We start from the raw sequence: 140,089 nt of genomic DNA, 5'->3' as shown, positions 1-140,089 counted from the left end.
GACCAGCATCCAGGGGCCGCTGTAACCAAGGCCCACAGACTGGGGACTTGAAGCAACAGGAACCTGCTCTCTCCTGGCCCTGGAGGCTGAAGTCCGAAATCCAGGGGCCAGCAGGGCCGGGCGTCCTCTGGGGGCTCCAGGGAGGGGCCTTCCCGCCTCCTGCTGCGCCTGCGGCCCCGGGCACCCGCCCACATCACCCCCGCCTCTGCCCCTGTCTCCACGTGGCCTCCTCCGTTATGCATGTCTGGGCCTCCTCTTCTGCTTGTAAGGATCCCGTTGTTGGATGTAGGACCCGTCCAGGACAGTCTCATCTCAAGACACTTAACTTTAAGCACATCTGCAAAACCCTTTCTTCAAATAAGGTCAGGTTCATGGGCTCTGGGACGAGGTCATCAGCACTTCTTTCGGGACGTCCGTCCCACCCCCTCCAGCCTGTAGACCTCTACCCTGACTTCAGACTTAGCTAGACCCCACAAAGCCAGTTCTCTGAAAACAACTCTTTATATTCATATTAATATATATTGTTAATAATCTCATACACACACACACACACACACATATACACACACGCATGTGTGTGTGTGTGTTTTTGCAACCCTGTGGACTGCAGCCCGCCAGGCTCCTCCCTCCATGGGATTCTCCAGGCAAGAATACTGGACTGGGTTCCCACTTTCGTCTCCAGGGGGCCTTCCCCACACAGGGATCTCCTGTGTCTCCTGCATTGTCAGGCAGGTTTACCACAGGTTTGTGGTTCTTTTCACTGGAGAACACTAATAGATACATAGAAAATAAGCAAATGAAAAATGGGGAATTTCCCTGGTGGCTCAGAATCTGGTGGTGAAGAATCTGCCTGCCAGTGCAGGAGACGTGTGTTCAATCCCTGGTCCAGGAAGATGCCACGTGCCGTAGGACTTCTAAGCCCGTGGGCCACAGCTCCTGACTCTCTCCAGAGCCCGGGAGCCACAACTCCTGAGCCTGCACACCGAGAGTCCATGCTGCTCTGCAGCAAGTGAAGCCAAGCCGACGAGAAGCCCGCACCCCACCAGAGCGTATCCCACTCTCTCCAGCTGAAGGAAAAGCCTGTGCAGCGACGAAGATCCAGCACGGCAAGAAACGAAATAAATTTTTTTAAAAAAGCAAAGCGAGTAATTAGCTCCAAGAAAAGGAAAACTCAACCAAGAATGGAGCCAAGCACAGGCCAGAAGGAACAGCTGATGCTGGTGGGTCTCTCTGCACTGGGCAACCCCAAGCATCACTCCACAGTAACCCCACGTGGTAAGCTCGACCGTCGCTCACACGCTCTACAGATGGGGAAACAGACACAGAGAGGCCTAGTAACTTGCCCGAGGCCACACAGCTGCCAACTGCGGAGTCAGGGCTCAAACTCAGGCAGGCTGGCCGAGGCCCCAACCCAGACCAGAGCCAGGGGCTGGGACCCCAGATTGTGACGTGACACCTTAAAAGGCTGGGGAGGAGAGGTGAGCCCGGGAAATCTGTGGCCTTCACCACCGTAACCAGCATGCGAGCTGGTAGACTCCAGGGTGAGCGCATTGTGTGGGGACCCTGCAGAAACTCGAAGAAGTCAGGGAAGAGCCTCGGAAGTGCTCGGTCTGGGCTCACGTGCGGCCCATGTGGGTGGGAGGGGGTTGGCCTCTCAGCATCCTTTATCTGTTTGACTACAGGCAGAATTTTCTGTAACAGAAGCAGAATGACTGGACTGGGGTCCCTGCCTGTCGCCACCCCCAGGAGGCCTGGGACCTCCCAGGGCAGGTGCTGGGGTGGAGCAGTGGCCTCTGGGCTGACGCTTCGGGGTGCCTGGCCAGCTCCCCGCCCCGCCCCGCATCCCTGGAGAAGCCGCTCTTGCTCCCGGGAAGACTGGGTGAGTCACGGTCCCCAGGGCCGTCTGGAGCCGCCAGCCGCTTCCTGCCACCCGCGCCCTCGGGCCCTTGTCTCCTCTTCCTTCAGCAGCGTCTGCATCCCTGGCCTTCCAGGAGTCACCCTGGCAGCATTCAGACCTGCCCCAAGGCTGCCTGATGTGGCTCGGCCTCCACTTCCGCCTCCCTGTCTCCGGCCCAAATCCTCTCCCTGGGCCTGGATGTGCCAGGCGGCTCCCCACCCCCAGCCCTCTGCTCCCAAATCTCAACTTCCCTGAATGCCCCCCAGATCCACGCCCCCTAGACCTTCTGCCCAGATGGCCTCCTGCGCCCCTGGACTCTGAGCCCCCTCTGAAGTGACCCTGCCCAGCCCAGGTCTCGTCCTAGATCCGCTCGCCCACTTCTCCTGACTCTGGCCTGAGCTTGGCACTGCAGGAACAGCTCTGAACTCCCCACCCCGTCCTCTTGCCCTGCACTACCCCAGTCCTCCTCCTGGGGCCCTGTCCTCACCTGCCCACACACCTGCTCTAGAACCTCCCTGGGCTCCCACGACCTGCCACCCCCTGCCCAAGGTCCCCCGGGTGAAGCCCCATTTGCCAGCCAAGCCTTCCCCTCTGCCCCAAGCAGGCGGCATGGTCATGGTGCCCTGAGAGCTCACAAGTCCTCCTCCTCCTGCTGACCTGTCATCCACCCTCCCTGAGTCCTGCGTGTCATCAACCTTAGAGCAATGCCACCCCTCCCGCCAGCCTTGCTGGGAGCACCATGACCCTATTCAGAAGCTGCTGCAGGCCCACGGGCCTGGAATCTCTGCTCTCTGCCTGCATGTCAACGGCCAAGTCACTGCCCTCTCTGAACCTGTTTCCTCATCTTGAAAATCAGGAAAATAATTCTTAGTACTGTGGGGGCTGTGAAAAGTCCACAAAGTAACATGTACTCCACGCTTGCAGGGGGCGGGATGAGGCGGTGCTGATTAAATGGCCTGCCTGAGCACTTGGCACCTACCTACCCATGAACTTCTGGAGAGTCCCTTGAACAGAAAGGAGACCCAACCAGTCCATCCTAAAGGAAATCAGTCCTGAATATTCATTGCAAGGACTGGTATTGAAGCTAAATACTTTGGCCACCTGATGCACAGAACTGACTCAATGGAAAAAACCCTGATGCCGGGAAAGATGGAAGGCGGGAGGAGAAGGGGACGACAGAGGATGAGATGGTTGGATGGCATCACCGACTCAGTGGACATGAGTTTGAGCAAGTTCTGGGAGTTGGTGATGGACAGGGAGGTCTTGCATGCAGCTGACAATGGTATCGCAAAGAGTCGGACACGACTGACCGACTGAACAACAACAATAATGGATATCCCAGCCAAGTGCTGACACTCGAGGGTGGAGAGTATCCTCTGTTTCAGCTCAACACCCCCGACCCCCGGCAGAGACACAGGGAACCGGTAAGCGAGCAGGGCAGGGGCTTCCTCTCCAGTTTCCTGGGAGAATGTACGCACTGGTTTCCTCTGCTCCTCAGGCCTGGCGTAGACCCCTCCAATGGAGCAGTGGGCCTGGAGTTCGCTTTATGGAAAGGTTTTAACCACGAATTCGATTTCATCAATGCAGATGCAGCTGCTCAGATGCTGTTTCTTCTCCCGCAAGCTTTGATGGTTTGTGTCTCTCAAGGAACTTGTCTGTTTCATCTAAGTCATCCTTTACCAGCCTTAAGTTATTCATCATAGTCCCTTGTTATCATTCAATTACCTGTAGAATCTGATGAAATCACCTCCCTCCATCCTGATGTTGCAGATATGCGTCTTCTTCCTCTTTTTCCTGATTACTCTGGCTAGAGGTTATCAACTGTGTTGATCTTCCAAAGAAGGGTCTTGTGGTTTCATTTGTTTTCTCTATTATTTTCCTATTTTCTAGTCCACAGATTTTCCACTTTTTTTATGATTTCCTCTCTTCTGATTTATTTCCTCTCTTCAATTTGCTCTTCTTCTTCCTGTTTCTTAAAGGTGGGAGCTAAGTTCATCGATCTGAGACCAGTCGTCTTTTCTGATGCAAGCATTCCCTCAAAGTACTGCTCCAGATACACGCCGTAAATTCTGATACATCATTTGCTTCAAAACAGGTTCTCGTTTTCCTTCTGCTTTCTCCTTTGACTCAAGGGTTATATGGAAGTGTGTTCGTTGGTTTCCACATATTTTGGGTTGGCTAGCTAGCATTCTGCTGCTGCGGTTGAATTTTGGTTTAGTTCCATTGTGTCCGGAGAACACACTTTAAACCACTGGAATTCGTTCAGGTTCTGGAGACCATTTGTATGACTCGAATTTGGTCTGTCTTGGTGAAAATTCTCTGTGAATGTTTCCACTGCAGTAGAAAAGAGTGCTTACAGATGTCAGGTCAGTTGGGTGGTTCAGTTGCTTAAGGCTGTGTGTGTGTATGTATATCAATATGTATCCAATATGCATATATATATATATATATATATATGTATAGTGGAATGTTACTCAGCCATCAAAAAGAATGAAATATTGCCATGTGCAGCCACAGGGATGGACCTAGGTGAAGTAAGTCAGACAGAAATACATACGTGATATCACTTAATGTGGACTCTGAAAAATAGTACAAATGAATCTGTATACAGAACAGAAACAGACTCACATAGAACACAAGTTTACAGTCACCAAAGGGGAAAGGGAGGATGAATATAGTCACCAAAGGGGAAAGGGAGGATTAATTGGGACCAAGGGATTAATCCCATCAGCTAATTACATGGGACTAACATACACCCACTACTACATAAGACAGATGAACAAGAAGGAGCTGCTGCACAGCATAGAGAATTACATACAATATCTTATAATAACGTATAATGGAAAATAATCGAATATACATTATGAATAACTTTGCTATACATCTAAAACTAACACAATATTATAAATTAAAAACACTTCCATTTAAAAAAATAAAGTCCTTTATAAGCAGCATATTGGATCTTACTTTTTCTCTATCTAGCCGACAACCTCTGCCTTTATACCAGAGTGTTTACAACACTTAGAGTTACTGTAATTATTAATGATTGAGTTTAAATCTACCACTTTGCTATTTCTTTTCCCACTTTTTTTTTGGTTCCTTTTCCTATTTTTCCTATTTTTATGTCTTCTTTTGGATTAATCTTGAATTTGTTGTGATTCCACTGTATCTCCCTTGCTGGTTGATGATGGATAACTTCCTGTGTTAACGTCTATGATTCTCCCCACCTGGGCTCCCCTCCGGTATCCCAGCGACCATACCCCTGAGCTGAATGCTATTTGATGTCCTAAACACCATCGGGCCACATCTCTTGTCTGGCTTTTTTGCTGTTTTTCATTGTTCCCCTCTACATCATTTTGGCTGGAAAAGGAAACCCCCACTCCCATTCTGTGATTTTTTTTAACTGAAGCATGGTTGATTTACCGCGTTGTGTTCATTTCTGCTGGCAGCGAAGTGAGTCAGTTATACACGCGTATCATTCTTCCTCATATTCCTTTCCATTGTGGTTTATCACAGGATACTGACTATAGCTCCCTGGGCTGTCCTGGTGGGCTTCCCTGGGGGCTCAGACAGGTAGAGAATCCACCTGCAATGTGGGAGACCTGGGTTTGAGCCTTGGGTCGGAAGATCCCCTGGAGGAGGGCATGGCAACCCACTCCAGTACTCTTGCCTGGAGAATCCCACAGACAGAGGAGCCTGGCGGGCTGCAGTGCAGGGGCCGCCGAGAGTCAGACACGACTGAGCGACCAAGCACCCAGAGCGCTACACAGCAGGAGCTCGTCGTTCACGTTCCACATACGATAGCCGGCACCTGCTCACCTGCCTCGCGCTCCAGCCTCCCCCGCCTCTCCCCCGCCCCTCCCCCGGGCCACCGCAAGACTGTCCTCTCTGTCTGTGAGTCTGTCTCTGCTTCATGGAGGTGCACAGTGTCACACTGTGTATTTCACATACTAGTGATGTCGTGCAGTCTTTGTCTTTCTTTCTGACCGACTTCACCGAGTGTGATCATCCCTAGCTTCATCATCAGGGGAGCTGCCTTTCTCCTCTCCTCTCTCTCATTAACCCTTCTTGTCAAAGTCACTTTCTCTTTGTGTGTCTTTCACGCTATGTCATTTCAGCTGCGTCCGACTCTGCGGCCCCATGCACTGTAGCCCACCAGGCTCCTCTGACCATGGGATTTTCCAGGCAAGAATACTGGAGTGGCTTGCCATTTCCTCCTCCAGGGATCTTCCCGACCCAGGGACCGAACCCGCATCTCTTACGTCTCCTGCACTGGCAGGCGGGTTCTTTACTGCTAGCGCCGCCCGGGAAGCCATTCACCTTCATGTGCTTATTCGCTCAGTCAAGTTAGACTCTGCGACCCCCATGGACTGTAGCCCGCAAGGTTCCTCTGTCCATGGGATTCTCCAGGCAAGAACACTGCAGTGGGCTGTCGTGCCCTCCTCCAGGGGATCTTCCCCACCCAGGGATCGAACCCGAGTCTCCTGTGTCTCCTGCATTGCAAGTGGGTTCTTTACCGCTGAGCCACTGGGGAAGCCTGACTTTCTCTCGCTTACAACCAGACTCCTCAGCTGACACCCAAACCCCCACTACCCCTGCCCAGCCAGCTTGCTCTGTGCTTAATCTCTGTGTGGGCGTCAGCCCCTCCCAGAGCCCCCCGGCCCCGTGCCCGCTGGGCCCTCACCTCGCTGCACACTGCCCTCTTCCCCACCCCACCATCATCTATCCTGCCAGCCTCCCCAACCAGACCAGGGGCTCCTTGAGAGCTGCACTGTTCCACTGCCTGGCACCCTGCATGACGCACAGTGAGTCCTCCGGACCGGTGGTACTTATGGGTCGATGGACCTCACTTCTGCCGCCCAGGAGATCCCAAGCCTCTCCTGCCTGGGGAAGAACAAAGCACCTCAGGAGACGCTTGCTTTGCAGTTAGATCTGGGGCTGGCTGCTACGCGATGCAGGGTGAGCCGGGTTCCCGGCCTGCTCCTCCTTGGGCTCACTCCTCCTCTCTCTCAGCTTTTCTTCGAGGGGCTGCAGCAGCACCTGCCACCACCCCGGGCCCCCGCGGACCCCATGAGCTGGGACTGGAGACGCTCAGCCTCAGGGCTGCTCGTGCTCTGAACTGCCGTGCTTGCTCCCCATGTCACCGAGCTCACTGGACAAGCATCGCTGAGCATCTGCTCCAAGCATCAGGGACTGAAACATACAGGAACCTCTGCCCACGGAGACAGTTAACACACAACTGACCAAATGAATAAGGGTTTGTTCCAGGGCAGCGGTGGGGGGCGGCGGGTGGCCAGCTGCACAGCCTGGTGAGAGCTCCGAGAGTGGGGAGGGGTAGCCTGGCGTCGTGTTAATCATAGTGCTGGGGGTCTGAGCTCAGGAAGGGCCCCCCTGCCCAGCTGCGCAGGGAGGGGCAGGCAGGAGACTGTCCGGCTGAAATACAGATCAAGGACCCGGCAGCGTGTCCGACGCTGACAGCAATGCCAGGACAGCGGGGTCCACCGCGAGAACTGCCCCCGGCCCCAGCCCATCTCGGGTGGGGCCGTCTCCCACCCACCCCGCCTCCCCACATCCCCGCCTCAGTCCTGTTCCTTGGCCTCCGTCTCGGCTATGACTTGAGGACTCCGGGCTTTGAGTTTGTTGGTTCTTGCCCAGGGTAAACACCGTCTGTTTGAATTGATGGAGAAACATTTGCAGAGCAGAGTTTTTATAGCTTGTTCTTTGAAACGGTCTTTGAAATGATCACTCTATTTAAATTAAAAAGTGAGGTCAGATATTCAGGCCCAAAGAAGCAGTGTGCCTGGACTTTTCCAAGCACCAGGTCCTTCCGCCCCTCCCCTACCTGGGTCCTCCCCGCCCCAGCCTGGGCACCCCCCCTACCCATCTGGATCACCCCACTACTCACCTAGCCCTCCCCCTACCTGGAACCTCCAGGCTCCCAGACAAGGCCCCCGCGAACGTGGAGAACCCACAGTCACCTATAAGGGGCCTCCCCACAGGACGCCCTGGTGGGGCCCTGGGAAGTCTTCAAGAGGAACTCAGGGGCGGCCCCAGGACCCCGGGACCGTGAGAGCCCAGGAGTGGGAGGGGCGAGTTCGCGCTCCGTGGAGCCCTGCGTCCAGTGCGCTGAGCGCCTGCTGTGTGCTGCCTCAGGAGGGTGGGCAGACGCGGGACGGGGTTCTGCGGCAGGCAGGGTCCTAGTGCTGCGGGCCAGGGCGGGGCCGCGCCGTGCTCCCCGTCTCTCTCCTCTAGTGGCAAGTTCCGCGATGTAATAACAATTTTCAGATGAACGTGCGCTCTTGAGCGGAGGAGGGCAGGAGGGGAGCGTGGAGAGGAACACGGAGAGGGAGTCGAGAGTCTGGAGGCAGGACGGCTCGCTCTCCAGGAAGCGCCGTCTCCAGACCACTCAGAACCCTCTTGGGGCCAAATCGTCAAGGGAGACAGTGTCCTCTCCAGGCGTCTGGGCAGCCAGCCTTGAGAGCGGGGGCTGAGGGGTGGGGGGCGTGCCTGGCGATGCCACCCTCTCAAAGGACGGTGAACTCGGGGTTTGGGGCACCAGAGGACACGTGGGCCCAGGAGCTCCAGCTGCGGCCGGGTACTTCTGACTCAGGCAGGCCGTCTCCCTTCCGCGGGCCTCTTTCCCTCGCCCACAAATGCCGGCATCACGGGCTCCTGTGAAAATGAAGCAATGCTTCACATTGCCGGGCTCGGCCCCAGGTACACGGTGACCTTCACCAGCCCTGGCAAAGTCGGACCCGGAACCACATCTGTGCAGCTCCAGGGCCAACATCTTCCCCTGGGCCAGCGCCCCTGCCCGCAGTGGACCCTCATCCCCTCGCGGTCACACCTGCTTTGGGGCTCCAGCTCGCCCCCAGAAACAGGAGCCCCACGCCGACCCCCAACTCTATCACAACCCCCCTACCCCGCGGTCTGCAGCGACAGGCCAGCTGGGTGGGCAGGGCAGGGGGTCCTCCTCTGCCAAAGGACCCAACCCCGCTCCTCGGGGTTCATCTGCACCCCCAGACTCCCTCCCCAATCGTCAGGTGGACTCGTGATCTGAGGACAGTCATGGCCCCCCTAGGAGGCCTGGGCATGCAGAAAGGAGAGGTGCTTCCCTGAGCTTCCTGGACGGCAGGCCGGAAGAGTCCACACCGACAGGCAAAGCCAAGAAGGGCATTTGGGCCCACCTCCAGGCTCGGCTGGTGCCAGGCTTGCAGCCACAGGCCAGCAGGAGGGCAGTGGGGTCAGCCCAGGCCTCAGGGGTCAAAGCCTGCTGCTGCCCCTGCCCGCCCAAAGGCCTCTGTGTCCTCTCTGACACAGCGAGTCTCTCCCAGTCACCAAGTCCAGCCCAGGCTCCTGGGCTGGGGTCTCTGGGAATAACTCCATCCTTGTATGCCTGAGAAGCCCACCTCTGACACCCCAGCAGGGACCTGTCCGGGAGAGCCCAGGGCCCACTCCACCCTCAGCACAATCCAGGTCGGCCTGGGAGAGGCTGTGGGCCCCCCACCACACCCCCCTTCCCCTCCCAGGGGTCCCTTAGGCACGGCGGGCGGGGTGGATGGGACACGTAGGGCCTGAAGCTCTTCTCAAATGCAGCCTCGCCCAGCTCTCTCTGGCCCCATGGAGCACGTCTCTCTGGACTGAAATCAATTTGGGACCCTGTGGGGTTGCAGAGCCCTGCCCACTGACATGTCCCTCATGGGGCCAGGCGGGCAGCGGGAGGCCTCCAGGAAGCAGTGGAGTGTCCTTGGCCAAGGCCCTGCCACCAGCCCCCCGAGGCCTTGGGACACCCCAGGATTCATCTAAGGCCAGCCTTAGGGCCTGGGGGGGTCCCCCTCCAGCAGGGACAAACCAGCTCCACAGGGTCAGTGACTTCCAAGCTGGACTTCCCAGAGCAGAAGGCTGGTTCCTGGGCCCTGGGCCCACTGTTTGAACAAAAATAGAAGTGAGAGTTTTCTGATAGAAAATAAGGAACAGGCTGCAGAAACAGCACAAATGGGCCTGAAGGAGTTAAGCAGGCTGGGTTATTCTTTAGCTGTTACTACTAACACTGGTCCTTCACAGAGCTGCACAAAACACAAAGCTAATTACTCTAACTGCCTGTGAATCACACTCTGCACCTGACCTTCTTCCCCCAACACAAGCTCCCTGTAGCATTCTGCATTTCAAAAAGAAAATCAGGCCGACAACTTCAGGGACGCCAGACCTGGTTGGTGAGCTGCCTGACACCAGCTTTGGCCAAACGTTTGCAGAGGAAAGGAAAAAAAAATCAAGCCCTTCATTACTCTGAGCCTTATCGCCTCTCCCAGACCACAAGCCCCAGGATATAAACTTCCTCTATGCCCCAGGAAGGTGGGGTGGGGGATGGTTCTTGAGACATTAGCCTGCTCTGTTTCCCCCTTCTCCTGGCAAAGAATAAAGCTATCTGCCTTTTGTTTTTTTCCTCCAAAACTCAGTCTCCATACTTCTTTTCAGCATCAGTGCACAGAGAGCCAAGATTCTGGCACCGCTACCAGCGGCCTGCGTGGCCCTGGAGCCTACACACCTCCCCAGGCCTTGGGCATGGGCCACCTCTGTCCTGCCCAGCTCCAGCTCTGTGAACCGGGAAGTCCTCACGTGAAAGGCACAGCTGCTGCTAAAGTCCTGCTGAGGACCGGCTTAAGCCAACCTATCGGAAAAGCCGCAGCCTCAAGGCCTGCCTCCAAGATCAGTGGGAAAGTGTCTGATGTTTTTCTGGTCAGCTGTAAGGAACAGGAGCCGACTCAAACCAGCTCAAGCAAAACTAAATCTAAAATAAAAATGCAAAATGTGCAATAATTTTTAAATAATTATTTACTCATTTTTTTTAATTTAAAATTGCAATTGATTTCCTGGCTCCTGTAATTGAGGAATTGTGAGAATCCCAGGGATGGGAGCCTGGTGGGCTGCCGTCTATGGGGTCACACAGAGTCGGACACGACTGAAGTGACTTAGCAGCAGCAACAGTACCTTCAAGCAAGGCTGGATGCAGGGACTCAGTGTCTTCGCCTCTGGCTGCCTCTCAGTGCTTTCTTCTGCACTGGACTCATCCTCAGACAACTTCTCCCCAGAGCGGGGCTGGATGGCCCTGGGAGCATAGCAAGCAGCCATAGTCCCGTGCTCAGCACTGATCTGCCCACTGTGGGTCCCTCACCAGGACTACAGGGACACGGGGTGCTTCCTGTGGGCCGTTCCTGGATCCTGTGCTGCACTGGAGTAAAGAGAGGTGTTGCAATAACCCAGGACACATGGACTGAGAGTCGAGAGGGCTTCCTGGAGGAGGGGATGGCTAAGCTGAAGGATGAAGGAAGAGAAGCCTTTTTCAGGCCAAAGAAACAGCATGTGCCAAGGCCCAGGGGCCCACGGCACTGGTATTAGCACACGGCATCAACGTACAGCTCTCTCTGCCTGGAGGAGCTGAGTGACCTGCGGAGGAATGAAGAGGTGAGGGACGCGTCCTGTCACTGTCTGCAGGCAAGCTGAGCAGCTCGGCCATCACCTGCTGGCAGTCGGGATATTGAATGGGCCCGGTGGGTGTCCAGTGGTGGCTGGAGGGCATTGGTGAACCACCGCTGCCCATGAAAGGGAGGCTCCAGAACCCAGAATCAAAGGCCAGAGACTGCGCCGGCTGTGGCAGGACCCACAGGAGACCTCAGCCCAGCTCCCCTCCCTCTGGCCACCTCCTTGTCCTCACCCATAAAACTGGATGCCAGCCCAAGAAGCCCGCCAGCTCTCTGCATGTTGCGGGGTTTATAAGGTAAGGGCAGCCCTGTGGTCAGCCTAGAAGGGGCACCAGGGAGGAGACAGTCCTGAGCCCCTGGAGGCCCAGCATCCTCCCCACTGGGTGCTGGAGCTGCTCCGGCAGAAGGAGCTGTGGTGCCCATTGGAGGGAGGGGGCAGGGAAGGAGGGCCCCTGGGGCAGCTGCATCCCTGGAGATCTGGAAGGGGTGCTTTAGAAGCTTCTAACAGAGCCCATGAGAACCCAGTCACTGAAGCTAACACCAGTCCACAGGGAATCCCAGGCCCAGTACGGCCAAGCTATGAAATTGCTCCTTTCTTGCAACTGGATTCTCCTGGCAGCAGTGGGTTTTGGCTCCTTGACTTTTAAGCAGGAAGCAGCTACCAGGAGACACAGGCTTTTTCTGTCTGGTCAGCGTCTCCTGTAAGCCCCAGCCTCAGCCTCTGGATGGGACAGCTGCCTTCACCCACCGCTTCTCAGGAAATCACTACAGCAGTGCCCTGAGCACCCCCAGGGCCAAGATTCCAGGTCAGGAAGACCTGAGAAGGGCCCGTGTTGGGCTGGGGCTTCCTGAGAAGAATGGGGCCTCAGAGAACAGACACTCAGAGCTCTAAGTCCATGGCGACCAGGAGAGCCTCATCTGTGGAGTGTCAGGAGGGAGACTGGGAACAAAGCACCGCCTCCCCCTGGGACCCAGTCCCACCAGCCCCCCAGGGAACAGGAGGGTGGCAGGGTTGGCTGGTGAGGACCCACCCCATGGTCAAGCCAGCCGGCCTTCATGCACCCACTCATCCAGCCACCAATTCCTCCCCACTCACAATATCACCAGTCCAGTTCTCCAGTCACCCATCCACACACCCAGCTAAACCCACCTTCCACCATTCAACCTGGACAAGCACTTCCACCCACCACCCACTTACAGCATCCTTTTATGAAACCATCCACCCACTGTCCACCTACCTGCACACCCACCCATCCATCCATCCACACGTCCAGCTGCTGACCTGGTCCTCATCCACGTGCCAGTCATCTACCCAACATACACGTAGCAGATGATTATCTAGCCATTCAACCATGATCATCCAACTGGTAATGACTAGTACATCCACCCAATCATCCATTTGTCCATCAACAATTCATGGATCCACCCATCCATCCAACCAGGAATCCATCCCCCACACTCTAGCCCTAACCACTCATGTGCTGAACTTAGTCACTCAGTCATGTCCAACTCTTTACAACCCCATGGACTGTAGCCCATCAGGCTCCTCTGCCCATGGAGATTCTCCAGGCAAGAATACTGGAGTGTGTTGCCATGCCCTCCTCCAGGGGATCTTCCTGACCCAGGGATCGAACCTGGGTCTCCTGCATTACGGGCAGATTCTTTACCATCTGAGCCACCAGGGAAGCCCCCTACAACCACCTATACAACCACTTATTCAATAATCTAATCACATATCAATTAATCCACCTCCCATCTACAACCCAGGAACTACCCCAGCCTCCCATTCACATATCCATCCAACCAGCCAACAACCAGTCATTTAAACAACCCACCACCCACCCATCCCTCAATCTATCATTTTTTCCTCTGAGATCCCACAGCACCCTCCTGTCCAGCGCCCTCTACGGTGCTGGCTGCTTCTGCATCACCTCTCAGGCTCCTTCACCTGAGTTCTTGCAACGAGGAATTACCAAGAAAACACACGTCTGACACTGTGAGGGTGGCCCTGGCTGCCCTGGCTTGCCCACGCTCAGAGCTCAGAGCTGCCCCTGCAAACCTCACTGCTGGAGACCCTCGGCCCCCAGGAGCCGCACAGGGGCTGGGGGAGCTGGGGCGGGGCCGTGACAGCCAAGCTTCTCATCGCCCCGCCGTCGCGAGCCCTCACAAAGGGGCAGCCAAGGCACCCTCCCCCGACGGGAAAGTGGAGAGAGAGAGAGGCCTTGTTTACCCCGGAGGCAGGGAGCACGTGGCCACCCCACAGGGAGAGAAGGGGCAGCACAGAGTGACAGGAGGGCAGAGGGCAGCCCAATGCCCCTGGAGCTGTGGGCCCTCTGTGAGTCCCAGTCCTCTGCTCCCAGACCCCGGATCAGGTCTCCAGGCCGGCAGGCTGTGGAGGTGCTGAGGACGGCAGAGACAGGGGCAGACCAGGCTCCTCTTGGAATCCCCTCGGGCGTGCCAGGCTGACGGCCGTGCCCAGGGCACTGAGCTAAGGGGGTCTACGTCTCCCTGGAGGAATCACCCCTTGAGCTTGCTTTTCCTTCCTGGTTTCCACAGCAAACTGAGCCCAGAAATGGCTTTGAGAAGCCCCAGGGTGACCTCTCCTAGCTGGTTCCGTGCTGAAAGGTGGCCCAGCGTTGCTCTGTGCATCCCTGGGACCATGCCTGGCGGGGGGCGGGGGCGTGGAGCAGGACGCGGTGGCCCAGCGTTGCTCTGTGCATCCCTGGGACCATGCCTGGCGGGGGGGTGGGCGCGTGGAGCAGGACGCGGGTGGCCCAGCGTTGCTCTGTGCATGCCTGGGACAGTGCCTGGCAGGGGGCGGGGGCGTGGAGCAGGACGCGGTGGCCCAGCGTTGCTCTGTGCATCCCTGGGACCGTGCCTGGCGGGAGGCGGGCGCGTGGAGCAGGACGCGGTGGCCCAGCGTTGCTCTGTGCATCCCTGGGACCATGCCTGGCGGGGGGCGGGGGGGGGGGCATGGAGCAGGACGCGGGTGCCCAGGAGCAGTCAGCTGGTCACAGGCAGTGACCTGCGCTCACAGTCACCTGCTCTGCAGTCCTGGGCAGGGGCTTCAGCCCACTCCTCGCTGGGACAGAAGAGGAAACCAGACCCCCGTGGAGGGAGCTGTCCTCCTCACGGGAGGGTGAGTGACAGCCAGAAAGAGCATCAGCATCGAGGCTGTCAAAACTGCACAGGAAGACAAGCTCAGGACCAAGGGCTTAGACGAACATCCTTTTTCTCAAACAGACTTGCTGATCCACGTGAGGAAGATTCCAGAAGACAGGGTCTGCGGAGTGCCGACCCAGGCAGCAATGGCCGTGCACACGCACCAGGGGCTCAGTCCTTCCCAGCTGGCTGCCCCACAAGCCAAGTGCTTCGGCTGGGACACAGGTGCGTCGGGACAGGTGCCTGGCCCAGCCCCGACCACCGGCAGCCTCGCCTGCAGACCGTGGGGGTCTGCATGGAGGACACCATTACCCCAGGAGCACTAAGCCAGCAAGTAGACAGTTATCCCCAATTCAAGGCAGTCAGGCCTCACGTGAGGTCACTCTCCCAAGGTAGCGTGTTCAGAGAAGCCGAGATGTGGAGCAGGCCACCCAGCTCCAGTCGGCTCCGTCACCACTAAACTGTACATTCATCACTAACATTTGCACTGCGTGCCAGGCACCTGAGTCCACGTGACCTCATCTCTTGCACGAGACTCCAAGACAGGAATAGTTTTCTCCATGTTGAAGAGGGTGAGGATGAGACAGTCGGGCTGAATCACACAGCAGCCGCAGTGCCAGGTTCTGACGGGACGTGTCAAGCCTCCGAAACTGAAAACAAAAAGAGAGTTTATGCCGGCCACTTAACCCTTCCAGGAGAATGGAGCCAGCAGAACACGCTTTAACACAACAACGCATAATGAAGACAGGTGCCCCTGGGACTTGTTGTCGGTGTTCAGTCTCGAAGTCGTGTCCGACTTTGCGACACCATGAACTGCAATGTGCCAGGCTCCCTTGTCCTTCACTGTCTCCTGGAGTTTGCACGGATTCATGTCCATCGAGTCAGTGATGCCATCCAACCATCTCATCCTCTGTCGCCCCCTTCTCCTCCTGCCTTCAATCTTTCTCAGCATCAGGGTCTCTTCCAGTGAGTCAGTTCTTCACATCAGGTGGCCAAAGTATTAGAGCTTCAGCATCAGTCATTCCAATGAATATTCAGGACTGATTTCCTTTAGGATGGACTGGTTGGATCTCCTTGCAGTCCATGGGACTCTCAAGAGTCTTCACCAACACCACAGCTCAAAAGCATCAATTCTTTGGTATTCAACCTTCTTTATGGTCCAACTCTCACATCCATACATGACTAGGGAAAATCCATAGCTTTGACTAAATGGACTTTTGTCAGCAAAGTAATGTCTCTGCTTTTTAATATGCCGTCTAGGTTGGTCATAGCTTTTCTTCCAAGGAGCAAGCGTCTTTCAGTTTCATGGTTTCATGGTTCTACAGTGATTTTGGAGCCCAAGAAAATAAAGTCTGTCACTGTTTCCACTTTTTCCCCTTCTATTTGCCATGAAGTGACAGGACCAGATGCCATGATTGTAGCTTTTTTAATGCTGAGTTTTAAGCAGGTTTTCCTCTCTCCTCTTTCACCTTCATCAAGAGGCTCTTTAGTTCTTCTTCATCGGTATAAGGACAGACAAACTGACAGATGGGGCATGAGAGAGGCCAGAAACCCACCCACCTCTGTGTGGTCGGTCGCTTGACCTGCAGCAAAGGTGATATCTCAGTGCTATGTCAGGACGGACAGGGAGGACCATCCTTCAAACAACAGCACTGAGTCGACTGGACAGTCAGATGGAAAGAAGATCTTGACCCCTACTTCACACCATACCCAACAATAAATCCCAGGTGGGCTGAGACCTACGAGTGAAACATAAAACGATTAAGCTTTTAGAGGAAAACACAAGTAAACGTCTTCATGACTTCAGCCTAAGCAAAGATTTCTTAAACAAACGCAGAAAGCATTCACCTCAAAACGTTTGATAAATTAAGCTATATGGGAAAAAAATTTCTTATCATCAAAAGACACCATAAGGAGCCATGCAATGCGTGCAAGTGAAAAACGACTTAAAACAGGTAAAGAATTCATACAAATGGGTACAGAGATGCCGACAAGAGCATAGAAAGATGGACAGAAAAGGTGAAGGACACTTCGCAAAAGAGGAAACTCGTGGAGACACGCATATCCAAAGGTCTTCAACATCACTGGTTACCAGGAAACTGCAAATTTTCAAACCGTCATGTGACACGCTTCCATACCCGCCAGCCTAACTAAAATGAAAAGACAGGTGATCCCAAGTGTTGGCAGGGCTGCAGCCCAGCTGGCCCCTCACACCACTGCTGCTGGGGCCGGAACTGGGGCTGTCCCCTTGGAAACACGCTTGGTGGAAACACGCTTGGTGGAACCCTCGCCCGCCCCACGATGCCAGGGTCCCCCCGGGACATGCGGGGGAAACACAGCCCGGAGGCACCACAGCCTCCTGCCGGGACATCACAGCTACGGCGACAGCCTGGAGCCGCCCGACGCCCGCAGTGGACACACGGCCCGGTGAGGAGGGAGAGGAGGACTCACACACCACCCGGCCCCCCGGGGAGGGAGCAGGCGGGCATGCGTCCCGCTGAGCGCAGGAAACCCAGCCCTACCCCCGGGTCTGGAAGGAAGCGTCTGCTGGGTGCTCGGTGCTCCTTCTCTTAACCTGAGCACCATGCTAGCTATACAACGTGTCCAGCTCATAAAAACCCACTTACAATGCGAAATATACAAAGATATGTGTGCTACTGTGGGCTTCCCTGATAGCTCAGTTGGTAAAGAATCCGCCTATAATGCAGGAGACCCCGGTTCGATTCCTAGGTCAGAAAGATACTCTGGAGAAGGGGTAGGCATGTATCAGTGTCCTGGGGGTGCCGTAACACAGACCGGGGACCTAGACAGCAGAAATTGCCTCGGTTCCAGAGACCAGAAGTCCGAGATCAAGGTGCTGGCGGGGCTGGTTCCTCCCGAGGCCTCTCTCCAGGCTCCTGATGGTTGCCAGCATCTTCCACGATCCTTGGCTTGTGGAAGCATCACTGATTCCTGGCTCCTTCCTCATGCGGCCTCCTCCCTGGGTGTGTCTGCATCCAAATGTCCCCTTTTGACAGAGACACAGGTCAGACCGGGTAAGAGCCCACACTAACGGCCTCATCTTAACTAATGATGACTGCATCAACCCTGTTACCAAATGAGGCCGCGTTCTGGGGTCCTGGGGGTTAAGACTTCAGCATATGAATCTTGGAGGAACACAATTCAATCCACAGCAATGCATACATGTCTATATAGTACATTCGACTGCAATAAAAATGGGGTTTTTGAGTTAACAATAAAAGTAGCTGAAGTGTATTAAACATTTATGACAAGCTGGGCACAGCTCTGTGTACTTTGCAAGCATTACATCACCCTCAGACCATTGCTCCAGATCCTTGGAACAGAGGTGCAGATTTGGGATGCAGTGGAGAGAAAGCGAGGGGGCCTGTCTGCGTCAGGCAGCCCTCCTACCCCGGGGCACCCGCCCTCCGGAGGATGCGCCAGGCTCCTGTGACATGTCCACGTGGCACTTCAGCTCAGAGCAAGACCCACACGGAAGTCTGGCTCAGCCAGGCCTGGGCTCTGAAGCATCTTCCAGCAGCTCCTACATCCACGGAGGAAAGGGAGAGAGGCGTGGCCCCACAGCTCTGTCTTTAGACGGACAGGACGCTGTGCAGGAGACTTAAGAGACCTGAGTTCGATCCTGGGGTTGGGAAGATCCCCTGGAGGAGGGCGCGGCACCCCACTCCAGTATCCTTGCCTGGAGAATCCCGTGGACAGAGGAGCCTGGTGGCTACAGTCAATGGAGTCGCAAAGACTCAGACACGACTGAGCGACTTAGTGCGCACGACGCCGAACCGGACCAGGATGAAAACCAGACCGAGAGGCTGGGCGCTGCTGACCCGAGCCAGACGGCTATCTGCGCTCTCCTGTCTTCACACTTTCAAGGCTCAAACTCGCTTTTCTTTCATCACAGCTCAAAGCAACAGAACCCCAAACAGAACCCTAGATAAGTCCCTCTCTGGATCTGAAGAAATGCAACGCAGTGGCTGTAATAAAACCTTTAAGGGAGGAAGAGATGGCAGGCTGGAAGCTGGAGAAAAGCAAAACCATGATACAGAGGGAGAGTTTGAGAAACATTTTCAACATGCAAATGAAAAGGAAAAGAAAAACATGGAAGCAAGAAGCCAGGGAGGATGGTGGTCTCACATCAGTTCAGTTCAGTTCAGTCACTCAGTCGTGTTCGACTCTTTGCGAGCCCACGGACTGCAGCTCACCAGGCTTCCCTGTCCATCACCAACTCCCGGAGCTTACTCAAGCTCATGTCCATCGAGTCAGTGATGCCATCCAGCCATCTTGTCCTCTGGTCTCGCATCGCCTGACCCCAATTACTAGGAACTCCCAAAGGAGGTAGAAAAGGAAGCTGCAGAAGCACCCAGAAGCAAGACTGCAGGGAAAAGTGAAAACTCAGAGCAGCAAAATGTGGTCAGGCGATCCATTCTCAGGAAAACTGAGGCATCTGAAGGGCTCCCAAGAGGAAAAATAAGTAGATGATCTTGAAAGAAGCTTCAGCCAAGTTGCGCTCACGTTTCCCACAGTGAAGGCTGCCAGAGGCCGGCACGTCTGTGTAGGAAGCATCAGGACCTAAGATCGGAAAGATGCCCCAGAAACATGCCCCCACAAACGTGATTCTGCAAAGACCCACGGGATCCGTTTTAACTCATACGCCGAGGAGGTGTCGTGCTGGAAAGTGCATGTCTGGGGAGTGGGAGCCAGATGGAAACAAGAGAACGGGGTACTGCCCAGGGGGAGAGCGTTACTGCCCACACTGGTTTAAAATGAAGTTATTAATACGACACCAACCACACAGAGTGCGCTTAACACCTCAGGGTGATCTAAACGTTAAAGCAGGGAGCGAGGTTTCCAGGTTCTGAGGCCGTAGATGCACTTAGACAAGGGATGAAGAGGAAGAGAAGGTTCTTCCACCGTAGGCCAGCAGCTAAGAGCCTGCCTTCCACTTCAGGGGGCAGGGGTTCCTTCCCTGACTGGAGAACTAAGATCCCACATGCCGTGAGATGCAGCCAAAAAATGTTTAAAAATAAAAATAAGCAATTTTTTTTAAAAAAGAGAACGAGGAAAGCCTTCTGTCTTCCATAGAAGGGGGTCAGAAGTTATTCTTTAGATTCTGATTATTAGAGAAACATAAGTTTAGGACTGTTTGTTTAAAAAAGAAAGGTAAGTGGTAGAATAAAAAGCATGATGTCCGCCTTCTACACCATTACAACAGATATTCTTTTCTAAAAGGGAAAAAACTGTGGACAGAAAAAGACAAAACAGAAACAATAACCTCTAAGACAAAAGAGTCTGAAAAAGAATGTATCACCGAATTAGAGTGCTACACACTGGAATCTAACACAGCATTACAAATCAACTAAAAAAAAAAGAAAGAAAGAAAAGAAACGACAACCCAGCAAGGAAAGGGAAGGAGGAAAGGATTAAAACTATGTCATATCAGGATTTCTGCTTCCTTTTTTTAACAACAATGTCTTACTACTTAGGAGAGATATCAGAAAACACAATAATGCAGGAGAGTATAAAATTAAAAGATAAGGAAGAGCACAGATCGAAAAAAAAATACAGAAAGCTGCTTTAGTCAAGAAAAATGGAGTTTATAGCAAAAAAACACTCCATGTGAACATGGGGGGTCATTTTTACGTTGTTCAAATATGCAAACGAAGATGGAGAGTGATAAGAAACGTTTGTGAGCTGGCCAAGACAGCAAGAAAACACCAAAGGAAAAGGAAAATTATTATCCACGCAGGGAGACAGGATGAGGTCTGCTCTGTGGGCCTGATGAACAAGGACGGCAGGGCGGAGACGAGCCAGCGGGTGGGCGAGGTGGGCACCCTGCAGGGGGCACACTCAGATTTCTGCGGACTCAGCGTGGATCTCAACCAGTACTGGAAACGGAAGATTTATACAGCTCTTGTTTTCTTATCACCATGTGACAGAATCTACAAATAATAAAATTTAAGCAAAAAAGTCACCCACTTAGAAATGTAAAAGTTTTGGAGCAAGACGGATATGAAATAATGTATTGTTTATAATAAAAATAAATATAAGGTACTAAAGATCCAAACATATGAGATAGAGCCCAAACTGTCAGCAGGCATAAATCCATAGCTGTAAGAGCTAATGCAATTTTTTAAAAGACTAAAGAAATATGCTTGGCGTTCAACTTGGGAGTTTGAAAAATACTCCTGATTTGAAAGGCTGTTTGGCCAGCAGCCCTTGACAGACCCCGAGACTTCCTGCTGGAGAGAAAGCCATCCATGGAGAGAGCCACGTGCACAGAACCACCAGCTCCTGCATCAGATGAGTGACCCACGCTGGGGAAACTGGGGAGAGAATCATTGCAGGACTGCCCCTCACCTGCACCCACCCCCATCAGGCGACCTTGTGTCTGGGCTCCAGACAGGATCCCCACATCGTTCTACCGTGCCACAGTGCCTTTTGGGGTGACGGTCACACTCCCCCCTCCTTCTGCGCCACCTAAACCCATCACCACCTTTCACTGTGGCCCAAGAACCTTGCACCCAGCTTGATGGGCTGAAAAAAGAAAGTGAAAGTCACTCAGTCGCATCTGACTCTGTGACCCCATGGACTATACAATCCATGGGATTCTCCAGGCCAGGATACTGGAGTGGGTAGCCTTCCCTTCTCCAGGGGATCTTCCCAACCCAGGGATCGAACCCAGGTCTCCTGCATCGCAGGTGGGTTCTTTACCAGCTGAAGCACAAGGGAAGCCCAAGAATACTGGAGTGGGTAGCCTGTGTCTTCTCCAGGGGATCTTCCCAACCCAGGGATTGAACCCAGGTCTCCTTCATTACAGGCGGATTCTTTACCAGCTGAGCTGCCAGGGCTGATGGGCTGAAGTGTTTCCCAAATCCATATATTGACACCCTAACACCTAGGACCTTGGAATGTGACTATGCTTAGAGAGAGGGGTTTTAAAGAGGTGAGTGAAGCAAAATGAGGTCACTGGAGTGGGTTCAATCTAATTCGATTGGTGTCCTTATCAGATTAGGACACAGACAGGCACAGATGGACCCAGAGAAAGGATGCCTTTCTACAAGCCAGGAGACAGGCCCCAGAAGAAACAGCCGTGTCCGCATCTTGATCCCAGACTCCCGGCCTCCAGGGTGGTGAGAAGATAATTTTCTGCCGTTTGAGCCTCCCAGTTAGCAGAACTCTGTTACTTAGCCTGAGCTCACTAGTACAACAGCCCAGGAAGAAACAGCCCTCGGGTGTGCCGGAGGACGCCAGCGTCATCCTGAGAGTGCACGTCACCCAGCTGAGTGCCGCCTGCTCATGGGAATTCACCGTCCAGGGGCCACTCTCCGAGGGGCTGCCTGCCCTCAAACACAGCGGCCTGGGTGCTTCCCCACTTGCAGAGCAATTACAGAAAATCTGAGGGAAAACCACGCAGAATGAAGACTGGGAAAGACACTGGAATGCCTGGCAGAGGCTGTGGTGAAGCAGAAAGTGAATCCAGGAGGTCATCAGCCCCTTTTCCCGCCCTGCGGCTCCACCGTGAGGACAGGTCCCTGCCTTTCCACCGCACCCTCTTCCCCAGGCCAACACAGCTCGCCCAGCCCTCGGGCGCCTGTTGACAGGTTGCTGCCCTGCCTCCTCCCCAGCAGGAGGTCAGGCACCAGAGAGAGAAAGCCAGGACACGCTTGCAGATCCAAGCTGGACAGACTGAACGCCTGCCTTCAGATACTTAGAATTGGTGGGGAGACAGAAGATGCACACAGTAAATAGGCTGTATCCCTACAGGCCAAATCCTATGCGACTACCACGCCCAAGGGCAGTGCTGAAGCTGCAGGACAGAGGGCATCCAGGAAGCCTGCCTGGGGGAGGCGGTGCTTGAGTTGAGTCTTGAACACTGAGCAAGAAGGCCAGGGATGGGTGATTGTTCGTGCCTGGGGAGGTGAGGATGGGTCGTGCGGCCGCTTCCAGGCAGAATGAAGAGCCAGGGCAGGCCACCCAGCCTGGGCAGGAACAGCAGGCAGAGAGCTGTCCGTGTCTCTGATTTCCAGCCCTCCCCCGCACCAGCCGCCACTGCCATCCACCCGCCCCTGCAGGCTCTCCAGGACTTGCTGGCCGTCACCCCTGTGGGTGTTGGAGGGGATGCTGGGCTGACCGCACGGGGGGTTGCCATTCTCCACTCTCCCTGCATGCCCCCTGCACCCTGCCTGCTACCTGCAGGCCTCCCACCGAAGTCTCGACCCCACTGCAGCCCTGTCCCTCCTGCCTGGGATCTCCCGCAGCTTTGCCGGGATGGGCCAGGAGTGCTTGTCTTTCTTCTTGGCAATTATTGCACTTCTGAAATCTGCAGATTCAAGCATTTCATTAGTCTGCAAGCACTGGCCGATATCTCTACAAATTCTGCTTCTGCTGCATTCTTCTGCTTCCCTCCCCACCCCCCGCCCCACCCCCCTACCCCCGTATGCTGGAGGCCATCACACACCTGCCAGCCTGGTCGTGCTTTTGTGCGTGCCAAGTCGCTTCAGTCGTGTCCGACTCTTTGCAACCCTACGGAGTACAGGCTGTCAGGCTCCTCTGTCATGGATTTCTCCAGGCAAGAATACTGGAGTGGGTTGCCATGCCCTCCTCCAGGGGATCTTCCCGACCCAGAGATCGAACCCATGTCTCTTGCATCTCCTGTACTGGCAGGCGGGTTCTTTACCACTAGCGTCCCCTGGGAAGCCCCATCAGCCTGTTCACCTCCCTGCTTTCCCTTCCAGCGTGTCCTGCGTGCTTGGGGTTCTGGTGGCCCCAGCGGCCACTCAAAGCCTTCTAACAAATGGTATTTGTTTTGCTGTGGTCTTCATCTGCCTTTTCCCATTCTCAGCAGGAGGCAGCGATCCAAGAACATTTTTAATTAAGGCCCCAAACCTGGCCCAGCCAGAAACAAAGCAAGCTGCCAAGCGGCAGGGCTGGTGAGCCCAGCACAAGGGCCAAGCGTGCTGAGTCTCCGCGGGCGCCGGGACCCGCGCCAGCCAGCATGCCTTGCCCATCACTCATTTCTCACCTAGACACGCAGCCTGGAAATGGATCGGCCCCCTGCTCACCGAGATTCCGCCTGGACCCAGAGCCCAGTCTTCCATCTAGCATGCAGGTTCCAGAGTACGAACCACAGGAGGGGCTGGCGGACCCGGGAAGACAGGGGGCAAGCGGCGCCTTTGGGGTGAACAGGGCCAGGAAGAGGATGCATGGAGGGAGGGGAGGAGAGTGTCCACCTCGGCATGCCCCTGGCGGGGGGGGACCCTTGCCAAGACAGGTGGCAAGGTGTCCAGGGTCCTCTACAGGGAGGACCGGGTGCCGCTCAACACCCCGGGACCTCCGTGCGCGGCAGCACAAACAAACCCTCCAGACTCAAGGAAAAGCGCGTGTTTCCTCCCGTTTCTCATCCAAATCAGTCTCACCAGACACCGTGTGTTAGCTGTTGTTCAGTCGCTCAGTCGTGTCTGACTCTTTGCAACCCCATGGACTGCAGCACGCCAGGCCTCCCTGTCCTTCACCAACTCCCGGAGCTTGCTCAGACTCACGTCCATCAAGTCAGTGATGCCATCCAACCATCTCATCCTCTGTCGTCCCCTTCTCTTCCTGCCCTCCATCTTTCCCAGCATCAGGGTCTTTTCCAATGAGTCGGCTCTTCACATTAGGTGGCCAAAGTACTGGAGTTTCAGCTTCAGCATCAGTCCTTCCAATGAACACTCAGGATTGATTTCCTTTAGGATGGACTGGTTGGATCTCCTTGCAGTCCAAGGGACTCTCAAGAGTCTTCTCCAACACCACAGTTCAAAAGCATCAATTCCTTGGTGCTCAGCTTTCTTTATGGTCCAACTCTCACATCCATACATGACTACTGGAAAAACCATAGAATTGACTAGACGGACCTTTGCTGGCAAAGCAATGTCTCTGCTTTTTAATATACTGTCTAAGTTGGTCATAACTTTCCTTCCAAGGAGTAAGCATCTTTTAATTTCATGGCTGCAGTCACCATCTGCAGTGATTTTGGAGCCCAAAAAAGTAGTCTGCCTCTGTTTCCACTGCTTCCCCATCTATTTCCCATGAAGTGATGGGACTGGGTGCCATGATCTTTTTTTCTGAATGTTGAGCTTTAAGCCAACCTTTTTTACTTTCATCAAGAGGCTCTTCAGTTCCTCTTCACTTTCTGCCATAAGGGTGGTGTCATCTGCATATCTGAGGTTATTGATATTTCTTCCAGCAATCTTGATTCCAGTTTGTGCTTCCTCCAGCCCAGCATTTCTCATGATGTACTCTGCATATAAATTAAATGAGCAGGGTAACAATATACAGCCTTGACGTACTCCTTTCCCGATTTGGAATCAGTCTGTTGTTCCATGTCCAGTTCTAACTGTTGCTTCCTGACCTGCATACAGACTTCTCAAGAGGCAGGTCAGGTGGTCTGGTATTCCCATCTCTTTCAGAATTTTCCACAGTTTGTTGTGATCCACACAGTCAAAGGCTTTGGCATAGTCAATAAAGCAGAAATAGATGTTTTTCTGGAACTCTCTAGCTTTTTTGATGATTCGGCAGATGTTGACAATTTGATCTCTGGTTTCTCTGCCTTTTCTAAAACCAGCATGAACATCTAGAAGTTCACGGTTCACGTATTGCTGAAGCCTGGCTTGGAGAACTTTGAGCATTACTTTACTGATGTGTGAGATGAGTGCAATTGTGCAGTAGTTTGAACATTCTTTGGCATTGCCTTTCTTTGGGATTGGAATGAAAACTGACCTTTTCCAGTCCTGTGGCCACTGCTGAGTTTTCCAAATTTGCTGGCATATTGAGTGCAGCACTTTCACAGCATCATCTTTCAGGATTCGAAATAGCTCAACTGGAATTCTATCACCTCCACTAGCTTTGTTCATAGTGATGCTTTCTAAGGCCCACTTGACTTCACATTCCAGGATGTCTGGCTCTAGGTGAGTGATTACACCATCGTGATTATCTGGGTCATGAAGATCTTTTTTGTACAGTTCTTCTGTGTATTCTTATCACCTCTTCTTAATATCTTCTGCTTCTGTTAAGTCCATACCATTTCTGCCCTTTATTGAGACCATCTTTGCATGAAATGTTCCCTTGGTATCTCTAATTTTCTTGAAGATAACTCCAGTCTTTCCCATTCTATTGTTTTCCTCTATTTCTTTGCACCGATCACTTAGGAAGGCTCTCCTTGCTATTCTTTGGAACTCTGCATTCAAATGGATATATCTTTCCTTTTCTCCTTTGCTTTTGGCTTCTCTTCTTTTCACAGCTATTTGTAAGGCCTCCCCAGACAGCCATTTTGCTTTTTCACTTTTCTTTTCCATGGGGATGGTCTTGATCCCTGTCTCCTGTACAGTGTCACGAACCTCCATCCATAATTCATCAGGCACTCTGCGTATCAGATCTAGTCCCTTAAATCTATTTCTCACTTCCACTGTATAATCATAAAGGATTTGATTTAGGTCACACCTGAATGGTCTAGTGGTTTCCCCACTTTCTTCAACTTAAGTCTGAATTTGGCAATAAGAAGCTCACAATCTGAGCCACAGTCAGCTCCCGGTCTTGTTTCTGATGACTGTATAGAGCTTCTCCATATTTGGCTGCAAAGAATATAATCAATCTGATTTCGGTATTGACCATCTGGTGATGTCCATGTGTAGAGTCTTCTCTTGTGTTGTTGGAAGAGGGTGTTTGCTATGACCAGTGCGTTCTCTTGGCAAAACTCTATTAGCCTTTGCCCTGCTTCATTCCGTATTCCAAGGCCAAATTTGCCTGTTACTCCAGGTGTTTCCTGACTTCCTACTTTTGCATTCCAGTCCCCTATAATGAAAAGGACATCTTTTTGGGGTGTTAATTCTAAAAGATCTTGTAGGTCTTCATAGAACCGTTCAGCTTCTTCAGCATTACTGGTTGGGGCATAGACTTGGATTACTGTGATACTGAATGGTTTGCCTTGGAAACTAACAGAGATCATTCTGTCATTTTTGAGATTGCATCCAAGTACTGCATTTCAGACTCTTGTTGACTACGATGGCTACTCCATTTCTTCTAAGGGATTCTTGCCCACAGTAGTAGACATAATGGTCATCTGAGTTAAATTCACCCATTCCAGCCCATCTTAGTTCGCTGATTCCTAGAATGTCGACGTTCACTTTTGCCATCTCCTGTTTGACCACTTCCAATTTACCTTGATTCATGGGCCCAAGATTCCAGGTTCCTATGCAATATTGCTCTTTACAGCATCGGACCTTGCTTCTATCACCAGTCACATCCACAACTGGGTGTTGTTTTTGCTTTGGCTAAATCCCTTCATTCTTTCTGGAGTTATTTCTCCACTGATCTCCAGTAGTATATTGGGCACTTACCAACCTGGGGAGTTCCTCTTTCAGTATCCTATCATTTTGCCTTTTCATACTGTTTGTGGGGTTCTCAAGGCAGGAATATTGAAGTGGTTTGCCATTCCCTTCTCCAGTGGACCACATTTTATCAGAACTCTCCACCATGACCCCTCCGTCTTGGGTGGCCCTACAGGGCATGACTCATAGTTTCATTGAGTTAGACAAGGCTGTGGTTCATGTGATCAGATTCGTTAGTTTTCTGTGATGGTGGTTTTCACTCTGTCAGCCCTCTGATGGAGAAGGTTAAGAGGCTTATGAAAGCTTCCTGATGTGACAGACTGATTGAGGGGGATACTGGGTCTTGTTCTGATGGGCGGGGCCATGCTCAGTAAATCTTTAGTCCAATTTTCTGTTGGTGGGTGGGGCTGTGTTCCCTCCCTGCTATTTACCTGGCACCAAACTCTGGTGGAGGTAATGAAGATAATGTTGACCTCCCTCAGAAGATCCCCGGCATGCTGCTGCGGTCCGGGCCCCCAACCCTGCAGCAGGCCACTTCATCCCTGCAGAAGACCCACGCCTTCTCCGGAGACTCCAGGACCCCGACAGGCAAGGCTCCTGTGGGGTCACTGCTCCTTTCTCCTGGGTCCTGGTGACAAGGTTCTGTTGTGCCCTCCAAGAATCTTTTTCAGTCCTCTCTAATCTGTTTCCTGAGAAAGTCAGTCCAGGGGTGATGGCCTCGGGCTGTTTCCTGGGAGCTCTGCTGAGGCCCCGCCTTCCCCTTGAGGAAGCAGTCCAGGGGCAGGGAATTCACAGCCCCTGAGGAGCTTCAGGGCCCCAGGGAGCTGTGTCTCCTCTGGGGAATGATGTGGTTTTCTTCTCAGACTGCTTCCAATCAATTTCTGACTCTTCAAAGAACACAGAGGGAATTCCCTGGGGGTCTAGTGGTTACACTCTGAGATTTCAGTGCAGGTGTGGGTGTGACCCCTGGTGGAGGAACTAAGATCCCACAAGCCATGCCCTCCTCCTCCCGTTCCTGCACTGAAGAACTGGAGAGAAGAGAGCCTTGGTCTCAAGTATTCCAGACGGCTGGAGCTCTGGCCACATGGGGCAGGGCGGGGGCGGAGAGTGGAGTGAGGGGTAATCATTGAACATTTCTGGGCAGTGGTGGCCGTGGGCGCACGGGTGCTGCCCAGCATGCAGGCTGCCTGGGGAAGATGACGTTTGGGGTAGGGCAGAGGTCTCAGAGGTTTCCAAATTTGCTGGCATATTGAGTGCAGCACTTTCACAGCAGCATCTTTGAGGATTTGAAATAGCTCAGCTGGAATTCCATCACCTCCCCTAGCTTTGTTCATAGTGATACTTCCTAAGGCCCACTTGACTTCACATTCCAGGATGTCTGGCTCTAGGCGAGTGATCACACCATCGTGATTATCTGGGTCGTGAAGATCTTTATGCATTCACAACCCAGGCTCTGGAGACACTCCAAGTCCATGGGTCACAGAGAGCGACTGAACTGAACTGAACTGAGGTCTCAGAGGCTTTGTCAGCAGTTCAGCAGGTGCTGCCTGGCGACGCCCTCCTTGGCGGACAAGCCCGGCCCTTCTGTCGGCTGATCAAGGCTGGGCTCCGAGCCGCCGGGAGGGTCTGGGCCTGCTCCACGTGTTCCCCATCCCCCCAAGGCCCAGCAACCTGGCCGGGACGCCCTTCCCAGGACGGTGACCGAGAAACAGTGGGGAGAGGAGGAAAGCCGCCCCCCCAGGGTCCCAAACGCCCGATCCTCCTTCCATCAGGAAAGCAGTCTGGTGGCAAAGGGCTTGGACGCAGGACAGAGTGAAGAGCTGCGGCCAAGGATGTCATCTGCCATCCCGGCCGAAGAAACCCCGGTCCTGGGGTGATAAGGAACTGCCAGTAAGCGACCCAGAGCGAGGGCAGCGGAGCGTCAGAGGGCGTGACTCGGGGCGACCGCAGGTCATCACCCAGAGGACAGACGACCGAGGCCTGACTCAGGCCTGCCAGGGGGAGGTTGAGATGAAAACGAGGCTTAGAAGGAAACTCTCTGGCCCTGGGGACCCCCGGGGGGGCCAGGACTGAGGGAGCAGGTGTCCGAGGGCGCGGCCTGGCTTCCGGCTGTGAAACTGCCAGCTAGGGGACCAGACGCTGACAAGAGGGATGAATCCAGCTCTGTGACCCCAGTGATGAGGGGCTGGATCTGTGATTCAGACTCGGTGTGGTGGGGGGAGGGGAGGATCTCCACGGGAGCTGCCCCCGCCCCAGGGACCAGGCAGGGACACTCCGCCGTGGACCCCAGCCCCTCGGCGCTCTGCGATCCCTCAGGACCCTGGCCCGGGCGACAGTGGGAGAGCTTGCCTGTCGCCCACTTCTCGGCTCAGATGCCTGGCCCTCCAGAGCACGGGCTCCCCCGTGAGCCCGGAGTCTGTGCCCCCCAGCTGGAGGCCGGAACCGGGTCTGCTAAGACGGCCCGGGCTCATCTCCCTCGCAGGAAAGAGAAGCAGCTAGTTGCCATGGCAACCTGCAGGCCAGCCTCCTTCACCACCGGACCAGCTGCCCAGGCCCGGGCCTGGGGCCCCGCAAGTGAGGGCCCAGGTGGGGTGGGCAGGACACACCCCCGACCACCTGACCCCCGGAACGCCCGCTGAGATCACCTGTCCCTTCACGGCCCCGCCGGGTACTCTCAGCCGAAGAGCCCAAGGGAGGGACAGCAGAGAACACCCCCAGGTCAGGCCAGGCCGTGCCCACCCTGGGTCCATCACGCGCGCAGGGTGATGCCCCAGGGACGCTGGCCCAGGTCCTGACCTCTGAAACCGTCTCCCGGCCCACACGGTCTAAACAAACTCAAACCGGGCAAGAGCTACCCCTGGCACCACGGGATCCCAGTGCCCCCAGGCCCCCCACACTGCGCCCTGCTTGCCAGGAGCAGGAAGGGGAGCGCCCAGCTGGTCCAGTGGCCCGCATGGGCCTGGTGGACAGCTGGACCCCCATGGCCCTTTGTCCCTGAGCCTGGGTACTGTACGAGGCTCTGCTGCCCCGCTCCCCAGAGCCCAGGGTGGTCCCACCCGTGAGCGCCTCCATGCTCCCCAGATCTCACAGGTCCTGGGCTTCCAAAGGGCAGGGGCTCCATCCTCAGCAGGAGACTCCCTGCCTTTGAGGGGAGGCTGGGCATGAGGGCCCCTCTGCCCAGCCTTAGTCTCCCCGAGCCCACATTTCCAGCCCCTCCAGGGATCCCCACACACAGAAGGGCAGACTCTCCCACTTGTCTTTTCTCCACGGTTTGGCTGTGCTGGCGGCCGGGGTGGACCCTCCCTTCCCAGGGTGCCCGGTACAACCACAGGGGGCTCACGAGGGTCTGCATGCCAGCTAAAGGGGGGCCATGGGCGAGAGGCCCCCTCCCTGCCTGCTCAGCTTGGCCACATCCCACCAGAGACAGAACCAGGAAAGCAGGGCTGCCTGGCCAGCCTCCAGACTTCCCTGCTCAGGGTGCTCACTGCCTGGGGGCCAAGGGACAAGGCCCTGCCCCTGTGCAGACAGCGGGCGGGAGAAGCCCAGGCAGAGACAGTGGGGGCTTTCCAAACATCAGGAGCCCCCTCAAGAGGAAAGGAGTAAGGGAGGAGGGAGGTGGAGATGCGAGGAGGGCTTACATACCTCCCTGGGCAGGGAGCTCACAACCTGACCAATATGGGGGTCAGAGCTGACATGGGGGACACCCCGCTTCCTGCTCCATCCTCCTTCCCCCCAGTCTCCTGTCTCACACACACAGAGACACACACACACACACACACAGAAACACACACATAGACACAAAGACACATACACAAACACACACACACACACAAACAGACACAGAGACACACACCCATAGGCACACACACCCTCGCATGGAGTGCTCATCCCCTTGCCCAGGTCCCCTCCACAGAGATGGGGAAACTGTGCCCGTGGCCCTGGGCAGAGGGAGGGGAGTGGGCTCTTGGCAGACCATGGCCGGGGGCCGCCCCAGTGTGTACGCAGAGGGAAGAGGCTCCTCTGCGTCCAGCGAGGTCAGATGGCCTCTGCCACGGCCCCCACCACTGAGCGTCTCGCCATCTGCACACGTCCTTCCTGCCAGCTCTGCCACCCTGGCCATGCTGGGCCTGCCCGCCCCCAACAGCCACCTTCTCCGGGGAGGCTCTGACTCCATCCTGATGCTGCCCACAGCCCTCCATGGCTCCCACTGCCTTCAGGACTGAGCCTGGGCCTGACTGCCCACCTGGAAAGTCTCTGCTGCTGGGCCGGGCCTGACTGTGCCCTCCCTGCCCCAGTTCAGTTCAGTTCAGTCACTCAGTCATGTCCGACTCTTTGCAACCCCACGGACTGCAGCACGCCAGGCCTCCCTGTCCATCACCAGCTCCTGGGGCTTGCTCAAACTCATGTCCATTTAGTCGGTGATGCCATCCAACCATCTCATCCTCTGTCATCTCCTTCTCCTCCTGCCTTCAATCTTTCCCAGCATCAGGGTCTTTTCCAGTGAGTCAGTTCTTCACATCAGGTGGCCAAAGTATTGGAGTTTCGGCTTCAACATCAGTCCTTCCAATGAATATTCAGGACTGATTTCCTTTAGGATGGACTGGTTGGATCTCCTTGCAGTCCAAGAGACTCTCGAGAGTCTTATCCAACACCACAGATCAAAAGCATCAATTCCTCAGCGCTCAGCTTTCTTTATGGTCCAACTCTCACATCCACATGACCACTGGAAAAACTATAGCCTTGACTAGACAGACTTTTGTTGGCAAAGTAATGTCTCTGCTTTTTAATACGCTGTCTCAGAGAAGACAATGGCACCCCCACTCTGGTACTCTTGCCTGGAAAATCCCATGGACGGAGGAGCCTGGTAGGCTGCAGTCCATGGGGTCGCTAAGAGTCGGACACGACTGAGCAACTTCACTTTCACTTTTCACTTTCCTGCATTGGAGAAGGAAATGGCAGCCCACTCCAGTGTTCTTGTCTGGAGAATCCCAGGGACGGGGGAGCCTGGTGGGCTGCCATCTATGGGGTCGCACAGAGTCGGACATGACTGAAGCAACTTAGCAGCAGCAGGATGGTCATAACTTTCCTTCCAAGGAGTAAGCATCTTTTTATTTCATGGCTGCAGTCACCATCTGCAGTGATTTTGGAGCCCAGAAAAATAAAGTCTGTCACCGTCTCCATTGTTTCCGCATCTATTTGCCATGAAGTGATGGGACCAGATGCCATGATCTTCGTTTTCTGAATGTTGAGTTTTAAGCCAACTTTTTCACTCTCCTCTTTCACTTTCATCAAGAGGCTCTTTAGTTCTTCTTCACTTTCTGCCATAAGGGTGGTGTCATCTGCATATCTGAGGTTATTGATATTTCTCCTGGCAATCTTGATTCCAGCTTGTGCTTCCTCCAGCCCAGCGTTTCTCATGATGTACTCTGCATATAAGTTAAATAAACAGGGTGACAATATACAGCGTTGATGTACTCCTTTTCCTATTTGGAACCAGTCTGTTGTTCCATGTCCAGTTCTAACTGTTGCTTCCTGACCTGCATACAGATTTCTCAGGAGGCATGTCAGGTGGTCTGGTATTCCCATCTCTTTCAGAATTTTCCACAGTTTGTTGTGATCCATACAGTCAAAGGCTTTGGCATAGTCAATAAAGCAGAAGTAGGTGTTTTCTGAAACTCTCTTGCTTTTTCTATGATCCAACGGATGTTGGCAATTTGATCTCTGGTTCCTCTGCCTTTTTTAAAACCAGCTTGAACATCTGGAAGTTCACGGTTCATGTATTGCTGAAGCCTGGCTTGGAGAATTTTGAGTATTACTTTGCTAGCGTGTGAGATGAGTGCAATTGTGAGGTAGTGTGAGCATTCTTTGGCATTGCCTTTCTTTGGGATTGGAATGAAAACTGACCTTTTCCAGTCCTGTGGCCACTGTTGAGTTTTCCAAATTTGCTGGCATATTGAGTGCAGCACTTTCATAGCATCATCTTTTAGGATTTGAAATAGCTCAACTGGAATTCCATTACCTCCATTAGCTTTGTTTGTAGTGATGCTTCCTGAGGCCCACTTGACTTCACATTCCAGGATGTCTGGCTCTAGGTGAGTGGTCACACCATTGTGGTTATCTGGGTTGTGAAGATCTTTATGCATTCATGACCCAGGCTCTGGAGACACTCCCAGGTGCCCTCTGCCCTCTGGACGCCCCCCAGCTGCCTGGGGCCTGCCTTCCGGGGCCTCCGAGAAGAGAAACTCTCTCTGCCACTCACCTCCACTCCCCCGCCGCCGGTCACCACACCTCGACTCCCTCTAGATGACGCATTTTACAGAAGGAGGTGCCCTGTGGGCAGAGACCCTAGGGCTGAAGCAGTGAGCCGAGTGGACACCGGGATCTGTGAAGTGGGAGTGCCCTGGGGAGTTGGAAGGATGAGCAGAAAGGCCATGGGCGGAGAGTGGTGAGCGGTTGATGGGCCATGGAGAAAATTCAGAGCAGGAGACACGAGAGGCAGCCCCCAGAGTGCCTGGCCGAGAGTGGCAACCAGGGCCCCGGGTGGACCCTCCCCGTGCCAGGCAGTGCCCTGGGCACACACGCGTGCCCGTGCAGTGATGTAACCCTCACAGCAACCTGTCAAGATGCTGGTCTGCAGGGAAATAAGCACAGAGAGGGGCCGTGCCGACCAGGGCCACACAGCGGGTAAATCCACACCTGCGCCCACCCCGCTGGGGTTTGTGTCCTGTGGACAGTGACTCTTCTCCCCGCCCCCCACCCCAGGCCAGTCCCGTCTGGCCCGGGTCATGGACCGGCGCACAGAACTCGGGGTGTCAGTGACCTTCCTGGAACTAACAAAACGGAGGAGCTGCAGGCTTCCAATTCCCTCAGATCATTAAAGACAAACGTCCACTCACTCCCACCCACTCACTCACTCATTCATTCACTCACTCACTCAGTCACTCATTTCTCATGCATTCGTTCACTCACTCAGTCATTCACTCACTCAGTCATTCATTTCTCATGCATTCGTTCACTCACTCATTCATTCACTCACTCATTCATTCACTCATTTATTCAACGAATCCCACTAAGCCTGACGCACTCCTCAAGCCCACCCTAAGGACACAAGCCCGCCCCTGGCTGGAGGGGTCCATGGATGTTGACAAGAGCCACAGTGAGGAATGTGCATGAATGGCGGGGTGTGAGGACACCCTTTCCTGGGGAGCAGCTAGGAGACATTCCATCATCAGGGGAACGGCCACTTGCTCCCAGCCTTTAGGGCCACACTGTCCATTCCTGCTGGGATCTTCAGCGACACGAGACCCTGAGGTCTCCTGCCACCCCACACCACCCTGTGTCCTGGGCCAGGAAGAGAAGGTGTCACCTGCCAGTGACCCACAGGGATGGCACAGAGCCAGCCTATCATCCAGGCTGGTCCAGACGCTCTGCCGACCACTGAGCTTCAAGAGGCTGGCAGATGGGCACGAGGCAGGGGCGGCCTGAGCCTGCCAGGCCCTCTGGCACACAGAGGCCGGTGGAGTTGCTCAGGCCAGACCTCAGGCAGGAGATTGGAGTCTGGGGTCCTGAGAGCCAAGGTAGATTGAGGGCAGGAGGGGAAGTGACATGTCCTGGCCTTGGCCCAGCTGAGCCGGACAAGAGCAACAGAGAGGTGTGAGACAGGTCCCGACTCCAGAAGCAGCAGATGCCGAAATGAGAGAGAGCCCCCGTCCCTCCCGCAGAAGAGCTGCTCTGTGCTGAATCGCGTCCCAAGGTTCACGCGCTGACATGTTAGCCTCCAGTGCTTAGCGCGTGGCTGTGTTTGGAGGTGATCAGGGTGGCCCTAACCCAATATGACCAACGTCCTTCTGGAAAGAGGAGACCAGGACCTAGACACACATGGAGGAACAGGCCAGAGAAGATGGCCATCTACACACCAAGCAGGGAAGTCTCGGGAGGAACCAAACTGTCCACACCCTGACCTCGGATCTCCAGCATTCAGGACCGTGAGAAATAAATGTCTGTAGTTGAAGTCACCCCGCCTGTGGTTCTTGGTTACTGCACCCAGGGCAGACTAACAAGGCCCCCAGAGAGGGTGGCCTGTGTCTGAGTTTGGTTCCACCCAGCCCCGTAGCCTCCCAGCTTCGAGGGCTCAGGCATGGTGCCACCTGGGAGTGGTTGCCACTGAGCCCCACAGCCACGCCCAGCACGTCATCCTTTGGCTCCGTTCAGCGCCCAGCAAAAATGAGGGCTATATATACAATGGAATAGTACTCGGCCATTAAAAAGGATTAAATCATGCCATTTGCAGCAACATGGATGGACCTAGAGAGTGTCATACTGCATAAGTCAGACAGAGAAGGAGAAATGTTGTATGATATCCTTCATATGTGGAATCTAAAAAGAAATGATACAAATGAACTTACGAAACGGAAGGAAGACTTGCAGACAGAAAATGGACTTACAGTTGCTGGGGGGAGCATATAATTAGGGACTGCAGGGAGGTCGTGTACACGCTGCTCTATTTAGATTGGATAACCGCCAAGGACCTACTGCAGAGCACACGGAATCTGCTCAGTTATGCGCCAGGCTGGATGGGCCTGGGGGCTGGGGGAGAATGGATCCTTGTATATGTGTGCCCGAGTCTCTTTGCTGGTCTCCTGAAACTATCACAACATTCTTAATCAGCTATACCCCAATACAAAATAAAAAGTTTAAAGTTTGGGGGAAAAAAAGCAAAGGGTACAGTCTCTGCAGTTTGCTCCCAGTAACAGGCTCAGGGTGGCCGGCGGTGAGGGGGTGGGGAGCCATGACCCCCCAGACTCCTGAACACACTGACCCCTCCTGAGGTACAGGTGAGCATTCGGCAGGCAGTGGGGAGCAGGGGGTCCAGGACCCACCATTTCACTCTGGGGAGCCTGGAGCCCAGTCTCTGTCTGGCTAGGGGAGCCTGAAGCTCAGAGTGCCCAGGAGGCCAGCCCTGCAGGGTCCTCCCAGCCCCTAGGCTTACGGAAAGACAGGGCTTGAGGACAGCCCCCCAGGGATGGTGGCTGATGACCGATGAAGCTTGGGGCTCCCGCAGAATATGCATTTGCAAGTTAATCTTCATCCTGGGAGGGACAGGGGTGTGACTGGGTCCGAGCCTGGGCTGCCCCAACACGTGTGACTTCGGGACCCAACCTGCTGCTGGTCTCGGGGCAGGGACGGAGCCTCCCCTGTGCTACAGCTTGCTCTCCTATGCTTTTTGACTGCTCACTTGTTGTTGATGAGGAGACTGGGCCCAGAAAGGTTGTAGCTTGCCTGTGGTCACACCTCCCAAGGAAAGAAGTGAAATTTGAACCCAGGGGTCTTTGATTTATGAACGTCCCTTTTACCCATGGATCCCACACACACACTCCCTGGGTCGTTCTCCAAGGCATTTCCTCTACTTGGAATGCCCCTCAAAGTTCCAGGCAGACAGGTCACCTCCTCCAGGAAGCCGTCCCTGACTTCTCCCCACCATAGCCAGCTTGTGTAGACTCCCCTCTCCCGTGGCAGACAGCCTGTCATTAGCTCACATGATGCGTCCAGGGAACAACCGCGTCCCTGTGTGGGTCTTCTCTCCATCGCCTGGCGCACAGCAAGGTGCCAGCCCTACAGGATCCGCCCCAGTCTGAATAATTTCCATCCGCAGGCAGCTATGAGTAAGCCTCCAGTGCTTTCAGCCAAGCCCATTTCATTAGCTCCGTGTTTGTTTGGGTTGTTTTTGCCCTTTTAAAGTAAAAATACTTTATTTTTAACATATTGATGCTGTTGTTTTCTTTTAAAGAAGGTGCCAGAAAATGGCTGTTTCTTTTCTTGCCTCAGCCTGTCTGTGAGGAGTCCTCCTCATCAGACACCCCGAGGCTCTGTCTGGGCCCCCCAAGCCAGTGGTTCCCCTGGATGTTCAGAGGGGAGGCGCTCTGGGCTGGGAGGGCAGGGAACACAGAGATTGCCTCTGGGGGACAAAACAGAGAGGCAGAGGAAGGCCCAAGGACACCTCCCCACCAGGAACAAGGCGTCTTTGGGCTTCAGAGAGACAGGGTCAGATTGGACAGTTAGAGCCCCCTGTCACTTCTGGGAGCCCGTGGGCCACCCACCCTGGCTGGGCGCTGGAGCCTGAGGAGACAGCCCTGACCCCACCCCCTACCCTCTGGAAGCGCGCTGAGCAGAGAGGGAGACAGAACGAAAGGGTTCTGGGGATAGGGTTACAAAGAGGAGCTTGGAGGGCCTCCGGGAGTAGCTGGCTCCTGAGCTGATGTTCAGCAGATGAACAGACACAGGAAGGATGCTGCAGGAACACACCAGCCCCCAAAGGCATGGAGACAGTCGTGGTCAGCAAAGTCCTCCACTGGATCATCAAAAAGCAAGAGAGTTCCAGAAAAACATTTACTTCTGCTTTACTGACTACGCCAAAGCCTTTGACTGTGTAGATCACAACAAGCTATGGAAAATTCTTCAAGACAGGGGAATACCAGACCATCTGACCTGCCTCCAGAGAAATCTGTATGCAGGTCAAGAAGCAACAGTTGGAACTGGACATGGAACAACAGACTGGTTCCAAACAGGAAAAGGAGTACGTCAAGGCTGTATATTGTCACCCTGCTTATTTAACTTATGTGCAGGGTATATCATGCGAAATGCCGGGCTGGATGAAGCACAAGCTGGAATCAAGATTGCTGGGAGAAATATCAATAACCTCAGAGATGCAGATGACACCACCCTTATGGAAGAAAATGAAGAAGAACTAAAGAGCCTCTTGATGAAAGTATAAGAGGAGAGTAGAAAAGTTGGCTTAAAGCTCAACATTCAGAAAACTAAGGTCATAGTATCTGGTCCCATCACTTTATGGCAAATAGATGGGGAAACAGTGATAGACTTTCTTTTCTTGGGTTCCAAAATCAGTGCAGACGGTGATCGCAGCCATGAAATCAAAAGGCGCCTGCCCCTTGGAAGAAAAGCTGTGACCAACCTAGACAGCATGTTAAAAAGCAGAGACATTACTTTGCCAACAAAGGTCCGTCTAGTCAATGCTATGGTTTTTCCACTAGTCACGTATGGATGTGAGAGTTGGACTATAAACAAAGCTGAGCGCCGAGGAATTGATGCTTTGAAACGTGATGTTGGAGAAGACTCTTGAGAGTCCCTTGGACTTCAAAGAGATCCAACCAGTCCATCCTAAAGGAAATCAATCCTGAGTGTTCATTGGAAGGACTGATGCTGAAGCTGAAACTCTAATACTTTGGTTACCTGATGTGAAGAACGGACTCTTTGCAAAAGACCCTGATGCTGGGAAAGATTGAAGGCAGGAGAAGGGGACGACAGAGGATGAGATGGTTGGATGGCATCACCAACTCAATGGACATGAGTCTGAGCATGCTCCGGGAGCTGGTGATGGATGGGAGGCCTGGCGTGCTGCAGTCCATGGAGTCACAAACAGTCAGACACGACTGAGTGACTGAACTGAACTAACTAAATGTCCACCCAGCAGGCTGTCCAGGAACTCCCCGAGTGGTCCACCCATCTATTCCTTTGTCCCTTCTGCCAGCAGCCTCCAGTCTCCGAGAAGTTCCTGTCCTTTGGCCCCACCTCTTTTGGGGCACTCTTGCCACTTGGTTTTTGATTTCTGGGCATCTCTGTACCTTTTGTTTTATTTGGAGTGTGGCTCCCAGATGGCAAGGTTCTGGTTTGGTTTGGTCTGGTTGGTTTGAGTGTGCAGATACCTGGTTGAAACTGCTCGAGCTAATATGGGAAGCCCTTCCTCTAAGTCTCCATGCCCCACCTGGGAACTCCTCGGAAAAATTTTAAATGACTGGTCAACCTGTAGGTATGATCCAAGAATCAGAAAAACTGGCCTAAAAATATTAGATCTTTATTGACATAGGATATGAAAATGGACTAACGTCCCTTGAGGCCCAGGACTTTCTCCTGTAATCACCAGCCTGGGGCTGACCAAGACCCCCCCACTTACCCAGACAGACAATGCCCGCTGGCACCAGTCTACACTTGGTTATCAGGGCCAATCTGAGGACTATTTGGTCTAAATTTTGGCTATAAAACTACGACCATGGAAAAACACGATTTTTGACGGTGTGGTCACAGTATTCTTTAGACTCCAGAGAAAGCTTGAAGAAAATTCTCCTTTAGAATTCTTGACCTAAGGGAATAACTCCTCCTATGCCTTAAGACGGGCTTCCCTGGAGGCTATGATGGTAAATAATCTGCCTGCAAGGTGGGAGACATGGGTTCAATCCCTGGCTTGGGAAGATCCTCTGGAGAAGGGAATGACAACCCACTCCAGTATTCTTGCCTGGAGAATCCACATGGACAGAGGAGCCTGGTGGCCTACAGTCCATGGGGTTGCAAAGAGTTGGACACGACTGAGTGACTAAGCACAGCACAGCACTCCCTTCACCGGTTTAACTCGCCTTCCCACCTCCCCAGGTTCCAGCCACGGAGAAAGAAAACGGTCAAGGTTGAGCAGCCTCAACCTGCCGGGAGGAGACAAGTCTCCCAGAAAACCTGACTGATCCCCCATCCGCACACGGGGTTGGGAGAGCTGTGCCCACACCCACTCAAGAGCACGCATGCCTGCACACGGGCACACACAGGGTGCTCACCTACACACATGCGGGCACCTACCCGTGCACACACACACTCACCAAGGCTCCACGTCACGGCCTCATGGAAACTGGCAGGGGTCAGTGTCGGGGCCTGCATCTCCGCAGTTGCCATGGCAACCTCCCCGTGCTCCCTGGGCTTGGTCCTGGGTTTGGTCCTGGCGAGCACAGCTCTCCCCGCCTCCTACTGCCTCTCAGAGAAGACCTCTCAAGGCCGGACGGCTCAGCACACAGTCATCGGCTTCTCCCCTCGCAGCAGGAGGCGTCAGCAAAGCGTCACCCTGTCCTTAAGATGATGCTGGACCTTCCGGAAGCCACAGCCTTGCCGAATCTCAGCTTCTCGGGGCCAGTGGAGCGGAGGCCGCTGTCCCCTTAGTTAGGGGCTGTCCCTTGACTGGGTCTGGGTGTCCCAGGTGGGGACCCCGGAGCAGGGGCACAGCAGCCCCACAGCCCCCTCGGGAAGGGCACAGAAGTCCCGCCCAGCACTGCCCCCTGACCCCACAGGGAAGAAAGTTACGCGGGCGGTGCCAGTCACCCAGGGTCCTGGTCCCCAGAGCTCTGTGAACAGCTGTCTCTGTCTCAGCCAAGGATGACCTGGGGCCACCCTGGGTCCCAGTGGGAGCCAGACCACAGGCCACTCTCCACTCAGCGGCAGGTGACCCTTCCATGTCGGGGGTCAGGGCCCCTGCCTGTCACCCTCATGGTCTGCCCAGCAACACACACCCCTTTGGGGCCCCTGCACCAGCCTCCTGGGCGTTCCCACTCACAGAGAGGGAGGCTGCTGGGAGCCACCAGCCTAACCCCAAACCCTCAGCGTGCTACACCCCCGAGCTAAGAGTCAGACAGGCCCGTCCCTCCATCACATGGCCAGATCCGACAACCCCAGGTTGTGGGTGCAGCCGCTGTCCCTGGTCGGAACCTGCACAGCCCACTGGCTAGCCCAGCTTCCCTGCACTTCCTGGGACAGACCACCCCACTTCTATCCGGCCTTGACTTCTATCTGGATGAAGAACAGACCGTGCATCCCGGCTGCGGGACGTGCAGGCTGACGGTGGTCGCCCTGCCACCCGTCCCAGAGCTGTGCCCGTGGACCCTGGCAGCCCCTCCCTGCCTGCCTCCCGAGCCCGCCCCATCCCTCCTCCACGCTTGGGTCGCGGGCCCATCTGTGCCCCAAGGGCCCTCTCTAGACACAGCAGCGGTCACCAGGCAGTGTCCCTGCCTGTGGGGCCCACGTGCCATACGCCTATCCCAGCCAATCCAGAGACCACACGGCCCCAACTTCTCTGTCTCAACGCCTCTCAGCAAGCTCCCCAAGGGCCGGTCCCAGCTTCTGGCCTCCACGCTGTCCCCACCAGCAGCTGCTCAAGGACAGATAAAGGGTCAGCCGCTCAGTCTTGTCTGACCCTTTACGACCCCATGGACCATAGCCCACCAGGCTCCTCTGTCCATGGCATTCTCCAGGCAAGAATACTGGAGTGGGTTGCCGCTTCCTTCTCCAGGGCATCTTCCCAACCCAGAGATCGAACCTGGGTCTCCTGCACTACAGGGAGACTCTTTACCCTCTAAGCCACCAGGGACAGATAGAGACCCAGGTCAAATCCAGTCCCAGTGGCTACCTTCTCAGACCCTCAAAACCATGTGGATAAATGGGCTACTGAGAGAACGAGCCCACAGGGCAAGTGGGGGATGCAGGCCCAGGGTCCGGGGGGCCACCCCTCTGCCCTGGGGGACACACCTTGTGGATGCGGCCAGGCCCGGACCCTCCCTGCCCAGGGCCTCCTCCCGGGAGTCACAGCAGCCCCTGCCCGGGGCTGACCCAGCACCCTCGCTCCGTGACAGCCATCTGAGAGCTCAAGGGAAAAGGCCAAATGCCAGAGGTGCACAGGGATGCGAGACGCTCCTCTCGGCATGGGCAAGCGGGCACCCAGCCCGGCTGCCAGTCATGCACGCAAATAAGAAGCAAGGAAGCCGCTCCCCTGGAGGTGGTCCTGGGCGGTGGGTCGGCTGCCCCAGGGAGCCTGTGAAGAAGGCATTGGTAGGGTGGGGGCCTGAGACTGAGACACAGCAGCCCAGGGTTCCCATCCCTGCCATGTATGAGCTGGGAGGCTTGGGCGCGGACCTCTCTGACCCTCTGTCTCCTCCTCTGTAAAACGGGATAGTTTTACATTGCCTGGGGCTTCCCTGGTGGCTCAGATGGTAAAGAATCTGCCTGCAGTGCTGGAGACCTGGGTTCAATCCCTGGGTTGGGAAGATCCCCTGGAGAAGGAAATGGCAACCCACTCCAGTGTTCTTGCCTGGAGAACCTCGTGGGGTGGCAAAGAGTCGGACGCAACTGAACGACTTTCACTCACTTACTCGCCCATTGCCTGGGGCTGAGGGAACAGAGGGCACAGTGTGTGTGAAGCCCGAGGACAGGGCTGGAAGCTTGGTCAGTTCCCAGGAAGGCCTCTCCAGCAGTGTCCACCCCCTGCCTACAGAAGGCTCCGCTTTGGGGCTGCCTTGGGCAGTCCAGGCTGGACCATGCACCCTGACCCTCTTCCAGCCAAGTCTGCCCATGTGGCTGAGCTCAACGAGAGGGGCTTAGAGGGAGCGGGTGTGTGATCACGGGCTGAGTCACTCTAGAGAGGGAGGTCCTAACCCGCAGGCCCTCAGAATGTGGCCTGCCGGGCAGACTCACAGCTGCGTCACCAGTTAGGGTAAGCTCACCTGTGTGGGCTCTCAGGCTTTTACAAAAGGGGACATTTGGACACAGATGTGCACACAGCAGGGAGGCTGTGTGAAGGCAGAGAGAGAGATGGCAAGGCGTGTAAAGCCAAGGAGAAGCCCCCTTGGCCAGCGGACCCCCAAAGCTGGGAGAGGGGCCCCCAGGCCCCCAAAGCTGGGAGTGGGGCCCCGGACCCCCAAAGCTGGGAGAGGGGCCCCCAGACCCCCGAAGTTGGGAGAGGGGCCTGGAGCAGAGTGCTCCCCACTCCTGGGCTCAGACGGAGCTGGCCTGGCCCCCTTGATCTCGAACTCGAGGCTCCAGAGTGAAGATGCCGTCGGTGTTAAGTTTCCTCAGGGCTGCCTGAGCCTGTGTGGCCACCTCGGCTCCGTGTTCAGGACAGTCAGGCCGCCCTCGGCCTGGCCCTCGAGCCCTCGGCTGCCTCCCTCAGGCTGGCGATGGACCGCTGCACGGGCATCCCTCGCAGCTGCTGCTCCCTCCTGCTGAAGGGCCCTGGAGAGACCCGGCCTCGGGGAGACCCAGGCTGCTGTGAGAAAGGGGTGTGGAGCCAAGCGGAGACCCCCACCCAGAAAGCAAGGCGGTCTGGTGGGAGCTGGCTGAGCCGGGGGTCGGCCTCATCACTCAGCAGAGACCCAGAATGGGGCAGATGACTGGGCAAGCTTCCCAGTGGAGAAACAGGGGGGCTCAGGGTGCCTGATGGAGCCTGGGGGCTGGGGACGCTCTACAAGGGGGCGTCCCGGGTGATGGGTCAGGGCCAGGTAGGTTGATCCTGAGTCAGAAGCAGGACGACAATTAAGGAGGCCGGCAGTCATTGATCGAGTCCCGGCTGACTGTCACAGAGGTCGCTGTCTGGCTTCTGGGTTGTCGCTGGAGACAGTCTGACCTCCTGCAGCTCAGACTCACAGCAGGCTGGCTCCCTGGGTAGGGGGCTGCAGACCGGGGGCCAGAGCCCTGCCTTCACACACGGTCTGGCCAGTGTTCACTTGCATATTCAGCCTCTCACCTAGGTGGGTAAGGTTTTAAACCACCTGCTGGCCGGTGTGCACACACCCCTGACTGGGGGCTAGAAAGACCAGGTGAGTTGGGCCTGGACCACGTTTCATGGGGAAAAAACCACACTCCCCCCGAGCTGACCCACCAGTTGAATAACTGCCACCTGGGCATGATTCAACAGTCCAGACCCAACCGCATGGATCATCTAAAAATGTTTATTGTCAACCTCAGGAAAATGGCTAAAACATTTTTAAAGAGGCCTAGATAAGTCAAAAAGGAGATGAACAGAACTTTTAAATGTTCTATCAAAACAGAGATGACAGGACAAGAGGAGGAAAGAGACTAAAAGCAAAGAGAGTTAGCATCCTCCCATCTCTGCTTCTGGAGAAGAGCAACAGAATAACACAGCCCGCTGGTGGAAAATGAAAGGCAGACTCCGCTTACAAAGGACTCGCGCCCGACTCCCCATTCAGAGAGAAAACCGAGACATGGGGACGCGTGAACATGCCAAGGTGGGGACGCCATCCACGCTGACCAGCTGGTCGGAACGAACGTCATGAGAAAGCATGTTGAGGATCTCCGGTTCTAACCCCAAACTTTGAATCTAGAAAGACTTGCAGATGAAAAGATACCGAAGAGGCAAACCAGCGAGGCAGTGCAGAAGACCCGGCTGGGTCTTGGTTCAAACTAACAGCTATGAAACGGATTTGGGGGACGCACTTTCTATCTGCACAGGGTATTAGATGATACCTGAGAACTGATGGTGAGTTTTCTTAGGTGTGATGGTAGCATTGTGGCTCTGTATTCAGGGTTAAGTATCCCTGTGTATGTAATTTATTTGAAATGTTCAGCAAAATATTAAAAGAGTGACAGAAAGAACATATATGTCAAGAAGCTGGTAACCGTTGGACTAGCTGGGGGAGATACAGGTGTTCATTGTGTTCATCTTCCATATTATCCTTCCATTGTGAAAATATTTGTAAGAAAAAAATCTCATAGTTATGCACAGTTCAGATTTCCAGGAGGCTCAACCATCTGGCACACGGGCACACGCCCAAGCGTGAGCAAGAAGGGCCGTTGAGTGGCCGCCGCGGCCAGCACCAGGCACGCCAAGCCGCATCTGCCGTGTGGGAGTGGGCTGGTCGAGCCCCAGCATCTACCCCATCCCACCCATCTGCTCTGATTTCCGTCTGGGGACCCGCGTGGCTTGCAGGAAGCTGGCTCTACCCTAATCCGAACCTTCCAGCCTCCAACCACAGAGACTGGTTCCAGGATGCTCAAGTGCTCTAAATCAGCCCAGCCAGTTCGGGGTGGGTGTGGACGAAGATCCATCACCTCAGGAGTTGCTGGCAGACAGCTCGAGAACAGAAAGGGGAGGCAGCCCTGGGGCAAGCCAACCCTGCAGAAGCTGCATGCGGAGCTAAGGACTGGGTCCCGGGTGACTGTCAAGCTGCTGGATCGCGCCTCACCTGAAGCTGCAAGTCCCACTGGGCTGGTCTGCTGTAGAAGCTGATAGGTTCACTTAGGTTGCATTTCTGTTCCTTGCAAGCTAAAGCATCTTTTAATGCTATACAGTTTTATAGGGGAGCCTTTCAGGCCCTTGATTATAGCCTTAAACCAGCAAAAGATTCAGTATCTTATTTCCCAGAACTCAGGAGTGTCTCTGTTGTAGCCACGCGTTCCAGGAAACAAACTCACTCAGAAGGACAGTGCAGAGAGTGGAGTGCAGCTTATTACACCGGCAGCCCAAGGCAGAGTCTCCTCTTAGCCAAGGACCCCGACCAGCTTTTGTGAAAACCTTATATACCCTAAGTGTACATGCCCAAACCCACCTCCCCAAATTCCCTGAAACTAGTCTGAACAAAGGAAAAGAAAGATACAATCAAAGTTAACCTGTGATATGCCTTACACCTAGGTAGTTAACAGCGGACAATTATCAATAGCCTGTGGTCATACCCCAATAAGCATAATAGAATGTATGATTCTATTTGGTTACACAGATAATTAGGGTATTCTTTTAGGCGACAGAGAGTCTAGGCACCAGTCCTGGGGCTCTTCCATCTGGGGGGTCTGGTTTTCCAGCTGGTGTGTTGTTTCCGTAGATACTGGGCATGTAGCTCAAAGTCCACGGTCGGCCCAAGATGGAGTCCTGCTTTCAAGATGGAGCCTCTTCTGTCTGTTTCCTCCTTCATAGACCCTAAAAATTAGGAGAGGGAGGGGCAGCTGCAGGCAGGCACACCAGCAGCACGCGAACACATGGGCTCTTCACAAAAGAGGAAACGAGATGCTCACCCTTGTGTATGACCTGAGAAATGCATATTAAAGCCACAGTGAAGGGCTTCCCTGGTGGTCCCGTGGCTAAGACTTGGAGCTCCCAATGCAGGAGGGCCGGGTTTGATCCCTGGTCAGGGGACTAGATCCCACATGCCTCAACTAAGAGTTCACATGCTGCAAGTAAGGCCCAGTGCAGCTAAATAAATTTTTTTTTTAAAAAAGCCCACAATAAGAGAGCGCTTCACACCCACCAAGCTGGCAAAACCAGCAAAACCAGGGTAACAGCAAACGCTGGCAGGGATGCGTAATGACGAGACTGTTCACACACCACTGGCATGAAAGGGTAGCGGGCAGGAAGGCCAGAGGCGCCCAAGCAGCAGGAGGAGATACACTGCAAGTGGCAGGCGCTTTTCGGTGGCTCAGCTGGTAAAGAATCTGCCTTCAGTGCGGGAGACCTGGGTTCCATCCCTGGCTTGGGAAGATCCCCTGGGGGAGGGCATGGCAACCCACTCCAGTGTTCTTGCCCAGAGACTCCCCATGGACAGAGGAGCCTGGCAGGCTACAGTCCACGGGGTCACGAAGAGTCACACGCGACTGAGCGACTAAGCACAGCACACAAAACCAAAACAGGCTTGTTGTGATTCTGCGTTGAAGACACCTGCTTCTGCCTTGGCTAACAATGCGTTTTTCTTATGGAAATGTTTTTCTTAAGCTATGCTAATGAAACTGTGTATTTGCTTTGGAATCTGCCTTTCTTCAAAATGGTTCCACCTAAGACGAACTGTTTTCCTTTTCTCAAACCTTGGGCTGATAATAGCTCAACAAACCAGTATTCGTATCAGTTGCCTTTTGGCCAGGGGTGACATCATTCCAATGACATCATTCCATCCTATCTCAAAACCGCGTATTGCGGGAGAGGGGCCTGGTGAGGCGCCCTCAGCCTTAAGCTGTCCCTCTTAGTGGATTAATAGCTTCTAACAGACATGAGACACCTGCGAGAAACTAGCGAGGCGGGCACTCTTTCTGCCCCTTCTATGTCTGTGTCAGAAGCTTTCCCTATCTCTATTACACTTGAATAAAACTCCACTACACAAAACGTTCCAAGTAGTCAAGCCTCATCTCTGGCCCCAGATCCAAATCCTCTCCTCTGGAGGTCACGAGTCCCAGCATAGCACACAGCTCGCAGCAGCAACCTTTCAGTAGGAGTCAACGCATGGAGCATACTTCAGAAAGCAACTTAGAACACCCGAGACTAATGCAACAGTGTAAAGCAACTATACTTCAATTTAAAGTGAAAATTTTTAAACTAAAAATTTTTTTAAAAATGTTAAATTTCTAAAAGAAAGCAATTTAGCACACATATACATGTGCATATACACAGATACTTGTGTCTGCAATTTGCATTATATGTATGCATATGTGTGTAGGTCTATGTGTATATAAATATTTATACTTATATGGCAAAATAGTAATGACTAGTAAATCTAATTGGAGGAGGGCATACAGGTGGTCACTGGCTTGTTCATTCAACTTTCCTGTTTGCTTGAAAATTCTCTAAAACAAGCTCAGGAAAAATAAAGTAAAAGAAGGCCAGAAAGGGAAGAAAATATACACAGAATCAGTGGACAAATGGGAAGCACGAAATAGAAATTGTGAACTTCAATGCATCAGAAATGCATTGAATATAAATGGACCAGGACCTCTAGGGGGAAATCCAGCACTGTATTCCATGGAACACTGAGTATTCAGTAAATTCCATGAGACAGTCAACACTTCCTTATGAAACAGGCTCCAGGGACTTCAAGGGGTGAAGAAGGCGGCTGGAGGCGTCAGAAAGGGGTGGGCCGACATGCAGAGGCCTTGCGTGCTGCCATCCGTGGGGCCACAGAGAGTCGGACCCGACCCCACTGAACCGAACTGAATACCCAGAAGACTGAGTGCGGTGTATCTCGGCAGAATTTTCTCCAAAATGGCTGAAACAACAAAGCCAGAGCCCTCCCTCGTGGGGGGCGTTCACGGAAGACACCCCACGGCACAGAGCAGCCAAGGCCTGGCCTGACGGGGCCCCCGGGTGACGCTGCTGGCCCCCTCACCCCAGGCCCCACCACCCTGATGCACGCAGACCCACATGAGCGCCCTGGGTCTGCTTCAAGGAGAGGGAGCCCCTGGACGCTCCCGACACCCAGGGATGCAGTGCCTGGTTGGATGCCCTGCCCTAGCTAAGCAAAGGGCCGTCCAGCAGGCCTGACCCGCCCCGTCCCCGGGCTGGCCCAGGGCTCCCCCGCTGTGTACAAGCCACGTGGGCAGCAAAGGGTCAGGAGACATCCCGGGAGCCGGAGTCAGGCCGGAAGCTGCCACCTGGGAAAGGCAGGCGGAGGCCAGGGGCCCACCTCCAAACCCCACCCCCCCAGGCGGCAGCAGTCACCTCTCCCTTGTCCTGGCTCCGGCCATCCTGAGCCTGGGCAGGCCTTCCGGAAGGAGACTCGGCTCCTCTTCAAGGTCAAGGTCACGTGGCCCCTCCTCCCCTCCTCACCTGTGGAACATCCTCGCTTCATCTCGTCTTCCTAAACGTGCTCAGGAGCCGATGTGACCCTATAGCTGTGCAAATCACCCCCAAAGTCTTTCTTTCCTTCTTTCTTTGTCTCTTTTGGCCACGCCGCTCGCCCTGCAGGATCTCAGTCTCCTGGCCAGGGAAGGAGCATGTGTCCCTACAGCAGACGCACACGTCTGCACCCCTCGAAGTCCCCGGGGCCTGTTCCATAAGGAAGTGTTGACCGTCTCACGGAATTTACTGAACACTTGACCCAGAGTGAAACCAGACCAGTCCTCTGGGCCCAGAGGGGTTGTGAGTGTGTCGCTTGTCAACCTTCTGATCTCAGGCTGACTGGGAGCTTTGGCCATGGCCCAGCCTCTCGAGAGAAGGTAGGCCTGAAAGTAGAAAAGCTGTAAGTCACTCCATCATCAGTCAGGCACCGCCTGCGTTCAGTGGGAGGGGTCTGTCTCAAGGAGTTGGCTCACACGGGGGTGGAGGTTTGTGGGTCCAAGATCGCAGGGTGCGCAGCAGGCTGGAAACTCGGGGAAGAGTTGAGCTCAGGTCCAAAGGTGGGCTCAGAAGTCCTTCTTCCTGGGGGAGGGCACTCTTTGTTCTATCAAGGCCTAACAGACTGGAGGAGACCCCACAAACCCAGGAGTGTGGGCACTAGTCTCAGCCCGAAGATGCTCCAGCAGAAAAACGTCCTGACCAGGTTATCTGGGTGCACGGCTCCGCCATGCTGGCACAGAATTACCCTTCACAGATACCGTCTCTAGCAACACTGGTAACAGGAAATCCTGGGAATAACACTCACAAAATACGTGAAGTATAAACAGAAAAGAAACGGACATTTTTTTGCAAGTCCTTAAAGGAAAGCTAAACAAGCGAAAAGGGAAAAACCGATCTGTTTAAAAATCAAACATGAGGACTTGCTTGGCGGTCCAGGGATTGGGAATCCACCTGCCAGTTCAGGGGACATGTGTTCAACCCCTGGTCCGGGAGGACTGCGTAAGCCACGCGGCAGCTAAGCCCGCGCGTCACAGCCAATAAGCCCAAGTGTGGCAGCTCCCGGAGTCCTCAGGCCCCGGAGCCCGCGTCCACAGCAGAGAGACCTGCGCACTGAGACAGAGTCGTCCCCAGGCGCCGTAACTAGAGAAAGCCCATGCACAGCGACAAGGACCCGGCACAGCCAAAATTAAATGGATACAAAATTTTAATAACAGTAGAAGTTAAGATGTCCTACTGCAAAAATAAAAAACAAAACATGTATGTGAATTAGAAGTCCCTATAATGTTATCCCCAAACGACTTGCAGGGTCAATTCAATGCCGATCACAATCTCCTGTGTGTGTGTGTGTGTAGCACTTGACAATCTGATTCACAAATTACCAAGATTAGCCAAGATACTCTTGAAGAATAGCAAGGTAGGGGACATCCCTGATGGTCCAGTGGTTAGCACTCCATGCTTCCAATGCAGGGGGCACAGGTTCCATCCCTCGGCAGGGACCTAAGAGCTGGCATGCTGCAGGAAATGGCCAAAAAAAAAAGAATAACAAGGTAGGAGGGCCTGCCTGCCCTACCAGATACCAAGATTTCCTTTAAAGCTACAATAAAGCCACCGGTGAGGAACCAGAGCGTGGGTACCGCCTACCCTAGGAAGATACAACCTCGCCTGTCTGCTGGTCCAAGGGACGGGTGGACAAAGGGCAGGCCTTTCCTTACAGCCAGTTTATAGACCTGATTATCCAGAGAGGAAAAAATATTAATGAGACTCCTGTTTCACACTGTCCACAAAATTCAATGCCGGGGGCAGGGGGGAAGGTACTAAATTAAAAGCAATACTAGGTGGATTAAAGACTGAACTACGAACGACAAATCCACAGATCTTTCAGAAAGGCATAGAGGGGAAAACGGGAGGATTTCAGGGTAGGGAGGAATTTCTTAAGCAGAACACAAAGGGCACAAACTATAAAGAGAAGGAAGAATTAATTGGGCGACATTAAAATGTAGTCCCTTCAGTTCACCAGACACCACACAGAAAATGAAAAGATAAGCCACGCTGGGAGGACACATTTGTAGCACAGACAACCAGCAAAGACTCATTAGGAAATATATGGAGAACTTGACTATTCCCTAAGGAAAAGTCAAAAAAAATATTTTTAATGGACTAAAGCCTTGAACGGGTGCTTCAGGGAAAAAAAAAAAAATTCAAATGGGAAATAAACACAAGCAAAGATGCTGCCCTCACGCATACTTGAAGGGAAAGTGAAAGTCACTCAGTTCACGTCTGACTCTTCGCGACCCCATGGAAGGTCCATGCCCTTCCCCAGGCCAGAATACTGGAGCAGGTTGCCATTTCCTTCTCCAGGGTCTTCCCAGATCAGGGCTCGAACCCGTTTCTCTTGCACTGGCAGGTGGATTCTTTACCATTGAGCTACCAGGGAAGTCCATGGAAATGAAAGTGAAAGTCGCTCAGCCGTGTCCGACTCTTTGTGACCCCATGGACTGTACAGTCCATGGAATTCTCCAGGCCAGAATACCGGAGTGGGTAACCTTTCCCTTCTCCAGGGGATCTTCCCAACTCAGGGATCGAACCCAGGTCTCCCGCATTGCGGGTGGATTCTTTACCAGCTGAGCCACAAGGGAAGCCCAAGAACACTGGAGTGGGTAGCCTATCCCTTCTCCAGGGGCTCTTCCCAACCCAGGAGTCAAACCAGGGTCTCCTGCATTGCAGGCGGATTCTTTACCAGCTGAGCCATCAGGGAAGCATCACGAATTTAAGGAAATGCAAATGGACCACTGGCAGTCCTCTTGGACATGCACTCCGTTGTCAAAGTGTTGAAATCGGACAGACCCCAGGGTTGGTGGGACACGGAGCTTGGGTCAGACTCACAGGGCACCTGGGCACCAGCCCCTCGGCCACCCGCCCTCGAGTCCAGGGAAGCTGAAGGGGTGAGGACTGTGGACACAGCAGGTCCCTTCTGGGAGTTTCAGTAAATGAGACTTCGTGACCCGGGCACCAGAATGCGGTGCTTCTAGCGTGCGCGGCAGGGTGGCCCCTGTGGTCACAGGGCGCACGCGGCGATGACAGTGGCCCTCAGCGGACGCAGCCTCACTGCAGCAAGGCACCCAAGGGATCCTCCTGCGTGGCCCCGCTTACAGCAAATTCAGACGCAGACGAGCAGGCCGCAGGGGCCCAGGGAAGTACCTGTGGTAGAGACACTCGCGGAAGCCAGAACCGGCTGCCCCCAAGTAGCGTCAGGGCTTCCAAAGCGCGAGGGGGCTATGTCTGTCCCCATCAGAGGAACTACAGCCAGACAGGGCCCACCCCACCCCCCTCCAAGCTGAGCTGACATGACACCTCCTCCTTTCCCCTGCCCCCCAGCCCCTAGTTAACGTAGAGGGTAGCCTGCAGAAGGGCCTCCTCCTGGCCCCGTCCCCCGAGGTCTGCGGGGTCGCAGCGCCAGGGACCGAGCCGCCTGGCCGGGATGGGCCTGCCCGTGTGGGAGGGGCCGTGGGTCCCGGGTCCAGCGCTGGGTGTGCACCCTTTGGTCGGGTGACCCAGGGCCACTCCCAGCCCCTCACGGCCCTAGTTTCCCCGGGAGCAGGCAGGAGGGCCTAGAAATGAGTGAAGGAGTGAGTGAGTGATTAGCCCCGCCCCTCCTCCCCCCGCCCCTCCTCCCCCCCCGCCCCTCCTCCCCCCGCCCCTCCTCCCCCCCCGCCCCTCCTCGCCCCCCACTCCCCCCTTTTTCTGAAAACCCACCCCCACCCGGACCCCACCACCCGCACAAGCTGGAGCCTGGCATACAGTAGGAGCTCAAGCAGGGTCTTCCCCCTGCATCCAGTGCATTCGCTCTGCATACACTCACATGCACCCAGCAAGTGTAGACTCGAAGGACCCAGGGGCCACCCTCACCCTGGGGGGACCGTCCCAAGCAGGAGGGTGGGCGGCGGGGCCGGGTGGCCACAGGCAGGGGACCTTCTGTGGCCCCGGGGACAGCCGTGGACAGGGAACAGCTAGAGCCGTGAGGCCTCCGTGTCCGGTGGGATCTGCCGGGGTGGGGGGTGGCGGGCTGGACAGAGGATTTCAGGTACATGTCCGCGTGTGGACTGGAAAGGAATTTCCAGACATGAGACCAAGTGAGAGGAGAACAAAGTTTATTAGAGTGGGAGACGCTGTTAGAACAGCAGGCTGGCTCAAGGGAGGGCCAAACGCTTTCGCAGACTCGCAGCCAATTTTTATATCCTCAAGACAGAGAAAATTCCCACTGGAAGGGTGGTATTAGGTGACTGGTCACGATGCTCTGAGGTGGGTAATAGGGTAGGTGTTTTACCTAATATGGGGTCAGGGAACTGGCTGGATTAGGTCTGGAGGCTCAAGGCAGTAGCTGCAATGGGGCTTGGCCCGTCCTAGATGTTTGTCCTGTGATTATTTTTTTAACATTTCTCTGAGAATATTTTATCAAGTGCAGAAAAAATAAGAATAGGAGTATCTTGAATGACATAATTAATAATTTAAATATAATAGATCTCTATTTGTATTGTTGCTGCTGCTGCTAAGTCGCTTCAGTCGCGTCCGACTCCGTGCGACCCCATAGACGGCAGCCCACCAGGCTCCCCCGTCCCTGGGATTTTCCAGGCAAGAACACTGGAGCGGGCTGCCATTTCCTTCTCCAATGCATGAAAGGGAAAAGTGAAAGTGAAGTCGCTCAGTCGTGTCCGACTCTTAGCGACCCCATGGACTGCAGCCCACCAGGCTCCTCCATCCATGGGATTTTCCAGGCAAGAGTACTGGAATGTCCTACACAAACATATTTAAAATTTTGTATCTCATACATTGTTATTAGATGTCCACAGGACATTTAGAAAAATTTTGTCCTGTGATCTTGATACAGGGCTCCACACCTGTGACCTTGTATGGGGCTCCACAGTAAACATGGAGGGGACAGCATTCAACGTGATGCCAAGGGGCACGGGGCCCTGGGGACTCAAGCAGCCAGGTCACACACGTCTGGGAAGATGCTGAACTCCTGGGACGGGGCAGAGCCCTCACTGCGTCACCAGACAGAGCAGGAGGACCCACATCCCAGACGTGAGCGCCGGGCTGCTCCTTCCCTGCACGCTGTGCTCCCGGGAGGCTGCAGGGCCGTCCTTCAGTCCAGGCCTGGCAGTGCGTTGCCGGGCAGGGGCTGTGAGGAGGCTCTGTCAGCTTCCCATGGATGCCGAGGACACTGTCCCTCAAGGAGAGCTGTCTCCTTTCTGTCCTTTCACAGACCAGATTCACGGCCTTGTAGCTCCTATGACAGCTGCAAGTGTCCATTTGTCGGTGCCCTTCACTGCCGTGAACCCAGCCCCTAAGTGCACGCACGCACACACACACACACACACACACCGGTCAGGGGGTGTCCAGCAGGGCTCCTGGCCACAGATCCAACAGGGGCAGCTCTGATGCGGCAGGAGCCCCAGACTCCTGGAGCCCTCACGATGAACCTTAGATGTCCAGGCTTCTTTCAGTGAGCTCCACTGCCAACATCACACAGAAGGAGGAACTGGGGGTTGAATCTGGGCCACTGGCGCCAGGGCACACACACCTACGTCTGCACCCACGATCCCAGACGGTGGGGACAAGACAGGACAAGGGAGGGGAAAGGGCAGAGGGAGGGTGGGGCAGGGCCTCCCAATGCCCAGGCGTCATGCGTGTCCTGTGGTCCAGAAGGGGCCTCCCTTTACCTGTGGGTGTTTTTTCTAGTGTCTGCCACCTACTAGGTCCCTTAGGCAGCACTTGTTGGCTGGCTGGATGAACGGGTAGATGAATGAACGGGTGGGTGGCTGGACGGGAGGGTGGGCCGATGGACAGATGGATGGGAGGGGGTGAGTACGTGAATGAGCAGGTGGGAGGCTTGTAGAGCCGTTGGACAAGAGGCTAGGGTGTGTAGGACGCAGGGTGACGGGGAGACGGCTGAAGAGGAGGAGGAGTGGGAGGTGGTATTAATGTGACATTGCTTCTAGGTCTGCGAGCTGGCTTTACTTAGGAAAACTATCCAGAAATCCATTTTCTTCATTACATTTTCATTTATTAATGTTACAAAACCAGAAACCTAGATTTTTTTCTTCCTTTAAACTCAATTCAATCTCATTATACTTTTAAGTCTAACAAATTTCAAAATGCTTTTTAAGGGTTCTTTGATTAACATTATGTCCCATGATCAAACTTACTTAACAAAACATCTTCAGAAATATAATTACATTCAAAAACTTCATGTACTTTATTTTATCTGATGAATCTTCCCAATATGTTAGGTAATTCTTATAAATCTAAAAAGATAACTTCTTGGGACTTCCCTGGTGGTCTGGTGGCTAAGACTCTGTGCTCCCAGTGCAGGGGGCCCAGGTTCGATCCCTGGTCTGGAAACTAAACTCTACATGCCACAGCGAAGGTCTGAGATCATAAGTTTAAGTTAAATAACTAAGTATGTATTTAAAATCTGAGTTAAAAGGTTGACGTGTTCTCCTGATTGTCCAAATTCCCTCAACCATCACAAATGCTTACAATATCAGACACATAGATTCCTTCCCACAAAAATATCAGTACTGTGGAGCGGATATCGTTAAACAATTCTGTACAGTGGAAGTGAGATATAGATTTAAGGGACTAGATCTGATAGACAGAGTGCCTGATGAACTATGGTCGGACATTCGTGACATTCTACAGGAGACAGGGATCAAGACCATCCCCAAGAAAAAGAAATGCAAAAAAGCAAAATGGCTGTCTGAGGAGACCTTACAAATATCTGTGAAAAGAGGAGCCAAAAGCAATGGAGAAAAGGAAAGATACACCCATTTGAATGCAGAGTTCCAAAGAATAGCAAGGAGAGATAAGAAAGCCTTCCTCAGTGATCAGTGCAAAGAAATAGAGGAGAATGGCATTAAAACATGTATAATATCATATAAGAAATGAATTGCCAGTCCAGGTTAGATGCAGGATACAGGAAGCTTGGGGCTGGTGCACTGGGATGATCCAGAGGAATGGTATGGGGAGGGAGGTGGGAGGGAGGTTCAGGATGGGGAACACGTGTACACCCGTGGTGGATTCATGTTGATGTATGGCAAAACCAATACAATATTGTAAATTAAAAAATAATAATAATAAAAAAATTTAAATAAAATTAAAAAATAAAAAATAAAATTTTGAACACCTTACTCTTTAATGGGAAAGAAATTCAAATAAAAATATTAGGAACAAAGGGAAAAAAAAGAAATAGAGGAAAACAATATAATGGGAAAGACTAGAGATCTCTTCAAGAAAATGAGAGATACCAAGGGAACATTTCATGCAAAAATGGGCACAATAAAGGACAGAAATGGTATGGACCTAACAGAAGCAGAAGATATTAAGAAGAGGTGGCAAGAATATAGGATGGTGTGATCACTGACCTAGAGCCAGACATCCTGAAATGTGAAGTCCCACTCAATATGCCAGCAAATTTGGAAAACTCAGCAGTGGCCACAGGACTGGAAAAGGTCAGCTTTCATTCCAATCCCAAAGAAAGGCAATGCCAAAGAATGCTCACACTACCTCACAATTGCACTCATCTCACACACTAGCAAAGTAATACTCAAAATTCTCCAAGCCAGGCTTCAACAGGACGTGAACAGTGAACTTCCAGATGTTCAAGCTGGCTTTAGAAAAGGCAGAGGAACCAGAGATCAAATTGCCAACATCTGATGGATCATGGAAAAAGCAAGAGAGTTCCAGAAAAACATCTATTTCTGCTTTATTGACTATGCCAAAGCCTTTGACTGTGCGGATCACAACAAACTGTGGAAAATTCTGAAGAGATGGGAATACCATACCACCTGACCTGCCTCTTGAGAAACCTATATGCAGGTCAGGAAGCAACAGTTAGAACTGGACATGAAACAACAGACTGGTTCCAAGTAGGAAAAGGAGTACATCAAAGCTGTATATTGTCACCCTGCTTATTTAACTTATATGCAGAATACATCATGAGAAACGCTGGGCTGGAAGAAGCACAAGCTGGAATCAAGATTGCCGGGAGAAATATCAATAACCTCAGATGTGCAGATGACACCACTCTTATGGCAGAAAGTGAAGAAGAACTAAAGAGCCTTCTGATGAAAGTGAAAGAGGAGAGTGAAAAAGTTGGCTTAAAGCTCAACATTCAGAAACAAAGATCATGGCATCCGGTCCCATCACTTCATGGCAAATAGATGGAGAAACAATGGAAACGGTGACAGACTTTCTTTTCTTGGGCTCCAAAATCACTGCAGATGGTGACTGCAGGCATGAAATAAAAAGACGCTTACTCCTTGGAAGAAAAGTTATGACCAACGTGGACAGCAGAGACATTACTTTGCCATATTAAAAAGCAGAGACATTACTTTGCCAACAAAGGTCCATCTAGTCAAGGCTATGGTTTTTCCAGTGCTCATGTATGGATGTGAGATTGGGACCATAAAGAAAGCTGAGCACCAAGGAATTGATGCTTTTGAACTGTGGTGTTGGAGAAGACTCTTGAGAGTCCCTTGGACTGCAAGGAGATCCAACCAGTTCATCCCAAAGGAGATCAGTCCTGAATGTTCATTGGAAGGACTGATGTTGAAGCTGAAACTCCAATACTTTGGCCACCTGATGTGAAGAGCTGACTCATTGGAAAAGACCCTGATGCTGGGAAAGATTGAAGGGCAGGAGGAGAAGGGGATGACAGAGGATGAGATGGTTGGATGGCATCACCATCTCAATGGACATGAGTTTGAGTAAACTCCAGGAGTTGGTGATGAACAGGGAGGCCTGGCGTGCTGCACTCCATGGGGCTGCAAAGAGCTGGACACGACTGAGTGACTGAACTGAACTGATACTTAATTCTTAATACACTTTTGAGTTTAAATTCCTTATTGACTAAGCAAACAACCAAGAGCTTTGGGGGCCATTATCCTGCTGATCTGAGGTTGCAAGATACCAGCCCCTCCATCTCTAGCTTGCTTTGGTGCTTTGATGATCCTTCCATCTGAGGGAACTTGCAGAGTTTACGCTTTATTATGTACGAGGACTGCAGAACTCAGAGTCCAGTCTTCAGTCCTTGACCCCATACATTCCCATCCCCATCCTCTCATGCACACCCACAAACTCCAGCCCAGAAGCTCTACTGGATTTTGCATTTATCAAACCCTCCATGAGGAGCATAGCCTTCCTGGCAAGACCACACATCCCAGGTACTCGGAAGATGCCAATCGGATGACAAAAATCTCAAAACTGAATTGGAGTCTGCGGACAAGCCTTCTAAGATACCAGCACGCTGTGTGATGTTCGGATAACTTGGTGGATGAGGGACTGTGATGTGGTGGAGAGATGGCTTGGCGACCGGAAGTCAGAGCAGGCGTGTATGTGGGTGGATACAAGTTTCACGAGTGTGGGGGTAAGTGGGCAGTAGGGCAGGTGGGTGGGGAGTGGGGGAGCAGGTGTGTGTGTAGGAGGTGAGTGAGTGGGTGGGAGACGGGGAGGGGGGCTGTGGATGGAGGAGGGGCAGCTGGATGTGTGGCCCTGCAGGAAGCCGGTGGACGAGGTGGGTGTGTGCCGGGTCAACGGTGGTGGGCAGATTGAGGAGTGCGTGGCTGGATGAGGCCACGGGCAGGTGGATGGAGGGGCGGGTAGATGAATTGGGGAAAAAAACATGTTCAGCTGGTTTGTGGGGGGATGGATGAATGATCGGGGTGGGGGGTGAGTGGGTGGAGGGGCAGGGGCCTGGGGAAAGGGACAGAGGAGGGATGGGAGGCTGGTGGACGCAGTAAACACAGAAGCTTCGAGTTCAGATGACTTGTCAGAAGTTACCTTGCTTTCACTGCCAAGGGTCTGATTCCTGGTCAGGGAGCCAAGATCCCACAAAAATAGACAAATAAAGGGGACCAGCACCCCTCCCAGAACCCTCTCTGAGCGTCTGCCCCTCTGCTGGGCTGTTTCCCCTTCTGCTCCGCGAGCGTCTTGGCGCAGATGGAGCCGATGGGCTGTGCCCGCTGCAGCCGTCCAGCCTCCCAGGCCAAGCCCGGGTGCCTGGAAGTGATACCCCAGGGCATGGCAATTGCCCCTGGGGCCAGGGTCAGCAGCCACGGGCCAGGCTCGCCCCCTAGGGGCCAGCTGGGAGAAGACGCTCTGTGTCCAGTGGTTGCCATAGGAAACCCCTTGCTGCTTGTTTTTCTCCTTGACTGATTAAGGAAAGAGACTCATGAAGTGACAGAGCCTCATGGTCCTTGCCTCCGGCCAGCTCTGACTCGTCCTCTGACATTTCCCGAGAGCCAGCTGACCTTTTCTGCCACAAATAAGGCTGACGGGGCTCCCTGGAGGCAACTTGGCCTGGCAGGGTCTGGTCCCAGGGGCAGGAAAGGAGTCAGATGATGATAAAGACCGGGCAAGAGGGCGGGCGGCTCTGCAGGACCCTTGCGTCCAGAGGTGGGTGGTGGGCACGGTAGGGCCATGGGGGCTGCAGGAAGACAGACTCCCAGTGGGGCAGGTGGCCATGGGCACCCATGGCCCCAGAGATGGTGAACTCCCCGTCCTTGGAAGTGTGCGAGTTGAAGCCACTCAACCACCTGTCAGGCAGGTTGAAGAGTCCGGGGGTCAGTGAGGTCTATGAATTCCCAGCCAGCCCTGCATTTCTGTGAGTCTGATGCTCTCACAGGATTCTAGGATTCTGGGTCTTTCTGCAGGGAATCAGGCAGCCACTATCTGGTCAAGGGATAAGGCCAGTTTGGCTGCAGTGGTCAGGGAGGGCAACCTGGAGGAGGTGCCATGAAGCCAAGAGCTGGGGGAAGGGTGTGCCGTCGTAGGGAACAGCTTCCCGGTTGGCACTAGTGGTCAAGACCCTGGAGGAGGAAAAGGCAACCCACTCTAGATTCTCGTCTGGAGAATCCCATGGACAGAGGAGCCTGGTGGGCTACAGTCCATGGGGTCGCAGAGAGTCAGACATGACTGAGCGACTTAGCACAGCACAGCACTGGGCCTCAGGGTGGGTGAGTTTGGGGCCCAGATGGTAAAGGCATGAGGGGCCTGGGAGGGCCTGGCTCCAGCCTGGGGTCAGGACCACGGTCTGAGCACAGGGGCCTGGGCAGCTGCAGGCGGTCAACTGGGAGGTGGCCGGGGGGAGACCCTCTCCTGCCTCCTCTCCTTGCTGCCTCCCTGAGCCCCAGTGGCGAGTTGGGCGCCTCCTTCCCCAGGGCTCTTGGGGCTTCCCTGGTGGCTCAGATGGTAAAGGGTCTGTCTGCAATGCAGGAGACCCAGGTTTGATCCCTGGGTTGGGAAGATCCCAAAGAATCAGACACAACTGAGCGATTTCACTTCACTTTCCCCAGGGCTCTGCCTTTCTGACCATGAGTTTGGGTGGGGCTGAGCCACTGGCAGCCCCCTCTTTCAGATCTGAAGGCCCCAGGAGTGGGCTCTGGGCCCAGCATCCACAGAGCCCTCATGGCAGAGTCTCCCCAACCAGGCTCCTGGGGGCTGAGTGCCCCGGTGGTAGGAGATGCAATGCCCCCTCCTGCACAGCCCAGTGGGGCCGTGGGACCCCCCTCACTCCGCAAGGAGCCAGTCAAGGAACTCACTGCCCAGGGCGACCCCTCAGGGGGCTCCACTATGACTTGGGGGCCACAGGAGCAGGGCTGGGGGGTTCCTGGATGCAGGGCTCACAAGCCTGCCTCTGGCAGAGCAAAGCTAGTGAGACAGGGTCCTGCACGTCTGGGTCTGGGGGTGGCCGGCAGCTGCAGGGAGCTGGCTCTGCCTCCAGACTGACCCTCGCTGACCTGCAGCCCAACCAGAGAGCTGTGTGTGGGAGCTGGGCCCGGCCTGGCTGGAGAGACTCAGGAGGGGCCCGAGGCGGCTGTTAGACACTTCTGTGCTTCCGACTGTAAATCAAGCATTAGCCACAGAGCTGCTCCAGAGACAGAGGGGCTTGCCCACAGGATCCGAGGCTGGTCTGAGCCCCAGCAGAAGGCCGCTCACCCTGGAAGGCCCGGCGGGAGGTCAGTCAGCCAGCGTCACGCCTCGTGGGTGGCTTGAAACCTCACCTGCAGACCAGGAAGCCAAGGGAGACGCCTGCCTGGTCCCACAGCCAGAACGGGGTCGAGCTGAGACCACAGTCAGGCCCACCCGGGGCCCCACCCGGCCTGTGTCCTGTCCACTCTGCACCCCTGCCCAGGGTGGGGGATGTGGGGTGAGGCTCATTCTCCCACCTTGGGGGCCAGGACATGCCCCGCGAGGAGCTGGGACAGGATTGGAGAGGTTGAGGAGTGACCAGCTCGTGGACAGAGGGGCGCAGGCCAATGGAGCCCCCTCTGGGTTTGCTTCCTCCAGACACAAATGCAGCTGAACACACAGCCTCAACCTGGGAGGGGGGCCTCGGGCCACTGGGCCCAGTTCCCTGGTTTTATTGACAGGGAAGCTGAGACCCAGAGCCACACACTTCTTGGGGTCTCCAGCTACCCCAGGTCCCTCCAGGGTCCCGCCCTCCAGAGACCCTCCCCCATCTGGGGCCCCACCCCCCAACCTGGGCAGTCAACCTGATCAATACTGGCCTCCATGCCCACATGGGGCCACTGGTCTTCAAGCAAGGGTTCTGGAGTGGATGGCACTGGGCCAGGGGTGCGTCGAGAGGCACTGGACCAGCCTGGCCCCCAACGTTGCTTCGGAGCAAGTGTGACGGCCAGACCAGGCTGACCCCGCCGCCCCTGGAGCCCAGAGGTCCACATCGCAGTGCCTGGAGGGAAGAAAGGGGCTATTTGTGCCAGGGCAGGAGGTGAGGAGGGGGTTCCCACCTGAGATGTCCCCGGGATCCTCGCTCCCTTCACAGTCGGGCTGTGGGTGGCTGTGTCGAACTTCCCAATGCCCAGAGCATGGGCTCACTTGACCTTGGGAAGCCAGCTCTGTGGCACTCCTTCCACGCTAACCACCCCAGGGCAGGCGCTGGGCTTCCCAACCCAGAGGGACAGTGGGGAACCTGGCGAGGGGAGGGGAAGGAAGGAGAGGGAGGGAGGGGGAGGGGGGCCAGGAAGCAGAGGGGCGGAGGAGGTTGTTGTCCCTGCAGAGAGCGTGGTCTGGGAGGTGGCTCGTCATGAGGAAGTGTCTATGGCTGGAGTGACGCGGGCAGTGTCTGGTGAGGGTGGCCACTGAGTGGGTGGCTTCGCTGATCCCTGTTGGCTTGCTGAGCCACATGCCCCTTTAGCCAAAGGGGATCAGCACCTGTGATGCCAGAAGAGACTTGGAAAGCTCCAGAGCCTGGGGTTTGTGCTCATACCTCTGCCTGCCGGCCGACCCGCAGCCCAACTCGGGACACAGGAGAGAGGCCACGTACCTGACCCAGCTCCAGCCGTGCCACCGGCTGAGGGCAGAGCCCAGCCCAGCCCACTGGGAGCAGAGGAGCTGTGCACTTAGCCCAGGAGTCTTGAGCTGAATGAAGTCACTGATGTGTTTGATTGTGGCCTCGCTGGGTGGCATGTGACATCTTAGCTCCCCAAACAGGGATCAAACCCGTACCCCCTTCATTGGAAGAGCGGAATCTTTTTTTTTAATTCACTTATTTTTGACAGCACTGGGCCTTCGTTGCTGTGCTTGGGCTGTCTCTAGTTGCATGAGCAGGGGCTGCTCTCCGTGGCTGTGCTTCTCTTGTTGCGGAGCACGGGATCAGTAGGTGTGGTGCACGGGCTTAGTCGCTCCACTGCATGTGGAAATCTTCCCGGACCAGGGAGCAAACCCGTGTCCCCTGCATTGGCGGTCGGATTCTTTATCCACTGGACCACCAGGGAAGTCCTAAGAATGGTATCTTAACCACTGGACCATCAGGGATGTCCCGTTGCTGGTGCTTTAAGTCACTTTGAGGGTTTTTAAGCAGCCAAAGCTCCCCTGGCAACAGCCTCCTCTTCCTCAGGGTCTCTGTCTGCACTGGAGGGTGAGCTTGAACACAAGACCCTGGTCCGTCAGGCGGTGTGGACACTGCACCCCTCCTCGCCTCCCCAGCAGAGCGCTGGGCTTCAAGTTCCCTCCGTCATCAAGCACCTAAGTTCACTGGGTCGAATTTGCTGGGATGAGGAATTCCACATTGTAACAACGTGCCACTTGTCACCTAGATTTCTAAACTAGAAAACAGTGCGGGCATGTTCAGGGCCCCAGTTCTCAGCAGCAGTGCTGAGGAGAAAGAACCTTGGCCGTGGAGGCAGCAGGTGGAGAGGCTCACGCCGCTCAGTAGAGCTGGCGCTGTGACTTCAGGAGTACTCAGCATGGGGGAACTTAGAGGTGGATGGCCCCGCCCATCCAACGCTAACAGCATCCCTGATCCTCAGCGGACGAGGAGGCGTGGCTCCCCAATCCCTGCCCAGATGAGGCGTGGTTCCCAAATCCCCGCCCCCTAGGAGGCGTGGCTCCCCAATCCCCGCCCCGAGGAGGCGTGGCTCCCCAATCCCTGCCCAGATGAGGTGTGGTTCCAAAATCCCCGCCCCCAGGAGGCGTGGCTCCCCAATCCCCGCCCCCAGGAGGCGTGGCTCCCCATTCTCGCCGCAGAACACAGGGGCCGCCTCTGAGTATGGTCTGTCTCGACCCTGATCCTCCCCCCCTGTGCGTGTCCTGGCCCCTCGGGGAACCCCCACGACAGCCATTGACACTCCCAGGTCACAAAAGTAAACTGGAGCTAAAGGCCACAGGCCGGCGAGGATGGAGGAGAAACAGCAGGGTTCAGAGTGCTGAGCTGTCCTGAGAACCAGGGAGCCTTCCCGGAAGAAAAGCTGACCCACGGGGACCAGGAACCCTGGAGCAGCGTCCCCACCCCCATCCCACTCCCTACCACTGTCCCCCACCTCCAGGATCAGCACCAGCCCCTGGGCCTAGAGCTGGGGGAGGGACTCCCTAACGTTTTAACTGCGGACATTAACAACCTAGACAAGAGACGCAAGAATAGTAGTGATGCCCATACACTCCTCATCACACACACGCACACACACACATGCGCCTGCGAGACCAGTGAGCACTGACACGAGAGCACTCTAATACACAGTCAATACTCAGACTTCTCCCAGTGTCCTTTCTGGCCACATTGTTTGACCCAGGATCCAACAAGGAAGATCCGTGGAGTTTGGGATCCTGTGTCTGATTTTTCCTTTAATGACCTTGACAGCCTTGAAAGGGTCAGGCCAGTTTCTATAGCACACACCACCATCTGGACTGGCCATGGTCAAATTCAGCTGGGGCACCAACACTCTAAGGGACGCTGGGACACCCCACGGGGACCTGTGGTGTCTGCCTGTCCCTTTGAGGTGGTGCTAAGTTGCATCACTTGGGCGTGGCCCCCACACCCCCGCCCTATAGTTCGCCTTTTGCTCTGTTGTTGGTGAGTCAGCATCGGGGTGTTTCTCTGAGTGTGACTCTCCCGTCCCCAACAGCCTTTAACTCGAAGCTCTCAGCAGCTGAGTCCATCTCCTCTTGCTGCTGAAACAAGCGACCACAAACTCAGTGCTCTAAACAACACGAAATTATTCTCTTATGGTCCGTGGATCAAGATTCCGAAGGGGTCTCACTGGGCTGAGGTCACCGTGTCCCAGGGTGGTTCCTTCCAGAGGCTCCAGGGGAGAAGTGTGTCCTCCCCAGCTTCCCGAGGCGCCTGCACTCCTCAGCTCCCACGTGGCCCTCCTCCACCTCCAGCCTCTGCCTCCCTCGTCACATCACCTTTTCCTCTGACTGGTCGCTCTCCCTCTTCTAAGGATACTTGTGATTCATTTAGATGGAGGAGGAAATGGTACCCCACTCCAGTACTCTTGCCTGGAGAATCCCATGGAAGAGGAGCCTGGCGGGCTACAGTCCGTGGGGTCACAGAGTTGACCATGACTCAGAGACTGAGCACACACACAACCCAGAAAAGCCACGCCCGGGGAGGAGGCGGCCCTGGGAAAAGTGGCTCAGGTGCCCCGCGCTTGCCTCATTTCTCCACGGGCTCAGGACTCACAATGGAAGCATGAGCGATCACTGGTCCCCTCAGAGACCCCGGCAACTCTCTACCCCGTGGCTCTGTTTTATTTCCTCAGCAGCACTTAGCACCATCGAAACCATCCAAAGTGTCTGCCTCCCCGCTTGGAAGCCCAGTGCACAGAGCAGGCCCGTGGCTGACCCCCAGCACCTTGGCATTGCAGGTGGTCTGTTGACCACTGTTGGATGGACGGACGGGCATTTGGTAATGGATGCAGGATGGGGAAAGGGTGGAGGAAGAAAAGAAGGAGGGATAGAGGGCTAGCTGGGGGGTGGCATGTGAATGGGAGACGGATAGATGGGCAGATGGACGAATGGGTGGGTATGAGCAGATGGAAGAATGGAAGTAGAGTGGAGGAGGATAAAAGAAGGAAGGAAGGAAGGAGAGAAGGGAGGGAGTGCGGGAGAAGCTGGGTGGTAGATGGATAGAAGATGGAGAGGTGGGTGGGTGGATACAAGGATGGCTGGATTGCAGAGCAGCCTCAGCACCGTGCTGTCAGTCCCTGCATCGTCAGCCCTGGGCAGGGCACACAGGGAGGGGCTGAGTGGTATTCCAGAGCCAGTGAAGGCATCGTCACAGGGACTGAGATGACCCCAGGCCTATCCCCCAGACCAGGGCCCCCCACAAGCCCCCTGTCCCCACCACCAGCCACTCTACAACACAGCCCAGGCCTGGGGGCTGCCTCCAGGCTCCTCCCGTGCAAACTTCACGGCTTCTCTCTCCTATCGGCTCCCGTTTCTGGCCATGAGGACCAACGCAGGGTTCACGGTGACATTGAACAGGCTCAATTCTGTGCGGCCATTTACAAAGCCAACTGGAATACAGCTGTTCCCCTGGGAAGCTGGAGGGGGTCTTGTGCTGCACCCCCTCCCGCAAGAGAGCCCTCCTGCATCTGCTCTCAGCCCCTCTCTTCACTGTTGTTGTTCAGTCACTCAGTCGTGTCCGACTCTTTGCAACCTCATGGACCGCAGCACCCCGGGCCTCCCTGTCCATCACCAACTTCCAGAGTTGTCTCAAACTCATGTCCATCGAGTCAGTGATGCCATCCAGCCATCTCATCCTCTGTCGTCCCCTTCTCCTCCTGCCTTCAATCCTCCACAGCATCAGGGTCTTTTCCAGTGAGTCACTCTTCACATCAGGCGGCCAAAGTATTGGAGCTTCAACTTCAGCATCAGTCCTTTCAGTGAATATTCAGGACTGATCTCCTTTAGGATTGACTGGTTTGATCTCCTTGCAGTCCCAGGGACTCTCAAGAGTCTTCTCCAACACCATGGTTCAAACGCATCAGTCAGCCCCTCCCACGTCCCTCACCAAACTGTCAGGCTGTGTGAGAGCCCAGCCGCCGTCCACCCAACCTCCTCCTGACACTCAGCGAGGGGCCTGGTACGAGGCGAGTGCTCAGTGCAGCTGAATGAATGAATGATGCAAGAATCCGAGGGCTTCGCACAGTGGCAGCACCTCTCCTGGTGCAGGGCTGCAGTTCAGGAGGGCGTGGGAAGAAGCAGGTGCTCCAGGGCAGAACCGATCCACACACAGGCATGCACGCACGCACACACACAGACACACACACACACACCAGGTGTGCGCAGGAAGCACAGGCAGGGCAAGTCCTTCCCTTCAAGTGACGATGCAGAGTGACGGCAACAGAGCAGGCGCTTCTAAACCTGCCCCTCCCCATCGAGGCCAGAAAGTGACTCTACAGTTATCTTGTCTCCAAGAGCCCTCCCTCTGCGCAACATCCCAGAAATAGTCAGCAGCCGGGGAGCTGCAGGAGCCCCCAGGGCGAGCCGCTCTGCTCTGCTCCCATGCAAGCCACCCATGGGGAAGCTTTGCCAGGAGGATGTTGTTTGCACCCCAGGCTGCCGGGGTCAGAGTCACGTTGATGCCGGAAAGCAGACATTGCCAGCCAGAAGGAGGGACACGTTCAGAGTCTGCACCCACCTGTCTTCCATGAAGGTGTCCTTGGGTGATGCCCTCTGTATACTCAAGGCTTACCTACCACTTCCAGCTGTGTGATCCTGAGCAAGTGTCTTCACTTCTCTGAGCCTCCATTTGCCCTTCTGTAGAAGAGTGGTCAGGGTTATGACAAATACTGGCAATAATATACCCATCGTGGTTTGGCTTGGCTGCACGTAAGCTATCCCAACAAAAGAGGCATAAACAAGATAGAGGTTTATTTCTTTCCTAGGTAAAACAGTCTCAAGTTGACAAGTCTGGGGACGCATGGCAGCTCTGCAGTGTCCTCAGGGACCCAGACTCTTAGTCTCTGCTTTTCCCCATCCTCAGTGCATGGCCTCCATGCCCAACCCACTTCATAGTCCAACATGGCTGCTGGAGCTCCAGCCATCAAGACCACAGGACAGGAAGAAGAAAGATGAGGAAATACAGGGCAGGAAGGGCCCCTCCCAAGAGTCCCAGTTGAGTCAGCTCATTTTTCAAGCAGTCATTCTGGAAGTCTCACAGAGAACTTCCTCTTTTATTTCATTAGCCGGAATACAGTTGCCTGACCCCATTTAGCTGCCGGGGAGGAAGGTTAGGAGATGTAGCCTTTTATCCAGACCAGCTACCTTGCCAGATAAAACTCGGGGTCTGTCCCCACAGAGGACAGGGAGCAGGGATGTCCAGGAGCACGTGATCCCAGCACGAGGCTGACCCGTAACGAGTGGAGCCACTGCTCTTGCTGACATTGCCAGCATCCCTGGGGACCGCCCGCAGCTCTGCCTTTCCTGAAGCCACACCCCCTCCACCGGCGTCCAGCCCAGGCAGGTCCTCCTGCAGCCGGGAAGGGACCAGGGTGCAAGGGGACAAAACCACATCAGAGAGGGAGCTGAGGCAGAGGCCACCCAGGGGAGGAAAGTCCTGGGGCTGCCCGGGTCGGGGGGCCCTCTCCCTCTGCCCCTTTCCTGCCCCCTACTCTCCCCTCACCCTCTTACTGTGGGCTTTTTATTGTATCCCCCCAGATTCATGCACTGGAACCCTAACCCCCGGTGAGATGGCTTGTGGAGTGATGGGGGTCAGATGAGGTCACAGGGGTGGGGCCCTGTAAGGGATTAGCTTCTTCATCTGATTGGGATCAGAGGGGAGATATCAGCCCCGCTCACCATGTGCACCCCCAGAAAGGCTGTGAGGACGAACCAGGCAGGGGCCTCCCCAGAACCCAGCCTGACCCTGGAGTCCCTCTGGCAGACTGAGGGGTGAATGTCTGTTTAAGGCCTGTCTGTGATGTTCTGTTTACAGCAGCCTCGACCTGCCTGAGGGGGACACACACACCCCGGCTCCCCGTGAGGTAGGAGACTGTGGCAGCCAGGGTGGGACGGACCCCCCACTGAGGCTCTCGGACAGGCCTGAACTGGGTGCCCCCTCACATGGACCCTTTGGGGCCCAAAGTGGGTGCCGGCTGGGAGGTGGGCAGCCAGGCTGGAGACCTCTGTCCCGGGGGCTCTGCAGGTGGGTGCCGGGCCAGGGGCAGGCACATACTCTTGTGGGACCTGGAGCTGAGTGCCGACTGAGAGCCCGCACTCTCCTGAAGGTTTCTTTGCACTTGATTATTCACAGACGCCCGGAGTATCTAGTGAAACATTTTTAATCAACATTTTATCACAAAAATCTTCCAACACACAAAGTCACTGCCTTTTTTTTTCCAGTTTGCAGGATCTTAGCTCTCCAACCAGGGATCAAACCCACGACCCTGCTGTGGAAGCATGGAGTCTTAGCCACTGGACATCCTTGTCACTGCTTTGTATTTTTTTGTAGATATGCTTTGGGTTTTTTAATTGTTTAGTTTTGGCTGTGCTGGGTCTTCACTGCTGTGCGAGCTCTTCTCCGGTTGCGGACAGTGGGCTTCTTGAAGCAGGGGCTTCTCCTGCTGTGGACCATGGGCGCTCGGCTCGCTGGGTTAGCCTAATCTTGGTTAGCTCAGCTAACCTAGGGCTCTAGGCACTCGGGCGTCAGTGGTCGGGGCTCGCGGGCTTCATTCCTCTGTGGCACGTGGAGTCTCCCCGAGGCAGGGACCGAATCCACGTCCCCTGCCAGGCCGGCAGATTGGACCACCTGGGAAGCCCCTGTCATTGCTGTTTAAACTCACTCTACCCCACTCTGGGCAGGTACCCGCCTCCATCTGTCCCCCAGGTTTCCTGCCACATTCCCACTTTCCTGCCACAAACCCTCCTGGTTTCCCTATCCACATTCCTGATGGAGACATCAGGAAACTCCACGTCTAGACAACTCCACGTCCGGACCATGAGCTAGAGTTCACACTCAGAGTTCTAAGCAGGGTCTCCAGAGACGATGGCAGAGTCCCGGGGCTGCCATAAACAGTCCTGCGGGCTGGGTGACTTGAACCAGGAGGTTATCGTCTCAGTTCTGGAGATCAGACATGCCCGGTCAGGGTGTCAGTAGGGCAGGTTCCTTCTGAGACGGTGAGGGGGCCTCTGTACATGGCCTTCCCCCTGTAGTCGTGTCTACAGGGGGGTCCCCAGGTCCCCTCTGCATAAGGACGCCTGTCAGAAGTGGATTCAGGATGCACTCTGCTCCAGTATGACATCGTCTTAACTAATTCCGTCTGCAGGGACCTGTGTCCAGATAAGGTCACATTCTGAGGAGCTGGGGGCTTCACGTATGAATCTGGGGGGGAACACGACTCACCCCCTAGCAGTGAGATGTACAAACCTCCAGGGGGTCACCCACAGAGCTCAGCAGGTGCAAACCCCATCGAGCGACCAAGCGTGACCGTCACCCAATGCCTACTCGCCGTCTGGTGTGGCCACCCCTGCAGAGGCAGCCCCATCCCGCCTTCTCCCCACAGACCGGGCGGGCTGTTCTCGAACTTCTACCGATGAAGTCGAGCTGAGCTGGCAGGCCTGGGCGCAGGGCCGCTGTCCCTCGGGCACCAGCACCACCACCAGCCGGAGCAGGGCAGCGGGACCTTGAGGCGGAGCCTGTCCACATGCCAGGCGGGAACGCACTGCGCTGAGGGCAGGAACCGTCTGCACGTCCAGGGAAAAGCACGCCACGTGAAGGCGAGTGACAGGAAAGGAGCACCGTCTCCACTTTGGGGACCGCACCGTGGCCCCGCAGATGAAGTCTCAGCAGACGATCGCCATCACAAGCAGCAACCCCGGCACCTGAATCTCCAACGCAAACTTCAGCTCTGAAGGAAGACCGCGATCCAGGGCAGGTGGGCACGGAGTCTGACACGGAACCGACGTAATTCAGGAAAGAAATGGACGGAAAGGCAAAACCGTTTCAGAAACAAAGCGATGACTTTACAAGGGAGGTGAGAAGAGAGATGGAAATCACAGTAAGGGACAGCCTGAGGGAGTCGGGATCCCCACCCACCCCAGGAGCTGCCCTACCTGGGAGCTACACATTCCTGTCTCCAGGCCCTCCCTACCCCGGAGCGACCCTGGCTGGGCCCAGAGGCCGGCTCAGACCCACCGCCCCCCCAACTCGGAACCCCATGCACCATTCTCACTGGAGCTCCCCCCGCCTCTGTGGGAGAGGACCGGCCGGACGGGGACAGAGCCCAGCCCCTTACACAGCGAGCAAACGGTGGAGGCCCCAAGAAGTCAGGTCAGAACTGGCACCGCACGGTCAGGAGGCAGACAGCAGCCACGGTTCCTCTGCTCGTGAATGCCCGGCCCCCAGGGAGCGTCCTGTCCCACAGGACAGGCCGACACCCACCCCAGCAAGCAGCCAGGCCAGGGGCCACTCAGCCCTGCCTCTGGCCCACCGGGGAGTCAGGGGCTGGGCTCCTTTCTGAGCCGTAGCTCCTTTATCCACACAAGGGGTGTTACACTTGAGTGTGCAGAGCCTGGACCTGCGGGCGTGCTGGGGGACTCCTGCGGCACCCCACATGCCGCTCCCTCCTCACACACACAGCAGCAGGCAACTCGAAGCTCCTCGGGAGCCCAGCTGTGACCACCCCTCAAAAATGCAAAGAGGTCCTTCAGGCCTCAGTAAGGTGATTATCTTCCCAAACAGGTAACCTTAGCGATCCCACAGTGGAATCTCACTGGACAAGCTCAGAAGGCCTCCAGGACCTGTGGTTACAGATTCTGGACTCGCTCGGGTGGGCCCAGGTCTGGAGATGCAGGTGGGAGGAGTCCTGTGGTGGGTGGCGGCAGGAGGTGGGGGCAGTTCTGGGCTCTCTGCTCCTGGCCCGGCCTCACCAGCTGCATCTGCAAAATGGGGACAAAGGCCTTTCCTTCTTGATTCTTGGAAGCGCTGGAGGACAAAGTAAGGATGTGATCTGGAAGGGTGAATTTCTCCGCACATGAGGAGCTTTCTGTGGCAGAGTAACGGGGATGCAAGCCCTGAGCTGTGGGACTGGCACAGAGGGGGACCCAGCCCTCCAGGACTCTGTCTTTCTGTGAAACGGGAACAGGAGTCCTTGCGCCCACCCCAACTCCCATCTGCTTCCCTGACCACCAGGTGGCACAGACCCGTAGATCCCAGAGATCGCCCAGCCCTGGGACAAGCCAGCACCCCTGCTCGGCACCAGGCCCCCCTCCCACCCCCGGCTCTACAGGTGGAACTGGATAGTGGGGTGGGGCTGCCCCTAGCATCGCTGGCCTCCAGCCCCGAGAGGCTGGTTTCCCTCTTTCTACTGGCTGGTGACGACCCCCTTGCCAACTGTCCCCAGGGGGATGCGGAAACTTTCCCCAGTTGAGAACTAATGATCTGGAGAGCATCCGTTTTACACTCTGACTCCTTCTCCAGAGAGGGAGGCTGACTCCTTCTCCTCCTTCAGGCGCGGGCCTCATCCAGCTCAGGTTTTTATAAACCAAGCCCACACCCAGCACCGGGCCCCACCGTGGGGAAGGGAGGAAGGAAGCAAGGGCAGGATGTGAGAGAGAGCGACACATTATGGGGTGACCTCATGGGAGCTCTGGTTTGTCGAGGCCCACGTGCGCCAGGTGCCACGTGGAGCGCTGCAGGCGGTCACCCTCAAGCAGGATTCTAGGGGGTTCTGTCTTGTCCCTGCAGTGCACAAGTCGCCATCCAGCCATGACGCCAGGCCTCACCAGCCCCACCCCCCCAGCCTCCGCCGGGTGCTTCCTCCACCCCGGCCCAGAGAGCAGGAGGCAGGGGGCAAGTGAGATCCAGGGAGCTTCATGGGGCCTGCAGCTCACACGGCTTGGGGCTCTGTTTACAGAAGAGAATGCAAAGTTACAGAAACCAAATGAGGCATGAAAGGGAACGTTTATTTAGAGTGAGAAAAAATGAAGACAACTTTAAACTCCGACAAATACACAAAATCTGAAAAAACAACAAGATGTTTTTATTAACCAGCTGCCTGGTTCATCTCCATCATGCTCTTCCAGGTATGACTTGGTCACATCTTTGTCAGTCATCTCAGCGTATGGCGATGTGATGTCATGTCTGAGAGAAGGAATAGAAATGCTGTTGCCGTTCTCCCACTAGGGCTGCCTGAAATGCATTTTCTCTTATTGAGATTTAGGATACATAGAACGTGGTCCCCTACCCCACGCAGTGTATATAGATGGCTTCCTTGGTGGCTCAGACAGTAATGGATCTGCCCGCAATGCAGGAGACCAGGGTTCGATCCTTTGGTCGGGAAGATCCCCCGGAGGAGGGCATGGCAACCCACTCCAGTATCCTTGCTTGGAGAATCCCATGGACAGAGGAGCCTGGCAGGCTGCAGTCCATGGGGTCTCAAAGAGTTGGACACGACTTGGCGACTGAACAACAACAGCAACTCTATCCATGTAGTTTGGATCACTGGGTATTCGTATTTGAGGGCCCACACTTCAGGGCACTATCTTAGGGCACAGCTAGTTTCTTGTGCCCTAAACAGCAGTTCTGGTCAAATCCACTTCCTAAGATTCCCATTTCTGAAAAGGAAACTGAGCATGATGCACGTTTATCGATGCAAACAACGCACGGTCGACCACATTTCCGCTCTGAAAACTGCTCTCCCTGAGGCCCTGTGCTGTGTGCCGTGTAAGTAGCTCAGCGACTCTTTGCGACCCCTGGACTGTAGCCCACCAGGTTCCCCCGGCCATGGGATTTCCCAAGCAAGAATACTGGAGTGGGTTGCCATTTCCCACTCTAGGGGATCTTCCCAACCCAGGGATGGCACCCGTGTCTCTTATGTCTCCTGCATTGGCAGGAAGGTTCTTGACCATCTGAGCTACCAGGGAAGCCTCCTAAAGCCATCCTCAGGAATCAATCCCAGGCGGAGCAGAGACTCCAACGTGAAAGGCGAAGCCACAGGGTCTTTAGAAGCTAATGTGGAATGCATTCATCTCCTTGACGCTGGAAAGGCTTTACACAAAAGCAGTAACAAGCCAAGGAAAATATTGATCGTTACAGTTATATTAAGCTGCCTGTTCATCAAAAGAGGCCATCAAAAGAGTGAAAGCGAGCCCAAGGATGGGAGGAGATGGTCACAACACACAAAACTGATGAAGCGTAAGTGTCTGGGTTACACAAAGGGCTTCAGGGACTTCACGAAGAACATTGGAGGGCTCGCGCCAGAGCCCCGTCAGCTCAGGGGGTGCGTGCGCTGGGCCCACAGCCAATTTCCCTGCGCCTCGGCAGGCATCATCGTGAAGTTGAGTCACACGGAAAGTGCCTGCGTTCAGGTCTCTTTGGGGAAGGATGGAGGCGGGGGAGGACGAACTCTTACAGAAACGTCAACTTTTTAAAATGCGTTTTCAGTAATTGCTGTTCTGTGCCAAGCTCGGCCTGGTAGGAGTTCCGTGTTGGAGTCACTAAGTGGGAGGTGATAACGGACAGGTTAATCGTCCTCATGCAGCGATGTGGTGCTGAGCGATGATCCAGGGGCCAGGTGAGGTGCTTCCCCGGGGCTGCCAGGGCAGGAAGCCACGGGCAGGGCAAAGGGTACAGGAACGGGGAGCGGGGAGCAGGGGAGGGGTCCCTGCAGCCCCACCGCAGGGCACACCTGGGCTGGAGAAGCTCCAGACCAGCCCCCAAGCCCTGAACCAGGAAGCTGCAGTCTGGAGAAACACTGCAGGGGCCGTGCGGACGGAGCTGTCTGGAGCCTGGAAAAGGAGGTTAGAGCCGCTTCTCTACCTCACCCCCACCCCAGCCCCTTCATCAGGCCCTGATGGCTGATGTTGCTCCCAGTCCCGCTGCGGACCTGAAGTCTGTATGAGATGCTCACCGTCTTTCCCTCTGCCCATCACCATCAAGGGCTTTGTGGCATCTTGTTGTTGACAAAAGACAGCATATTCTAGGACCAGACTGGGAACAAAGGAAGAATTCATTACGCATCCCTCCATTCGTCCATCATCCAGCAAATCACAGCTTGATTCCAGGCACCTCAAGCCCCTTCTGGAACAACACAGGCTACAATTTACTACAAAGCAACTAAAGTCGCTCAGTCCTGTCCACGACCCCATGGACTGTAGCCCACCAGGCTCCTCTGTCCATGGGATTCTGCAGGGAACGATACTGGAGTGGGTTCCCATTCCCTTCTCCAGGAGATCTTCCCGACCCAGGGATTGAGTCCTGGTCTCTTGCATCGCAGGCGGATTCTTTACCCGGAGCCATAGGAGGTGCTGTTCAGTTCAGTCGCTCAGTCGTGTCTGACTCTGTCACCCCATGGACCGCAGCACACCAGGCTTCCCTGTCCATCACCAACTCCCGGAGCTTGCTCAAACTCATGTCCCTTGAGTCGGTGATGCCATCCAACCATCTCATCCTCTGTCTCTGGAGGTGCTGTACGCAGCCATAAAAAAGAATGAAATGATGCCTCTTGCAGCAAGATGGATGGACCTAGACATTATCATGCTAAGTAACTCAGACAGAGACAAATATCAAATAATATCGCTTACCTGTGAAATCTTAAAAAAAATGACACTAATGAATTTATTTACAAAACGGAAATAGACTTACAGACATGGAAAATGGAACTTATGATTACCAAGGGGGAAAAGGCGGGGAGGGATAAACTGGAAGCTCAGGATTATTAGTTACACACAAGAATACATAAATAGATAAACAACAAAGACCTACTGTATAGCACAGGGAACCATATTCAATGTCTTATAATAACCTATTATGGAAAAAATTTGAAAAAGTGTATAAATATATATATATACACACACACACACATATATGTATATCTAACTAAAATACTTTGCTGTGTGCCTGAAACTAACACAACATTGTACATCCACTATGCCTCAATTCTTTTTTTTTAAACAATCACATAAAGAAGCATTTATTTGAGGCTTAACATATAATCATACAAATAAAGTTTGTATAAACACAAATCCACACTGAGTCACAACACAGATAGCAACAGACAAAGCTCAGTTCAGTCCACTTTGTCTCTACTTTCTCCTCGTCTATATTTGTAATAAAGCAAAATCCTCTTCTTTCCTTTGTTTTTGTAACCACAGGAAGTTCAATAGTTTCAATCTCTCCAAAGTCTCCAAAATATTCTTTCATTTGTTCCTCCAAAGTATCTGGGCTCAATCCACCCACGAAAATCTATTTTTGGGGGGGTTCCTTCCCTTTTAAAACTTTGGACCTTCTCAGTTCAGTTCAGTTCAGTTCCTCAGTCATGTCCGACTCTTTTCGACCCCATGAATCGCAGCACGCCAGACCTCCCTGTCCATCACCAACTTCCGGAGTTCACTCAGACTCACGTCCATAGAGTCAGTGACACCATCCAGCCATCTCATCCTCTGTCGTCCCCTTCTCCTCCTGCCCCCAATCCCTCCCAGCACCAGAGTCTTTTCCAATGAGTCAAGTCTTCACATGAGGTGGCCAAAGTACTGGAGTTTCACCTTCAGCATCGTTCCCTCCAAAGAAATCCCAGGGCTGATCTCTTTCAGAATGGACTGGCTGGATCTCCTTGCAGTCCAAGGGACTCTCAAGAGTCTTCTCCAACACCACACTTCAAAAGCATCAATTCTTCGGTGCTCAGCTTTCTTCACAGTCCTACTTTCACATCCATACATGACCACTGGAAAAACCATAGCCTTGACTAGACGGACCTTTGTTGGCAAAGTAATGTCTCTGCTTTTGAATACGCTATCTAGGTTGGTCATCTAGGGTCTATCAATTTGCCATCCCGTTTATGTTATTTCAGTTCCCAAACCTTATCAACACTAGCAGCATCCTTGAAAAGCACAAATCCAAATCCTTGTGATCTTCTAGTAACACCATCTGTTTTAACCATGCAGTCCACCACATCCCCAAATTGAGACAAATATTCAGTCAGATCTTTCTTTCTTGTATCCCAGCTCCAGCCTCCAATAAACATCTTACCGTCATCCTGCTGGTCCCTGCTCGTGTTGATCTTGGAGCCCTCTGCGAATGCCCTATGTCGCTGTATGTTCACGACTTCCCGAGCGGCGGAGCTGTTGGCAGAGGGTGCTGGCTCCCAGTCTGCGTCCAGCGGCGGCGGCGGCGGAGCATTGTATGGAGCTGGATTTAAAATGGCAGCGGAAGAGCCTCAATTCTTCTTTTAAAAAAAGTAACTAAATACCAGTTCCTCCCAAGGTGCCCAGGTTTTCTCCACTCCCTTTTCCTTCACGGACCCTCCACTTGGAATGTTCTCCTGTTACCCCCAGAAACTGGGTTCACTTCTTAGTGAGCATCGAGCCAAACCAATCAAATCAAACAGTGGGAGAACGATTTATTATCTGCAGCAAGTAAGGAGAATTTTGGGGGTACTTCCCAAAGCAGTGTCTCCCAGGACAGCAAAATAGGGGAAGTTTCAAGCTGCGGGAGCACACATCCTCGTGAAAGGGCTTGTGCAGAGAGGAATTGAGCATAGACTTGGGGCAGGCGTCACCCTAGGCTGACAGAAGCCAGGGTCTTGGTTGACTGAAGCCAGCAAAGATCAACATCGTCAGTGGTGTGGCTCCCGTTAGTCTGGCGGCCAGTTGTCCAAGGGGGTTTGGACCCTGTTTGACAGCTCAGAGAATATGTGTCAGACTGTTCTTTATTCTTTATCAGACCACCTGATCTGCCTCTTGAGAAATTTGTATGCAGGTCAGGAAGCAACAGTTAGAACTGGACATGGAACAACAGACTGGTTCCAAATAGGAAAAGGAGTTTGTCAAGGCTGTATATTGTCACCCTGTTTATTTAACTTCTATGCAGAGTACATCATGAGAAACGCTGGACTGGAAGAAACACAAACTGGAATCAAGATTGCCGGGAGAAATATCAATCACCTCAGATACGCAGATGACACCACCCTTATGGCAGAAAGTGAAGAGGAACTCAAAAGCCTCTTGATGAAAGTGAAAGTGGAGAGTGAAAAAGTTGGCCTAAAGCTCAACATTCAGAAAACGAAGATCATGGCATCTGGTCCCACCACTTCATGGGAAGTAGATGGGGAAACAGTGGAAACAGTGTCAGACTTTATTTTTCTGGGCTCCAAAATCACTACAGATGGTGACTGCAGCCATGAAATTAAAAGACGCTTACTCCTTGGAAGGAAAGTTATGACCAACCTAGATAGCATATTCAAAAGCAGAGACATTACTTTGCCAACAAAGGTCCGTCTAGTCAAGGCTATGGTTTTTCCTGTGGTCATGTATGGATGTGAGAGTTGGACTGTGAAGAAGGCTGAGCGCCGAAGAATTGATGCTTTTGAACTGTGGTGTTGGAACAGGCTCTTCAGAGTCCCTTGGACTGCAAGGAAATCCAGCCCGTCCATTCTGAAGGAGATCAGCCCTGGGATTTCTTTGGAAGGACTGATGCTAAAGCTGAAACTCCAGTACTTTGGCCACCTCATGTGAAGAGTTGACTCATTGGAAAAGACTCTGATGCTGGGAGGGATTGGGGGCAGGAGGAGAAGAGGACGACAGAGGATGAGATGGCCGGATGGCATCACTGACTCGATGGATGTGAGTCTGAGTGAACTCCGGGAGTTGGTGATGGACAGGGAGGCCTGGCGTGCTGCGATTCATGGGGTCGCAAAGAGTCGGACATGACTGAACGACTGATCTGCTCTGATTCTTTATCTCGGAAACAGAACTGGCAGTCTCTATGACTGATGTAAGGCTTCCCTGGGGGCTCAGCAGTAAAGAATCTGCCTGATACGTTGAAGACTGCCTGCTATGCAGGAGATCTGGGTTCATTCCCTAGGTTAGGAAGGTCCTCTGGAGAAGGAAATGGAAACCCACTCCAGTATCCTTGCCTAGGAAATCCCAGGAACAGAGGAGCCTGGCGGGCTACAGCCCATGGGGTCGCAGAGTCAGACACGACGTACAGACTGAACTACCAGGACTGACGTATCATCTCCGGTTAAACTGTTAAATTATCTCCCTGGCCTGGTAATAGCTGTTCACTCTCACGTGCTTTTGTTTCCTTAACATCACTCACTCCTGAGGCCTGCTCTTCCTCACAGGCACGCGTCGTGGCCAGGCTGAGATGGCAATATGACCTGGGCCGACAGCGGCTTCTCTCAGGTCAAGAAACGTACGCTTGGCTCTCTTCCCTTGGGCACTCCTTCTCAAGCATGGTCCACCATCCTCACCACACGTGGCTTGCCCAGCTCCTTCTTGAAGCACCAAAGCACCCCCGTGGGTGCCTCTACCTGACCCCAGAAGCTGCTCGAGGCCGCCGTCTGGCTCCCACTCTTTCCCTGTTCCCCCGTCACCCCACTGGGAGAGCGGCCCTAGCACGTTGGCTGTATTCAGCTTTGCTTGTTTACTAAAATGCAGCAGGTGGGGAGAGAGGACAGGTACACAAACATCTCTAATAACAGAACAAGTGCAGGGGGAGAAGTGGATGCAATTTAAAGTTGGTGTTGAGATGCAGGCACTCGCTAGATGGCGGGGAAGGGGGGAAGCTTTGGGGAGGCGGGAACCCCTGTGGCTCCCTGGGAAGGAGTGGGCTTGGGAGGGGGGATCTAGGCTTCCTGACAGAGACATGTACGGTGGGGTACCAGCCAAGGCCAATTTCCAGAGTTCCTAAGGACAGGGAAGGCTCAACACCGAGGCAGGGGACACAGAAACAAGCTAAGTTGTCAGCCAGACACAGTCCCGAGTTTTGAACTGTGTCCTCTTTCCATGCAGCTGAGGGGAAAATGCCCTTGTGGGGGTGAATCCAGGGTGGGAAATCAGATCTCTGACCCACCTACAGCCCCCGGCAGTCTCCCGTCCCAGCTAGGGCCGCCGAAGCTGCACTGGTGCTGAAGCTGAAACTTCAGTACTTTGTCCACCTGATGTGAAGAACCGACTCACTGGAAAAGACCCTGATGCCGGGAAACAGTGGAAACAATGGAAACAGTGACAGACTTTATTTTTGGGGGCTCCAAAATCACTGCAGATGGTGACTGCAGTCATGAAATTAAAAGACGCTTGCTCCTTGGAAGAAAAGCTATGACCAAACTAGACAGCATATTAAAAAGCAGAGACATTACTTTGCCAACAAAGGTCCGTCTGGTCAAAGCTATGGCTTTTCCAGTAGTCATGTATGGATGAGAGAGGTGGACCATAAAGAAGGCTAAGCCCTAAAGAAGTGATGCTTTTGAACTGTGGTGTTGGAGAAGACTCTTGAGAGTCCCTTGGACTGCAAGGAGATCCAACCAGTCCATCCTGAAGGAAATCAGTCCTGAATATTCATTGGAAGAACTGATGCCGATGTTGAAGCTCCAATACTTTGGCCACCTGATGCGAAGAACTGACTCACTGGAAAAGACCCTGATGCTGGGTAAGATTGAAGGCGGGAGGAGAAGGGGACAACAGAGGATAAGATGGTTGGATGGCATCACCGACTCAATGGACATGAGTTTGAGTAAGCTCCGGGAGTTGGTGATGTACAGGGAGGCCTGGCGTGCTGCAGTCCGTGGGGTGGCAAAGAGTCGGACAGGACTAAGAGACTGAACTGAACTGAGCCACACTTAGCCCCGGAGGCGCACGGAGACACCAGGTAGTGGCTGCGGTTGCTGCGGTTGCCTAGGAAATGCCCCAGCGCCGTGCCTCCGCAGGGCGCCCCGGGCCTTGTAGTCCGCCCGCTGCCTCCTTTTGGGTCGGCTGCGCGGGGAGGGACTACAACTCCCAGGAGGCAGCGCGGCGGGGCCTGGTGGGCGGGGCGAGCCCGGTGGGCGGGGCGAGGCCTTTTCCTTCCCGCAGCTCCCAGGGCACCGCGTCTGGAGGCGGAAGATGGCGTCGCGGAGGGTCCTGTCTGGGCTGCGCGCGGTCCGGCGGCCGCCGCGGCTGCTGCTGCTGCTGCTTCTGCTCCTCGGGCCGTGGGCCGCGGCGGGCCATGCCGGCAAGTACTCGCGGGAGAAGAACGAGCCCGCGCCGCCCTCGAAGCGCGAGCCCGCGGCGGAGTTCCGCATGGAGAAGCTGAACCAGCTGTGGGAGAAGGCCCAGCGGGTGAGCGGCGACCTGGTCCCTCCACCTCGGGGCTCCGCGAGCCGGGGCGTCCTCTGATCCTGGGGTCCGCGGAGCGCAGGCCCGGGTCTCTTCAGTCTCGAGGGTCCACGGGGCGTCCTCTGATCCTGGGGTCCGCGGAGCGCAGGCCCGGGTCTCTTCAGTCTCGAGGGTCCACGGGGCGTCCTCTGATCCTGGGGTCCGCGGAGCGCAGGCCCCGGTCTCTTCAGTCTCGAGGGTCCACGGGGCGTCCTCTGATCCTGGGGTCCGCGGAGCGCAGGCCCGGGTCTCTTCTGTCTCGGGGGTCTGCAGGGTGTCTTAATCCTGAGGTCCGCAGAACCCGGGCCCTGGTCTCTTCAGTTTCGGGGATCTGCAGGGTGTCCTCTGATCCTGGGGTCTGCAGAGCCCAGGCCGGGGTCTCTTCAGTCTCGGGTGTCTGCTGGCCGGGGCCTCAAGCGTTTGACAGCCTCAGACCCTCCCGCACATACAGGTGCGAGTCCCTCTTACTGCGTGCCCTCTACCCTTCATCAGGGAACAGGGACCCTGGCCTGGTGATAACAGGTGAAGACAGGAGGCCTTGGCCTGGGCAGAGGGGCTGCCCTGTCAGTTTGAGGCCGAGATTCCCTTTCAACTTTGCAGGTTTTTGCCTTTTCAACATTCTGTTTCCCTATATGGAGAAACAAGAAAACGGGTGATGCTGGTCATGAGGACAAGTCAAGGATAGCAGAAACCTGGAAGCAGACAGATTCTTGTTAAATTGGGTGAGAGGATGTGGTGAGAAGGGAACGGCTACCCACTCCTGTATTCTGGCCTGGAGAATTTGCAGAGTCGGACACGACTGAGCGACTCACTTTCACATGTGGTGGGAGGATAACACCTGAAACTTAAGACTCAAGTGAAGTGAATCCGACCTTCCTCAAAGCCCAGAGGGCAAAGGACGCCTCTAAGGTCACTCCACCTGGAGGCAGCTTCCTCATTAACCTAACAGTCCCTGCTGTTTCAGGCTGGGTGTTTTTAGAGAAATGGGTATTTACAAGCTTCCCCCAGCCTCTGGGCCTCTGTCTTCATCTCTCAAATGGAGTCTTATCAGCTTCAGTCTTCCAGTTTTAAGCATTCCTGAGTCCTTGAAAGAGAGCAAAGTGAGGACTAAGTTTTGGAAAAGAAAAGAAACCGAGGGGGAAGAAAGGCGGGGGCGGAATGTGACAGAGAGCCGCCTGAGGGGCAGTCAGGGCCCAGTAGATGCCCCCAGGCCCTTAGCTTCCAGGCCCCGCACTGTTCCTGGGCCAGTGCCCTTGAGGATTCCGCTCGGAGTCCCTAGCTGTCAGGGCCACTGTGTGTGCAGCCTGCCTGGTGAGAGAGCACTCTGGGTTGGAGAGGCTGGAGGGCTTACTGGGAGAAGGGACTCTTGTGCCCACGAACCTGCCCGGAGCCCTCCTGCCCGCAGGGCGGTGCTGGTCAGCCCCGTCTTGTCTGTCCAGATGCCGCTTCACATCTGCCAGCCTCCTCACGCCTCCTGGCCGTCGCCTGCCCTCCAGCCGCGCCTCCATAACCCTCCCCGCCCCGCCCCCGCGCTCAGTCCACTGAGACTGACCTGGTGACTGTGTGTGCAGTGTGACCTGGTCAGTCTCAGGTCACATCTGTCTGAGAGGGCCTCCTCTGTTCTCTGGGAACCCCAGCACTGTCCTTGGACGGGCCGGCCTTGCATTAGACGTCTTTTCTGGGCCCCTCGGCCCTGAAATTCTCCAATTGCGTGTACAAGTGTTTTCTGCTGAACGAAGGGCACAGGTCCTCAGGGTGGGGTTCATGCCCGGTGGCATCAGTTTCTTGGCTCCCTGAGCAGACCTGTGGAATACAAGCTGGCCTGTCCCAGCCTTCCTAGACGGTGAAGCTTCAGGAAGCGCCTCGGGTGGTGGCAGGAGCCCGCAAGGGGGCACGTGGTGCGGGCCTCCGGCCGAGTCCCAGGGTCGGCACTCCCCTGCCCAGAGTCGAGCCCAGACGGGAGGCAGGGCCAGCACAAGGCACTTTTGGTTCTTAGCCTTTTGGTTTTGTTCTCGGGATAATTTGCTCTCTGAAAACATCAAGACTTTGGCCACCTGATGTGAAGGACTGACTCCTTAGAAAAGACCCTGATGTTGGGAAAGATTGAAGGGGGGAGGAGAAGGGGACGATAGAGGATGAGACGGTTGGATGGCATCACCGACTCGATGGACATGAGTTTGAGTAAACTCCAGAAGTTGGTGATGGACAGGGAGGCCTGGCATGCTGCAGTCCATGGGGTCACAAAGAGTCGGACACAACTGAGCGACTCGACTGACTGAAAAAACATCACGTTTCTAAACATGAGGTGATCTCAGGGTGTGTCTTGCATGGCGTGTGCTCAGGGTGGGAGAAGGCGTCCCCCTGTCGTCTCTCGCCAGTCCTTCTGTGGGCCGGGGGTGCAGCTCCCACCTTGGTCCAGGGTCAGCGTGCAGAGCTGTGGCTGGAGCTGACATGTGCGTGGACGCTGGGTCCCAGGGGATTTTTTTTTTTGGTTGGTTGTTGGTTTTGGTTTTTTGTTGTTTTGTTTTACCATTTTTGAGGTATGATTGACCTCTGAAAAGTTGCTGATTAGTTTGGAGATAAGTGTACAGGCCCACAGACACACCCACCACCTCCCAGATATTCTCCTGAGCTCTTGTTTGTTATTATTTGTGGTAAGAACCTAAGATCAACACCCCCACCCGCCGCCCCGCCCCTTAGCAAATTTTTAAATAATAGTTTAAATGGGATTCCCAGGTGGCTCAGTGGTGAAGAATCTCCTTCCTTGCAGAAGACCCAGATTCAATCCCTGGGTTGGGAAGATCCCCTGGAGGAAAGCAAGGCAACCCAGCCCAGTATTCTTACCTGGAGAAGCCCATGGACAGAGGAGCCTGGAGGGCTACGGCGTCACAAGGAGTTGTACACGACTGAGTGACTAAAGGGAATTCCCTGGTGGCTCAGAAGATAAAGCATCTTCCTGCCATGCGGGAGACCAGGGTTCCATCCCTGGGTTGGGAAGATCCCCTGGAGAAGGAAATGGCAACCCACTCCAGTATTCTTGCCTGGAGAATCCCATGGACTGAGGAGCCTGGCCGGCTACAGTCCAGGGGATCGCAAAGAGTCGGACACAACTGAGCTGTGTAGTGTAGTGTGAGTGACTAAACAACAGAAACGTGCAGTCTGGTTGCCAGGGTCACACTGAGCAGTGGGGCTCCGGGGCTCACTCGAGCCGCATGGCTGGCTCTGCGCCCTTTGACCAGCCCTTCATTTCCTCTCCTCTGCCTCTTGTCCACTCTCCACCCCTCATGGAGCGTTGTTGTGGAGGAGCGTTTGCTGATACGTCTGGCTTATCTCACCCAGCGCCTGTGTCTTCACAAAGGGCCAGTTCCCCTTCTGTCTTGAGGCCCGTATTCCGTTGTATGTCTGTCCGGTGTTTTCCTTCTGTGTCTCGATGGGCATCTTGGCTGAGCTGCTCCCGTGTCCTGGCCGCTGTGACTGGTGCTGCAGGAAGCTTGGGAGCACAGGGCTTTTGTCGAGATTCTGGCTTCAGGCCTGTGGTCAGTGCCTGGCGGGGATTGCTGGGTCGCACGGCAGCTCTCGTCTCGTTTCTGAGGCACCTCCTCGCTGTTTGCCACAGTGGCTGCGCCCGTGCATCCCACCGGTCGCCCGCGGGGGCTCCCTTTGTTACCCCCCAGCAGGGGCTGCTTTCCATTCCCGAGTAACCGACCTGTAACTGCTGTGAGGCGGTGTCTCTCGTGGGGTTTCCATTCGTCCCGATGATCTGCCATCTGGAGGGTCTGTTCATGTCCCTCTTGGCCATTCACGTGTGGTGTCTGGAGAAATTTATATTCAAGTCCTTCGCCTGTTTAAGAATTAGGTTATTACTTCTTTTCAACAAGGAGTGGAAGCTCCAGGCAGAACAGCCAGGCAAGAAAAAAGAAAGAAAAGTCATCCCGGTCAGAAAGGAAGAGGTAAGGGGCTCTGTTTGCAGATGACGTGCTCTCCACTTGCAGCAAACGTGAACGCTGCACCGAGTCACTAGATCTGTCAACAACCTGGCCACGGCTACAGGGCGCAGGAGCGACACGCAGGCCTCGCTGACGCTTCCGTCACCAGCATCCAACTCTCTGAGAAGGAAATTAAGTCCGCCCCCCTTCCAGTAGCAGTGGAAAGGGTCCGATAGCCAGGGACACGCAGCCGTGTCCTTCAGACAGGTTCTTACCCTCCCAGGGGCCTCTGACGGGAGTGGAGGAGAGGGCCCCGGGCTCGCGAGGGCCCGCCCGAGAGCACCTCCAGGGAGGCGGCCAGGACGCTGCCCGGTGTCCGCCCAGCCGGGCAGGCGGACAGCAGGAAGTCGGGGTGAGTGGGGCCCCGGCGCCTCTGCCGTGAGTCCTCACCCTGCCTGGCAGCTTCGGTTTCCTCTCCACACCGTCTTCCTGCCCCGACTGAAGGTTCTAGCCCCGAGAGGTCTCTCTCTGCCTTCCTGCTTCTGTGCACGTGCGGGCACGCGTACGTGTGTGCCTCCAAGCCCGACCTCGCAAGGCTCCCCTTCCTGCATGACAGGCAGGCTGTATGGGGTCAGGTCCCAGCACCCGCACCTGCCTGGGGTAGCGGGGCCCCCCAGGGAGCCTACGGGGGTCGCGGAAGGGCTGCCTAGGGGGCCCACACTGCAGCCCCGGGTCCTCACCGTGTCACCCCGCCCGCCCTTCAAGGGGGCAGGTGTCTGCCAGGCATGCTAACGCGTTCATTTTTAAAGTTGCACGTTTAACGGGCCTGACCACAGCCTTCGCATGCCGGTTCTGGCCCAGAAGTGAGGAGGCGCCCTTGGGCCAAGCACAGAGCAGCCTCTGCCAGGAGCCGGAGAGCCCTTCTTAGCCCCGCAGCCCGTATCCAGGGAGGCCCCGCGCCCCTCGGTCAGCCCCCAGCACAGGCAATGACCCTGGGGAGCCGTAGCTGTGCTTTTTGTTTTTTAATTGGAAGTCTTCCATAAATATGATCTACTCTCCAGTCCTTGCGGTTTACTTTTCATCCAAGTTACACATGCAGGGAGAAGTTTCTCGGGTGAGCCCAGCATCCGTGCGCCTGCATCCCTGCGCCCAGGTGTGCACAGGTGCCCAGGGTCCAGGCTGGAGGGCGAGCCGGCCTGTCTCCCCAGGGCCAGTGCTCAGGCCGCTGATACCCCAGGGCTCCCTGGGGACGTGGTGTCTGCCGAGGCTGGAGGGCGAGCCAGCTTGTCTCCCCAGCGCCCGCGCACAGGCCGCCGATGCCCTGGGGCTCCCTGAGGACGCGGTGTCCGCTGAGGCTGGAGGGTGGGCCTGGGGCCTAAGGGCCGGTGGGCTCCACGCCGTGCACAGAGGCCCCTTTGACATTCTCGTGCGGGAGCGTGAGCGGGATCTTGAGCACCCAGGACCCCGGCTCCTCCTCCCCACCTCTGGCGTCTCCTCTCTGAGGTCAGTTTCTTCTGGGCTGTCATTGGTCACCATGCAGCTGGTGGTCAGGCGTCCTCTCTTCTCCTCCTCCCGCAGCTGAATCTTCCTCCTTTGAAGTTGTCCGACCTCCACACTGATCTGAAGATTCAAGAGCGGGATGAATTCAAGTGGAAGAAGCTGAAGGCTGAGGGCCTGGATGAGGACGGGGAGGAAGAGGCGAAGCTGGTCCGCAGCCTCAGTGGTACTTCTCTTCTCGCTCCCCTCTCCTCTGGCCAAGGGCAGTGGTCGCCCCGGCTCAGGCTCCAGCTTGGTGTTCTGTCTTGGTCTGTGGGCAGGACAAGAGTCAGGACCGCTCCTGTGAGCCTGAGCCCTGCAGGGTGACCCTCAGCTCCAGGCGGGTGCAGCTGCCAGGCTGTCCTCGATGGGCCTTGGCTGGTGGGAGGGGGTCCAGGGCAAGGGCATCCGGCTGAGCGAGCTCCCAGCGGCCGAAGCCCCGGGTCTGTCTGGTCCGGGAAGACGGCCGGGGCGGCCTGGAGTCACCTGGACGAGGAGGTGGGGTGTTCCTGGGGTCTAGTCCCCTGGGAAGAGCAGAGCCTTCCCGGTCCACGGCCGTGCCCAGACAGGCCGCCTTGTTTGTCTGGGTGACACTGGTCTCTGTGGGCGCCCAGGTGACCTGGCAGGAGACTCAGCCGGCCTGGAGAGCTGGGGCCTGAGCTGGGCCTGCCGATCTGGGGGTGGTGGTCCCCGAGCGGCTGGCTGTCTTCTGGGTGTGGCCCGAGACCCCACATCCCACCCACCCCCCAACCGACCCAGCCCCTTTACAAGGCAGATGCCACACCTAGGTGTCCACATAGTGTGGCATCCAGACCAGGACCCAGCGGTGGCCAGATCTGCCCTGCGCCCTGCAGACGGTGGTCACCCGTGCCCGGCGTCTCAGGAGGCTGGCGTGGAGGGTTGGCCTGGAGGCTGGGCTGACGGCAGACCCGCCCCCCCAAGCCAAGTCCTCACGGACGGCTGGGCCACCCCGCGGGCTGCACCTCCTGTGGGTCTGGCTCCCGTCGTCGGGTGAAGGGCTTCTGCAGTTTAGGGAGAGGGTCACACACGGGTTCTTAATGTTTCGAAAACCACAGGCTGGACACCAGGAGCACAGCCTCTCCATGGCTCACTCAGACCCCTGTGGGCTGAGCCCCCAGGCAGGGTAGACAGGGCAGTTTAGCCCCACGAGGTGAGCTCAGTGTGAACGGGGCCCAAGGTGCCTCCAACAGCAGGCCCAAGGCCAGGAGCTGGGTGTGGGCTGCACAGGAGGCTGCGGGCCCCTCAGGGACCATGCGTGTCCAGTGCTCGTGGAGTCAGGCCCAGAGGAGGGGCTGGGGGTCAGGGGCCAGGTGGCCTCAGCTTGAACGAGGACGCCAGGGATGGAGGTCAGGGGAGAGGAAGCCCAGGACCCCAGGAAGCCCCGGTGTGAAGCCTGGAGGGTGGATCCTGTCTGCAGCCTGGGGGCCCCATCCCTCTGAGCAGGGAGGGCGGGGCAGCGGGGTGGTTGATGGGAGTGGGCGGAGACACCAGGACCGGTGTCCAGGGCAGACCCAGCAGCCCAGCCCCGCTGCGCAGAGAGCTGCCTCCAGACCTCCCCAGGCACCCACCCTCTCCGACACTGTGCAGAGATGCAGGCCCCTGTGTGGTGCGGAGGCCGTGGGTGGGCGCTGTGTCCTGGGAGCTACGGAGAAACGTCAGCCGGTTGCTGGCCTGCAATGACCAGCCAGCAGCGGCTGAGCCAGTGTCCCCCCGCCCCGGCTCCACTGTCATTAGTAAACTTTCCCCTGGCAGCTGTTGACAGCAAGATCCCACCGTTAGAAATCTTCTCCAGATAAAGACATGGGTTGTGGGGGGGCTGCCCCTGCCCACGTGGCCCTGTCCACTTCCGCCCCAGTTGGAGCTTGCTCCTCGACAGAATCAGATGGCGGGTTTTGGTTTGGCGAACCTGTGCAGCCGGTCCAAAGGTGGTCCCATGGGTGCCAGGCCTGTGCGCGGCTCTCCGCACAGGGAGGGGGTGGAGGGGTTGGCTGGAAGCCGGCCGGGGGCGGGGGGAGCCCCGGGTCCCTGCTCCTTCCCCAGGTCCTGAGCGGCAGAGGAGGGTACAGCCCCCAGCCCACCTCCCTGACCCCGCCCTGCTCCCTCCTAGTCATCCTGGCCAAGTATGGCCTGGACGGCAGGAAGGACTCGCGGGTCGTGAGCAACAACTTCGTCGACCACGGCCCTGACGATGAGAGCTTGGAGGACCCCCGGCTGGAGAAGCTGTGGCACAAGGTACCCTCTGCCGAGAGCCACCCTCGGCCCTGGCGTCCTGCCCGGGGCGGCCCGTCTCACCCTGCGGGCCCTCCTCCCCAGCCCCACTGGCTTGTAGTCCCATGTCTGCCCCACCTGGAATGCTTGCTGCTGTGAACAGGAGCTCGCAACCCGTGTTTGCATGGAGTTTCTCGTGGCACATGGGGGCCTGAGCCTCGCGCGTTGCCAAGCGTGCTCGTGAACCTGTGGTTAGAAACGCAGGCTCAGGGTGTCATGAGCGGCTCTTTTCACTTGGTGCCTGGACTGTCGACCTGTGAACAGGGCGGGCAGCGGGGGCACTGACCCTTCCCTGCCCAGGGAGAACCCGCATGTAACTGGGAGTCAGCCCTCTGTCTGCAGAGTCAGCCAACTGCTGATCGCATAGCAGTGCAGTGGTTTTTTTTAAATAATCTGCACGTAAATGGGCCCACGGGGGTCAAACCTGTGTCCGGGGTCATCTGTGTGTGATCTGCGATTGGATCCTGTGGATGGTTTCTGTGAGCTCGGCCGGGGTGGGGGTGCCTGCTGGCCGGGGGGCCGTGGGGGTCTTCTCTCTGGGACCTGCCATCCTTGCTCATGGGGGTGGGGCCGGAGTGGGGAGCTTCCTCGGGGCTGAGCCCTGGACCCGTTATTCCCTCGTGTGTATGCATCCTGCACCCCCACCCCTGGGCAGGTGGGGCGATGCCCTGGGGAGTGGCCAGGACTCCCCTGGCCCCTGCCCCGGCCCAAGGTCCTGCTGGGGTCCATCCCCATGCCCGGCTAGCTGGGTGGTCTCCCCGCCATCCGCCCTGGAGGCGGTCAGGTCTGGGCTCCTGCCCTGCCCCGCGGTAAGGTGGGTGAAGGCTGAGAACCGGGCCTGTGCTGGGGTCCCGCTGGCCCCGGGCGTTCACCGGAGGCGCTGCCCTTGCAGGCGAAGACCTCGGGGAAGTTCTCCAGCGAAGAACTGGACAAGCTGTGGCGGGAGCTTCAGCACCACAAGGAGAAGGTGCAGGAGTACCACGCGCTGCTGGAGACCCTGGGCGGGGCCGAAGGTGCTCCCTGCGCCGTAGGGGCCCAGACTGTTCCAGAACGGTGTGGGGGGCCGCGGGGGGGGTGCCACGCCCTCGGGGGCGGGGCCGAAGGTGCTCCCTGCGGCAGCCCGGGCCCAGAATGTTCCAGAAGGGGGGGGGGGGGGGGCTGAAGGTGCTCCCTGCCCCGGCCGGCCCAGACTGTTCCAGAACAAGGAGGGGGTGGTGCACGCCCTCAGGCCTCCCGGCTTCTGAGCAGGAGTGGCTCGGGCCCCGTCAGGTGCTCAGACGGGCCGCCTCTCCTGTCGCCTCGGGGGTGGCCCCCAAGGGGTGGTGGTCTCAGGGCCCACCTTGGAGTCAGCAGGGCGGGACGCGGGGCGCAGCGTCCCGGGCCGGCCCCTCACAGGCCCCCGGCCTGGCTCCGGCAGAAAGCCACGAGAACGCCATCGGGCCAGTGGACCTGAGTGGCGTGCAGGCGGAGGCGCTGGCGAGCAGGCATGCGGAGCTGAAGGACCGGCTGCGGAACATCGGCCAGGGCTTCGACCGGCTGCGCAGGGTCAGCCACCAGGGCTACGGCTCCGAGACTGGTGAGCCGCCACCCAACTGGGACACCCGTCCTGGCGTCCTCCACCCTCTGTTCCCCGAGCGCTGACCACGGGGCGGCCACTGCTCTTCGCCCAGGGGCACGTCAAGGCCGCGAGACGGGCTCCCTGCTCCTCGGCCCGACGCGGGCGCCCTGCGCTTGCTCAGCCCGCGGGGGTGAGGCGCCCGGACCATGCCGCAGGCCCACTGTGCCGACCCGCTGAGTTTCCAGGGAGCAGGGACCCCCGCGGGCCCGGCCGTGCGGAGGGGTGGGGCCAAGGCTGGCCGCGGTGCCTCAGCCCCGCCCTCCAGGGGCGGCACACCTGGCGGCCCCTGCTGGAGTGCTTCCTGTGCTCCCTGCAGCCTAGGGCGACAGGAGGGGCCTGCAGGGGAGGCGTGGGGTGCTGGCCACGCGGCCCACCTGCTCCCAGCTTCCTCCAGGGCTGGAGAGAGGTGGCTGACAAGCGCTGGCTAAAGGGTTCCCTCCATTTGGTTTCCATTGCTCCGGAGCTGTGAGGACAGGCAGCAGCCTGAGCCTCAGCCTAGAGCTGCGGGTGAGGGACCCCGCAGAGTCAGAGGCGCCCCCCAGCCCTGGAGTGCGCCCCTTGCTCACTCAAGCAGCGGCTCCTGTGCCCTGGGGAGTGGCGGCCTGACCTGGGAGCTGCCGGCTGAGCGTGGGCGCAAGCAGTGCTTCCCGAGGACGCTGGAACACGCCCTGTGCACTGCACAGGTGGCACGTGGGCCCCCGGGCGTCCCGGGCAGGAGTCACCGCTCGTCTTCACTCTTGTGCAGAGTTCACGGAGCCCCGGGTGCTGGACCTCTGGGACATGGCCAAGTCAGCCAACTTCACCGAGAAGGAGCTGGAGTCCTTCCGGGTAAGGGTGGCGCCCCAGCCCCGTGGGGTGGCAGCGTCTCCTTGGTGGACGCGCTGATGACGCGGGAAAGGCCCCCTTCTCCAACCCGAGCAGGCCAGCGTGTGCACAGCACCGTCTCCAGTCGCCCCCCGCTGCCCCGAGTCCTGGTCGGAGGCCCGTGTGGGACAAAGCCTACCTCCAGCAGCGGACACTTTCACTTCTCACTTTCATGCATTGGAGAAGGAAATGGCAGCCCACTCCAGTGTTCTTGCCTGGAGAATCCCAGGGACGGAGGAGCCTGGTGGGCTGCCGTCTATGGGGTCGCACAGAGCCGGACGCGACTGACGTGACTTGGTAGTAGCAGCAGCGGCGGGCACTGTGCCTCCAGGCCGTCTGCTGAGTTTGGGGCTCGCCGGGTGTGAGGAGTAGGCTCGTAGGACAGGTGGATTCAGAGGGTTATGGAGGCACCCCTGAGGCCCTGTAGGGCCTGTGCTGGGCCCAGAGGGAGGGAGGGTTTTGGGGTCACTCGCCTCCACGCGGTCCTGTCGTGGCAGAGCCCCCACAGGTCAGGGGTCAGGGAAGGGCACGGCCCCCGGGGCTGGGAGGCTGCTGCTTCCCTGGACAGGAGCGCGGGGCGGGGTGGGCGCTGCGCTCCAGGGGCCTGCAGAGCTGAAAGTGGTGGACATGTGTGGGAGGCGTCTGTCGCAGGCCCGGAGGTGGTGGGGCGTGTCAGGGAGGTTCAGTTGTTTCAATCTCATCCCAGGAGGAGCTCAAGCACTTTGAAGTTAAAATTGAAAAGCACAACCATTACCAGAAGCAGCTAGAAATTTCTCACCAGAAGCTGAAGCACGTGGAGAGCTTTGGGGACCAGGAGCACGTCACCCGCAACAAGGAGCGCTACGCCATGCTGGAGGAGAAGACCAAGGAGCTGGGCTACAAGGTGGGTATGTGGCCGCCTGCCGCCCCCGGGGCTCATCCACGCCCACGGTGCTCTGCAGGGGCATCGGACACACGGTCAGACCCCCGCCCCTGCCCGGGGGCTGCACAGCCCTGAGGGGGGTTGGGGCTGGGCTGCGGGGCAGGGGCCTCCCAGGCCTCCCCACCACCCCCCCACCCCACCTCCGGGCCCCCCACCAGGTGACCAGCAAGAGGTTTGGTGCGGCTGCACCCACGGGGCGCGGCGGGCAGGCAGGACGGAGCCGGGCTCTTCCAGCCGCACAGCTGAGACGTGTGCCCCGCCCCTGGTCCTGAGTGACCTTCATCCCCACGAGCTGCCCGGTGGTTCTGGGGGCTCCTGAGTGGCCGCAGGAGCAGGCGGACCTTTGGGCCAGGGACACGTGGGTTCCACACTGGGCGCCACGGGGAATGGGCCACAGCAGGTGGCCCTCACAGGGTCGCTCCCCGTGTGCGGCGGGTGCCCTCGGTGGGGTGACGTGAGAATCCCAGAGCACGTACAGAACACAGAGACTGAAGCCCCCTCGCTGGGGCACCTGACCCGGCAGGGCCTCCCTCTGGTCATCAGCAGTGAGCCCACAGCTCAGGGCACCTCCCAGGCACCAAGATGTGAGGGGCCCGTCTCCGGAGGGGGCCTGGGTTCAGGTCTGAAGGAGCGAGGGGCAGGCGGCGTGGACCTGCGGAGCCAGCGGCACAGGCGTGGGCACCGCTGTGGGCGCAGGGGAGCCCAGGCCCGCAGAGGGCTCTGCAGGGACCTCCTCTGTGCCTCCTGTACACGGCACTCTCCCCGTTCAGGATAAGTTAGAGGGGAAAGAAAGGAAAGTACCAGAATTGGGGGTGACAACCAGGGAGAAGCCAGACCTTGCTGTGACGAGAGGAAGAAGAGGGAAGCTTCCCCAGTGGTGCTCCGTGGAAGCCCCAGCTGCTGCCCCGCTCCAGGCCCCACCAGCCCAGGGGGCTCCCGCCCAGGGGCTCTATGTGCCCGGGGAGCAGGGCAGAGCCCGGGGTGGAGGGCAGAGACCGGGGAGGAGGGCAGAGCCGGGCCCTGGGAGGCCACGGAGGCCCCCACCACTGCGATGAGGACAGAGCCTGGGGAGCCAGGGACGGGCTGGGTCTTCATTCACTGTCTGTCGTTGTTTGTTTTTGTGTATTTTTTGTTGCGCCCTGAAACCACATAGCTTGAAAATCAGGTTAAACTACAGGGAAAAAAGTGCAAAAACCATAACACACAGAGGGTACACAGTAGGCTACTAAACAATCAGTGGATCATTGAAGAAACGTAGGAAGAAATCAGAGTGACCTGGAGACGAGAGACCGTCCCAGACCCCAGACCTAGGGCACGTCACAGGGGCAGCTCCAGGAGGGCGGTGTGTAGCCACAAGCCCGCCTCGGGCGGCGGAACGTGCAACCTGACCTTACACTGGAACCAGAGAAAGGACAGACAAACCCAGAGTCAGCAGAGGGGCAGGGACGAAGGTCAGAGCAGAAACGTGGAGGAGGAAAAAAGACGAAAAAAATTAGGTCAACGAGACGAAGAGCTGGTTTGTTAGAAAAGATAAACAGAATTATGTGGGGGCTCTGCGCGCAGTGTGGGAGACCCGGGTTCCATCCCTGGGTCGGGAAGATCCCCAGAGAAGGCAATGGCAACCCACTCCGGTACTCTTGCCTGGAGAATTCCATGGATGGAGGAGCCCGGTGGGCTACAGTCTATGGGGTCACACAGTCAGACACGACTGAGGGACCTTACTTTTACTTTCAAACAGAATTGATAAACCTTCAGCCAGACTCATCAAGAAGAAAACAAGAAGTGAGGATGCTGGGTGGAGAGAGAGGCTGTTCGCGGGGTTCCCCAGAGGCTGTTTCTGGTTAATGAGCTGCTCCGATAGTTTATCTGATGAGTTATAGATGGGGGCTCAGCGGGGAGGCACTTGGAAAGCAAACCGCCGAGCTCTTCTCTGCAGCGGTAGGCTGAGTCTCGGGCCATGCGCAGCTCTGCTGTGTGACCAGCCCGCGCTGTTCCTGCAGGTGAAGAAGCACATGCAGGACCTGTCCAGCCGCATCTCCAGGGCCCGCCACAACGAGCTCTGAGGCCACAGCGAGCTCTGAGGCCCTGCAGCGCAGCCAGCCGCACGGAGGAGGCGTCGGCGGCCTGGGGTTCCCGAAGAGGGGCCCGGGCCCTCGGGTCACTTGTCCGCCAGCAGAACCTCAGGGAAGGCGTGGAGGGGACCGGCCAGGAGGGGCCGTAGCCGGAAGGGCGGACAGACTGCCGCGGGTGCCCCGGGGCCGGGAGGAGGAGCTCCACGAGCCCGCGCCCCCTGCCTGACAGCCAGCTGCCCCCATGTCAGGAACACGATTCCCAGCTGCCCATGGCGTGGTGGCCGCTGTGCTACAAGGCCACGATTTGCGTTGAAATCCTGTGACTGCCCCTGGAAACGCTGTGTACAGAGGCCCTTACGCATGCGTGACGGCATCCAAATAAAGCGCGGCCACAGCTGCCACCGGCCCCGCCTTGCTGCGCTGCCGGGCCCGGGGACTCCGGGCCCCTCTGCCGCCCCGTCCCCACGCCCCCAGTCTCTGTGGTGGGAGATACAGGAGGGCTGCTGGGCTTGGCTGGGCCTCCCTGGCTTGGCGCTGAACTCCCTGGGTGGGCAGAGCACCACCCTGGCCTCTGACATGAGGTCCTACCCCTGCGGGTCGGAGTTGCAGGGGAGCCCAGCAGCCTGCAGGGCTCACCGACCGCTCCGGACTGTTCCCTGGCCCCTCAGCCAAGGGCCCCGGGCAGGGCCGGATCCACAGGGCCCATGGGCCCCAGACACTCTGCTGGGCACCGTGTCCTGCTCTCGGCCACGTCTGACTCACCGTCATCACTGGCACTCCAGGGGCAGACACCCTATTAGCTGGTCTTAGAAGGAAGGCCAGGGCAGCCGTCCCGGACCATTGCAGCGCCGGGAAGAGCAGGGAGGGGGCCCCATGGCAGGAGGTGCCCCCCTCCAGGTCACTGGGCCTGGCGCCTGTCCAGCCTCGGAGACCCACCCAGGCTCTCACATCGTGTCTGCCCCCAACTGTGCCCACAGCCATGTCCCTCCCAGCAGTGGCCAGGCTGCGGGCAGGGCTGGGGCCGCTGCACTGAGACAGCCGTCTGAGGACAAAGGAGGACCTTTGCCTTCCAGGGTGGAGCCCAGATGTCCAGAGTGCTTGGGTGCTGGGGGTGGTAAGAGCCCCCAGCCACACACTCAGGACTGACACCCCCTCTGCAGGAACATCCTGGCCCTCGTGGGCTCACAGTGGGGGACGGTACAGGGTCCGCCCAGGAAATGGACGCTAAAGGGACTCAGTTTACTGTCAGAGGAGCCGACAGCTTGGAGGCTGCTCCTGGCTCAGACATGCCGGAGGAGCGACAGGCCCTCACCGGTCTCGTTGGCCCTGGAGGGCGTGGGTGAGGCGGAGGCCCTGGTCGGGGCAGCGGCTGCTCTCTGCAGCTGTGGCTTCTCAGCGATCATCTGGGGCAGACAGTGTTCACACGGCGCAAGGAGCATGCCTGTGGCTCAGCGGGCTCCCCACGAGTGCTGGGGACCCACAGTAGCCCGCCAAGAGCAGGGCCCCGGGTCCCCCAGCTCTCTTCTCTGAAGCAAGGCACTTAGGGTGTCCCCAAAACCTCCACGTTGGAACCTAACCCCCAAGGTGATGGTACCCGGAGGCGGGGCCTTGGTAATCAGGTCAGGAGGTGGGGTTCTCATGAAGGGCATCAGTGCCTTTACAGGAGAGATCCCAGGGAGCACCCTTGTCTCCTCCAACGTGAGAACACGGTGAGGAAGAGGAGGCTGGCCCCACCAGACCTCCCCCAGCGTGACTTGTCCTTCCAACCTCCAGAACCGGAAGTAAATGCTGTTAAGCCCGCCCCACCCCCGCCTGTGGTTTTCACAGTGGGCCTGCCCAGCTCACGGTGACACTTCCCTCCTCCCGACCCCCCTCGCAGACCCGGGCCCTGGCCAAGGGTGCTTGCGTGTGAGCCCACAGAAGGCTGCCAGGCCGGGCCCATGGCCACGCCCGGCTCCTCACTTGCCTCCCTCGGGCTCGCCGCAGGTGCCTTAGCCCTGCCGATGGATACTTAGAACCAGACGTGGAACAACAGACTGGTTCCAAATTGGGAAAGGAGTATGACAAGACCTGCTTATTAACTTACATGCCAAGTACATCATGCAAAATGCTGGGCTGGATGAAGCACAAGCTGGAATCAAGATTGCCAGGGAGAAATATCAATAACCTCACATATGCAGATGGCACCACCCTTATGGCAGAAAGGGAAGAACTAAAGACCCTCTTGATGAAAGTGAAAGCAGAGAGTGAAAAAGCTGGTTTAAAACTCAACATTCAAAAAACCAAGATCATGGCATCTGGTCTCATCATTTCATGGCAAATAGATGGGGAAACAGTGGCTGACTTTATTTTTCTGGGCTCCAAAAATCACTGTGTATGGTGATTGCAGCCATGAAATTAAAAGACGCTTACTCCTTGGAAGGAAAGTTATGACCAACCTAGATAGCATATTCAAAAGCAGAGACATTACTTTGCCAACAAAGGTCCATTTAGTCAAGGCTATGGTTTTTCCACTGGTCATGTATGGATGTGAGAGTTGGACCATAAAGAAAGCTGAGCGCCGAAGAATTGATGCTTTTGAACTGTGGTGCTGGAGAAGACTCTAGAGTCCCTTGGACTGCAAGGAGATCCAACCAGTCCATCCTAAAGGAAATCAGTCCTGAATATTCATTGCAAGGACTGATGCTGAAGCTGAAACTCCAACACTTTGGCCACCTGATGTGAAGAACTGATTAACTGGAAAAGACCCTGATGCTGGGCAAGATTGAAGGCGGGAGGAGAAGGGGACGACAGAAGATGAGATGGTTGGATGGCATCACTGACTCAACAGACATGAGTTTGAGTAAACTCAGGAGATAGTGGAGGACAGGGAAGGCTGGCGCGCTGCAGTCCATGGGGTCCCAAAGAGCCGGACATGACTGAGCGACTGAGCAACAACAAGGGCACTGCTGTAAAACAGACACAGATCAGTGGAACAGAGCCGAGGTCAGAAGCAGACCCCACTTACGTGGTCAGTTAACTTGTGACAAAGGAGCCAAGAATATACGATGGGGAAAGGATAGTCTCTTCGATAAATGGTGTTGGGAAAACTGGGCCACTGTCTCACACCAGGGCCGCTGGTGGTGAAGAACCCGCCTGCCAACGCAGGAGACGGAAGAGACGTGGGTTTGATCCCTGAGTCGGGAAGATTCCCTGGAGGAGAGCATGGCAACCCACTCCAGTATTCTTGCCTGGAGACAAGAGGAGCCCAGGGGATGATAGGCCACGGGGTCACAGAGTTGGACACGAATGAAGCGAGTCAGCACACATCTTACACCATGTACAAAAATTAATGGATTAAAGAATGTAAGACTGGAAACCATAAAACTCCTAAAAGAAAACCTAGGCAGTAAGCTCCCTGACATCAGTCTTGGTGATAATTTTTTGGACCTGACACCAAAAGCAACAGTAAATAAGCGGGACTACACCAAAGCAAAGCGCTCCTGCACAGCAAGGGAAGCACGGACAGAGAAGAGAGCCTGTGGGGCGGGAGAAGAGACCTGCAAGCCACGTATCTGAGAAGGGCTAATACCCAAAACGGATGAACTCCTATTACTGAGCAGTAAAAACAAAGCAACAAGAAAGATGCTCAACATCACTAACCATTCAGTTCAGTCGCTCAGTCGTGTCCGACTCTCTGCGACCCCATGAATCGCAGCACGCCAGGCCTCCCTGTCCATCATCAACTCCCGGAGTTCACTCAGACTCACATCCATCGAGTCAGTGATGCCATCCAGCCACCTCATCCTCTGTCGTCCCCTTCTCCTCCTGCCCCCAATCCCTCCCAGCATCCGAGTCTTTTCCAATGAGTCAACTCTTCGCATGAGGTGGCCAAAGTACTGGAGTTTCAGCTTTAGCAATCAGTCCCTCCAAAGAAATCCCAGGGCTGATCTCCTTCAGAATGGACTGGTTGGATCTCCTTGCAGTCCAAGGGACTCTCAAGAGTCTTCTCCAACAGCCACAGTTCAAAAGCATCAATTCTTCAGCACTCAGCCTTCTTCACAGTCCAACTCTCACATCCATACATGACCACAGGAAAAACCATAGCCTTGACTAGACGGACCTTTGTTGGCAAAGTAATGTCTCTGCTTTTCAATATGCTGTCTAGGCTGGTCATAACTTTCCTTCCAAGGAGTAAGCGTCTTTTAATTTCCTGGCTGCAGTCACCATCTGCAGTGCTTTTGGAGCCCAGAAAAATAAAGTCTGACACCGTTTCATTAGGGAAATGCAAACCAAGACCACAGCGAGACATCACCTGGCACACATCACAGACACTATTACTAGAAAGACGACAGAGTTTCCCTGGCAGCTCAGGGCCAAAGAATCCGCCTGCCAGTGCAGGAGACAGAGGTTCCATCCCTGGTCTGGGAAGATCCCACATGCCACGGAGCAACTAAGCCCGACAGCCACAACTCCTGAGCCCCCAGCCGCGACTACGGAAACCTGTGCTCCCAGGAGACATGCTGAGCAACGAGAAGCCGCAGCAGTGAGAGCTCCAGGCGCCACAAGTAGACGGTGGCCCCCCCAGAGAGAAGTCCCTGCAGCAGGGAGGACCCAGCGCAGCCGAAAACTTAAAAGTAAAATTATATAAAAGACAACAGATACCAAAGGTCGGCAAGGATGTGGAAAAAGACGGCCCTTATGCACTGCCGTAAGTGGGTGCAGCCTCCAAAGTGAAAGTCGCTCAGTCATGTCCGGCTCTTTGCAACCATGCAGTCCAGGCGATTCTCCAGGCCACAACACTGGAGTGGGTTGCCTTTTCCTTTTCCAGGGGATCTTCTCAACCCAGGGATCGAACCCAGGTCTCGTGCATTGCAGGTGGATTCTTCACCAGAGCCACCAGGGAAGCTTATTCCTAAGTGGAATATTACTCGGCCATTAAGAAATGAAACCCTGCCGTGTGACTTGGATTACCTAAGAGGGCAGTAGGACAGAGAGAAAGCCAGATGTATGGCCTCACGTACATGCTCAACCTGAAAAGAAAAAACTGAACGGGTGGAACAGATGAACATGGTTGCCAGAGATGGAGGACTGGAGTGGACGATGCCGCAGAGGGAGTCAAAAGGCACAGACTCCAGGTTACAAACCAGGACACGGGGGCAGCGCCCAGCACACGGCTCTAGGCAGCGATGAGGCCATGGGGGCAGTGCCCAGCACGCAGCTCCAGGCAGCGATGAGGCTACGGGGGCAGCGCCCAGCACGCGGCTCCAGGCAGCGATGCTGTGCTGTGTATGACGGTGGAGAGCCGTCTTCAGAGTTCTCGTCACAAGAAAAAAAAAACCCTGAAAGTGTGCGGTGACGGACGTTAACTAGACTTACTGTGGTGCTCATCTCACAATATATGCAAACACAGAACTGCAATGCTGTACCTCTAAAACTAATATAATTTGTCAATTATACCTCAATAAAAAAAATTAAGCCTTCCGGTCTGACACTGATATTCCAGAATTAGGGTGCTAAACCCTTCCCAGGAGGCCCCCAGGCTGCATGGCACCCCTCCGCCAGCTCTGTGTCCAGCACCCTGCGGGGTCTCCCTGAGGGCTGGGGGCGCGACAGGACAGGAGTGGGGCGGGCAGTGACGGGCTGCCCACGGGAGCCAGGCCGGTGCTCCTGATGGCAAAGTCAAGGCGCCCTTCTCAGGCCTCATTCGGGTCCAGGGCTCCCAAGACCTTTCACAGCCACAGTGGCCTGCGTGCCTCAACCCTGGTGGCTGCAACAGTTTTGCCAAGGTTACCCCAACGGACTTAGCCACCACCAGCCACCCTTCACGGCTCTGCAGGAAGGGCAGGCATTTGTTTGGTTCTCACTTGGCTCCGTGTGGCTTGGCCCCCGCGCCCCAGAGCCTCGCTGGCCAGAGGGTGGCTGTCACGTGTCAGGACAAACCCCTGCCTGCCCCTGGTATTCTGATTCCTGGCTCCTCAACTGCCCCTCCAAGGTGCCCTTGGCCAGGCCTGGAAAACCCCCGTAGGGAACTGCTCAGCTTCCCATGGCCACGTGCCTCCAGGCAGGTGCTGCCCACGAGACCCCCGGCCACCCGTGGGGCAGAGGGCCAAGGGGGTGCAGTGGCCCTTCCTGGGTGCCCCCACATCCTGGGTCAGCATCACGAAGACATGGTGGGCTCCTCTTATTCCAGCAACAGGAGAACCCAGACGCCAGCCACCCGAGGCCACGGGTAACACCTGGGACCCCGACCACCTGTCCCCATGCTGCAGCATGTGGCCTGCCCAGACCCCAAACCCCCAGCTGAGGGGCCCCAACACAGCAGGAGCCCCAGACTGGGGTGCTCTGGCCACACTTTGCCCCCACGTGCAAAGACAGAAGCTTGCTCCCCTTGGAGTGCTGTCCATGGTCTGTGAGACTCTGACCTGCGTGTGGAGCGGCCCCGGGGCCTTTGCATCTCACTGGGGGCGTCTGCTGGCTCAGGCTTGGTGGGGGAGGGGAGATACATCAACCCTGGCCACATCAACCTGAGGGACCCTCCCCCAAGAGGCAGAGGACGTGGCGGGTATCCCACAGGCTTCCCATGGTCAGACTAAGCGAGGCTTGCTGGGGACTGGGTGGGATCATGCAGGAGGCAGTAGGCATGGGTCTGCAGGGGCTGGTGGGGTGGGTGGTTGGAGCCCCCACCAGGCAGAAGAGCCCTATCTTATCTCTGAGACCAGGGTGGGTGGGTCCGGCCCAGCAAGGAGGACAAAAAGCCCACCACCAACTCCAGGAACTTTCCAGCACCCAGACCACCCCTACTGGCCAGGGGAGCCAGGACCACCCCTCCTGCCCACTGAGTCATGGACATGCCCGTCAACCCCCGCCCACCGGCCAGGGGTCCGTCCTGTGCCCCCAGAGGGACACAGCAGGAGCCCAAGCGCTCAGGAAATAACTGACCATGTTGCCAATGGAACATAAGAGATTTTAAAGATCTAAACCGTTTACAGGACTAACTCAGTGGGTCCCAGGAGGCCGACAGTCGCTGAAGGGCCCAAGGGCCACGCCCTCCAGGCGCAAGGCAGTGCTGACGGGTCGGGAGGTGGAGCCCTGCAGATGGACGCCCCCAACCCGCGTCGGGGTTGAAGACGAGGGTCCTCATCACTGGGCCGCTGCCTCCAGGGAAGGTTGCTGGCAGGTCACATCCCAGGGCCGGAAACTGCTGGCCAGACGCTGCCTCGGGTCCACCGCAGCTGCTGCGGACACCTGTCCAGGCGGCACCTCCCGCCGGCCTGGGGGCCAGAGCAGGCGTCAGAGGGGCAACCAGAGCCGTCCGTCCACCTGCCGCCGCCCCCCACCCCCCGGGCCCAGGGAAGCGCGCCCACCCTCGGTTCCGAGCCCGACTGCCGTGATGGCGCGGGGCCGCTCCTCCGCCGTCCAGGCGCGTCGCCGTGGTCCGGCCGCCTCACCGCGGGGCCGCCTTCGGCCTCTGCTCTGGCGCGGGCAGCCGCTCCTCCCGGGCCTGCGCGTGCTGGGCCCCCGCCCTGTGCGCCGCCTCGGTGGCTGCGACGTCAATCAGCGCGTAGCGGGAGGCGCCGGCCCCTGCAAGTACACGGGGTGAGCGCGGCCGGGCCGAGCTCCCCGGACCCCAGACCTCCTGGACCCCAGGCCCCAGACCCCCGGACGCCCGGCCCCCAGCCTCCCAAACCTCGGACCCCCAGAATCCCTGGACCCCCGGGACTCCCGAACCCCGGACCCCCAGACCCAAGGAGCCCCTGGCCCCTCAGACCCCCCGGATCCCCGGGAGTCAGCGTCAGCCCCTCGCCTGCACACCCACCTCGCACACCCGCGCCCGCCTCCGGCAGCTGCAGGCCCAGGTAGTGCAGCCGCTTGGCAGGGCAGGGGCTGGTGGGCACATTCACGTAGGTGGGCGTCTCCCCACGCGGCCTCCCAGGACCCCGCGCTCCTGTGGGGACAGCAGCCATCAGTCCCCAGGCAGTGACCCCCAGACGGTCCAGAAAACAGCTCCCCACCGCTGCCCACCCCTCTGGCACCTCACCTCCACCTCTTCAGGGCTTCCCCGACTCCCTCCATTTTCCCGACCACCTTTGCCCACCCCACCCATGTGCCTCCCTGCCCCCCCTACACACACACAGCGGGCGCCCAGGGGTGGCCCCGATGGCCCCACTGAGCCCAAGCGACCACACTTCTGTCTTCAGCCCCTGGCCACCCAACCATCCAGCGTCTCTCCCCACCACTTCCTCCTGGGCTTCCCAGTGCCCAATCCCCTCCCAGGCCGCCGCTTTTCCCTGCTGACAACCCCCAGCCCTCCCCCTCTCAGCTGTCCTCCTGGGTCACCCCACCTGTGTCAGGGACCCCCTCTGGGCCAGTGAGTCCTTCCCTGAGTTCAGGCCCACCCCCACTTTCAGTCACAGTGACACCTCCTCCAGGATGGCCCCCGGGCACTTCAAGTCCCTTCCCCCATCAAAGAAACTTCTCCCAGCTGGCCCTCATTGGGATTCAGGGTCCTGGCTGTCTGCGGCGTCCACCGGGGGCATGGCCAGGTCAGGGGGTGGCCCTGCTCTGCGGGGCAGCTGGCTGAGCGCCTTCGTCAGGCAGAGGATGGGAGTGAGTCCAAGTCCCAGACATCTCAGCTCTGAGGCAGGACTCAGAGCTCAGGGCTCTCTGAATCCACTGTGTCTGTAGCACAGAGCCTATCACCCCATCACCCCCGAGAAGGAGACGTCCTCCCTGAGGCCCAGCGGGCAGAGGAAGAGCCTTGGTGGGTGGCACTGGGCAGGGCCCTCTGCACCCCCCACCCAGGGCAGCAAGAAGAGCCTGGCCTCGCCAAGCTCACACTGGCTCGAAGCTCCCACCCAATACACCCAAACAGCAAGGCAGAACCCCACTCTGGCCAGGCTTGGGTGGGCACTGACCCACAGAGGGGTAGACGCAGACCCTTACCCGTGTAACCCAAGATAACAGGCAGAGGCGCCTCGGGGAAGCTCTTAGACCAAGGGGCCCAGGGGAAATCTGGGCAGGCTGCCTGGAGAAGGGGGCATGTGCCAAGGGATGAAGTTGCGGGGTGCGGGGGCTGGCAAAGGCCTGGCTAGAGCGAGGAGAGCCCTTGGGGGCTGAGATGGGGTCTGAGGGGAGTCTGGGAAGGAGGCCCAGCTCCTGAAAGCCGAGGGGAGGGCTGGGGTTTGACCTGAGGCCTGGGGGACGAGCTCCCTGTGACTCAGCGGCTGGCCTTGGGTCTGGGTCCGCGGTTGGCGCAGGAGCGGGAAGGGTGTGACAGCCCAGACAGGCCGGTCTGCCTCGCCCCGCCGCCTGCTGGGGTAAGGGTGCCCCCGGAGGCCACCCCCGCCCTGGCTCCGCCAGACTCCCTTGGCCTCCTGTCTCCCTCCCTGAGCCTTCCCTCTGAGCAGCTCGCCAGCATCTCCGAAGCCGCTCCGCGTCCTCTCCGAGCCAAGCAGAGATAGAGCGGGGCTGCCCTGGCTTCTCCCTGGCCGCGCGGCAGGCCCTGCTAGACCACCCTGGGCATCTCCTCCCCGGCCTGGGTCCGATTCTCTTCTGCTGCCCCCCCCAGACCCAGAGCCCCTGTTCCCCCAGCCCCCTGCCCAGAGGAGAGCTTCCTCGCCCCCCAGCAGATCCTGATGCTGCTCCCGGGAGCACACCCTGTGCTGGGGGCAAGGGGCGGGGGGCGGCATGCAGAACCCTGCTCCGTGTCATCGGAGGATGGTCCCGAGAGCCCCATCCTGACCTGGGGACCCCCACGCCGCCTCGCATGGGGCTCCCCCGTGGCCACTCTCTGACCCTGCATGTCCATGACCTTGACCCTCCCCTCCTGCCCCCTCCACTGCGGGCGGGCCTGAGCCCTGCTTGGCCCAGAGGGGCCAACCCCAAACAGGGGGCACACCCCCTGAAGAGGAGAGGGAAAGACCTAAGCTTGTAAGGACCCCGCCCCCAGGCTGGAGGTGGCCTCTATGAACCAAGAGGACCAAGCACAGAGTGGACGCCCCCAGCCGTGCCAGGCCAACCACCCCCACCCGTGGCCCCTCCCACGCGCCCAGGCCTTCCCAGCCCAGAGCCAACTCTGCCCAGCTGTCCCTGTGTACTGGGGCGTCCCCCTAACTCCCTGCCTGGGCCCCCTCCCACCACGCTCCCCTGGGCCATCATCACCTCCATTCTCTATCCCCCAGGGGACAGGCTCCCTCTTAAAGGTTGGGGCTGCAGGCCAGCCCTGGACCCACCCGCCTGCCCACACACCCTCCACAGCAGGCTGGACATACTCGGCCACCTTGACCCCAACCGCTGCCTGATGCCCCCCAACTTCAGCCAGGGCCCACCCAGCCATGGGCTGCTGTCGGGCTGTCTACCATCCCCCTCACTGTCCGCCGTCCCCCTCTCCCACCATCCCCCTCTCCTGCTATCCCCCAATGTCCCATCTGGCAGACACTCTGGCTGGGCCATGACCACGGCCACTGTGACCACACATCCCTTCCCCAGGCTGATGGGCGCCGGTGCCCAGGTTGAGGCCTACCTGCATGCATTGCCAGGAACCTGGGGGGAGCGGCAGCAGCTGCCTAGACCAAGGAGACACATGTCAGCCATTCGCCCAGCCCCATCCCAGGCAGAGGTCGGGCTCCTTGGGTCTACCCCCTCTCAGGGCCCCATCCGCCTGCCCTGACACGCACACAGCCCATGTGGGGCGAGGCGGTGGCACCTCGGGGCCCCAGACGTGGCCCGCAGCCACGCCGTGCCACACGTTCACAGCAGGTTTGTAGCCAGCTGAGGTGCTCAAGGGCTTGTCACGCCACCCCTGAGCACTGCCCACCTGCTCTAAGCAGAGCACCCTGGGTGAGCCACTCCTGGGGGCCCTGTGAGATAAGTCAAGGCCCCCAGACTGCAGGGCGGCCACTCTGGGGCGTCTGATTGGAGGTGCGCATGGGCCGGAGGAGGAAGGCGGTTTGGAGACCTCAGAGCAGAGGGCTGAGCGGGCGGGGGGAGGGCGGCCCACTATGGGCACGGTCACCGCTGCCTGGGGCTCGGCTTCACACACCCAGGAGGAGATGGGCCCCCACAGGGCTGGACCCAGCACCCCAGCACGGCTGAGGGCACAGACTGGCAGTGGGGCCTTCTGGGGGGCCATGAGCTGGAACGGGTGCAGAAGCCGACCCGCTATTCAGGGGGGCAAAGGTGCTGCCCACACTCAGGACGCAGCACCCCAGCCCTGGCCCCAGGCTGGCTCCTGTTGGGAGCCCCGACCTGTCACCTGTGAAGAGGCCCCCGGCAGGCTCCGGGACTCGGGGAGGGTGTGTCTGACCCCCGAGACCGGGACGAGAGCCGGCTGCCCTCGGGGGTCTGGGAGCCCCGTCCACGGTGGCGCCTGCTTCCCGGGGCCAGACCTGCGGGCACAGCCTGCAGCCCCAACGGTGCAGCCAGGTGCTGGTGGGGAGCGAAAGCAGCCCCTCCTGTCCGCCTCCCTGGGGGCCGGGACCAGGTGGGGGCAGGCGGGCACACATGGCCCGTGGGGGGTGGAGGGCTCTCTGGTGGACCCGGGGGTGGGGGCAAGGAGCACGAGGCCCAGGGACCCAGGCCCATCCTACAGCCTCACGCTAGACTCCCTCTGGGAACGGGGGCGGGAGGGATGTCTTTGTCACCCGCCCCATGGGCTCAGAGATGAGCACAGGTGAGCTGGAAGCCTTGTGGTGGGGAGGTGCTGTCCTGGGGCCCACCCAGCCCCACCAGGTGAGACGCCCCCCGCCCTCACCAGTCCCCTGGGCCACACTGGGCTCAGGGGAGACCGAGACGCAGCCACCGTGGGGGCCGAGCCTCCTCCGGAGCCTCCCCAAAGGGCCTCCGTAGTCAGGGGCCACCGCCACGAAGGGCCCTGCCTCCCCCAGCCCAGGGCCCCCACTGGAAGGCCTGGGCCGCCCGCTCCACCCCGGCCTGGGTCCCCCCACTGAGCACTGCCCACAGTCCACCCCGCCTGCCTCGCCCCCCAGACGACCCTTCCCCAAAGTCCCAGCCATCAGCCTCAGACGAGGAGCCCAGAGCTCACAGTCAGGATGCCCTCGCGGGGCAGGGGGCCAGCAGAAGGGAGGCCCAGCTTCCAGCCTTCCCGGATTCCTGGCAGTTCCCTGGGCCGCCAGGGCCTCCGCCGGCTCTGCTGGAGGGGCGGCCCCGTGGGACCCAGCCTGGACGCCCCCCACCCACGGCTCCGGCCGCTCCCAGCGCCTCGCTCTTTGGCAGCAAGGCCAGCGGGCCCTCTAGGGGGAAATGGAAGCGGCGTGCGTGGTGACAACTCCCGCGGAAAAGCTCCCACTAGATGCGTTGTCTCGCCAGTCCCTGGCCCCCCAGACCAGCAGCACTGCCGTCCCATGTACGGGGCAGGGGCCTCCAACGGGAGAGATCCCCCAGCCTGCCTTTCCCGCTGCAGTCCTGCAGGGGCCGGGTCAGAGGCTGCTCTCAGCACCCCCAGGAAACCTGGGACCTGGGTCCCCACCAAGCAGTGAACAAAGGTGAGACGTGGCCCCCCAGGACATGCAGGGAGCCTGTGATGGGGGCGTCCCGGCAGCTCTGCCGCCCACACGGGGGAGACTGGGGATGGGGGTGCTTCAGGCTCAGAGCCAGGACTCTCGCTGACCCAGAAGGCGGGGGGGTCCACCCTCTCTGGACGCAGGGAGCCACCTGCCTGAGCCCAAGCAGACCACTGAGGACTGCGCTGTGGTCTCCAGTGAACGCGTGCAGACACGGGCACACATGCGCACACCTGGCACACAAGCATCACACATACATCACCCCGGACATGCAACACATGCACATGACACACACACGCCACATGCAAGTGCATGCATGTGTACACACACGTGCACGCCACATGCCACACGCGTACACACCTCATACACAGTGCACGCGCATGCACACGTCACACGCGGACACATAAAACACACGCATGCGCGGGCCCTGGGGGCTGTCCGAGGCCACTCTCCTGGTTCATGCTTCCGGCGTGTTCAGGCTTAAGGCCAACCAGACAGGCAGGGCCTTGTGCAGCTGCGACCCGCGGGCCGAAGGAGGCCCCCGGATTTCAGAGACAGCGAAAGGCCCCAAGTGGCAGAGCTGGGGCAGGAGGCGAAGAGAGCCGGCCACACGGAAAAGGACACGACGGTAAGAAAAAACAATTTTATTTCCAGTCTAAGAAGGTCTTACAAACGGTGTCTAGTTTTAAAAATGTGAAAAGAGCAACAAACAGTCTTCAGCCGACACTGAAGTTACAAAGCGGAACATTTACAGGTGAGCTGAGGGCGGGACGCCCGCCGGCCGGAGCCCAGATGAGCGGCCACGGGCCTCGCCTTCCATGGGGGCGTCCGGAACCAACTGTGGCACCAAGGGACACAGCAGGCCACGCAGCCAAAGTCCATGCAGGTGAGCAGGCCACCCCCGAGGGCACACGCGGCGTCTGGTGCCCCAGAACGGGAATGGACATCCCCACCCTGCACCTTGTGGTCCTGACCACCGACCTTCAGCTCGGCCAGGAGTGGGAGTGGGGGGGGGGGTGGTCCTGGGGCTCCTGACACATGAGCCCGACCCTGCCCTTCCCCGCCCACAAGAGGCCGCTGTGAATGAGCCACGGAGGTGCCAGGGTCCCGAGAGCAGACCCCCGCCAGCCAGCAGGCCCCCTGAGCCTCGGGGTCCTGTTCAAAGGTTGGGACACCTGCAGGCGCAACTTCAGCCAGGAGGCGCGAGGGCCAGGCAGGTGGAGGCCCCTGGGACGCACGTTGAGGGGCACAAGGAGGTCCTCGGGTTCTGCCTCCCTGAACCTGCCCAGGACGCAGCCCTCCCTGCAGGCTGGGCCCCCACCCTCACCCCGGGCCCGGCCTACCAAGCCCAGCGCCCACCCCGGGCCACCACCACCCTCAGGGAGGGGGCTTTACCTTCAGTCCTCCGCAGATGGGACACGTGGAAAAGAGCGCGGGAGGGGGCCCGGCGTGGGGGGCGCCCGCTTCCCAGGACTCGCCGGCCCCTGCCGCCGCCTCTGGCGCCGGTCCCCGCCGTCTCTCACCAGGCCAGCCAGCGGTACACCCCGAGTCCCGGGCGGTGCCCCCCTCGGGGCTGCTCAGCAAGACAGGGGGCTGGTCCCGGGGCGCCTGGCGCAGGCTGCGGGGCGTGTCGTAGTGCGGCCGCGGGGCGGCGGGCACCTGGTACTCAGCCACCCCGGGCGGGCAGGCGCACAGACCAGGCTCCGGGGCCCCAGCCGCCGGCAGGCTGAGCAGGGAGCCGAGCTCGTCGCCGGCCCGCCACACGTCCAGGCTGCTGCCCGCGCATGACGAGAAGCTGCCCGAGTAGGAGGAGTGGCTGCCCGTGGCGATGCCGCTGTCCGAGGAGCTCTGGCGGCCGACCTCCTGCAGCTGCCGTGGCCGCAGCGGCTTCGGCGCGGGCCTGGCGGTGCCCGGCGTGGCTTCCCCAGGGGCCTGGGCGGCGGCCAGCCCAGGGCCCTCCTGCGATGTGCTGGCCGAAGACGAGGACGGCTCTGGCCACGGCGTGAGCCGGCTGCTGGCGCTGACGTCCGAGTGACTGGCCTCTGACGACGAGCTGGACATGCTGCGGTCGTCCCCTGGGTGGGAGAGCCCGGGGCTGAGGCTGCAGAGGGGCTCGGCCACTCAGGTGGGCGGGGGGTGGGGGAACCTGGGTGGGAGGCTGACGCCCGGCCCCTGAGGCCCCCCGCCCTGCGGAGGGCTTGCGCTCATCACTCTGGGTCGGCTCACACATCCCCTCCCCAGACTCCGCCCCCAAGGGTCCGCCCCCCAGGACGGCCCCCTCCCCACGTCAACGCCCTCCCGACTGTTGCCCTGGGAACCAGACAGGAGCCCCTTCTCTAAGGAGACGGCAGCCCCGGGCACACCTGAGATCCCCTGCTAAGGGGCCTGGACCGGCCGCTGTCCCCAGCGTGCATCCGTAGGGCTGTCGACCACCCCAGAGGACAGAGAACCTGCAGGGCTCCTCTGCTCTGGCCCAGGAGACCCCGGTGCCGCCCCGCCTCTGGAGAGCTGCAGGGCCCCCTCAAGGGTCGTCAGCCCCTTCTGTCCCTCTCCCCATGAACCACACAGCAGCGGGGGCGGGGTGGAGGGGCTCTGCTCCCAGCAGCTGACACCTCGGGCCCCGCTCTGGGCACAGAAGGTGCAGCCACGCTTCACCCGGCGGTGTCGCGGGTGGCGGGAAAGAATTCAAGCCCAGCCCGCCAGCCGACTCCGCGGCAGCACCACGCCCCAGTCGGCATCCAGGCTGGTGCTGGATGAGTGTGGCCCCTTGTGTGAGGGGGGCAGAGGGGTGGACAGGAGCTGGGGTGGGGGCGGGGAGGGCGGCTTAAAGGAGCGGCCCCAGCCCCAGGGCCGCCGGACCTCCCCCGACCTCAGCCGGGACAGGGCCCTACCTCCACTGCCCGGCCGGCCGGAGTGAGAGAGGAGGCTGAGCCGCTTCTCCAGCTGCAGGGCTTCCAGGGCCTCCTGTGCCACCCTTTCTTCCAGGGCGGGGCCCCCAGGGCTCGGGTCTGCAGCAGAGCAGGGTGTCAGTGAGGACGCGGCCCCAGGCCTGAACAGGCAGCGTCCTCCCCGTGACCCCAATGCCGTCGAAGCCCCGAGGACCCTGGTCCAGCCCCAACATCAGGACAGAGCCCCTAGGAGCCCCTCGCCATGCACACCAGCCACTGGAGCCCAAGCTCAGGGTACCCCAAACATCCCCATGCAGGTGCCCCAGCCACCATCCTGTGTCTTGGGCCCAAGGAAAGGACAGCCCCTCAACCACCAGCCGATGGCCCTGGCCCGAAGCGGACAGTCCCTGCAGGGGGGCGGTCAGGACGCCAGGACACCCTCCTGCGGCTGGCGGGTCTGCAAGATGCTAGCGCTGGAGGACTTGCGGCCCCACCCTTTGCCCTCCCCGAGCCTGGCATCCGCGTCTGCACCCCAGTCACGATGGGGCCCAGGTGGGAACGCGCAGGACACGTGCTCAGGGCAGGGGAGCCTCGGAACTCTAATCTCTCCCTTCCTCCTCGCAGCTCTGTCTGTCTGAGGCAGGCCCTGCCTCCGGGCCTTGGTGTCTGCGCGGCCCCTGGCAAACCGCGGTCGGCTGGAGGAGACACTCCAAGATCCCAAGGGTTAAGGCTGCACACCCAGTGGAGGCCGCATCTCAAGAGTCCCTGACGATCACGGGTCTCAGTGGGACGCCAGCCAGGCTCAGAGGGCAGAGCCCCACCAGCTCCGTCCACACTCCACATGTCCACCCCTGCTCTGCCCACACCCTCCCCATCCATGCCACCCACACCCACCTGTGGCTGCAAGGCAGGAAGGTGCCAGCAGAGGGCACAGCCGTGCCACCCAGCAGAGCCTGGGCAGCGGGGCTCTGGTCCCAGGAGCCCCGTCCCTGCAGCTCATCTCCCCGCCTCCCCCCGGCTCACTGCAGGGGTTGGGGGCCCAGGGGCCGAGGTAGGGAAAGGGGGGACCTAGCACAGCCCCAGTCTCCTGAGAAGGCCTACCTGACCCCCGTCCAGCTGCGGGGCTCAGGCAAGGAGGCTGCAGCTGGGAGCTCAGTGACTGGCTGCTGCCCGATGCAGGCCTTTGTCCCTCCCAGGGTGGCTGACCCTGAGCTGGGGGGGGACAGAGCTCACCCAGTGTGACGAAGTGCCCGGCTAGCATGCCCTCTGGGGGCCGGGAGCATTCCGGCCCAGGACTCTTGAATAAGAGGGGCGCCCCGCCCACGCCAGGGAAGCGGGGAGAAGGCCAGGCCAGCTCAGTGCGGCGGCCCCCGCCCCCACCACCCCGACGTGTGGACACCGAGACCCCATCTCACAAGGCGGCTCAGTTGGGGCCAGAGACCTGACCCCAGCGACCTGGGGCAAGGCTCCCAGCCAGGTCTGGGAGGCAGGCCCCACTCAGAAGGTCTCAGCAGGGCACTTCCAGGCTGTGGTCTCACGCTGGTCCCCAAAGCCACGGCCTCTGAGCGTCTTGTGGAGGAGGGGCTGTGCAGGTGTGAGCACCCCCCACCCTGGGAGCCCAGCGGGGGGGTCACAGCAGCAGACCCCACAACCCTCCGGCCAGGCTAGGCGCCCCCTCCACCCACCATGCACTCACCTGGGAGAACCGGCCGCAACCCGAAGGGGCCCTTGGTGGGGGAGATGCCTCGGACGATGCAGTCGAACAGGAAGCTGATCTGGTCTCCCTCGGTGGAAGACAGGAAGAAGACCCCGGCCCCTGCACAGGGAGGATGGACCCCACTGTCAGCCTCTCCCAGGGCTTTGGTGGCGTGGGACCCCCCGAGGTGGGCGTGGGACGCCAGGTGGAGGCTGCCACAGAAGCCAAGCAAACCCGCAAGCCCCCCCAACCCCTGCACCAGGGCGATGCGAACCTCTTCCCCGCCTGAGGAAAATGCACAACTCGCCCAGGAGGCTGCAGCACACGCAGCTCTCCCAGGCCTGCGGGCACCAGGCTGGGTTGAGCATCCTGAGCGGGGTGGGGGAGGGTGTCCTGCCCGCTGGTCCCCGGCTGTCAGCCATCTCGTGAGGAGCCAGGTGACTTCTGATGGACGAGGGCCATGGCAGAGGGTGGCCGGAGGCCGAGGGGGGCGTCCTGCCTGCACAGAGCGCCCGGCAGCCCCTCCCCACGGCCTGCGCTCCTCTGGGGGGAGGCGGGTGCACCCCCGAGGAGGCGGCTGTGGGGCCCGGCTTCCTCGTCTGGGGCCGTGCTGAGAGGCCTGGCCCCCTCTGAGGCCTCTCCTCTTCCTGGGCGTGTCCTCAGGGTGGAGGGCCCTGGAGCACCCCCACCCCGGCACTCTCACCCACAGAGAGGGTCCAGGGAACACGCATATCTTGAGATAAAGGAAGGTCACTGTGGCTCACGTAGGAGTCAACTTGAATTTGATGCTAACTGAAGCCGCCTGTTTGCAGCCTGTCAAACATACACTGTACATCTGCTTTGATCATAAAAAAGGGCACCCTGACCAGACGTAAAGAACGTCCGTGTTCAAAAGGACAGTGCTGGTCCTCCGTCCAGGGTGAGATCCCTCCCCAGGTGCCAGGCCACGCTGACGCGCTGGGCATGGGCCGGTCGTCCTTTCGGGGGAAGAGGAACCGTGAAGACATGTAACCCTGACTTCTTTAACGCTCTTTGTTCTGACGAGATAAACTCCAATAAAGCCGCTGAAAACCCCTGCTTCTGCAGAGCCGTTTGGCCAGCAGGCTTACGGGTCAGTCCTCGGGTGGGGCTCAGACAAAAGTCTTCTTTGTTCTTGTGACTGAAGTTTTGTTGATCACTGTTGTTGACGGAGGGGGAGGCCGGCTAGGATCCTAGCCCCCGGGAGGGGGGCAGGGGAGGGCTGGAGAGGAGGAGGGGGCGCCTGGGCCAGCAGGGAGCCTGGATGGAGAGCGGCAGCAGGGAGCCCGCCAGCGTGAATGGAGTCCTGCGGCCTCCTGAATGGGGACGCCGGGTCCGCGGGCCGCACGCCCGGCATGGTGTCACTGCCCAAGAATCCCTCGTGCCTTGCCTTGCCGTCTGCCCAAAGAAAGGCTGGCCCCCCGCGCGGAGGAGGAGGGTGCTCGGGGTGGGGCGGGCGGGCCGGGGAAGCGGCACAGTGAAGCCAGCCTGGTCACGCTGGCCTGCCCCGGATTCCATGGCCCCGGGCCAGCCCCACACGTGGCGATGCTGCTGTGCCCCAGGGCGGCCCCCCAGGGCCCTAGCTGGTGACACGCCTGCTGGAGAGACAGGAAACAGAGACCCTGGGGGCGGGGCATGCCTGGGCACCAAGAGTGAGGGCACCCCCCTCCCGCCCAAGGGGCCCCCTCTAGGGCCCCCTGAGGCTTGCTGCCCGCAGGGCTGGGCGGGGTCTCTCTCTCCTGGCCCCGGGGGAGGAGGGGTGGTGCTGACCAAGAACTCAAGCCGGGACCTTGGCCGACAGCGGGCGGACAGGGAGGAGGCCCTGTCCTGGCCGCCCCGCTCAGCTGGGGCCAGGCCTCTCATCCCGAGCTACGGTCAGCTGGCAGCGGCGGTGGCACAGCCAGTCCCCCGACTATAAAAAACTGCATCGCAGGAGGGAGCGGAGCCGGCGGCATTCCAAGGGCGTCTGCGGGCTCCTGCTCCCGCACCGGCCGCCACCCCACCTCCTTGGCAGCCCCAGGGCCTCCCAAGGGGGACGTGAGTCTCTGAGGGCCCACCCGAGCCTCGTGAACAAGAGACGAGGCCGCCCAGACCCAGCGCTGACTGCCCACTGACCCGGGCTCCCCTCTCCAGCCCAGGCTTTGAGGAGCGAATACACCTGGCCTGCCTAGCATACCTCCCCGGGGGCGGCCGCATCCGCAAGCCCCCTCCCCGCCCCCTGCCTAGGACAGCCCTCAGCCACACGTCACCACCCTTCTCCTGTTGAGACTCTGCTCCTGTGACGTGGCCTTTCCTGGCCCCTGGCCCCTGTGCTCCTGGCGACACTTTCATGGGACCCCTCCTCTGGGGCAGACCCGGGACCCTTCCCCTCCCTTGTGCGGACGCTGTCCAGGCCGCCAGGCCCAGCACCTCGAGGCAGGACCACTTCTGGCCCTTCTGTGGCCTCCAGTGTGTAACTCAGGGCCAAGCCCCAGGAGGGGCCCCCACTGAGCGTGGACGGAAAGAGCAGGGTGCGGAGGCAGCCAGGCCCCCGCCCCTTCCCAGACGCCCCTCCCCAAGAAAGGGTCTCCACGTTTCCTGTTTGCTTGTGTGTCCGCAAGGAGGGCGCAAAGCTAGAGCCTGGCCCCGTCTTGCCTTGTGCAGGAGGGCTCCAAAGTCACTGCGGACGGCGACCGCAGCCATGAGACTGAAAAACGCCTGCTCCTGGGAAGGAAGGTTATGACCAACCTGGACGGCATGTTAAAAAGCAGAGACCTTACTCTGCCAACCAAGGTCCGTCTAGTCAAGGCTATGGTTTTTCCAGTGGTCATATATGGATGTGAGAGTTGGACCATAAAGAAAGCTGAGCACCGAAGAATTGATGCTTTTGAACTGTGGTGTTGGAGAAGACCCTTGAGAGTCCCTTGGACTGCAAGGAGATCCAACCAGTCCATCCTAAAGGAGATCAGTCCTGGGTGTTCATTGGAAGGACTGATGTTGAAGCTGAAGCTCCAGTACTTTGGGCACCTGATGGGAAGAGCTGACTCATTTGAAAAGACCCTGATGCTGGGAAAGATTGAAGGCGGAGGAGAAGGGGACGACAGAGGAGGAGGTGGTTGGATGGCATCACCGACTCGATGGACATGAGTTTGAGCAAGCTCCAGGAGTTGGTGATGGACAGGGAGGCCTGACGTGCTGCGGTCCACGGGGTTGCAAAGAGTCGGACACAGCTGAGCGACAAATGAACTGAACAGATGTGGTCACGGCCACCATGCCCCTCCCACCCGCCTCCTCTCATCCATGTCCATGAAGCCTCCACTCCACCCCGAAGCGGGTCCAGTCCCCTCCCCTGAGCTCTGGACCACAGGAAGTGGCAGAAGGGACACTCTACAGGGTTTGGGGCCCAGGCATGAGGGGCTGGCAACCCCCAGATTCCCTGTCTTGGAATCAGCCCCCCGAGTTGTCCTGTTGGAAGGTAAGGCCCGGAGGAGAGCTGAGGCATCCCGGCCAGTAGCCAGCACCAGGGCCCCAGGCCACCCACCAAATGCCACTGCCCCAGTGACTCCGGCCCACCGCGCCGAGCAGAGGGAGCCCTGCAGACCGCTGACCCACAGAGTCGCAGCCAGGAAACGGCGCTAAGGTTTGGGGGTATCTGTCTCCCAGCAATAAGTAACATGGAAAATGAAGATTCGGAGGAGAGCATCCTGCCCAGCAGGAAGCGGCTACCTGCAGGTTCACAGGCACCTTTCACTCTGGAGACAGATGCTATGGGTCATAGCGGGCGCAGCAAACCTCACTCCCGTCAGAAATGCAACTGCTTCTGGGGAAGAATATCTCCAGGGGGAAAGCATCACGTTCAACTTGAAGATTCACTAGCCGTGAGAAAGAAAACCTTCCTTCAAACGTCCGATAAGCCCGATTCGATCCAGGCTGATCCCTCTTTTTAATCTCCAGTGTCCAGACCTTTGTCCCTGGTTCTCGGTGTCCCCAGCTCCTCAGAGAATTCCATTCTCTTCTGGCAAAGACCACACAGCAAAGGCCAGTCGGGGACAGAGACTCTGAAGGACTTTCCTGCTGAGAAGGTTCTACAAAGCTCCGTCCACACAGCACTGGTTATCAATCAGAAAGCTGGCAGAGCTAAGCTGGCTGAGCCTTGGGATGTTATTTTGCAGTTTCCTAATAGAGTGAAACATCTACTGATTAAAGTTTCATTTGTCTCTGCCTCTATTTTGGGAGAAAGAAACAAAGTGTGATGAAATAAGTTCATGTGAAATGAAGTTTAAATCTCACCTGATCATTTCATACCCACTAGGGGTGGGTATTTAAACCTATTTAAACAACAGGTGTGCTATTTAAACAACATGCAGAAACAAAACAGAAAACAAGTGCTGGTGAGGGTCTGGAGAAACTGGGACCCTCGCACACTGTTGGTGGGAGCGTAACGCCATACAGGAGAGTGGAAAGCAGTGTGGCCATTCCTCAAAACATTCAACCAAGAACCACCATCTGATCCAGCAAATGTATTTCTGGGCACGCACCCAAAAGAATTAAAAGTAAGGTCTCCAAGAGATATTTGCCTGCCCGTGTTCACAGCGACATCATTCACAATAGCCAAATGTGGACACAGTCCAAGTGTCCATCGACAGATGGATGGATGAACACAATGTGGTCCGTCCATACAGTGGAATCTGATTCAGCCTGAAAAAGGAAGGAAAGTCTAACACCTGCTGAACGCGGATGAGCCGTGAGGATGCTGAGCCAAGTGAGACAGGCCAGTCACAAAAGGACAGATCCTGAGTGATTCCACTCAGATGAGGTCCCCAGAGTTGTCAAACTCAGAGGCAGAAAGCAGAATGAGGGGTGGGGGCTGGGCGGGGAGAGCAGCATGGAGCTGGTGTTTGATGGGGACAGAGTTCGGGACGATGATGAGGTTCTGGGGACGTCGGTGGTGATGGGGGCACAACCATGTGAACGAATGTGCTCACTGCCACTGAACTACAAAGTGGCTTAAACGGTGCAGTGTGCATTGTGTGGACTTGGCCAGGGTGAACCAAAACCAAGGACAAATACCAAACAAGCTCTCCGGAGAGTAGGCTCTGTCCCACCCTCCAGCGAGGCACCTCCCCACCACACCCTGCCACCACCCAGCAGGATGCAGCCACGTGGTCCAGGTACCTCACATCCTCGGAGCAGCTCCCGCTAAACGCCAGGAGCTCATCCTAATCACCCTGACAATGCCCCCTGCACACGGGAAGGGGGGCACCCAACTCCACCCTGAGCAGATAGCAGGGGCGTCAGCCTTGACCCTGGACTCTGTCCCTGGGTGGATGCTGGCCTCCAGCTCCCAGTCACCCACCGACACCCTGCTCCAGCCAAAGCCACTCACTGGTGACCCACCTTCCTCCAGCGCTCCCCCCACTACCCCCACAGGGATGCACTGGACACCTGCCCAGGTGAGGGGCCCCTCAGGGCGAGCCTGGGACCTTGCTTTCCTCTGTGTCTCCCCAAGTGCTGGCTGAGGGTCCTGCTCTGAAATGGTGTCCTGAATGACTCGGCCACGGAGAAGGCCTGCCCTTCCCCACCTACACCCTGTCCCCCAGGGGTGCAGGAGGACAGTGGACTGGGTCAGCTGGTGTCCTCGCCCCTGCATGGGGACAGGGAGCTGAGGTGCACGCTGGGGAACAGCAGGTGGAGACCCAAACCCAGGCCCCACCCACCGCATGGTGCCTGCCACCCCCTGGGGCCTGCCAAGGTGAGACTCGGAGGCCCAGGTAGGAAGGACACTGTTCAGACAGAGTGCCCACCTCTGGGAGAATTCTGCCAAGCATGCCTGCCAGCCCGGAGCCATCACGGAAGTGGGGGCTGGTGCCACCCACCCAGTCCCTGCAGGGCAGTCTGGCCAGCAGAAGAGTCTCTCCCTGGGAGAGTGAGACTCGGGGTCCCCTCTAGGGGATGCTGTCACCCACGGCCCAGGTGCCTGGCTGCACCAGCAGCAGACACTCCTTGGCCAGAGACCCGCCGGTGCATCAGTCCCGACCCACGAGAGGCTGCGAAGCTGGGGTCCAGGTCACCACGTGGTACACGCCTCCCAGGCAGGGGCACAGGAAGCCGGGGCGGTGCAGATGAGGGACTGAGGCTTGGAGAGGCTGAGATGGGTCAGACTCATCCTTGGGGGCCTCGGGAGAGCCGCACTTTCTGCCCACGGACCACCTTTCTCCCACGTGAAGATGTGGGATGCGGCTCGCACGCCATCATGTCCAGATGGTCCCACGAGGCCACCCTGCCCGTCCCTGAGGATGCACTGGGCCCACTTTTTGGCCTGGGAGAAGACAGACTGAAGCCAAATGCCCCGAGAAGGAGTCCCGGAGGCCACTGAGAGCCAGAAGGGGCCCTGTCCCACTCAGTCCTGGTGCCAAGAGGCGCTGACTGGGCACCGAGGGGGGTCACCTCGCTCAGACAGACAGACTAGGGCAAGTCTTGGGCTGCTCCGTGCCTCAGTGTCCCCATCTGTAAATGGGCACGTGCACACACCGCTGAGGGTTGGTGTGTGGATCTGGGCCCCCCTACTAGGTAGGGCATCCTGCAGGGGCCTCGCAGGCTAACTACCACCCTTAGGCCCCTCTCCCTGACCCTGAGTGACCTTGGCCTCCCTGGACATGCAAAGGCTCCAGAACCGTCCCCGGCTGCACATGCCATCGTGGGCTGCAGCAAGGTGGCAGATCCCGCCCCGACTCCAGCCTGGAGAGCACGGACCTCGGGGCAGAGGGCTGAAATTGACCGCAAGTCTGTCCGAAGTGTGACAGGGCCTCTACACCCAAAGGGAGACTCCGCCTCCGGGGGTAAACCTGACCTGGCTCTGGGCGGGCTCTGAACCCTGCCTGGGGGCCTTCCCCTCCCACGGGCCGAGCCCGGGAGCTCAGCCCAGGCCCACCTCCACAGACCCTCCACTCGGTGTCCTCGCCACCCACCCTAGCTGGCCCTCCTCCCACCCCCTTCCTAACGCTCCTGAACCCGCAGGCCCCGCCCCCAGCCTCCTCATGCCCCGCCTCCCTCCCCCCAGCACTCTGGGGCCAAAGCCACCACCCTCAACAGGCTTGCTGCTGGCACCATCCCGCTCCAGCACCTTCCAGGGCTCCCTGCTACCCTGGGAACACAGCCCAGCTCTGGTCCAGCCTCCAGGGCCTCCCATAACCGGGACACAGCTTCCGCCTTTGACCTCACCTCTGCCACTCTACCAGGGTCCCCCCACACACTGTTCCTGCCGCCAGCCACGCTAATGTCTGTCTGGAACCCCTTTTCTCTTCCCTCCACTCTACCCTACCTTCAGCAGCCAGGCTCAGTTGAACTCCTATTCAACCTACAGAGGCCCTATTCAGGCTTAGCCCGCGAGGCCTCCCCAGCCTCCCCAGCCTGTGGCCCTTCCAGGCTCCCCTCGCACCCCTGAGGACTCCGAACGTCCTTGTCTTCTCACATAGCCTGAGCCTTCGCAGCGCAGCATGGGCTCCCCACGACCCTGCACCCAGGGCCGGGCACGGAGAATCCCCTGAACACATTCCCCCCTCCTCCAGACTCCCAGGCTGGAGACCACGGCTCCAGCAGCTCCAGCAAGACCAGCATCTGGACCACAACGCCCACCAGAGGCGGCCGAGGGTAGTTCAGCGCTGGACACGCGAGCACGGCGGTCTCTCCTGCTCCGGAGTATCCCCCTGTGCCCACTTGCTTGTTCTTGTTGCTCAATCGCTAAGCCACGCCCAGCTGTTTGTGACCCCATGAACTGTCCTCCACTATCTCCCGGAGTTTGCTCACACTCATGTCCATCGAGTCAGAGATGCCATCCAACCATCTCATCCTCTGTCGTCCCCTTCTCCTGCTGCCTTCAATCTTTCCCAGCATCAGGGTCTTTTCCCGTGAGTTGGCTCTTCGCATCAGGTGCTTCACTATACTTGGTTACATATATATATATTCACTATACTCACTTATATATCCACGAAGAATTAATGCTTTCGAGCTATGGTTTTGGAGAAGACTCTTGAGAGTCCCTTGAACTGCAAGGAGATCCAACCAGTCCATCCTAAAGGAGATCAGTCCTGAATATTCACTGGAAGGACTGATGCTGAAGCTGAAACTCCAATACTTTGGCCACCTGATGTGGAGAACTGACACATTGGTAAAAGCCCTGATGCTGGGGAAGATTGAGGGCAGGAGGAGAAGGGGATGATAGAGGATGAGATGGTTGGATGGCTTCACCTACTCAATGGACGTGAGTTTGAGTAACCTCCGGGAGTTGGAGATGGACAGGGAAGCCTGGTGTGCTGCGGCTCATGGGGTTGCAAAAAGTCGGACACGACTGAGCAACTGAACTGGACTGAACTGAACACTCACTTTATAAAAATGATTTACAATGCTCGCTGCTCTCCAAGCATGGGCTGGACCCCAGGAGCCGGGGAGGAGGAGAGGTGGAGCCGCGGGCAGAGGCCTGGGCGCCAGCCTTGGACTCCACCGTCCAGCACCCGTGGAGTCCCTCTGCAGTCAAGGACCCTGATCCTTGGGGCCACAGCCAGCTCACGCAGGAGTGGAAACGCCTCAGAAGTGTCCTTGACAGGATCTGCCGACGTGAGAGACAGGGGCTTCCCCTGGCCCCTGTCCTAGAAGCTTCCATTCCCCCTTAGGCCCTGTGCAAATGCCCCGCAGACCTCCCCAAAGCCTTCCTGGCTCTGGCAGGACGCCCGCCCCCCCCTCCCCTGGGTCCACCACTCTCCCTGCGGCTGAGCCTGTCATGGGTGAAGGTGCCCCAAATCTCTGTGCCACCCTCATCTGTGTGCCCTGCCCCTGCCTGGGAGCCCTAAACATATCACCGTGATCACCCCACAGACAGAGACCTCGGGCTCCTGTTCAAAGAATCTCATCAGGCTGCCATCCACGTGGAGGCCACAGAAAGAACACGTCCACCCATGGGGTACCCAGAGTCACATGGAGCCCCCTCCCCTGACCCCTCCCCGACACCCAGAGGGTGCTGACCCCTCCCCCACACTCCCCAGGGCCCTCTCTTGACAGCCAGTCACTGGTGTCTCAGTGTGGGTGAAGGGGCCAGGGTCCCGTCGCTGCTCTCCGGAGTGGTCTGGGGGCATGGCTCTAGGGCCCAGGGACCAGGCAGGAGATGTTAATTCCTTCATCCAGAACCTTCCAGAGCCTTCTGGTGACTCTAAACCCCGCTCCAACTCAGGGCCCACAGGCTCACTGAGATCTGAATTCTGACACCTTCAGAGTTGGGGTGACCTTGTCATGGGCTGGATGGTGGCCCCAAAGAATAGGCTCACATTCTATAGCCTGCGACTGGGCCCTTATCTGGAAAAGGCTCTCTGCAGGTGTGCCCAAGTGAAGGCTCTCAGACCCTCCTGAGTATCGAGGGGCCTTGACTCCAATGACCTGTGTCCCACGTGAAGTGGGACCTCGTGAAGCCAGAGCAGACAGGAGGGATGTGGCCACAAGCCTGGGAACACTTGGGACCCCTGGGGACTGGAACAGGTGGGGAGGACCTGCCCAGCCCCGGCCAGGCTTGATTTGGACAGAACGGTGAAGGGGCAGACTGTGCTGTTCTCAGGCGTGGGATGCGGTCATTCGCTACGTGGCCCCCAGAGCTGAACCAGCCACCCTCCTCCCAGGAGGCCCGCGTCCTGAGTGGACTGCTGCTCTGACCACACACTCAGGGCTGCACGGTCCCTGCTCACCCCGCCTTGCGTCACCCGAGCTGGTGACAGTCTACAAACCGGCAGAGCCGCGGCCCCTGCCAGGGGCAGAGGGTCGTGTCCCTGGAGAACGGCGCCCCGTGGGACCCGCCAGGTGGCAGAGTGTCGGGAAAGGCTGGCCCAGCCACCTGCTGCGCCCACCATGTTCTCTGGCCAGTGCTGGCCAGGGGCCTCCAGAGAGTCTGGAGGGGAGAGGAGGACCCTCAAGAGGGACTTTCTGTGGGAGGGAGAACCCGCCCTGAAGCCCTCGGGTTCGGGCAGACCTGCCGGGCCCGCCCAGGGCCCAAGGCCCAAACTCAGGCCTTGCACAGAAGCCCCAGGGCGGCCAGCCACAGTTCACGCTGTTGGCCTGCCTGCCCGGGACAGGACTCAGCAGCCTGAGTTGCAGCTTCCGCCCTCCCGAGAAGCCCCGCGACTTCTGATGCCTGGAATCGTCGACGGTCGGAGAAGGAGCCCACCCACACCAAGAGCTGGAATTTTAAACTCTGAGGTCTCTGGTGGAAAAACATCCAGCGGACTCTATTACATTACGTCCGGGCAAATAAAACAGTCTCCAAGGAACCGGTCCTCCCGGCCGCCCCCGCTCGAGGGCACACACCAGCACCAGCCGTGGCCTGCACCCCAGTCCTCACGGCAGCCACAGGCCACCCGCCCGAGTCTCAGCCCCGGGAGTCCCACCAGTCCAGCCAGGACGCTGGTCTCTGTTCCACTGAGGCCCCCAGCAGCTCCAGGGCCCCTCCCTTCTCAGGAGGGAAGGGCGGCCACACACACCAAGTGCGCTGCAGCCTGCTGCCCCCCACTGTCCATGCAAGGGAGGGGGTCGGAGCAGGGCCAGGGCCCCCACCCACCCACTGCCGGCACCTCTAAGGTCCGGCAGAGAGGACTCTGGATGGCAACCCGGGCGGGCCTTCCACGCCAGCCCTGGGCGGACAGGCCAACAGCTGCGCTCTCCTTCCTGCTCGAAACCCCCGGGCAGGAAAACGCACAGGCCAAGCCTCGTGCAAGGCCTTCCGGCACCGGCTGTGGCCCCCCTGCCAGCCCCGGGGCCACAGTGCCACAGCGCCCACTCCCCCAGCCCGCCTGCACCTCCGCCACGTCACCCCCCCCCCCCCCACCTCTCTGCAGCATCTCAGAGCGTCTAATCTCCCTGGAGCCCAGGACGAGCCATCAGCACGAAATCCAGGGGCTGCAGGCGGCCGGCTGTCTCAGCTGCAGCTCCCACCTGCTTGTTCACCTGTCCTCCCAGCTCCCCGCTGGAACCGTCCCGCCTCACAACCCCCACCCTTGTGGAATGAGGGCCTTAGGCCCAGCCTCCAGTATGACCATGTCCTCAAGTGCGTTCCCTGTACCCAGAGAAATCCAGGCGTGATCGAGCTCCCGAGTGCAGGGGGGGCGGGGGGCACCCCCTCCCGCTAACCACACTGAGTGTGCGCCAGGCCCTGTGGGCGCCCCTGGCCGGCTCTGTCCTCTCCAGGGGCTGTGGGTTGGGCAGCGATCTGTGCTTCTCTAAGAGGGTGGGGGGGAGATGGAGAGAGGTAACCTCCAGCTCAGAGCCCCGATCGCCCTCCACACAAGGGAGGGGTCTGTGACCCCCCACCAGCGTCTGGGGTCTTGGGCTGACCAGATTTGTGAGGCACAGCCCCCACCCAAGCAGCACCCTCCAGCCCAGCTCAGCGACCATGGTCATCAAGGCGGCCCAGCAGGCAGCACTCGGCAGGACAACAGCCTGGGCAGCCACAGACAGGCTTGGACCCTCCGGACAGAGGAGCGGAGGGACTGTCCCCCGCCCCCACAGCAAGCGCAGGCCCACAGTGGCCCCCTCCACTGGGAGAACAGCGGGCTGGGGCACTGGAACACACCCCCCGCTGCCCTGCACCCCAAACTCTCCACCCGAGGGCCTGTGCGTTCTCCCGGCTGGAGGCCAGCTCCCTGCAGCGCTCACCTGGCCTCGGACGCCACCTCGGCCCTGGGGGCCCCCCAGCCTCACTGGTGGGCCCCCACATTCAGCCCTCATCGCTGATATCGGCCTGGGTTGGGGGATCAGGGCTCACAGAGCCGATGCGTCTGCTAAGCATAGCCTCAGTGGACACGTCTGTTCTCTTTTTTTCCCGGCTGAGCGGCTCTGAAGCCCTGTGACTGGGCCCTGAACCGCCCCCCGGGCGGCCCTGCACCGACTTTGTTCGGGAGGGTGCCGCTCGCAGCCCCCAAACCCCTGCCTCCGGCCAGAAGCGCAGGGTCTGGGCTGGGGGCTAAGCATCAGCCTCTTTGAGACCACAGGCTGCTGCGGGCCCGAGAGAGGCCAGGGCAAGCGGGAGGGCTGGCTCTGGGGCCACGGCCCGGCCAGCAAGCCCGCGGCCCACGCCCGTACTTACAGAATCCACACCTGGTCCCGCCTTCAAAGATGAACCCGTTGGGCACGGCCCCGTAGCGCCGGAGGTCTGACAGCTTCCACTGCCCCGCCACGGCTGGGGGGACGTCCCTGGCCACCACAAGGATGTCGTTGCAGAGGTGCAGGGTGGCGGGGCCGCTCTCCAGCTTGGTGCCCGGAGCCACGATCACGGGGAACCTGTGCACTGGGGCGGGGCGGGGGCGACAGGGTGTTGCTGGGAGCGGACGGCAGCCAGGAGGCACAAGCCCAGGTGTCAGCTCCCGAGGGCGGGGCCACTCGGTGCCACGGCCCCACTCTGTCCCGTCCTCAGGGAACCCGCCCTGATCGCCCCCACCTCCCACCCTAACAAGGCTGGACCAACCCCAGCAAGCTCCGGGAGAAGCACACAGGCCACGGCTGGTAAGTCTGAGGCCTCGGGCGCCTCCTCTGAGAAACCCCGCCCCCCACACAGCACAGCTGCTGTGGTCCCATTCCAAAGATGGGCACACGGAGGCCTAGGAGGCCCAGCCTCCGGCCCCTTCTGGAGAGTCCCAGCCCGGCCGCGGGGACATGCAGGAAACCCCAGGCCCTCCCCGCTCCAGCGAGAGGGTCTCCCCAGCTCTGAGCATGACAATTAGCTCCCCGAGACCTCCTCTCCACCTCAGGCTCAGCCCTTTGCCCCTGAAGCCCCTCAGGAGGGCAGTGGTGAGCTCTTCTCTCCTCACAAGGCCCCCCCTAGCCTCGAAAGGACCTTGGAAGAGGGGTGCATCCCAGAGCAGCCAGGCCCAGGAGCGGACGGCAGCCTCCCGGCCAGTGCCCGCCAGCCCCGCGTCTACCCCGAAGCCGAGGGGCCAGCCCCAGCCCTGCCTCCTCCTCCCGCCCTGAGCCCACCCAAGCTCCCATGGTGGGCAGCAGCCCCCGGGCGAGGACCCTCATAGCCTGGCCCCAGGGGGCCGGGGGTCAGCAACCCATCACCGTGTCCTGGTGATTTCTATTTAAGGTGCCAGGACAGGGCACCGGCTGCCTCTGCGCCAGGCCCCCGCCCACCGGCTGCCTCTGCGCCAGGCCCCCGCCCACTCCCCACCCCAACCCTAGCGGAAGTGCAGTCACGCGCTGAGCCAGGCTGAACTGGCAGGAACCCCGACGGGAGAACTTTCTGGAAGAGGCTCTTCCCTCCTGCCCCCGCGCCCCCTCACTGGGCCGTCCACACATCCCCCACCCTAGACGCCTGATCTGGGGGCTCCCGGAGGAGGGACGAGCCGCTGACCCCTAGCTGGGCTGGGCTGAGGTGAGTGAGGCCCCTTACTCAGGGTGCAAAACAGGGGCCAAGATCAGTGATATTTTAACGATGATTTAAACAACAAAAAGTGCAAAAAGTCCACGGTGAGTGAAACAGCTTAAATAAAGCCCAGGCTGGCTGTGGCATTGGGGAAGGTGTGGACGGAAAGGTTTAAAGACGGCTCACAGGCCAGCTTTGCTTTAGATTTTGATATTTCTGTTCATCGTGGGCTTCGAGCTTTCATTTTTAACTGTTTAAATATTGTGTTAAAACATCATGGCTTTTGAGATAACGCAGGGCTTTGGGACTAAAACATACACAGTGCTACGTGTACGTTAGGTAAGCGACAGGGTCCTACTGGACCCGCACAGGGAGCTACACTTGGTGTCTTGCAGTAACCTGTGATGCACGAGGACCTGAAAGAGAACACACACATGTGCCCACACACACGCATGTGCCCACACACACACACACACGCACAACTGAGCCACTCCGCCGCCTGCCCGAAGCCGACGCAGCACTGTGAGCTAGCTGTGCGGATAAAAGATGCCGTGGGTTCTGACGACACAGCTGGGGGCTGGCCCGCCTCTGCTTGACCAGCCGGGTGGGCATGTGGGGGGGGCTGGGGCTTGTCCTTCTCCAGAGAGCACCCCATCCTGTACCCTGCACCCCCTTGTGGGGCTCAGGGGGGCTGGCTCCTCCTCCCCAAGGCTCCAGGGTCAGGCAGTCACCCGCTTGGGCTAAAGGCCCGCAGGTCATATGTATGTGGCCAAGTTCGGGAGCTCAAGAGGCATCTCCCCTGTGAACCCACCATCGCCCCAATCACGGCCGACCAGAGAGCGCTCAGCAGGCACTGGGAGTCGTGACCTGGCCTCTGCAGCCCAGCGGTGAGACCCCCAGGGACCCCCGAGGGCAGGAAGAGACCGTCCCCGTGGGCTCTGGCCGCACTCACCCTCGCCCAGCGCGTAGCGGATCCGGGCGTCCCAGGCGCACATGGCCTCGCGGCTGTCGAAGCCCAGCATGACGGCCTGAGACAGACAGACGATGGCCAGCGTGTGGGCCAGGCCCTCGTAGGGCAGGCCGGGCTCCAGCCCGCAGATGTCCTCCAGCGTCAGGCTGCTACGCTCCCGAAGCCCCTTGGCGCGCTCCGACTTGTCCTTGTAGGCCAGCATCAGCAGGCAGTCTGTGGGGGGCGTGGGGGTGGGGGTCAGTGCGGCCACCCCCCCGAGTGCCCGGCACCACCCCCGCCGCACCCCAGAGACCCAGGCTCCAGGCACGGCCGGCCCCCAGCAAGCCCCGGGCACCCTGAGCCTCCAGCCCCTCGTGTGCAAAAGGTACCCCCACCCACACGGCCACGGGCCACACAGGCAGAAGTGGGTTCGGGACACTCCCTGGCGAGGACCCACCCACCCGGCCTGGGGCCTCCAGCTGGGGCCTGCACCCTGCCCCGGCCCTGGGGGGACGCCGCTCCAAACACAAACATGGCACTGAGCCACCTGTGTGGCCCTGGCGAGCCGCCCTGGGTCGGGGCCTCCGTGTCCCTCCTAAGTGTAGGCACACCCCGCCCGGTCACACCCAGTTTCTGCTGAGGGTGAGGGTGCCAGGCCTGATGCGAACACCGAGACCCTGGGGTGCGAGGTGGCCCCAAGCTCAGTGAACCAGCCCCCTCGTCGGGGCAGGAGAGGGCTGGGGGTGGGCACTGGAGGACCTCTCGGGATGGAGCACTTCCCCGCCCCACCCAACACTGGAGACGCCTCCCTGCAGACCCAAGGGACACCCGGACCCCAGAGCCTGACTCCACACTCAGCTTGGCCAGCAGACGGAGAGCAAGGGTGGCGCCTCCTGCCTGCCCGCCGTCAACCCCTGCCCTGTGAAGACAGAGGTCGGACGGCGTGTCCTGGACGCACACACCGCTGCGGTCAGGTGGGGATGCAGCCACAGGTAGGCTGGACACCAGCCTGCGGGACGGGCTGGCTCCGACAAGCTCCTATTAACAAATCTCCAAAGCCTGTGATGGGGCTCCGCTTCCTATCTGAGACCCTGTCCCTAGCGTTTGAAATGCTTATGTCAGGAAAAAAAAAAAAAAAGCAAGGATGTTTTCATTCTCAGGGGAATACACAGAACCCCAGAGCCCACGGAAATCCACCTGCCCACCCCAGGGGAATACACAGAACCCCAGAGCCCATGGAAACCCACCTGCCACCCGAGGGTTCGGGCATGTTCTCTCCAGAACATAGCTCCCTTGGAAACGCGTGGCCCGGCCCAGAGAGAAATTAGTCACAAAGGGCACGTGTTGTTATGGAAATGCCCCCCAAGTGTCACCAGAGGCTCCAGAGGAGAAAGCCTTGGGAGGCCATGAACGCAGAGAGACTCCCAGCAAAGAAGCGCGTGGACACCGGGGCGGCCACGGGCAGGAGCCGGCCGTGCAGGCGCCCGGCTGGCCACGGGCGGGAGCCCAGCGTGCGCACGGCCCTGTCACCCACACCAGGCTGCTCCCCCGACACGCCAAGTTCCTCCTGCCGCTCCTCCCCCCGGGAAGACCGGCCTCTCCCGTGGGTGTCGCCGTGCGGCTGGCCGTCCCGTCTCCCGTCTGCCCGCCCCCCACCCTGGGAGACAAGCTCGCGAAGGCGGTGCTCTTCTACTGTGACAGTCTGGTCACCCAGCACCAATGAGGGTGAGGCCCTCCTATCCCAGGAACGACTGTTTGCTTCGGTCGTGGCCTGACCAGCAAAGGCAGGGCAAGACTGTCACTTCCTTTGTTTCTAGGAGCTATGCTCCCTATGATGTAGCCAAGAGCAGGGTCTGTAAACTTTCCTGTGAAGAGTCAGACAGTAACTATATTCCACTGTGTGGGCCACGCAGCCTCTGTCACAGTTTTTTCTGTTCACTATTTATTTATTTGGCTGTGCCGGGTCTTAGCTGCAGCCCTGGGGGGTTTGGTCTTCGCAGCGGCAGGCAGGATCTGCAGGATCTTTCATTGCGGCCTGTGGGAGCTAGTTTCCCTATCAGGGATCGAACCCGCACCTCCTGCATTGGGAGCGTGGAGTCTTAGCCACTCAACTACCCAGGAAGTCCCTGTCACAGCTTCTTAACTGCAAAAGCAGCCAGAGACCACACACATGTGTATGGCTGCGTTATGACAAAACTTCATCACAGAAGCAAGAGACGGGCGGATTTGGCTCAGGCCCTGGATTTGCCAATTTGTGGTCTGGAGTCCAGCTTGCCACAAGGGCCCCTGGGCTGCCCCACGGCTCCCTGATGCCTCCCGCTATCACAGGAGGAGGACGCCTGCCCTTGCAAGGCTGGTTTGGCTCACAGCCAAACCTCTGCGTGGCAGAGCCAACATCTGTCCCCAAGACCCTTTTCCCCCTGCCTACCCAGTCTTCCCGGATCCTGGCTCTGTCTGAAATCAGCTCACAGCATACTCCTTACAGAGATTTGAGAATAGACTCGTGCCCTCACCTGTCTGTGGCAGGGTAAATGGGGAACCCCTCAAAAAAACGTGTCCACGTCCTGACTCCCAGAACCTGCAGACATGCCCTCGTTTGGAGAAAGGGTCTGTGCAGATGTGGTCAGGTTAAAGATCTCGATGGATTGTCCAAGGGGGCCCCAAATCTAAAGATGAGTGTCCTCATAAGAGACAGGAGGGGAGATACGGACACACAGAGGAGAGGCCATGAGAAGACAAGTCACAGAGCAACATGCCCATGAGTGCAGGAGCCCGAGCAGGCGGGAGAGCGCTCCCCAGAACCTTCGCGAAGCACGTGGCCCTGCCGACACCTTGAGTGTGGGTTTCCAGGCTCCAGGACGGGGAGAGAGCACATCTCTCTTGTCTTGAGCCCCTGGGTTTGCGATACTTTGTTACCGCAGCCCCAGGAAGCTGAGACATCAGGCCGGTCACTGGTCTCATTTTTCAATATGAATGTGAACGGCGGCGGGGGAGCGGACACGGCTGTGTGCCGAGCCCCACCTTCTGCCCAGTGGAAGCTGCCCGCAGTCACAGCCCAGTGACGGCGGCGGCCGGAGGAGTCACCTCCGGACCCTGCCGTGGTCTCCCACAAGCTGGGGCAGGACGCGGCTCAGGAGAGGGGCGGCAAGTGTGGGGCCGGGAGGGGCCCCGGTCCGGCAGCTGCCCTGCCCCTCCCCTCCCATTGCTCCAGCCATAAAGGGGTCCTATCTTTAAAACCCATCCTATAGAGAGTGCTGCTTAGTGAAAAGCTGTGGAAGGAACAGGCACCAGGGAAATGGGAATTCTCAGGTCTGGGACCTGAGACAATGCGGGTCTCAGAGCTGCTCTGCACCTGGGCGAGCGCCCGAGCCTCCAGGGGCAGCAGCCCACTGGCCCGGGACACACCGCATGGAGGACACAGGGGCCTGCACCAGCTGCTCAGCCCGACCGGGGCCCCCCACCGCGAGCACCCAGGGCTGCACCCCTCACACGAGGCCCCATGAGTGAGGCTGGTCCCTCAGCAAGGTCTCCCGGTCACCAGTGAGGGAGCGCCACCAGCCTTCCCACCCTGCGCCTGGGGCGCCTGCTTCATCTCCATGCCAGGCCCCGTGGGCCCAAGGACCCCGCTCACAGCAGCCAGCCTCAGCCAGGCGGCCACCGGGCCTGGAGCCGCTGGGACCCCAGGGGTGGGAGCTGAAGCCTCCCGCGGGGCCTGGAGGGCGGCCTGGAAGGGGCAGCTCGGGCAGGGGGTGGAGTGGATCGGGGTGGTCGTGCTGAAGGGAGGCAGAGAGGGGCCGCCACCAAAGTGGGAAGATGAAACGAGGTGGTCCACACACAGACACACACACACACCCGGTCACACATGCCTGCATGCTCACACACACACACCTGCTCGCTTGCACGCACACATGCACACACACACACACACACACACACACTCTGCGTGGGCACTGCGGTGGGGACCGTCTGACTGGTCAAAGCCCCACGCCTGTGACCAGAGACACCCCCACTCAGCTCATAGAGCCTCTACTTTCAAATGAGAGCTCCGCAGAGTCGAGGCACTAACACAGCCTTGGCTGGGCACGCAGAGGCCCTCAGCCACAGGCCAGCCAGCAGGGACGTCGGCCGGGAGCCAGACACCGTCCCATCACCGCCAAACCCTGGGGAGGGTCTGCCTGTGGACCACGCACACCCATCCTGGCCACCTACACCCACCTGCACTGAGCCGAGCCAGGGGCAGGGGGCAGGTTCCTGGTGTAGAAAAGGCAAAGGCCCAGCGGCCCCGCTTACTGAAAGGGCCGCTGAAAAACACCCGCTGGGGCCCCTCGGAGCCCACCCCACCTCCTTTTCCATCCCCCCGCCTGGCAGCCTCCCCTGCAGCACTAAGTCCAGTTCACTCTGCTCATGGGAGGCCCAGGGACCTGGGGACACGGCCCAGCTTCTGTGCAGCCGAAACCCAAGAGGGGAGCTGGTCAGAACGTGGAAAAGGTGGACAAAGAAGCAAACCCTGAGGACGTGCTCTTCAGGGGCCCGGAGCGGGCACCTGATCACAGCACCTGTTCATGGGCCTCCCAGACGGGACACAGGCTCCCAAGGGGCGAAAGGCAGCAGCCCGGCAGCACACAGGGAACAGCATCGTGCCAGAGGGAACAGCCAGTGCAGAAGCCCAGAGGCCAGCATGCGGCTGGGGAAGAGCCATCTGAGATGTAGGTGGGGTCCAGCCAGGTGGGCCTGCTGAGCCAGGCTGGGGCCTCATCCCAGCTCACGGGAGCCTGAGAGCCGTCATCAAACAGGGCCCAGGCTGGCTGCGTGTGGAGAGTGGGCACAGCGCAACAGCAAAGCTGTCCCGGCCAGGGGAGCTGCTGGCTAGGCTGGGCAGAGGAAAGGGGGCCCAGGCTCTGCAGTAACCACAGTGACAGCGGGCAGGGCCTTCCCCCTGCCAGAGGCCGGCCAGCTCACGGGACAGCTTGGTGGGCAGAGGCAGGGCTGAGGGAAAGGAAAGAAGAGGATGATTCTGGATGGGGGCGGGGGGGACCTGGGGAGAGGAGGGGGCGGCAAGGCGGGGTGGGGTTTCTGTCACAGACACATGAGCCCAAGAGGCCCAAGGGACGCCAGGCGGCCTGCACGCAGGCAGCTGGACACGGCGCCTGAAGATGTAAAAATAACCACGAGAGTCATGGGCACCCGGAGGCATTTACGGCCCGGGGCTGAGCGCCTGGGAGGGCGGCCGGGAAGCCGCGGGCCTCTGGGCCTCGTGGGGGTGGGGGGCCGGCAGGGAGGACGGAACCGGCAAGGGAGACAAGGCGGACGCCCACCCACGGGGACACGGCCGGAGCAGCGCTGTGGGGCTCAGTGCTCGTCGGTCATGGTGACCTTGGGCTGTGCCTTCCGCAGAGCCGCTGGGCAACAGCCCCAGGGGCCGCCCGAGGGCTGGGGCTGGGGGCTGCTGACCAGACCTGCCTGCCGGGGCCCCAGGCCACCTGACCCACCGGCCTCCTGACACACAGGCCCAGGCCTGCTGCTGATCCTATTCAGGGGGAGAGTGCCCACCATGTGTGTGTGTGCAGGATGCCACGGGGCTTCGCAGGGCTCCAGGGGGCTTCGCGGGGCTCCAGGGGGCTTCGTGGGGCTCCAGGGGGCTTTGCGGGGCACCAGGGGGCTTTGTGGGGCTCCAGGGGGCTTCGTGGGGCTCCAGGGGGCTTCGCGGGGATCCAGGGGGCTTCGTGGGGCTCTGGATGCTTCGCGGGCTCAGCACACAGGCGGCAGCAGGAGCAGTCAGGGCCCTGGGCCCCCTGCAAACCCGCTGCCCATCCACCCTCTGCAGGGACTACCCTGCAAGCCCAGTGAGGACTCATTCTCATCATGCAATTGGTCAGAGCAGCAGCCAGACCTGACCTGGGGTGCTCCGACTCCGGGTTGGACCCAGGGGCTGCAGGAAGCCTGGCCCTCCATGTCAAGGGTCCACGGGGACCAGAGGGCTGGTCTCCACCCTCAGCCCGTGCTTGGGGGCCAGCCCAACCCCAGGACTGAGATAGGACACCCATTCCCAGGGGACACGGCCGATCCCAGGCCAGAAGGTGGGGCCAGGGCAGGACCCTCCTGGGCGTCACCACCTGGGAGCCCTCCCGTCTTCAAACGTGCCCACCTCAGCAGGGCTGCCACTGCATGGGGTGGGACAGAGGCCGGTGGTATGGAGGCTTAGGGGGCATGTGCCCTGAGTACCCCGTTCCTGGGTTTGTCTGCAGGACCCAGGTGTTGCTGAGAGCGGCTGGGCTCCCAACCTGTGTCCCCTGGCAGGCCCCAGCCCCAGCATCACCTGTGAGGCTGAGTCAGGGTCCCTGCCCTCCAGGAACTCAGCACTAGGAGGGAGCGTAGACGGCAGGGGGAGCACTGGACCAGCCCTCCCCAGGACAGGAGAGGCGTGGACTGCCTGCTGGCCAAAGGGCAGAGCACACGGGGTTGGGGGAGGGGTCAGGAGACCACACCCACTCATCCAGGGCCATAGCCCTTGGATCACCAGGTCTTAGCCTGCTGTCTACAAGGCCCTGCCAGCTCCAGGACTCAGGGTCCCTCCTGCCAGCTTTTCTGGGCAGAATAACGCGGCCCCGGCAGCGCACACGGGAGTCCCTGCAGCAGGGCCCTCGGAACCAGTGCCCGGGGAGCTGCCCTGGCTCTGCACGCCTCGCCCATGGGTGGGCCGCCCTCCAGAGCTCAACCACGGGAGAGACCAACTCCTACCATCCTGAGCCTCGACCCAGGGAGGCGCAGAGAGAGGCTGCCCAGGGTCAGCCGGGGAGGGCCACACCACCCTCCTCTCACGGGGGCCTGGCCCGGGGAAAGGACCCGGACAGGAATTCTCGGGCCAGGACAGAGGTGGGGACCCCCGGGGGCAGTTCTCACTGAAGTTTCAGTAAAGCCCGTCCCCTCTTCCCATAGTAGCTCCCCTCCCTCTGATCACCTAAACTTTATTACGAGCGTAAGTGATCTTGGCTAAAACAAAGCACAAACAGCAGAGAAGGGACCAAGTGGAGAGGGGCCCTCTGTGCCCCCCGCCTGCCCAGAGCCTCCAACAACCACTACTGCTCCCCTTGGGCCCACCTGGCAGGGAAACGATTTCTAAAAGCAAGAGCCCTGGGGTCTTCACGAAGAGTAGGCAGGGTGGCCCCTCCTCCCGTCCCCAGGCTCCCCTCTGCTGCAGCCGGGATCTGGGGAGTCTCCGCGGTGAGACCCCCACATGCAAGGGCTTGCCCCCCGCCCGGTCCACCGAGGGAGCCAGTCTTCAGGATAAGGGGGACCAGGCAGCTGCACCCCTCACAGCCAGGGCCCCAGCGAGCCGGAGAGGAGCCGGCTCATCAGCTAAGGGCCAGGGAGGAGAGACAGGGGAGTGGGGACAGATCCTCGGACCGGATGGGGGACCACAGTGGGGGTCCCAAGACTCTGAGGACCAGGACGTGGGGTGCAGGGCTCAGGACGGACAGCAACCCCAAGGGGCCACATGGACCGTCCTCCAGCCCAGTCCTCTCCCGCCCAGTCTCCGGGCAAGGTCCTGCCTGGAGTGCCTAACCCTCTTCTCTGGGGACGTCCCCTCCAGCCCCGCCGCCCTAGCGCCCTGGAGAGGAGGCTCTTCCCTCCCCTGAGGCCCGTGGCACGCTCCCCTCCCGCGAGGCTGCACGTGCGCGACCACCAATAGTCCACGCACAGACTCAAAGTCTGCGGTGGTGAGGAGCCGCTGCCAGAGGGCCCGGTGTACAGGTGTGCCTGCTGGGGCCGGCCAGGGCACAGCCCTCACCCAGCTCTCTAGGATACGGACATGACACCCACCACCAGGGGCTGCACGTCACCATCCGCCCCAGCAAGAGGGACGAGGCCCGCCCGGGGCTGTGCTCAGGCCCTAGCTCATCAGCCTCCCCGCAGGCAGCCCCCGCCCTGGGCCCCAGCCGGCCCCTGCCCCCTCCGTCAACACCGCCTGCGCCCCACCTCGGCCACCCACAGCCTGGCCGGTGCAGGGATTCCACTGTCTCCCGGCCCCTAGCCCTGCCAGGCCTCCTTGAGCTCCCCGGGACTAGGGTCTCCCAGCACCAGGCACGGGGCTGGGCCTGCGAGACCGGTGAGCTGAGTGAAGGGGGTGCGGGGCTCAGGCCCCCTTGGCGGGGATGCTGAGTTCCAGGCAGGAGGAGTGTGTCCAAGGCCAAACGTAGGCCCTTGCCCCGCAACCGTGCGGCTCCCAGAGCCGGCTCGGCCAACGGATAGAGGAGGGGAGCTCCTTGGGAACTGACAGACACCCCTAGGCATGCCGGAAGACCGACAGCCTCGCACGTGTGAGGCAGCGTGCACACACACCCCCAGCAGCCCACAAGGACCCCCGGGGACCTGGGCTGGCTCCAGGGCACCTGTCTCCGGGAACAGCTGCAGCCACCCGGCTCAGAGCCTCCGGGTCGCTGCCGCTCGCTGAGGACTGAGTCTGGAGATGCCCAGCTCCACGTGCCCTCCTCCCAGGGGGCGCGCTGGCCCTGCAGGGGTTCCCAGGACACATCCCCAGAGGAGGCCGCTTTCCCCTTTCTCTGTTCCCACCTGGGCGGTCCAGCCTCAGCTCCACCTGGGCAAGATGGGGGGGTGGTGGTGGCGCCTGGGGTCAACTTGGCCCGGACACCCCATCTGGATTTGGGGCCAGTGACACAGCTCAGTCCCCACTGGGCCGGGACTTTCTGGGATGCTCCCTGCGGCGCGATGGGGGAGGGGGCCAGAACAGGCTCCTGCCCTTTCAGCCCTCAGGTCTCCACGGCTCCCCCAACCCCCTCAGGTCCCTCTGAGGTCCTGTCAGCCCTCCTGCCAAGGGGGGTCGGCCCAGGGATCTGGGGTCTGAGATGACTTCGGGGCTCCGGGCCGAGTCGGGGCGCCAAGAGGGTCCCTGCAGGCCGAGGCCGGGGAGCTCTCCGGTTACAGCCCTCGCCCCGGGGCGCCCGCTGCCGGCTATTTCGGGCGAGCTGGCCGGCGCTCCGGGCCTGCCGGGCGCACGCAGGAGGCCGCGGCGGCCGATCGCGCGCGCCGGGCCCCCGACCCCGCGCCGGCACCCCGCGCCCGCTCACCTGCCACCGGCGAAGGCTTGCGCAGCACCAGCCACCTAGTCTTCCACTGCGGGGACAGAGAGAGCATGAGCCGCCGCCCGCGCCCGCCCCGCCCCGCGCCCGCCGCGGCCCCGACCTTCTTGCCGTCCCGCAGCTTGACCTGGCCCTCCACCAGCGCCGCCTCGGTCATCTTCTGTCATGGTTCCCGCGCCCCGCCGCGCCCTCCCCGCCGCCCCGCGGGCCGCCCAGCCCAGGGTCACTTTCAAAATAGCTCCGCGAGCGCCGTGCGCCGGCCGGCGGGGCGGCGGGCGGGGCGGCGCGCGCGGCGGGCGGGGCCGAGGTGCCAGCCCGTCGGTCCTGCCCCACCCGCGCCCCGCCTGGGCGATGCGCCCCCCGCGGCACCTGGGGCCACCTGAGCGCCCTGCCCTCCGGGACCGCGCGCTGCCGAAGCTCGGACCCTGGGGCTCCGACGCTGCTCACCCCAGTGGGGTGGGCGGGGGAGGGGGCCCCCCCTTCCGAAAGCAAAGGCAACGACCACCGGAAGAGGCATCCGCCCTGGGTGGGTCCCGGTTTGCAAGTGTGCCTTCCTCTAAGCTGGCTCACCCTCGCGCACCTGTCCTTCCCACCACCCCTGAGCTGTCACCGGACACCACAGACCTCTGGCCAGGACGTCGCCTCACTCCCCAACCCAGCTCTCCTGCCTGCTCCCTGTTCCCTTCCAACCCCTCAGACCACCCCTGCTCCATAGGCAGGAGGATGGGGGGGGGTGTCATTCCTGTCCCCTGGCAGCAAGGACCCCAGTGTGGACTGCTGCCGGGGGTTAGTGGGGCCAGTGCCCCAAGTCGGTCTGGTCCCAGGCCTGCACGCCCTGCCACTGGCTGCTAGGGGGGGAGGTCCGTCCCTCCAGGCTGCTCTGTAAAAGCCCGTGAGAGAGCCCCCATTGCAGCGGGGGAGCTCTGAGCCTCGGGTTTCCCGTCCTTCCACCCACAGCCCCTGCTCAGCTGCCCAGGTTCTTTGGGAACCCAGGTGAGTCCACATCTCAGATGTCAGCCCCCATTTCTGAGACGACCTCCAACACTCACGCCTTTAGGAGTGTCGACGAGGCCCCGGGGCCAGTGGCAAAGACAGGCCGGCACTCTGAAAAGCAAAGAGAAGCAGTGCGCCCCAGCCGGGGTCCCACCCTGAGGCGGCTGAGGATCTGGCCGGGAGGAGGGAGGAAGGCTCTGCGGTGTCCTGTTACCCTGAAATCCGCACGAGTAGGAACGCGGGTGCGTGTCGTCATCCCGTCCAGGTCTTGCCTCTCACGGAGAAGGATCTAATACTCAGAACCACAGGCACCTCCAGGACTGACCCCTGTTGGCTAAGCCGTGAGCAGGGCATGGGGTCCTGTGGGCGGGAAGACTGCTGGGCTGGGGTCCCAGCTCAGCAACCACCATGCTGGGCATAGAGAGGACCAAGTCTGTCCTCTCTGTGCACCTCTGTCCCTGTTGTCCCTGGGAATCTGAGAAGGCAGGGCCCTGGGGGGGGCAATGAGCTCAGTTCGAATGTCCTGGGAATGCGTGCCCAGGGTGTGATGCGGAGCAGGGTCACCCCAGGCCCAGGAGGCGCCTCGCTCTCCCCTCCTCCAGGGGCACCGCCTCTGCAGGGCGGCTGCCCGCTCATCCCAGGCCCCCCAGCCGCTGGCCCAGGACAGCCAGCAGCGAGCCGGGCGGCGCTGGGGGGCTGTGGCCACCAGCACATCTGCCACCCCAGGCGCCTGGCACATGCTCATCCCCACGGGGAGGGGCAGTGCCCTGCCGCATTCCGCAGCACTGGCCCCAACCCAGGCTCCTGCCACGCCCGGCAGCTGCACCTGCTCCCACATGGGCCCCAGAAAACGCGGGCTGCTGTGGGGACAGACGGCTGCCCACCGCCCCCCGCCAACGCCGGCGACTGAGAGGCAGGCCCAACTTCCAGCCTTGCTCTGGACCTGGGGCGGGGGGATCCTGGCCTCTCATTCCTAAGCTCCTGCTGTGGACCAAATGCTTGTGTCCCCCCCCACAAATTCATGTTGAAGGCCAACCCCCAAGGGGATGGTACAAAGAAGCAGGGTTTGGGGGGTGATAAGGTTGTGAGGGTGGATCCCCAGGACTGGATTAGCGTCCTCGTAAGAAGACGTGATCTTTCTCCCCACCCACCCTGAGGACACAGCCAGAGGCAGCCATCTGCACGCCCGGAAGAGGGCCCCCACCCCAGACCCCAACCAGGCTGGCACCCAGATCTCTGACTTCCGGCCTCAGCAACTGTTGAGAACTGCATCTGTTGTTTCAGCCTCGCAGTCTACAGTATTTCTGTCATAGCTGCCTAAGCAGACTCAGACAGTTCCCTCAGCCGTGGCAGCCAGAGTCGCTGGTGGCAAGTGGCAGAAGCCGACTCTGGTCACTGAAGCGGGAAGGAATCTGTGGGAAGATCGTTAGGCCTCAGGTGGAACCCAGGGCAGGCGGGGATCAGCAGGACCTGCAGGAGGCCAGGGGCACAGCCACGCTCCGGAGACCTGATGCCACCGCAGCTCTGCACCACTGCCCGGGCAGACTCCAAAGCCACGGGCCACGGCTGCTGCCTTCCAAGAAGCCCACCACCATCACGGGTCAGAGCCGGCTGATCACACGGCCGCGGGCGCTGCTGCTGGACGTCACCGCCAAGGACACTGCCACCACGGCCAGACCCTGTGGCCACAGGGCACGGTCACCCCATCAGTGGCTCTGCAGCCGCGGGACCTGCCGTCCGATGCTGCACCTGACCCTCGACAGCCCAATGAACGTTAATCGTCGCACGACTTCTCTGGCCTGTTTCCTCTTCCAGCCTGACATTATGATGATGAGCTCCTGAAGGACAGGGCTGACCTGCTGGCTCGGACGGTCAAGAATCTGCCTGCAGTGCAGGAGGCCTGGGTCCGATCCCTGGGTCGGGAAGATCCCCCGGAGAAGGGAATGGCAACACACTCCAGTGTTCTTGCCTGGAGAATCCCAGGGACGGGGAGCCTGGCGGGCTGCAGTTCACTGGCTGGCAGAGTCAGATGCGACTGAGCACTCACCTGAATGAGAGGATGTGTGTGAGCGTCTTTCAAAATGATAGTGAGTTTTACAAACACAAGAGAATGCGGGGACCGGGGACAGGCCGCCTTGTCTTGTGTCTCCAGGTGCTCAGTGAGGCTGGAGAAAAACGTGCACCAGCTGATCGTGGCAACACTCCGCCTGACTCCACCCGAGTGACTCCCTGAGTCACCCCTCTGCAGGTCCCAGCTCCCCCCAGGGAGGTGGGGCTACATGAAGGAGTTGTGGCCAGCGGAGCATGGGTGGGAGTGATAACCACCACCTCCCAGCCCTGCAATCTCCCACACTCCTCATTCACCACGTGGTGAGACGGGGTGTTATGGACCCACCTATGTGCCCACTAATCCACCTGTTGAGGCCCTAGCCCCAAGGTGACTGGGTTTGGAGCTGGGACCGCTAAGGAGGCAAAAAAGGTCAAATGAGGTCATAAGGGTGGGGCCCTGACCCCATAGGACTGTGGCCTTTTAAGTAGAGGGAGAAGCTCTCTCTCTCTCTTTCTGCCTGTGTCTCAGCACGTGCACAGGGCAAGGCCGTGTGAGGACACAGCAGGAAGGCCTGGAGGAGAGTCTCCCCGGAAACCACCTCACTGGATCTTGAATTCACCCCCAGAACCAGGAGAAAATCAATGTCTACTGCGTGACTCCCCCACCGGTGGCCTTCTGTTACAGCAGTCCCAGCAGACAGGTACAGAGAGCACGTGAGATTAAAAAGCGCCACAGTGTCTCTGGCCTGCACGCCCCTTGACACGCGACCTCCTTCCACTGAGAGCTGGAGTGTGTCTGTCTACCCCGGCTTTGACGAGTGAGATGCAACGGGAACATTCACACCCACTGTTTCTTTGGAGCCCAGCCTCCACCACGTGACTGGGCCCGAGGTAGCCTGCCAGATGACAAAAGATGTGTGTCCCGGTCACCCTGCCACCCCAGCCAAAAGCCAGTCGGCCCCCAAGGGCAGAACCGTCTAAGACCCACCGATGACCCACATACAGCCCGGGCCACGAGAACCACCCCGTGAGCAAAGCCAGGGACCAACAGGCCCAGCATCGTGAGCCAAGCACAAGGCTGCCTGTGTGTCACGAGTTTGGGTGTCATTTGTGACACTCTCAAGAGCCCCTTGGACTGCAAGGAGGTCCACCCAGTCCATCCTAAAGGAGATCAGCCCTGGGTGTTCATTGGAAGGACTGATGCTGAAGCTGAAACTCCAGTACCTTGGACACCTCATGCAAAGAGCTGACTCATTTGAAAAGACCCTGATGCTGAGAAGATTGAGGGCAGGAGGAGAAGGGGACGACAGAGGATGAGATGGTTGGATGGCATCACAGACTCAGTGTACATGAGTTTGAGTAAACTCCAGGAGTTGATGGACAGGGAGAACTGGCAAGCTTCAGTCTATGGGGTCGCAAAGAGTTGGACACGACTGAGCGACTGAACTGAACTGAGCTGTGACGCCGGAACAGTCTGACACAGAGTGTCTGTGGCAGACTCCAAGCCTTGTGCAACACTGGAAGCTCTGCAGAGACGGAGCCTGGACCCTGAGTTGCCACGGCCACGGGCACCAGCAAGCGTCCAAGCTGAGCAGGGGTTGGCACACAGCAGACACGACGAGACAGAGAGAGGCCCCCCTGCGCGTCCTGAGTGAGACCACAGCACATCAGAGACAAACACTCAAGCGCCGAGCATCACAGGGGAAAATGATGTCAGAAGAACCAGAATTCACAATTCGATTTTTTTTTTTGCTTGTATGATCTTACTTTCACAACCAGGGATGGAACCTGTGCCCCCTGCATCAGAAACACAGAGTCCTAACAGCCGGACCGCCAGGGACATCCCCACGATTCCATTTAAAGCAGATTTCTCAACAGTAGGAACAGAAGCCAGTGGAATACCTTCCAAGTGCTGACAGGAAATAGCTAACAATACATGTGAGATGAAACGCCGAGAGAACAGCACGAACGATGCTCTGTTAATAAATGTGGACATGTAGACAGATAAATTCACCAGTGTAGCTTCCTAAACTAGCTCAAGAAGAAACAGAATTCTCCACAAGTCCCAAACTATTAAAAAAATGACTCAGTAGTTAAACATCATCCTGTAAATAAGACACCGGGGGCTTCCCTGGCGGCTGAGTTTAAAGGCTCCACTGCCAACGCAAGAGACACGGGTTCCACCCCTGATCTAGGAAGATCCCACACGTCACACAGCAACGGAGCCCGGGAACCACGACTACTGAGCCTGTGCTCTAGAGCCCAGGGACCACAACTAGAGAAGAGCCCACGAAGCAACAAAAACCCAGCAGAGCCAATACAGAAAGAAGAAACAAAACACTGGGCCAGGGAATCTTACAGGAGATGCCACCAAAATCTGAGTGAACAGACGACTGGCTTTCTACAGCCCTCCGGTGGACCGAGAAAGAAGGGGCAGCATCTCTTAAACTCGCTCTATGAGGTCTGAGGGTAGCCCTGCAGACAGTCACTCAAACAGTATAAGAAAGGAAAATTACAGGCCACTCTCACTCAGAAACATAAATGCAAAACCCTAAACAAAATAAAAGCAAATTCTGAAAAAGCCGCTAAAAAGTCAGCGTGTTGGCCAGGGTTCCAGCTGCTGACATGTTAGGACAATTCAGAGAGGGTCTGTATACAAAGGTGTGGTCTTAGAGGGAACCACCAGCAGCGGTGTGTGTGTGTGAGTTGCTCGGTTGTGTCTGACTCTTTGCTATCCCATGGACTATAGCCTGCCAGGCTCCTCTGTCCATGGGATTCTCCAGGCAGGAATACTGGAGTGGGTTGCCATTCCTTTCTCCAGGGGATTTTCCTGACACAGGGATCGAACCCACGTCTCTTGCATCGCAGGCAGATTCCTTCCCGACTGAGCCACCAGGGAAGCCCACCGTGACTATGTAGCCCTGGGTTGTTAGAGAGACGTGCAACTGCCTCGAGACCTGGGGGTGGGGCCCCTGAAGCACGAAGGGGCGGGATGTACACCTTGGGAGGAGTGTGGCCTTCGGGAAGGGACCCAGGTGCGCCCTTTGCTGGACACAGAACAAAGCTCCACAGCTGCTGCTGCTGCTGCTGAGTCGCTTCAGTCGTGTCCCACTCTGTGCAGCTCCACAGACAGCAGCCCACCAGGCTCCCCCATCTCTGGGATCCTTCAGGCAAGAACACCAGAGTGAGTTGCCATTTCCTTCTCCAAAAAGCACCCCAGACTGGGGCTTTAACCAACAGAAATTGTCTCACCGTCCTGGAGGCCTGAAGTCCAAGATGAGGATGTCGGCAGGGCTGGGTTCTTCCTGCCATCGTGAGGACCTGCTCGGGCCTCCGGCCTCGCCTGTGGATGGCCATCGCCCCCTTGCGTCTCTTCACATCACCTTCCCCCCATGTGTGTCTCTGTGAGCACAATTTCCCTTCTTACGGGAACACAGTCATATTGGATCAGGGCCCACTGCAACGATCTCATCTTAACGTGACCCCTTCTCTGAAGACCCTCTTTCCAAATCAGGTCACATTCTGCGGTCCTGGGGGTTCAGACTCCAGTCTATGAACTTGGGGAGGACACAATCCAACCTGTAACACTGAGGTCACCCCAGAAGAGGAAGCCAAGGAAATCAGCACCCCAATCCCATGCTACCCTCTCCCCTGCTGGGCTCCCCTCACCCAAGGGCACAGGAGCCCACTGATGCAGCCCATCGGGATCAGCAGACGGGGCACAGTGCAAGGTGGGGAGGAAGTCCAGAGCAGCCCACAGAAGGTAGCTGGCTCCCTCCCTGACTCAGCACAGCTTGCTCCAGGAATACAAGGTTGGCTGACATCGGACCATCTGTAGACCCATGTCACCTCTTTA

At 58.3% G+C, this 140,089-nt stretch overlaps 2 protein-coding genes and 1 pseudogene across 7 annotated transcripts; 1 reads left to right on the top strand and 2 right to left on the bottom strand.

The window, feature by feature from the left end:
- Nucleotides 1-61,275: 61,275 nt before the first annotated feature.
- On the bottom strand, nt 61,276-77,320 carry LOC123466008 (annotated as a pseudogene).
- Nucleotides 77,321-79,139: 1,819 nt separating this feature from the next.
- On the top strand, nt 79,140-93,068 carry LRPAP1 (LDL receptor related protein associated protein 1). The gene is made up of 8 exons (XM_006074606.4): nt 79,140-79,404; nt 84,945-85,089; nt 87,031-87,155; nt 88,084-88,204; nt 88,609-88,767; nt 89,555-89,637; nt 90,380-90,556; nt 92,596-93,068. The coding sequence occupies exons 1-8, from the start codon at nt 79,189-79,191 to the stop codon at nt 92,656-92,658; spliced, it is 1,089 nt and encodes a 362-aa protein (XP_006074668.3). The 5' UTR covers nt 79,140-79,188; the 3' UTR covers nt 92,659-93,068.
- A 3,748-nt stretch (nt 93,069-96,816) lies between these two features.
- Nucleotides 96,817-134,856, bottom strand: DOK7 (docking protein 7). 6 transcript variants are annotated; one of them, XM_025290562.3, is made up of 11 exons: nt 134,241-134,329; nt 133,180-133,225; nt 124,097-124,327; nt 121,870-122,070; nt 109,755-109,874; nt 108,062-108,178; nt 106,566-107,245; nt 103,172-103,214; nt 100,466-100,594; nt 100,014-100,230; nt 96,817-99,920 (listed from the first exon to the last, which is right to left on the bottom strand). In XM_025290562.3, the coding sequence occupies exons 3-10, from the start codon at nt 124,314-124,316 to the stop codon at nt 100,094-100,096; spliced, it is 1,647 nt and encodes a 548-aa protein (XP_025146347.1). In that variant the 5' UTR covers nt 124,317-124,327; nt 133,180-133,225; nt 134,241-134,329; the 3' UTR covers nt 96,817-99,920; nt 100,014-100,093. The 6 variants fall into 6 exon arrangements, with proteins under 6 accessions (XP_025146347.1, XP_044801509.1, XP_025146345.1 ...); XM_044945574.2 differs by lacking the exon at nt 134,241-134,329 and adding an exon at nt 133,639-133,726; XM_025290560.3 differs by lacking the exon at nt 134,241-134,329 and adding an exon at nt 133,295-133,471.
- Nucleotides 134,857-140,089: the final 5,233 nt, after the last annotated feature.

The sequence above is a fragment of the Bubalus bubalis genome, chromosome 7 (assembly GCF_019923935.1).
Source record: "Bubalus bubalis isolate 160015118507 breed Murrah chromosome 7, NDDB_SH_1, whole genome shotgun sequence".
Lineage (NCBI taxonomy): Eukaryota > Metazoa > Chordata > Mammalia > Artiodactyla > Bovidae > Bubalus > Bubalus bubalis.
The sequence above is the reverse complement of the archived record's forward strand: the minus strand, read 5'-3'. Positions and strand labels throughout refer to the sequence as shown.

Excerpts from the sequence above, each read along its gene's own strand:
- LRPAP1 (XM_006074606.4), top strand. The coding sequence starts at position 79,189 with ATGGCGTCGCGGAGGGTCCTGTCTGGGCTGCGCGCGGTCCGGCGGCCG. Across the intron at positions 87,156-88,083 it reads TGGAGAAGCTGTGGCACAAG|GCGAAGACCTCGGGGAAGTT; the intron begins GTACCCTCTGCC and ends CTGCCCTTGCAG. Across the intron at positions 89,638-90,379 it reads AGGAGCTGGAGTCCTTCCGG|GAGGAGCTCAAGCACTTTGA; the intron begins GTAAGGGTGGCG and ends ATCTCATCCCAG.
- DOK7 (XM_025290560.3), bottom strand. The coding sequence starts at position 133,348 with ATGACCGAGGCGGCGCTGGTGGAGGGCCAGGTCAAGCTGCGGGACGGC. Across the intron at positions 124,328-133,179 it reads CAAGCCTTCGCCGGTGGCAG|ACTGCCTGCTGATGCTGGCC; the intron begins GTGAGCGGGCGC and ends CGCCCCCCACAG. Across the intron at positions 108,179-109,754 it reads GTTGCGGCCGGTTCTCCCAG|ACCCGAGCCCTGGGGGCCCC; the intron begins GTGAGTGCATGG and ends GCTCTGCTGCAG.